The following is a 121,898-nucleotide window of genomic DNA, read 5'->3' on the forward strand; positions in this document are numbered from 1 at the left end:
CCCCCCCCCCCCCGCGGGGGGGGGGAGGGGTTATTGACTTCAGTAGGCAACTTTAACAGAGACTGTGATCTCTAAATCAGTGCTACTGGGTCACATCATGGCACATTGTGAAGCAGTACGTCTGTCTCTCTATCCAGCCTTTGCTCTGGTCTCTCTCAGCCTACAGATCTGAATTAGCAGGCTACTGGAAAATCTTCTGTTGAAACATTCCTTCAAGAAATTTGGATTACAAAAAAAGTATCTTTTATTTGGAAAATTGCTCCAGGAACTCCTGACCATCTTTGCTCAGTGGAGCAGGAAGGTCACGATTTTCAGAGTAAAAAAGGCAACGCTCAGCAAACTGCCTGACCTCCTCTTGTGCACGTACAACATGCCAGCTACTGATGGAACCCAGTAGAAAGCATGGCAGAATGACTGTGCCGTCATTTGGTTCCAAACAAGTAACACTGGAAGGGGTGCAATTTATTTATTTTCTTCCCTCTCTCATTCCTCCATGTTTAATTCTTGCCAAACTGCAACTGAGTTGAGTTCTTATTGCTCCACTACAGAAAAGCAAAGCAGGGAAAACAAACAAAGAAAACAAAGCCAGTAACTCTTCATTAAAGTGAATTGTTTCAAGAGTAAAAATTCAGAAAATGTCCTAAGACAAACAGGACCGACTACATTAGGTCTTCATTGTGGCATTACTGTGGGATTGATTCACAGGCAAGGTAACCAATACTTCACATTTTTTCTGACCTTTGCAACATCGTAGAGGTACTAATTCCACTAGGATAAATTTTTTCAACAATTTCTTGAGTATTTTAATCAAAAGCACACTTTCCTTCCTGAATGTCAGGCAGTTATGTAATTCTATTTATCTTTTTCATTTTTTATTATCATTTCTGACAGAAAATATTTTTTTGAATCCTTGGTTTGTTTTCCATTACTTAACTTCATATCCTTTTCATAAGACAAGTTTGCTTTGGAACCCAATCCCTGTGGCACTTCCGTTTCCTCATAGAAATTGTTATTTGTCTTAGTTCCTGCATTTAAGTTATAGCTCAATCTTGCTCCATTTTTAGATTTCACCATAAAATAATGCTTTAAATCAAGGTGCATACCTCTGTTACTGTAGTGGATTTCACAAAGGCTTTTCCTGATGTCAGATCTTCCTTAGTCTCTAGACAAATACCACAGCTTTTTGTAGATGAAAGTTTTCCCACTAACAGGATATGTAGCCTTTCACCTCTAAGATAATGTTTTGAATCCTGTCTGTCTCAGTTGCCAAACAAGTGTCAAAGAGCAGCAATGTAGATTACAAGAGCTAAAGTATCTTGATCTAATTTCCAGGGAAAAGATTTTTGCAAAGCATAGGAGGATGCAATTTGTCCCCTTTCTCTTGAGGCTGGCCTTGCTAACCAGGAGCTAGTAATCAGAAACTAAAGGAAGACTAAATCAGTTATGAAATAAAGCCATACATTAAGTCACGCGTTGAAGTTGTTTGCAGATTTCAGTTTCTTAAGTGTAAGACTTAATTGAGCATTAAGATAACATTTACTCTGACCATAAGCATGCACTGCCCGTACTAACTGAGGCATTAGTACCTTTGCTTTCACTCACCAGCAAGAAGGGACTTGTTACCATTGCTTCTAAAATATACATTTTTGCACACATGCTGATGCCTGTTAGTGTTTTTCCACATCAAGGATGGCATACAAGCAGAAGAAAAGCTTCCCTTTTTGTATGCCCAAATTCTATCTATTGCAAGCAAAAATCCTCAACAAAAGGAAGGAAAGTAGAAGGAGACTTCAGCTGAAGATTAATTGAAGGATTTTGCACACAAAAAGAATACTAAAGAATGCCAATACACACCACGTACACAGGCTGGGGAAAAAAAAGATTTTTTTCCACATAACCTGTACTCTGCTGGGGCAGTGCAGATGCTGTAGTTGAGTCTTTGCTGTCCGCTTGTCAGTGTTCACCTTCTACACTCTATTGGGGGGTGGGGGTTGGGGGGGGGAGAGGTTATAAGGGAAGACACCAGCTGCCCTGGGACCATTCTGCCGAGTTGCTATTCTGTTTTGTCAGCTCCAGTGGGCAGGCTTTATTTTCAGTATTTTCCAGATTTTGTTCTACAAAAACACTTTCAATTATGGAAAGTTTCTCTCTTTTCTCCCTAATGTATGCTGAGGCAAAGAAACTGTTTCCCAGTGCTATCTAGGTCTTCCATGAAAAACTTCCCCTTGATTTGAGCAGTCCCTCACAGATCTTTTGTTTGAAATGCACTTATTAAAAAATTTATTTGTATTTGCAAGTAGCCTTCAACCCTTGTTTGTCGCACCGCATCTTTTATTCCTTTCTGACACTTCTGATTTTGCTGACTTTTTCCATCATTTTCCCATTTCTTTGGCTTTGTGATGTTTCAATGATTCTGCTGATTTGCATTCTTTATTCTGTCTATCCCACTCTCCAAGGTTTAGATAACTGGTCATTTTTTGTTGATCAAATACTTCTGACTTGATAATAGCTATCTTGCAATCCCTATTAGTTACAGGGATATAACAGCCTATACTGCTTTGTGCTGTGCTCAGTGAAGTCCATAGACCTTCTCAAAAGGTCAAAGTCATGGTTATGTGTATCAGTACAGAGTTTGGCAAAAAAACTTCAGTTTTTCTATGTATCACTTTGCAGAAAACTAAAAATAGAAATGTAAAAGGAAGGAAAGATTTTGCCTAACTCATGTTCCTAACCACATTGAGGATGTTTATTACTTTACTGATGTTCATATTCATTGTATTCACTATCCTGAAGACTCCAGCTAAGTATTTCTTATAGGAGCAGGACATGTGAAGTCAGTGAGCATTTTCCTGGGTTCATTTGATCATTCAGCTACATGGAAACCAGAACTCTGTTAGAAGTTAAAGGGAAAAATTTGTGTTTGGGTAGATACCCACATGTAAGCCTTCAGCATTTTTACCATAGAACAGTTTTGAATCAAGAGCTTCTGTCCCTTGTGCTGTATTGTAACAACAGCTTACTGTGAGACACTCGAAACACCAGAAATACAAAAGACTGCTATACTAATATAAAAGACTGTAATATCCTGCCAGATTCTATAAAAGAACAAAAAAATGATCAATTAGCATTGTGTTATCATATAAATACTAGACTTAAAGTAACATGTGAATTTAATACAAACTTTAAACTTGAATACAGCCTTAGATGCCACTGAGTCCAAACTTTTCTTCTACTCACAAAAAATGCAGTATCTACAGTACTATAAGCCTAAGAGAAAATTAGCTCACTGAACAAAATTGGCCACTTTGCCTCTTACAGTAAACTAAGCTTCTGCTGCAAAGTTTGGCCTTTAAGTGAGAGCTGTTATCAGTTTTGAGCACATAAAAATAGTAATAGCTTCTACTGCCTAGTCATTAATAGAAAAAAAAATAGGATGATATGGTTTATCACCATGCAAATATATTAGTACCGTATTCTAAAAAACATTAATCTGCTGCATAGAAGTATATCTACAGTAGACAGGACAACACTCACTGAAGAGAGACAAGCAAGTATTGAAACTCATCTTCAGGTGAAATTGTTTTATATTGTTATTTTTAATTGCCATTGCACTGAGTAGATAAATTTTCAATTCTAAGCAATGCAACATTCACAGTTCTGCTCTTTAGTCAAAAGCAAAATAAGAAACCAGTAGATATCTTGTTTAAATTGGTTATATCAGAATCGTTTGAGTTGGAAAGGACTCTTAAAGGTCACCTAGTCCAACTTCTCTGCAATGAACAGAGATACCTACAGCTAGTTCAGGGTGCTCAGAGCCTGGTCCAGCCTGACCTTGACTGTCTCCAGGGATGGGGCATCTACCACATCTTGTATGTCATGGTTAGGAGCACAGTCACACCTGCAAGTTTCTTATTGTTTTGTTTTTCATTTTCTTTTTTTTTTTTTCCCCAATGGTAGACATTGTTTTATTTAACAGCTCACCAGTTAAGGCAAGTAATAAAAGTCAAGAGGATATGAGAATCTCAATAGTTAGGAAAATATTGTAAGATCAATAAGATAGACCTCAGGCTGCTATATTAATTGCATCCCAGTAGAGTTTCTTACTCCATACCAGGTAATCACATAACATCTAAAGGCAAATCTTTGATTTTTGTGCTCTGGGCCCTGGAAAAAAGAGTCTGCAATATTTTTTTTTATTATTATTTTACCTGCAGGTGCGCTTTGCTGAGGTCACAGACATGTATTTCAGTAATTTTTCATCAACATTCTGCCCAGGAGCCTCACACAGCAATGACAACAGCAGAATTGCTTACTTGCAGAGTACATTCCCAGCCTAAGCTTCTCAGATAAAAGATTTGCTGTTTTGCTCACTTTCTTGCTCTGCTTTTACAAACAGTCTATTGAAAATCACCAGTATTGAAATGTGAAACATAACTGGGAAAAAAACTGCCTGATGATAAAGAAAGCCTCCTCCTACAGTCGCAGCAATGTCTGTAGGCGCAGCCTAACCGTGAACTGCCTGCTCCTCTGACCAGAAAAATACATTATTTTTTAAGAGCAGTTTAAACTTGCTGGAGCATGCATATACACAGACATTTCTTCCTATCCTGTTTTTAGCAAGTGTTTCTAACATACTACCCTACTGAAAAAGAATACAGCTAGAACTGAAACAACACACAGTATCTGGCTTTGACAGACACATAATTTTTGAATGAGAAGTATCTGCTGTTAGTAGGTTTTGCAAGGCCATAATCTTGCCCTCATATGACCTAACAGCATATTAGAAGGCCACATTTGCAGTTACTGGAATTCATACAGAGTTTAGTAATTTCTGTAAAATTAATCCTACAGACTTGTGAAAGCTCATTCAGACTTTGCTAGCAAGAAGCATACTATCTGAAAATAGAATGCTTTTTGGCGTATTTTTGCACCTGCGGTAATGACAAAATGGGAGTGTACAGAAACCTGGATGAAATTGTTCTTATCTTTTGCTACCATGGTTTATGTTTAGAAACAAAAAATCATGATGAAGGCTATTGTCATAACTCTGAACTGTGCTCTGAATGTTTGAGCACATGTACAAAGCCCAAGTTTATCTAAAGGAAGCAGTCAAACAAAGATCAAATATTCCCTTACAGGGAATGGGAAGCAGCAAGAACTTTGGACTTTGTGAGTTTGAGTTTCTGCTGTGTTGCTTGGTGTGCCTCCTTCATAGCGTGAGAGAAGAAGGGTGGCAAAAGGGCTTCTCAGGACACTCCTGATAGTCTGAGCAAGTGGAAAGGGCAGGAGAGAAGCAAGGAAGTGAGTCTAGATGTTTCTTTTTCCTGAGTTCTGCTCCAAGGTTTCTGAGTGAGAAGGGAGGATGAATAGGGACAAGAATTGCCTGCTGGTAGTCACAGTCACTCCTAAGTCATAGGTCCCTGCAGCCTTGAGCATCCTCTTAACTTGTCCTGCCTCTGATCCACACAACAGGTTACCAGTCCACTCCCTCTTCCGTCCCAGTCATATTTCTCACCTACCTACATGCAGTGAGCAACTGTGAACTAGAATGCCCTAATTACTTCCACTCTACAACATCTACCTTTGTCCTAATCACTCCCTTTCCTTCCAGCTTTCCTCCTATCCCAAATTCCTTCTCAGCACTCCTTTTCAAGACTCCATGTCCTCTCCTCTCACCTTTCCGTAAGTTAATCACAGAATGCACAGACTCTCCCATTCAAGAGCCTCTCCCCATAAGATCCTCTTATTTCAAATCTTCATCCTGATCCTACAATCCACTGTGGAAACCTGCACCACTTCGTTCTCACTCTTCCCTCCACCCTCGATTTTCTATCCTGCTCCCAAATTCTTTTCCAGCTCACCCCACCCCATACATGTGCTCACCCTTATCTGCAACTCCTCTCCCTCCTGCGTCCCTGCCTCAGGCCACGAACCCACTGCAGATTCTTAGATCTTCTTGCTCAGCTTTGGTGATGTGTGCATCTCTACCACATTCTTCCTCAGTAGCTGGGTGGTCAGCTAAAGCCTTTCTTGACTGACTTTTCAGGACAAAAGGAAGGGCTAAGCCCTCCTCATTTAACCATGATTTCAAAACCTCAGCCTGTACTTACCAGACCCCAACAAGAACAAAATGGTATTCAAAAGAAAATAGTGAGGTGAGGAAGAGGATGGTCATACTTATCAAGAAAATACTTTGCAGGTATCTGCCCTAATTCATCATAAAAGTAGACAGTGGAGAAGAGAATTCATCTAGAGGTAGAAGAGTGACAGAAAACTTTGGAGATCAGTGTTTCCCTTAACCAATCCCTGGAAGGGTGGAAAGACATCAGAGCAGAACTTACGTTACAGGTCTGCATTACACTTGCATTTTCCTAAACATCTGGAGAAGCACACGTGCCACATTTGTGCTCCATCTCTAGACAGTAAGAAATGGTGCCCTGGAAACTCAGGTTCTTGGGAACAGCATGAGGCAAGCCATCAGAGACCTAGCAGAACCAACAGGGGAAATTCCTGGTTTGGATTTTGAGAAGATTGCAAAACTGGCAATAAAATTTTCCCCAGAGCTGTGTATGAACAACTGCACTGCAGCAGGCTGGTGTTATTTGCAAGACATGATCATAGTAACAGGAAAATTCTTTCACATATATTGTTGCAAAATGGCACTGAGCAATATTTATGAATATATCCTTGAACATTTTTCCATCACTGGCAGTGACTAATCCTGTGCAGTTCTAGCCAAATCTTCTCAGTTAGTGCGGAGGAACCATTGCATAAACTGCCATGTGGCAGTTAGCAAGGACAGCATGAGAGGCCAATACCCAGTTTCTTTCCAGTTTGAATAAGATTTCTTGATAATGTAAAATTCTTTTGCCGGAGAAAACAGGAACTAGTCAGGATGGCTGAAGAAGTGTGATTTTTATTAGCAACCATCCAAATCCAAAGCAACTTGTTTGTCAACATACTGACAAGAGCACTACTTTACTACTTTAACAAGCAAGTCAGTGTAGATGTTGCAAACGATTATTTGGATACTGGAGCACTGCTCAGGTTTTGTTGCTTGTGTAGACTTATATTGCCGTGCAATGCTTTAAGCATAGCTTTCAAGTGTGGGTGTAATGTGTGGTAGTAAGGCATGCTGGAGTATATTATCAATATATGATGGAGTTATTTGTAGCAGGGACAAGCCTGTTTCATTGGAAGAACTATTTTAAAAGATCTTATCCTGCTGTATTCTTCTTAAAAAATAAATTTCCCTTTTCTGATATTCCTCAACCTCTGAACCTTCCATGTGATTCCTTGCTTGTCTCTTCAGCTACAGAAGGCAAAAGCAGGAAGCCAGGCAAAATTTCAATATGTGAATACTATAACCCTTTGGAAAATTTCAAGCTCATGTTCAAATCCAGGCATTGCTAACCCGTTACAGAAAGCTCAGAGTTTGCAATGAAAACAGTAATTAAGAACCACTATCCGCACTGTAACTCATCTTTTTTTTAAATATCCTGTTCCCAGTGCACATAGAAACAACCTTGTATGTAACATGTACCATACATGCTACCATTTTTGAAGGTATCAGGGAGTTGGGGTTGGCTAGTTTGTGCATTTATGTAGCTGCTCTAGATAGAGAGCTGTTTAATGGGAGTCTTCGTGAACACCTTTTGGTGACATGATACCTTTATGATACCTTTCAGCTTGCAAAACTGCTGCACATCAAGCACACAGGGAACTGCAAACTGGATACAGTTATTTGATCAAAAATATCAAAAATCAAAATCTCTCAAAAACATATGAATTTACAACATATACAGCAAATAGCTAGGACGCACTCAACTACTTCAGATTCTCTCATAGATGTCACATGCATAGACTACTTTCCTCATCAATATACACAGTTTACAATTTCTTCTGTTGGCATTACTGAAATATCAATTTTAAGACAACAAACGTATTTCCTTTACACGCCAAAGAAAACAGGAATATTAACATCTTAAGACTTCCCTAGAGACGGCAAGATTCCCTTAGTTTGTGCATCCCTCAACAATGCACATTATGCCCATGTGAAGAAGGGACAATTCCTCCCACAGCTTTATTCCTTCTTCAAGAGTATCTTTTCTTTCTACCAGACAAATCTTACTCCTCATCTCCTCACCTATCCATGTTATCTTTGGTTTCCTTCTGCCACCAGAATCTGTGTGTGGGCTGCTTTTCGTGGAGGCCTAACTCTGACTCAGAGAATGCTGGGGGGCCCTTCTACTCTTGGAGCTTGGCTCCTCTTGCCCCAGGTTTGTCTCCCAACACACGATGCCGAGCTCAGCTGCCAAGTATTCCACTTAGGTAACGCTTGGCATTTCCAGCCCCAGGGCCTCAGCACTGATGCAATTTCCAAAATTATTTTTTTTAAGCCACAAATATTTTGAATTCCTAGCAACTGAGAAACCCCAAAAGCAAGAAAGCAGCATTCTTCTGCCAGGAAGCAGAGAAGAAAGGCTACAATGGGGAGAAGAATGGTCAACTGAGAACAGCTTCTACTCCCTCCTTCTCTTTTATCTTGAGCTGGTAATGTAAGGTCACGAGAGGGGAGAAAGACAAAAACTGTGATGGAAAGAGACTTGTTCTGAATTCCTCTGTCTGGGACTAGAGGTGGAAAAGATCACAGAAAGCTATAGTATATCTTTCTCTCCTCTGTCCTCCTGCCTCCATAAAAGCTATGTATCAGTACAGGTGAGAAAAATATGTTAGTCATTTTCCACCTTCCTTCTTACCTAAAAATAACCACTCGCATAGTTAATGGTTAGTGCTGCTGAGATCATGGAACAGTTTTCTTTCTATATTTTACCTAAGGCTTAATCATGAGGTTACGCTGCCTTTAGGCTACAAAAGGCGAGAATGCAAAGAGTACATCTTATCCACAAATGCAATCAGTATTTGATGTCTCTGAGCTAAAAATAAAAACTAAAAAATGAAGAGAAGTGAATAATGAAAGCAATATGCAAATCATGAAGCTTAGAGTCTAGAAGCAAAAAACAAGTCTGAAGAGGGGTAAGAAACAAGCAACGTAGAGGATTTCCAAATTCAGCACTAATTCTAGAAAGATGTTTCTATGAAGGTTGTTTGTGTACGATCTTCAAAACTGTCACATATGAATGTATAAATAAGTAAACAAGCTATGGTTACAGAGTTTACAGATTTAGAGCTTTACTGCAAAACAAAACTAGCCCCCCAAATATTTTCTTTAGGCTTGATCCACATTTTTCTATGGCAAGGAGAATTTGAGCTTCTAACCTCAGCATCACGGCTAAATGCAGGAGATCACAGAGCTGATCCAAAGTTCATTAAGCAACAGAGAAATAAACTGGGCTAGCCTTTGGATGCAGTAAAATACAGATGACTGTGCTGTATTTGCCAGGAATAAGAGGCATAGGCAAATTAGCTGACTTCACAGAACATATAAGGTCACTATTATTTGCAGAAGCCATAAAACATGATGAATAATATAGATAGGCTCAAAATTGTTAGGAACACAAAATTAATAATTATAAACACTGATAAGACATGGAGAGCTTGCTTTTCAAATGTTAGGCAGGCAGGTAGTCAAGCCAGTTGCTCAGAAAAATACAGGAATATTTCTCATAGCTTAGCACCAAATAATAAAGTACCCCAACATCAGGGTGCTGATAGAAACAGAGTGCATCAAGAAACCAGTAGGTTTGGAAGAGAGAGTATTTATAGACAGCCACCCCTGAAAATGCCCATCTGACACAAAGTGAAAATTGTTATCCTAATTCTAACCAGTTTGTAGCAGTGTTTGAAAGGTGCCTTCCTAATCTGGGACATTTTGTTTATAACCTAATGATATTGAGTTGTTAATTGGCATGTGAGTTTTCTGAACAAAGTGAATATTTGAAACTTACTGTCTGAAAGAAACTTGTGGCGTGACATCTCATGAACTCCAGTAGGGGACATACATCTGAAATTAAGACTGAGTGTGAGGGAGGAGAAAAAAAGCTTTCTGTTCTCTTTCGGAAGAATATTCCTCGTTGTTACAGAACAAGCCTTCACTTTTAAACAGGAGCCAGAGCGAATTGTTCAAGCCTCACTGCAAATGCATGGTTTTAGGAAAGAAATCCCAAAATATTACTGAGAAAATAAGATAGGTGTAATATGTATTCTTTTCTCCCAGTTTGAAACCACTAGCACAAATGGTAAGACTATGGGCAAGATTAATTAATTTGTAAAAAAGAAAAAGCCTAATAGGATCTAGTACACGGTCAAAGATCACCCTGTCATTAATCTAATGATACGCTTTTTGTTCCACCAATTGAAATGCCTTATTTCACAAACACAATCTTTTCCCTGTCTGAAAACATACTAGTGAGACTGTTGTAACAGCTGTTATGATTTACATGTATTTTTATTAAATTGGGTTTTTTTTGGTCCGGATACCTTCTCATCCCTGCGAGGAATCGTTCCACTAGTTGGCAGTGTTACCTCACTCAAGCAAATAGCCTTAAAACAACATGTTCACCTACAAAATCGAGCTCTGCATTTTTGAGCTGCAGATTTCATTCAGCAACATCTGAGAAAGTTGCTGAGCGATACAGCAAGGAAAAGTATTGGACTGGAAGGATTGGAAAATCAGTTCCCCATCCATACCATAGTTCTCTTCTAACAAATTTTTAGTTTTGTGTAATGTTCTGAAGCAGAGACCAAAGCAAACCCAAGTGAACTTGTCAAAGCAAACAAAAAGATCATCGTAGTCATAAAGACATGCACCTAAGCATAGGTCCAGGCTGTGAATGCAGAGCCAGTGGTATTCCCAAGTCCGCAACCTTTAAAAGCAGAAAAACAGCTGATGAATGCAAATATAAAGCAGAAGTACCTTATATCCCAGTGAGCTGCTACTTCTATCACATTTCAATGCAATGCCTTATGTTCTGTTCTGACTACTGGCTATGAACTACTGATGACAAGGCAAGTGACAATTTCTTGAGTTGGAATTTTTGTTTAAGTCATTTTTAGAATTAAAGGAAGGATTTGTTCCTCGTCTTCCAAGAAGGAGTAGGGCACTGCATTTGGGAGCTAGAGTGCCAGCAGGCCTCTCGGGTAGAATCTGCCTGTGCTGGCTCCAAGAGGATCATTAGAAACTCATTAAAGTAATGAACCTGTTAGTTCTGAAGCTGCATTCACACACACCCACCAAGATGTTAGTTGCCTCCTTGGCTCTGACTTATAGCATCTGCTAATCATCCCCAGGATTTAGCAGAACAAACTGCTTCTGGGATTCTCAGCAGGCAAGCAAGTGGAAATGAAAACAGGTCATGTCTTTCCACCTGGTCTGTGGGAGAAGACTTTCATCTCTTGAAATCTTAACTTGTATGGCTGCTACTGGAATAGTTAATGCTTTGTTCTAGCTGTAAATCAGGATTCCTTTCAAGCAAAAGTACCGTATCAGTTATCTAGAAAGCAACCTTTTAAAAATATCCACTTCTCAAAGGAAAATGAACACAGCCTGAAAGAGTTGTTTTAGAACAATAAAAGAAAAAAGATGTAATCTCTACAGCATTGCAAATTCTGGCTCATGCGCAAAGCCCGCAGACTGACACAAGCACATTAACTGCAGTGAGTCAAAGAAGGCTCTCAAATTAAATCCTCATCTACACTGCTGACACACTTTATGGCCTTAGGTATGTCTCATCAACACCTCTGGGCTCTAAGATACGCATAACACTCCCAAGCATCAGGAAAATTAATTCACTGGTAACTGCAAAGCCCTAAGTAAAAGTTTACAACAATTAACAACCAAGTTTGAGTGATAATGTTTTCATATCCAGAACAAAATGAAGTTTAAAATGCAAGCAGAACCAGCACAAATGGTGGAAAATAAAATTAAAGCAAAACCCCCTTCACTTTTAAATCTCTAAAGACTTATTTGAAATCCAGAAAAATAACAAAACAGTCAGTCTGCAGTTTTGAACAACTTGATACCAACTCTTTAAGAAAGAACTTTAGAATGATATACAAGAGATTATGCATCTAAACTTCACAACTGCTTTGTATATACGGTTTTATAAAATCTCACAAGAGAAAGCAGCTGATCCCACAACTGCAAAGATATTTCCTGTTGCTTTGCATTTAAATTAAACCATTCAATAAGTTACACTGTGCCACAAGACAACACACAGATGATCACAGAAAATACATTAAACAATCACCAAATCTCCCACTATCAAGTATCTTAGCAATTGCTTCCTTTGAAGATGGAAACACTCAGTGGGTTGGAGTTAGCAGATGCAATGCTGCTTAAAACACCCGTGTACATTCTCTAACCTTACTCACCTCAGTATGTAGCAACTGAACTCTATGCGCGGTATCTCCCAGTTCATACCACAAGTTGGAGACTGACATCCATTTGTACTCATTATCCAAATCTATATAAATTCTGCCCAAGTTATTTAGCGTTAAAAGCTTCCATCCTTTGAAGATAAACAGGTTAACAAGCTTTAAAATCATTAATGAAGTAAGGCTAGAGGGATATCCTTCTGCAGAGCATAAACATTGGCTCAGCTGATATCTCATGCCATCAACAATGAAAGATCATTAGCAGACCCAGGCCAAGATGCTGTGGGAAATAAGTTGAAGGCAACAGCTGGAAATATTTGGCTTGTACAATAAAGTTTTGAAACACTTCAGATACTGGATCACCAAGCCTTTTTTTTTTTTTTTTTTTTTCTTTTTAAAAAACAAAAATCAGAAATATTTCATAAGCACTTGCCTGAGAAACAAGGTCAACAGCACCCATTTGTACTCTGACCCTGTTACCTGCCTTGTGATGACACAGACATCCCTCCCCTTCCCTCCTTCTTCCCTCCAAGCATCTGTTTGCAGAACGCAAGTAGCAGTTCATACTCAGAGGAAAGGTATAGGAAGACAGAGGTCTCTGTACTACATGTGGAAATACAGTCTTCTTCAGGTGCTTTGGTGATGAAACAGTGTTGTATATATACACCCAGCTTTGCATTTCCTAATGGCTTCCAACCACAGCAGCAGTTTTAGCCATGTTTAGATTGAGACAGTCCCAGATTCCTACAGTGGTGCAAGAGATCTACATAAAGATAAAAGATGTCAGCAAACACCTTCTTCCTTTGAGCCAAAGGCTGCAAGAGGGATAAACAGCTCTCTGCTGAGTCACGGCTCAGTCAGATGAAATCTGCTTACCTGCTGACCAACGTAACAAGGGATGAGAAAAGTAAGAAAGCAAATACTTGTGTGCTGTTGTACAGGAGCACCAGGCACTACAGGGACCTGGCTGTGTTCACTCCACAAATATAAACATAAATGATGATTCCTGTACTAAAAAAAAACTGACATAAATATTTTCCTATCTGACCCAAAATAGTGAAACCCAAACTAAACATAAACCAAACACCCTCTTTAATGGTGATTATAGCCTCGCTGGATTCTCTGCACAATAACAACAGTATGACTGTATGAAAGGTTGCAAGGAAAAGTACAGCAACGAGACTTTGTAGTTGGCTGAAGGTTTTCATCTAATGTCTAATATAGTAGTTGGCAAGCCTGCAAATGGCAGGGGGTTGGAACTGGATGAACTTTAAGATCCCTTCCAAGCCAAGTCATTCTACAACTCTATGATTGATTTGTCCCTCAGCTCAAAGCGTGTACAGCAGCTGGTTACACAGCAAGTGATTTTAAACAACAAACTCTACATTAAAAAAAGGAATTAACTGTGCACTGTTAAGCAACGTAAACTTGTAGATAGAAGTATGACTTGTCCAGGTTTCACAGCTACCTCACCTGGACGAAAGTCAAAATCCAAAAGCTACCAGAGAAGAAAAGTAACCAGCTCTGCTCCTTGCTTGCGTATTGTGAGGAAATGGGTCCCTGTGTCCTCACACAGCTCTGCCATGACTGGGACACAATGAACATGGAAAGAATCCAGAGAGTGCTCCTCTCCCATGGTATTTTTTTTTTTTTTTTTTTAATACACAGGAAAGGAAGAATAACTGAGACAAAATATATTTGGACTCAGTACAGCATGACAAGAACTAAGTTGTACTCTAGGCCTTTGCCTGAGTAAACAGTGATGTGTCTTGTGAAATGTTCAAAACAACAAAATAAATAGCTTTTAAAGACATAAGCTGTCTGTATAAACAGAGGGTGGGGGAGCACTACTGGATGACCAACACCTTGTTGAAGAAAAATAAAAACCAGCATCTCTCTATTTTTGCAGGAATGAACATCCATCCTACAATCCCAGGACAGCTGGCAATGGATGCTCAGGTACAGCCTCCCATTTGCTGCCTACCCAGTACTGGTAACCATAGACATAACACAGTTGTATACCGCAGGGAGCAAAAGAGAGGCTGGTGTGTCAGATCCCTGTAATAAGCATGAAATTCTTTAAACAGAGTTTGTGGAACAGTTTGAGGGGAACAAATCTCTGCTGATCCCTACAAGAAAGGGGCAGTAGTCTAAGCATGGGATTACCAAAAGATAAATACAGTGCAAGCAATGATCTAGTTTTCTTTTGAACCTGGCAGAGATACATGGATTCTTATCTCTGGGAATTCTCTAAATTAGTTGCACAATCCCTTCCATAAGCATATCTTGCTCGATCTTCCAGTGATTTGGGCTTCTCGCTCCCTCTGCTACCACCTGAAGCAGCTCTCTGGAAGTCTTTAGGAACCTTTCAGTTTCCAGCCTAAATGTATTTATGATTAGATAATAAACACTCGATCTGGGGCTAATACTATCTTCTTGCATAGGATTTTTCCCTCTTTGATACATAACCCTTCAATCCATTTACAAACAGTTGTCCTGTTTTAAGCTTCTGCCCGCCAGGCTAAACTTATCAAGGTCTTTTTTATCTCTTAGTAAGGAGTGACCGGAAAACGTTCAATCCATTCCTTTCTTCCAAGCGGAGTGCTAATCCTTGTCTACAGCTGACTGAATTCAAATTAAGCTTTTTGTCAAGCTAAGTGTTCTTAACTGTACATTTGAAACTTTATCCTTGCCACATCTAATGGCTTGGATACTTCCCTATCTTCTAAAAATATTTTGTTTAGCATGCCCTAAAAGCACATTAGGCTTTCCTCGTCTACTTCACTTGGTTCCTCCTCAGGGGCCTCCAAAATTTTGGTTAGCCATATTCTCCTCTCTGTTTTCCTACACTCCTTGTTTCAAAGATCCAACAGCAAGAAAAGTAAGGCAGTTCACTGCAGAGCACAGAGATTTTGATGCTTCTTGCTAGCTTGCAGGGCTAAGTTGCATGTTAAATTCTGTGCCACTTTCTTAAATCAAGTGGTGGGATTATCGTGCTCGGCACACAGCTTATTTCACAAGATTTAGGTATTGTAGGAATACAACACTTCCCTGCAGTAGAAGATTAACTTTCTCATTATTTCTCCAACAACAGATACTTGTGGTTGTATGTGAGGGAAAGCAGCAAAGAACTGCCAGAAGTACTTTTACTTACAGATAAGTAATTTATTGAACTACAGGAAGAAACTTGCTTATAGATTTGAAAGCAAAACCAAGCAATAATTGAAAAAAAAAAAACAAAAACAAACAAACAAAAAACCCACTATCAGGATACAGCTTGCCCAAAGCTCTTCCATGGAAGAATTAGGGTCTTTGAAAGCTGAAGTAACAAATCAGTACCTTTTCTGGGCCAACGTCAAGAGTACTCACTGTGTTTAATACAAAATTTTCAAAAAGAGATAGGCCTCAAGAAACAAAGGCATGTTTTTACTGGTATTAAAGGAACATATTTACTCTAGCTCCAAAAACACACCCCAGCCCAGAAGAAAAACAACCCTAACCTCAACAACAGAAAACCCAGCTTTCTGCTGTGGCATTTGACTGACATTTGATATCTCTGCCTGAGGTTTGGCAGCCCTGTGATGGTGATCAGGGCTGAAGGACAGAACAGCATCATTGGAAATGTACAACTGGCAAAAACCAACAGACTGCAAAACCAAAAAGCTCCCTCACAAAAACCCAACATCCCCAAGAGGAGCCCTGCAAGATAATTTCAGGAATGGATAAAATAAAATCAGCACAGCTTTGCGTCAGATGAAGCATTTATTTTGGTGAAGTTGTATCAGTTTGTTCTAATGCAGGATATGGTTCATGGGTTGAAAGCCTCAAGGAGAAAGCTTGAGTCCACTTTCAGGGATTGCAAAGAAGGTGAAATGCAAAGTATCTAACCTCAGAAATCTTATAATCTTCTTTGAGACCCACGGGTGAGTGGGTCATCTGAGTAGGGAGAAGACACGAAAAGCAGAAGAAAAACTGAAGGTCATAATAACCTACAGAAATGTGAAGGCTAAAGTCTAATGATGCCTTTAGAAAACAAGTCTAAAACTGCTGAAATCAACATGAGTGTATGACAAATAAAAAACTCACTGTATTGAAAACCAGTCTGCCAACTGCACTGCCCATGTACTTCATGGCTGCTGGATAGCACCAGAAAGCTCTTAGCCATGACTAACAGTGCAGAAGAGCAAGATTAAATTCACAACTTGCTTTCTGATTTTTTTTTTTTTAATTTTTTTTTTTTTTGCTAAGTGTTCAAATATGTAAAACTGAAGTAACACATTTCCTGTAAAACTGTTTTATTAACTTAATGTGCCCAAACTTAGGGGAAAGTCTAAGTTTTTACCCTGCAGTGTGTCAAAAATACAGCAAGGAGTTATTTAAAAAAATGAACTGAAAGTTGAGAAGAGACAGAGTTCAGATTTTAGCTTCTTCTTAAACCAGAATACTGCTTATTTCTGGATTTCATGGCACCACAGAGAAAAAAAAAACTACATAAAATCATTGCTTTCAAATGTTCTTGGTAACCTGCAGATAAGTAACTTTGATAAGTCATTTGGTATAACCAAAGATACATTTAGTTACAGCACAGGCTATGGCACTATTCATCTAGGAGACCATGAAAGCAGAATTCCTTCCTGGATATCTGGCTCTTGTGAGAAATATCCCACAAATGCACACTAATATCTTTCCTATCAATTATCCAGAGAGAAGGATTTTATGGTACCCTACCCCTATATAGATCTTATGTATTACCACTAGCTTCCTCTCTTTCTGACCTCTGCATTTACTGAGTCAGAATACTTAAGCAGAGCACTAAGAGGAAGCACCACCTTTGCTGCCAAGCCTCCTTCCTGCTGAACCCTGGGAACTCTTTCTCCCTCCCAGCTTCAACTTCAAGTTTGCATGATATTTCTGCAGGCTTTCCTTGGCTGCTGCTCTCCCAGACTTACACTTCCCTAGGAAGGGAAATGTTGGCTTTGTTTTCATTCAGCTCCTCATAAAATGCTCACACAGCTAACATCATCACTGAGATTTCTGTGAGATCTACACTTTAGATAGCATGTTCCCTACACCAGGCCACACAAGTAAGTGTAGAAAGATCAACTTAGCCTTGCCTTTTAGATGGTCATCAGAAATGGTCTGTGATTTGTGGAAAGATACAAAAGGAACCTGTGGAAAAATCAGTATTGGGAGCACTGAGAATATTGGGAGAAAAACTCTCACAGTAGATGCCCAAAAGTTATTCAGCTTTCTTCCAGAATAGATGACAATACAAGCATTGCTATCCAAAGTGTCACTGGAGTTTCCTTCCAACCCCTACAATTCTGTGATTCTGTAATCGGTTTCGCACCTTTTCTCACTGCTATGATTATATTCTGCAGAGGAGTTAAAGGAGCAAACATGACAGTGAACATGAAACTAGAGTCAAGGAATAGTCTATGTTTCTGTCCCTTCAAAAAGGAAGAACTACACAAGGACAAGATGCCAGAACTACAGAGACCAATGGAGTTAAGTAGGGCTCAATTCATTCCCTTTGAGGCCTTCCACCCCCTCAACAAAAGCCTTGGGAAAGCTCAAATACAAGCTTGATCTTTAGGTACAATATGTGTCAAGGCCACAGAGTGCAAGATTGCAATTTAAGGTGCTTTGAATACACAACAGATTTCCCAGATGGGAATTTCCTACATTATTATTTTTAATTTTCCATTTCCTAACATTCAAATCCAAAGAATACATCCAAGCGTATTTGACTTTGAAGAAAGCAGTTAAGCAAGGACTGAACTAAGAAAGAACACTCAGCCATCTGCATCATAGCCATTACATTAACTCCTCTGAGAGATGGTCTTTTGAATCCAAGAACAGTTTGTTTTTTCAAAGTCACTGGTGATTATCAGAGGGAAAAAAAATGATTGTTGGGAAAATCTTGGTTTATCCACTGACCAACATAACATTTAACTCCATCCCAAGCTCTCTACAGCGTGATACATTGCAAGATGATGGTATGTTGTTATATGAGGGTCAGCTTCAAGGGCCAACAAAAAATAGCTATCCAGAACATGAGTTCAAAGGAAAGGCAAGACGCATTTTTGGAATGGAATGACTGGTGGGCACACAGCATCAGGATTAACCTCTGGCAATAGAATGAGATTTATTTTTATGCACAAACTAATTTTATGTGCAAGTTTGAATAAGAAACAGCTCTTCAGACTGTTCTGTCCTGGATTTTTAGAGAAGTATTAACAAAAAAAAAAAAGTATATTCAGGAAACCCTACAGATACACAGGTAAAACCTAAACTAACCATAAGATACCTCAATTTCCTTTTGTTTTCTGCATTATTCTTCAGGAGCCAGGAGATACTGTAACAACTTCATTAACAGAATGCTTCTACAATTTCAGGGCCACATTGTTCAGGTTTACCAACCAGGTTGGACAAAATGGTCACTGAGGTGGTCAAAAGGGATTCTCTTCCACTCTGTGTGCCTCTGTCAGCATAATACTTGTTGCTGCATAACTCTGTGTATCAAAAGTTGATAATAGGAAGAAGATCCCTCAAGCTATATGAAAGAAAGGAAGGAAGGAAAACAGGTGAATATGCTCAGAAATAGCATTAGAGAGAAAAAAGCATTTCCTCTTCTTGGAGCATTTCTAGTTTGTTTGTTTGTTTTTTAATTGATTTATTTATTTTTCTAAATTGTAGTGCAGCTCATTATGAATAGCCAAAAATGTCATCCTCAGGGTGAAGTAAAACTGAAATCCTGACAAGTTTCTCTGATCTTGACACACCAGTGAAAGCAGTTTGAAATGTCTGCCTCTATTAGATATTTTGCTCGAGTAAATTCCACTAGAGATTAAGTCTTAATGCTTTATTTCCATTAGAATGTCCTTTGAATAGAGTTTTATAAAAGCTTAAATGAGATGAGAAAACATTTTGGTCAGAACTTATTCATAGCAATGTTTCTTCAGGTTTTTAATAGCCTGAGCTTCAAGGAACTGTAATGTATCAGCTGGCAATCAGTGAACAATGTCTGGGTAATTTTATTTATTTTTTTTTTTCTCCTCCTTTCACAGCAACTCCTGCAATAGAGCTTGGTAAGCAAGAATGCAGTGCCATTCACTGAGACACAACCTGAAAGGGGCACATCTGCCTGCTGGTTGATATGCAGCCATGCATATCAATGGTACCTCACAGTACAGGCATCTGAAAACAAGTGCAGCCTGTGCACCAAGTTTTGTTCACGTTTAGACAGTATCCATCTCACAACTATAATTTTCCTGAATTTAAAAGACAGAGCTAGTCTTTAAACTGGATTAGCAAAAGCACTGTCTGAGTCTCTGAATTTAGTGGAGATAATCAAAAGGCATCTTAAAAGGTTTGAAGAGAAAATCTTCCTACTTCATTGAAGGGATTAACAAATAAATTAACAAACATTTAATGAAAATCTCTGAAGGAAAATGTTCGAGAGCATCACATTCTCTGTCCCACATACTTTGGGTCTTAATCCAACATCTAGCTGCCAGATATTGAGGTAAATCCTGCATTATGGTGCTTACCACCCTCTCCAAACTGAAGTTAGCATTATTTGTCGTCCCTCTCCGGTACCTCTTTTCCTTTCCACTGAGGGCTGTAAAGAGGTGAAGTATGAAAATATTCCAGTGCCCACAGCAGGACTTAAAAACCCCCCATGCAGAGCATTTTCCTGATCCAGCTGGGTGTCAGTGTACGAATGAGATAGACAACCAAAGTAGCAATGCCTGAAAAGGGGAATTTTTTCAGAAGAAATTTGTTGTCAGACTGCACGTGCTTTCCTACAGCAGTGAAAAGGTTAATTGCATCAGCATCAGAGTGTGCTACTCCACGGTTACAGCCCTGAAAAGTCATCCTACTACAAAAGCACCTCTATATTTCTTGTAACAGTTTAATCTTTAGGGGAAAAAGTTACTCCCCTGATTTGCAGTAAATTACTGCTCCGGGCAAAACTTTGCTAGAAGAGAAATGTTTCTGTCCATCCACTTTTATCTATCCACAAGATACAATCAGTTGCTGTTGCAGAAAGTCTCCAGAACATCCAGTTACAATTTCAGCCAAGGTTAACTCGCAGTCCCCAGCTCCCCCCGCGGCAGACCCTGCACTTCTGGAGGTGTGGGGCTGCTCAGGAACACGCTGGTGATTTTCCACTGTCTATGCAATACACTCACAATGATGTTTCTCAGGTATCTCAATTACATGGCTCAGGATTTTCTAACGCTGCAAATCCATTTCTTCATGATGCAACATGCTTGAAAAGAACCTTTCTTTAGAGAAAGTAGCAGGATCTTACTTCTGAAGCTGTTCTATTTTCTTGTTCAATTTGTACAAAGGAAATAAGTTACGAAAATAACTCTCCTTTCTTCACTCAGATTGTCCGTTTTTTTTGGTAGACATTCTTTCACATTCCCCTGAATTCTCAAAAGTCACTGCTCTTTGCTTTTGGTTATATGTAGAGGAAAAAAGGAAGATATTTTATAGGACATATTTAAACAAGAGTGCAGTTAAAAAAAAAAAAAAAAAAAAAAAAGCCAGAATAAACACCATGTGAGAAATCTGAGTCTGTCCTCCTTGGGGAAGGGGAGAGGGAAAAAAAATGTTATAACCTCCATACAGCCCCCTCCTTCCTATGCCTGCCTTTCACTGCCCACAAGAACCTCCAGAAATGCAACTTATTATTAAGAAAGCAAACCAGCAAAACCTCATTTCAGCTCATTCTTTCCCATCCCATCCCGATGCCACTGGCTTTTTCCATCCCATTCCCTCTCACCCTGTGGGGCTTTCTGCTTAAATAAGAAATAGTATAAGCAGCCACACTCTTCCTAGTCGTGAAGATAGAACACATTAGTTCAAACCCAGTGCCAGGTCCCCACCTTAAATACTGTCCCAAAAGCATGATACTCAGCCAAGTTCAGTTATGTACCTATCATCATCTTTTACCTGTGCAGTTTATATTAATTCCACATGCCTGCAAAGCACCTGCAGAATCTCACAAGGGAGGCTGGCTGTGTAGGGCACTGGCATCATCAGCTAAACACAGAGAGAAACTAGCTTGAATTTCATAGGAATGTCTCCATTCCACAAAACTACATGTGACATTTCTGCAAAAGAACTACAGCTAAACAGCTATTCTGTAAGCTTAAATTCACTTATTTTTCCTCGTCTGGCACAAAAAGGTTCAGAGAAGGGACTTTCTGCTGCATCTGCATGTAGGGAAATTTACCAAAAGCAGAGGACCTTCTGGAGCCTGTTCAGTGAAGTTTCTCCTCATCCTCACAGAGGCCTTGTATCCACTAACACTTCTTTCCTCAGTTTCCCCAAATCTTCCTTAAACATCACTATTACATTTGAACAATTAGATGGGGCCTTCTTCAGTCCTCTAGCATGAATTAGGAGGAAGGTAACTTAGAAGCGTCCTGATGTTTTTCCATATCAAAGCTGAGTGGCTCACAGAATCTGAATGCCCCAGGAGATACACGCATTCAGAAGCATTTTAACTGATCTGTTTTAACCGATCTGAGTCCAGAGTTGCAGTGTAAGACCTAGTTTATTTGTTTATTAAACAGCATTATGATGTCCTGGGAAACTTTAAGTTGCTTATATCCTATGAAGTGATATCACCAAAATGAAACAGCAGGTCATAGTGTCACAGCTGGAAATCTTGAATCCATCATAACAAGACCTCCAAGTTTCCAATTCAAAAAGCTCTGAAGTGCTGATGTATTTTTCCTCCTAAGTGTATTTAGCTTAAGGTTCTGCTTTCTGTGGTTCATTGAGAATAAGATTGATGTTAAGCTAGATAAGATTTCTCCTGGAAACCGCAGTTGTGATGGTGCTGCATATGGAAAGAGTATGAAAAGCTGTAGTATAGTACTGTCTACCCTGGAGGCAGGGTTACTTTGCCACGCTGCCATGCCATGGGTTATTTACAAGCTATGGAAACACATGAAATACAGAAACACTATAATGCTGATGACAGGAAGGCATGGACTACGAATGAGTTGTGACATGGTTGGTAACTGCTTGTGACAGAGCATGATTTATGAACTCAAGATAATAGGATCCAGGATACCTGAGGAGAGGATCTTCTAAAATACATACTGTGTTTAAAAGATTTTATCATCAAGGCAAATAATGTGACCACACAAACAGGTGCATGGAAGAGAACCCTTATCAAGAAATCTAATGTTCAACCTTTTCCTATTTGACCAACGGTTTTCAACATTCTTGCATCTTTACAAGTTTACAGACGAGAATAGTAGTAGAAGAACGACGCTGAAGCGGTTTAGATGGACCTAGGGCCTCAAGCCTCCAGGTTTTCCAGAAGATGGATAAACTTGAACAAAAGTGCACCCACTTCAGAAGTACCACTTCCTACAAATACTTCAGCAGAAAAGGAAGTTTAGTCTGTCTAGCATCAGTTGTCTAAATATTTTCTTCTATAACAAAACCATTAATTCAAACTGGTAATAGAGATGATGACTCTACTAGTAGAACTAGCATCCAGCTAGTGCGGAAGCCCAAATCCAGCAGTAGATTTATACCCATATAAAATCCCATGTCCCTTTGTCAACCACAGAATGGTTTAGTTTCCTTCAGTCCCTTCAGCTGACTACAGTTCATTTACGAGATAAGTATTTTCTCAAAGCTCACTCAAGATATGCCTGTGGAGGAGAAAAGAAATAATCACAGTCTTCAGACAAAAGAAGTTAGGAAATACTCTGCTATGTATCTTTGGCAGTTTTTCCTCCCCAGATTAGTAAATCCATCCAGGATTAATCAGCTTAACCAGAAAGATTATTTAAACAATGTTAAGATGCAAAATATTGCCTGAGAAATTTTGTTACGATCAGGAGAAATGAAAGTTAAGCAATGAGCACTCTAACTCTTGGCATATAAACTACAAAGCACTATTTCTTAAAGATAAAAGTCACTAGACCAGTTTTTTAGTGCCAACTGTAGGTGCCTGGAGAACAAGGAGTAACCTATTACAGTTTCAGGTAAATCTGATACACCTTTATATCCACATGCTCTAGCCACTTCTTTTAGTCCTATGGCTTATGTCCCAGGGAAACAAAAAGAGGATGAAGATAGGGGAATTGAAGGTCTCCTTCAAAGAAGTAAAAGGAATACGAAGCAGTCAGGAAGCTCACAAGAATTCACCTAAGAAATTTTGGGCAGATAAAGGGGGAATTAATTCAGTTCTGATTTCAACAGACAGGTTGAAGCAGAAAAAATAACAATAATTTTCCTCTCAGCTCTCTGTATCTGAATTATCAACACCAGATCTTAGTATATACTGAAAGAGAATTTTGCATATAGAAAACTCCAGAATGAAAAAAATTGTTAAACACTACATTTCCCAATATGTTAACACAGGGTTACTATAAAAACAAAATGTTACTGCTTAAAAACAAACAAAAAAAGATAATGGCTTTCTCCTTCAATACACTGCAACTGAAGTAAAAGAATTAAGTAACAATAAAAGAAACAAATCCATTCCCCTGGCTTAACCCTGGAAGAAAGTTTGTTCATGAACTGCATGGCAATGTACGACTCTAAAAGCTACCAGGAGGATATGAAATAAAATCTCTTCCCAGCATTTCATGCTCTTCCATATAACAGATTTAAAGAGAAACAAACAAGTCATACAGGATATTGATGAGCCTCTGAACAATCCCTCTTTTCATCGGGATCCAAACTGAGTTGTTCCAAAAGCCGCCTGGAACATGCCTAGCTATTTCTGTTCCTAGCAGTACAGTCATGGAAAGTTTTCCATGTACCACAGCAAGGCCACAGAGCAAACAGTTTATCACTGAGCGCCTGAGCTTGTGCAATAAACAACAAAGAGAGAGTAATACACAGCAAAACCTTGAAAGTTGAAATTTGGACTCTAATTACCTGGTCAGATGCTCTATTGAATGGGTTGTGTAGGATAATTTCTTGTTTAGAGAACAAAAGCCAGTCCTCTTTGTCTGGACTCTAATCTTGGTTTTATAGTGGATTATTATCAGTGCTTTTTCCCTGGAATGCAGTTTCTCTGCACAGATTTAAAAGAATAAGTCTTTTTCTATTCCTCTGAGAAAATAGCACATCGTGTATCTGCTCCTGTATAGTTTTTGTCTATATTTGGGATGAAGGCAACCAGCTCAATTCTTAGCTATGCTTCGGTTTCCTTCAGCTCCCTGGCAAGAAGACCATACAGAATACCAACAGAATGCCTCCCTATGTAGCACTAAATTGGCATTGAGGCTCTTCAGCCTTATCCATATCCTTATCCTACCCTTCCCATCCTCCTCCATCCACAGCTTTTAGGGGACAAGCATACAACCTGGCCACCCCTCAGAGATACACCAGGTTTCCCAACCAGAAGTCACGGACCAAACAGATTTTAGCTACAAAGCACATACCTGTGTTAATCAGGAGCAAGAGCTAGCAGAGGAGATCCCAGAGTATATCACAGGCATACAGCAACTAAATCTGTTATGGTTCAGAAACATTTCCTGGTAGAATTAGCAGGCAGCTGTGTTAAAGAGCAAATGAGCAATGTCAATCAAGTTCAGTGGTTCCTGCTGTGCTATACTTCACAGCTGAGGACCTGCAAAACTCACAGTTCCCTACTGGGGTGCCTTTCCTAGTCAGATGCAAATGTGGGAACAACAAATTGCTTAAGAGCTGTAGGTTTGATTAAGGTGTAATGATTTTAAATCATTTTAAATCATAAAGAACAGTAAGATTCAGAACATGGTACTTCTGTGACTTTCACAAGAAGTTCAGTACAAATCCAGAGAAAAAATCAGACAAAGCAAGAATGACTTGCCCCACTTTGTTATCTGCCTTAAAGATATGTAGAGACAAGAAGACCTCATGGTTTCATGCATCTTATTAAAAGTCTTTCCATGTCTTCCTCTAATTTTTCTTTCTATAACAGCTTACTGAAGCACTTTGGGAAGGTCCGCTTTATCAGTGTGTGATCACGCTATTGCAAATGCAAGACTTTTCCAAAAAAACAGCCCAGAGATGCCGAATGGAAAGTACACTCTGACCAAATATTTACTATTGCTACCAGGGATGGAGTTGAGAGGTGGTGTTTCCATGATGTTTTGTTCCTGTAAAACCAAGAACTGTTCTATAAACTTTGACTGTCACTAGCAATTGCTAAACTCAACACCAGAAGAAAGCAAAGAGATTCAGAAAGAATGAGATTACTTATTCTCAGGGTATCACACATAAATAATACTTATTAGTGAATGCCATTAAAAAATGAATCCTCATAATGACTGTGAGAAGTAACTGATTAAAACAAAAGAGTTTAAATGTAAGAGCAGGGTGATGCAGAAACTCAGTGCAAGGTTATCTTGCTCTGTTCTACTCTGAAAGGCATACGTGCATGGCTGTGAGTTTATTTTAAAAAGGATATTCAATATGAATCTGCTAGGAATAATAATCTATAAACCCTAGGTGTTTCCATATCACCCATTGGCCAGAGCTCTCAGAACGATCTATGAGAATCAGTGAATAAAAATATTTTTACTGCCTCTAGACTGCATCAGGTCATTTCTCACCATCTCTTTGAAAGCTGCTAAGAGAAATGTGGAATTAGGTATAAGCAGGCTGGACACGCAGAGAGAGCAAACGGGGACAAGAAATGTGAAATATACACCATGTTCAAGGCAGCAACAGTGAAAAATTCAAAATAAAGTGTAAAAGTTCAGCACAAGAGATTAAAATAATTCCAGCAGCTGATTTTTTTCTGGCAGAAGTTTTTGTCTCTTGGAAGAAATGTGCAGATAGCCTGAAACAGTTGTCTTCACCCTATTTCTGTTTCTTTGCACCCTTCTGGGGGTACAAAAAGCCAAAACAGTTTGGCACTGTGCATAACAGTTATGCAGTGTAGCTGCAACAACAGCTTAGTTTTGGAATATATGGAGATTTCTCTTATCCTATACATCATTTTATATACAGTCTGCAATTAACTATCGCAAATGTTACAAAACAGAAAATGAAGTCAGAATTGTTGGGGTGGCTTGTTTCTACTCTACTCCTCAGTGCCTCTGCAGAGACACATAATTTATCATGCTGGGCAAAGTACTTTTAAAATTGCTATTAGTAAAGAGTAAGTCCTACACTGAGATTTACCTAAGTCTCCCCTGCAATAACTTAGAAGTGGAGATATTGCATAAAATTTCTTTCATTCTGAAGAACAGGAGACAGCAGCAAGTAAAATGCAAAAGAAACATTTTAGATTATAACTTGATTTTAGATGATTCCTACTTGTTACAGCAGCCCATCCCACCTCCAGCTAGAGAACATCACAGTGTTTTAGAGGAGCACTTACTAAAGCATCAATATATTCCCTCAAAAGTAAAAAAATATATTAAAAATGAATAAGACACAATGATGATATATTTCACCCCACAGAGCATCAATTTTTCTTGAACAATTTCCAGACAAGCCTGTATGTTCATACATATAATATTTAGCAAGTTTTTGCTAGCATCTGATTTAAACGTGACTATAAACCTCTGAAAGCTACTGTAAAATGCAGACTAGAAAATCCCTGTTTTCTGTTGTTTTGTTGTTGTTATGTTTAACCCCAGGAATTTGCTGTGGTCGAACTCTTCATCACAGACTCACTGTATTATATTTGCTGTAAAAACAAGAAGCCAGTGCCTTCTCCATTTCCTTTTCAAGAACAATGTTTTATGATGTTTTAATTAATCTCCTTTTAGCTTAACAATTTAACAACTAATTTGAGCATACTTTCATTGCTTTGGTACCCCAACTTCAAAGTCCAAGTAACTGGCCATGAGCATACAAGCCTTGATGCTCATTACGTATCCCTAGGTGGCTTCATTTCTGGATGTATCACTCAACAGCCTCTTTTTTTTTCTTAAGATGGTCTCATAACACATTTATGTTTTAACAAGCACGAAAAGGCTAGAAACTGCAATATCTGCATCAAAAGATCTTGGGGCTCCAAACAAAACAAAAACAGCTTGGGCTCTACCATGCAGTAAAAGCGATGTTGAGACAGCAATGATATTTTCAAGGGACAATTTATAGCAAAACTTACAGTAGTAACAAAAATGTACGAATACCTGCTGTTCATGGCATGGGCTGAGTTCAAGAATGGATGAGAAAGAAGCACTCTCAGATAAGAGTGAGAACCAAGAAGCAACAAATCCAACTGCACAATCTGGTAGCAGTATAACCAAAGGGTTGGAGAAAGGTTTCCACTTTTCTAGTCTCCCAAGAATCAAAAATAATTTGGCAGACACTTGAGGCAGGAAACAAAGAAGTTTTATTTGAGACCTCAAATGTTATTTATAAAAATGTCTGCTTATAGTAATATTCAATGAGAACCTCATACAATTACAACTGTAAGATGTATTTTTTTAAGACATAACTTCATTGTACCAGAGTTGCCTAACATATTTACATCTGTAATTGACTCTATATATGTATATATGTGTGTGTGTGTAATTATATAACTATCTATAAATTAATTTGTTTACTTTTAAAATATATTCCTAATAAACAAAAACATCCTTCTGATTGCACTAGACTGTATGGTTTAAACATTGATCTCTAGAGCACTGACAAACATTATTTTTGTGGGTTTGGAGAGCTGCAAATATTTGCAGTTTACAAATCCCTTCTTGCAGAAAAGCAGTGTCCAGCAATTAAAAACAGGGCCATTCTCTGAGAGTGATTCACTGTAGGTGAGCCATTAGAGAAGCAGAATAGTGGATGGTGGCCACAGCAGCATTTTCCAGAAAGGTTAAAAAAGGAGCCCTGAAAACAAAAATAGGTGGTGTTTAAAACAAACAGTACACTGGCAGCATTCATAGCCTGGCGCTCTGCATTACACCACAGTCCAGATACAGATTAAGTTTTCTCCCTACGAACAAGAACATGTTCTCAGTCAAAGCGACCTGATGTAAGGGGCCTGATATAAGATGCAGCCTGACCTTGGCAACATGTAATCTTCATGGGAAATCACATCTTGTGAGTGCTCTGCCCTCCTTGCTCCTAAATGGAAGAGACTGGCCACCTGCATGGGGACATGCAGCCAGCCACTAGAGGAGGCCTCCTGGCTAGCACTGGCCACCTCAGGCATTCGCTGACGCAGGAGGGATTTTGGCAGCATTTTGCATGTCTGAGGGCTGGCTGTTCAATAGCTGTGACTCCGAGCAAGCAACTTCTTTTTGGCCCACATTCAGCACAGCTCAGTGTGCAGAGCCCAACAAACAGCAGTTGATATACAGCTGTGGAAGAGCACAGCACCTGAAGGCTTTTACCATAAGCTGTATACCAAGAGATGCACTGCAGGAGTCGAGCAGCTATATAAGGCACAATCCTGGCACTGAGCTGCTGCTCTCACTCAAGACTCCCTCACCTCAAACTGCTGCAGCACAGCTCCTGCCTGTGCAGACTCCCACATACTCTCTGGTTGCACAAGCCTGGGTCCGAGAGCAGGAGCAGATGAACCTGGTAACACAGTAACCAGCTCAACAATCTGAAATGAAAGTAAACAACAAGTAAAGGAACAAGTACATCATTCAACCTTCACTCTCACCCTGGTGTCTTTTTGTCAGATGCTCCTAAAAGCAAGCCAATGGCTGCTGCTATCTCTGTAGTCCTCAAAAGGAGCAAGTCCATTTCTTCCCACTCCTACAGGGGCATAACACAGAACAACCTGTAACACTGATGCTCCTGTGCCCAGAGAGCTGCTCTGGTAGCAGAAGGGCTCCATGCTGAGACCAGCTGGGACTGAATCTGCCTTTGTGCAACCTTTCCTGTCCCAACCTGCCCAGACAAACAGGACCTGAAAAGCTCGTTCTTCTTCCAAGTTCTCATATAAGAGAAGAGCCAGTTTTACAAAACAGACTCAACCAGGATGAATTCTACCCTATCTGCACAGCACAGGTAGGAAAATGTGGTTTACAGAGATGACCAATGCATCCAAGGAAATGTTTCCTGTCATGTTTGTAGGCACTCTTTTTTTTTTTTTTTTTTTTTTTTTTGCACTCCAGATCAGCTGTGGAAAAAAGTATGGGTAAATAGGCACTTTCAGCACTGCTTTATTGGACTTGGGAATCTTTTTAGTCAGTGAAATCCAATTAAACATAACTGAAACTTGGTCTTTTTGATCTATCACTGCAACTCCTGCAGCTCACCATCAAACAAAATCAAGTACTAATATAAAACACTAAAGCAAGAAAAGCAGATTTTCTTGTGTACGTCTAAAATTTGGTCTGAGGAAGAAAAAAGTACTCCACCACTGACAAGAAAACACGATGATCTGTAAAGCAATTTACTTGTTTCTGTGAAAAAATGCCGGTTTGAAACCTGGCTGCAACCATGAGTAGGTAAGCAAATGTATAATCATCAGGAATCAAAACACAGCACTCCTAAGGCTGTGGAGCCTGGCCTTCTAGCTTCAGGTATCAGACACACAGCCTTAAGCCAAGCTGTAAAAGTTGCTGTGAGCTCAGCATCCCTTGTTCAGTCCCTTCTGGGAATGACCAAACCAGCAATGACAACATATATACAAGCGGCAGCACAGGAGAGATTAGCCTTGCTCATTAGAGAAGAATAGTAATAATTATGTCTGTGCCCATTCAGGCTGTTTGTGTGGGCACAGACACCGTAAAACTTCCAGTGAAAATGAATTTGTCCTCCTCAAAAACACTTTGTGGTGGAATGAATCTCTGCGTTCTCAGTGTTAACATTGCTGAGGAGGTCCATGTGAATGAGTTTGGCCACAGTAGGAAGAATGCAAAAGAATGTTTTGGACTGTATCAGAAGAGAGGCGTATTTGCAACTCTACTTACATTTCAAACAAGCAGCCAAAGGGTCTTTATCTCCCACATGAGAGGCAGACAAGGAAAAACTTGTTTATTCAAACTACAAAATTTTATAGATGGTCTGAAGTTGGGAGAAATATTTTAACTAGATGAAGCTCAAGTTTCTCTAGTGCTGGGAAAATACTTTATCTTCTGTGTTTGATCTGGGTGGCTATATGAAAGGACACAGAGGTCTGATTTTGCAATGCATCCAGGCAATCTTTTTCGTGAGTGGCCCAATGCCACAAAACAATTTTAGTCTGCACATGATCCTTTCTGTTGACCAGGTTTCATTCTCATCTATTTATAAACCTGGTTATCTATTTTCTTTCCAAAGCTAGATTCTGCTGGACTGAAGTAAAGCTACTCTGCATTTTTGTGTGCCCCTAAAGATGCTGCCAATACTTCCAGCCTGTCTCACCTGATCATATCCATTGTTTATCCCATTCTATCCCTAGCAGGATCAGAGGGTGCATGTGAGCCAACCCACATCTTATCTGAGATACTCTTCACTGTCCAAATATTTCACTTATGAACTGTCTCCTCCTATGGCCTGAAGTCTTCATTCATGTGTATTGTCTTACTTCACTATTGCCATAAATAATCTGTGAGATTATTTTTATCATTTGCTCCCAATACTAGGTAATTTCAGCATCTTTAGAGAAACGTATCATGTTCCTCTTTGAATTTGTCTGTAAACATTAAAAACCGAAAACATATCACCCATACACAGATAATTTTTTTACTCTTGACTCATGTTTTTCTCTTGATTTCCTCATATTTTCTGAGTCCTACAGTGAAATAAGTGAGGCCTTCTCTATCTCTTTGAAGAGATGAGATGCATGTGTTTGAGTCATGAATTCAAATAATCCAGATTTCTCTATCAGTTCCTTTAATTTTATCTATTGGAAATACATGTGACCATCAGCTAGCATTCTTCTATCCTATGTGTTAGCTGTGACAGAGACTGCATAAGCCATGTGTCACTTGAGATGGTATAGATTTGTGACGTGAAAAGAAAAACAGAGAGAGAAATCTCCTCACAATCACTGCAGATTCCTTTATGCATTCGTGTTCAAAATTGGCAAAATTGTAGTAGTGCAACTGGAAGAGGAGGATCTTGGAAAAGCCTTCATGGTTCCAGAGACATTCAGGTTCCATCCCTTTATAAATAGTCTATTAGAGAGAAATATCCTCTGTATTATTTCTCAGTCACTTGGATTTAAAAATAATTTTGTTGTGTGTGTATCTTGGGGTGCTGTGTTTTACCACCACCACCAAAAACTTCAGTTCTTGGGCTGTTTTAGGGGTCTACCTCATTCTGTTGTATGAGGCAGGAGGTGATCAGAAGAGCTAATCTGCTGGTAAAGCCTTCTGTTGGAGGAAATGCTAGGGTAGATGGGCATGGATTTGATGAAACCTACAGACAAAATTCTGAAACTACGAGAAAGTTTAGACCAGAAGAAGATTCTCTGAGTTTATATATAAAAGAATACAAAGATACAAAAAAAAATTTATGATTCTTTGCACTGTCTTTACCTCTGCCAGCGCCTGTCTCTGCCCTCTGACACTAAACCCGTATATGCTGGGGGTATTTAAAGTCTCTCCACAAATGCTTCTTAAGGCTCTCAAAGGCCATTTCTTCTACCCAGCCCACAAAACTTACAAAACAAATTGTGACTTGACTTGCATACCTTCCCAAAAATCCTACACCTTCTCATCAAGGAAAATCTTGACAGCCACAAGTTTTTTAATTGGTGGCAACTGTTCTGTCTATGCCATGAAGTTAAAACTTAAGATTTAATCTGTACATACGTATATATTTATTTCTTAAACCTCTTCACAACAGCTTTTAAGGAACCACGTTGATCAGAGATGCTGGATTGATCAACTTGGACATAGAATACCCCTGCAGAATGAGGAGGCATGGGACTGTCCTGGTGCATTACCAACATTCCTAATGATCTGCTGATCTGGGGGAAGATGATTCTCCGTAAACGACCTAGATGCACAAAAATTCTCATTGGAGAAGAGGTGAAATATTGAGTTGGGAAAGGATAAAGGTCAAAACCACAGTATGTAACTGCCTGACAAAACCATTTGAGGTTTTGTGGTATAAAAGTGACAGGATTCTTTTTCATAAAATAATCACACACTGATACTGATGTAACTATAAAGATCATTATTCCTCTTCTTGACTCAGCAATGACAAATGACCCAGAAAGAAGCATCTAAAGTAATAAGCAAGTTCAATGATAGCTTAGTCAGTAGTGGTTGAAAACAGAGCAGTTTGAGACCCACAGTATTCCAGCAACAGGTCTGCCACTGAATGTCATTTTTTGTTGCCCCGTGATTCCCTTAAGAGCAGCTATGAAAACCATGTTTCCATTACTCTCCTCTCACCTCCAAACTTGGATACACTTACTGGGAACTGGAATCAGAGAGGAACTAGTATTAAATGGTTTAGAGCATCAGACTACTTAGGAATTGTAAGCTAACGTTAAATTCCTCTGTTCAAAGACTTGATGATAAAAGCTTTAACTTTTTTTAAAACTACAGATTTTCTATGAGCAAAACAGGCTGGGCATGCCAGCACTTTCAAGCTGGTTATGTGTGAAACTTGCAGAATTAGTGCCTGAGTTCTAAAACATGCTGTATTTCTTGTCATTGTTTTATCATCTTGTGTTCTTGTAAAGCAATGGAGAGGAACAAGGATTTTGTTTGTTTGGGAGAATTTCTGTTTGTTTGTTTTCTTGTTTGTTTTTCTCTGAAATGAAGTTGCCAGTATTTCAACAGAGGGAAAAGGCTCTGCAAAAATGTGTGGGTGTGCAGAATATCAGGAAATTATACTCAGGCAGTTGAATCCCCAGGGATGGATCTGCTTCTGGATTCTAAGCCTTCTTGTCCTGAGGGGCGCTGCTCTTACCAAAAGCTTGTACATGGATACGGAACTTGTATCACTGTGATGCAACTTATTTTGGGAGGTAATGAGATCAGATAAACCTCTCTGTCCTCAATGATAAGGATAGAACAAGGCATGAAACTCACTGGACTGGCACCTTTAAATGCTCAAGTGCTGCAAATTGTACTAAAACGTGCATGAGAAGAGCAGGTAAACACCAAATAGAAAAAAAGTTTCTTTTGTCTGGTACAGTTAAGAGCAGAAGCCAAAGTCAATATAAAGAGCTGGTTTTAGTCATAAAACACCTCAGTCTAACTCAGTGGCTTAGGTTTTTTTCCTCATTCCTTAGTAATGTTTTTATCATGTACAACACAGAGAGATTTCATTCAGCTTTCTTAAATATTAACTACTTACAGTTTGAGGATCAATCACTAACTGCAGCCTTCCAATAAATAACTTACCACTATTAGCCAATGAATAACACGTGCTCTCCTTTCTGAAAGGACATCACAATAGTACCTTGTCATTACTACACAGAAAGTCACAACTTGGTGGATTGGAAAAATCCCTTCAAATTTCTATGAAGGAGGAATTAGAGAACTGTGGAAACGTGATTTACTAAAGTATCATATAATGAAGAAAGCAAATGAAGAAGAAAACAATTCTTGGACCAAGAGTATTAAAGACTCTGAGGGAAAAAAAATGCTTGCAGACTGTGTGCAGTGTGCTTTGAAAATACTAAAGCATTTATAGAAAGAAGATGGGTCTCCTTTGGAAAGAATAGACGATACATTTCTGACTATTCTGATATGAAAGTCAGGAGGAGACATTTGAAACTATGCAGAACATTTGTGCTGCACTATTTTCTTTACTATAATTAAACCTTTTTTTTTTTTTTTTTTTTTTTTCCTTTTTTTTAACATTGCAATATTTGCAATTGTGTGAGTGGTCAGTTAAGACACAAGTGCAGGGTCCTTTCTCTGCATCCAAATCCAGTTCTGGTGATTCAGGCTACAAAGGCTGCAGTGAACTCAGAGAATTTCCATAGTCCAGGAGCAGAGCAGCTGCCACATTGCCCCCTCTGCATTTGCTCCCTGACCCCAGGGATAAAGTCAGGCCCAAAGCACGTCCAGCATTTTTAGTTACCAACACACTGAGCTGACAAGCCAGAAGGAAATTGAAACAGCCTACCCAGGGTTCTCATAATTTAAATGGCAGTGAGTGAGTGAGTGGGTCCATGAGGAACCAAGGTAGCACACAACAGGTTTGTTACCCTTGAACGTTTTGTAAAGCCTAAGACTGCCCAAATTTGAAGAAAAACAGCTTGAAGTCTGTCACATGATGGTAGCAAATCATAGCTATATAAATGTAATGAATTGATATGAATTAACTCTTGCATTCAGCATGAACATACTATATAACCACAATATTGCATGCCTGGGTTCTTGCTTACGTCCATGCTGTTTCAATACTGTGACTCGGCAATGAATAATTCTTAGATTCTTTTCCAACTTCACTGTGGTCTCACCACTGATGCATGTAGAACAACATGGGGAAAAGACAGCTATGATTGGTTCAGCCCCAGCCACTGTACATAGCTCTGAAAGCCAAATCTTCGGCCATTTCTGCTCCAAGTTTCACTCACTGATGGGAACTGCATTGCTAACGGTTTGTCCCTGGCCTGTTATTGCCAGAAGTGGCAAGCTAGAGGCATTTCTCAGGGACAGATGCTTCAAGAGAACTCACAGCATGCTGGACAAATGTCTGCATCAGCTCCTAATATCAAAACAGAGTGGACTGTTTGAGCCATGTCGTCAGCACTGTGAGCCATCAGAAATTAAGCAACCTGTCTTTATCTCCTAGGCTTTGTATGAATACTGGCAACAGCACCTCCAAGAGTGAGAACAATACAAGCTCATGGTATGATGCACCTTTCCTCACATAGGATTTGACCCAGAAACCCTTACCTAACCAAATCCTGACCAAGTATTACTTCTCCTCAGTCAAATCCCTAATGATTGGGCCCCTTCCTGGACTGTAATGCTGACTGGTGAGTTATACTCCTTCCTCTTTCCCCCTCAGCTTCACAATGGGCGTTCACAGGCCTGGCCTGGGAGGATATGGTGCAGATTCAGGTCAACGCACCATATAATCCCATTTCTTTAGGGCTTTCAGCCAGAGTGCTGAGGGTCCTTCGCAAACAAACATTTTTGAGATTTGTGTGTGGTTGTGAAGTCTATGAAGCAGGAATTTTGAGAAGTCTGTTATTTTTGGTAGATTGCAACGAATTTAACAAGCAAGGCAATTTAACCTTTCACTGTTATTTGACAGTTAGCTCATCTTCAGTAGATTTAATACTGCTAGGTTTTAAAGTAATTTAGACAACTGCCTCAAGTTTTGAAACTAAAAAAGGATTTCTTGCAACTGTTCTCTGTGGGTTTTAAAAACTGGTGGTTTCAAGCCATTTACTTTGAGCACTTTTTGGACATATTGTTTCTTCCGGCTGTGATGACTAGACTAAATATTAGGCTGTACACTAACAGGAGTTCCAGGCGGAGCCCAGTAAAAAGAACAGCTGGAGTGACTGCTGCTGCTGATCAGTCACCCAGCTGCACTTGCTGGAGGCCTCTGTAGCCTTCAGCCCACATGGCAACCACAGCCAACCTAAACTCACTTCCTGATGGTGAGGAAATCTTTCAGTGATATTTTCTACGCTTCTCTCATGCCAAGACAACATGAGGACAATAGAAGTGCATTTAAAATAGCTTTTTAAAAAATATATATAATTTATTTTTGCAGAAAGCAATTGTCAGAATCTGGCAAATGTACAAAACCTGAATTTCAGGAGGGTATCTTTGAATCACAGAACTTAAAATCTAAATGGATATCAAGATACTGCCAACAGCATGTTTGATCCAGATAAGAACTACTGTACCAAGGCATTCTCTGGTATATCTCAGCTGCTTGGATGTATATGTATATATGTATCTCTAAAACCTGCAATGTAGTTCATTCCAGAACTTAGAAAGTTCTTTCCAGTTCTACAGATGGGTGTGGAGGTCCTCACCTTTATATCCTGCCCATGCCCATAAAGGGTATCATAGAGAATGATTTATTAATCTCATCTTTATAACTGCTTTTTCACATGTTCAAAATCTCTGATTTCTTTCACACAGACTAATTTTTTTCTCCATTAAACTTTATTTTCCATGTAACTCCCATCATCTCTCCTGATCATTCCAATTTGTGATATCTAAGTCTATTATCACTAAGTCACTTTGTCAAAAGATTTTTGAAGGCATATGCCATTTGGAAGCATTTTTATGTTGTCTTCATTTCATTATAATTTGAGGCTGTAATTTTGGGAGGTGGCATTTCAGAGACAAGGAAAACTCTCTCTCTTCTAACTGCAGATTTGTCCTCCTTTTTTTTTAATAAGCTTCCCTGTCAATACAGCTTCTAACAACATACTTATTACTTGAGATTGAAATTATTTTTCTTCCTAACAAGATACGTAAGCATTACTGCAGATGGGCTGATAGAAATTTGTTTCTGTTACTGTCAAATAACATGTTAACTCCACAAAATTTCACTTCAATTCCGTTTGCTCAACACAACAGAAGTCAGCAGAGGTATATCATAGATGACTGTTTGCACCATTTAAGGTGTCTAAGCTTTGCATCAGAGGACTAAGTGTTTATGTGGTGTTTATTTGTGGTTCTGTTACTGAATTGCTGTCCAGAGCAGGGGCAGTTCCTTGATTTTCCATACGTCTGCATAACACTGAGTGAAATGGGGTTACTAATACATGGATGCAGCAAAGATTGCTAATGATTATGAGTATTTCCTTCAGCCTCATTCCAGTGCAGCACTTGGGCATCTGTCAGTCAAAAATGTTGTGCAAGTGTTTGGCAACCGTGTGTTAAGCGTCCTCTCATGCAGTAACAGCTATTGGCATTCTCAGTTGTAGTCTCTGTTTGTTTTACATAGTGATCAAAAGGCACATTGTATTGCCACCAAACTCTGAGTCACCCTCCCCATGGAACAATCGCCCTTTCTTTCCATTTGGGTGGAGATAGTGTATTTCTTACAAAGGGAGTGGTGCTCTCAATCCCAAATTCTCGATAATACTCCACACATTGAAGCGGATATTTTATACTGAAGAGACACTGAAAAGGAGGCATTTTGCATACAAGCTGGTAAGCTGTTGTCATTTCACTCCTATGATGACAGTAGCAGTTGCAATGTCTCTTTTATTTTTACTTTTTTTTTCCTCTGTGCAGTCATGGAGAGAGAGGGAAGGAGCTTCAGTATAGGTGGTGCTGCAAACTTTGCCAGAATATCCCACAGACCTCAGCTTTAGTAAAGGAAGAGAATCATGTCTTATTTTCTTTTCTTTTTTTTTTTTTCCCAGCCATGCTGTCTGTGCTTTGCCTTGCTTTCTAGTGATGATATCCTTCTGTGCAACCACTGATCTTACTTTTTATAAGGTTAGGAAGTTAGAGTGATATCAGGGTAATTTCCCTGACAGTGGCTGTGTGCCCACTGTGAAACTGACAGTGGAGAGGAGGAGGAACAGGAGAGGAGGGTGAAGACATTGTCTGCCTCATGCTAGTGGACAGGCTTAGACCATGAGGAGAATTGGGTTATCCTGCCACTGAGAAGGAAGGCTATGCAGCTGGATGCCACTTTCTTATGTTCCAGGATGAAAAGAAGGATGGAGGAAGGGGCAGGGTTCAGGGCCAGAGCCCGGGCAGAAATGGGATTCTGCTAGCTCCTCATTTCATAGCTACTATAACCCTCCCTCCACTCTGGGAAGGGAAGAGGGAAAGGAGGAGGAGCTGAAGGAAAGCACGGGAGGTGCTGAGTGGCATGTTGGGAATTTGCTGGAATAGATCAGTTGTACTGGAACACGTCTGGGGCCCCAGAGAGTTAGTCATAATACAAAATTTCAAAATATTTACAACTCACACTCACAAAAATGGCTTATGTCTGAGACTGGGGAATGCTTTTCCCACCTCCTGCTTGCAAGATAAATAGGGAACTGATGGAAAAAAATAAATAAATAAATAAATTACTACTCCATTAAACTGTTTAAGTAAAGGTAATCACACTAGCAAGTTTACTCAGGTGAGGCTTACTCTTGTTACCTGGATCTGTGAGCCTGACTGGGGCAGAGCTGGGACCTAGCAGGGCACTGGTGCAATGTGTTGAAGGCTTGACTCTGAACTTGGTAAGACCGTTGGGGACTTTCAGTAGACTTTATAGCAAATCAGAAAAAGTGGTACTGAGTGCCAGAAGATGGGCTTGTAGTTGGCTGCCATCTGAAAGATTATGCATTTGATTGATTTTAGCTACGTGGGGACAGAAGCTGGCAGTTGCCTTTAGCATGTTATATCCCTCAGATTAACTTTCATTCCTGTTTCCCAAATGTGTAAAAAATATGAGTCTTTTTATACATAGCCACATTTCTATACTACCTGTATCAAAAAATCATTACGGCAGCAAATTTTTCTGACATGATTTCAAATTTCTTTAAGATATCACTCAAAATCTCTGCTTGTGTGAAACTGGGTACCAGTGCTTTATCATCAGAGACCCAAAGAGATTCTCTCAGGGGCATTTCTGAGTAGACTTCTGTTGGGTGTTGCAGATAATTTGACTGCCATAATTCCTGTATGAGTGTGGAGTGACTGACAGCCACCAGTTACCTGGATTTCTCATGATTGCAGGAGACGAGTGACAGAATCACATTTGAGCTTTAAAGGAGGAAAGATTCTTGCCAGCCACCCTGACTGCAAAAAGGTCTTTGCTTGCCACAGCCACGCATCAAGTCACTCTGACCTGTTACAATTCCATAAATATAATCTAAGAAGGGAGATAATTGCTGTAGCTAATGCTGCAGGAAATAACAGGTCAATTCATAAATCATACTCTTCAGTATAATATAACCTTTGGGGTACGCACTATTCCTTTGATTGTTCAGAGCACTGTCCTAAATCACTTAGCGTTCAGGTCATGTTCCTGCAGACTGCAAGAACCAGCAAGTTCAGGCTAAATCCAGGGCTTTAAATTTACTGTCTCTGCCAATTACACTGACAGCTTTGAGGAAGCCAAGGATTTGGTAGAATGGGCTCTAATACTCTCACCAGAGTAAAACTAACCTGCGAGTAATGTCCAGATTAGACACATGCCAGGAGCCAGTGCCAGCTCATCACATCTGAAGCAGGGATGCAAAGTGGTGGAATGCTTGATGAATGTCTTCATGATGGATGTTTAGCTGTTCTTTAAAGAAATACAGATCTAAATACTTGCTTCTGAAAAGTCTGCCTCAGTCCTGAGATACTATATAGAAAAAAAGGGCTTGTCATAATCAAAAACATCTATTCCCAGGAGGAAAAAAAAAAAAAATGCCAGCTTGACTCAGTGTGGGCTAACATCAAGAGTCTGCTTGCCCTTGTCCTACGTGTTACTAAGAATCTGCTTTTTCAAAAGAAAAGGAAGCCTCTCAATGCCACTTCAAGGTACTGGGAGTCATTGGAAGAACAGAAGGTTCTCTGTAATGGCTGATTTTTTGTTACTGGTTGGTGTTCCTTTTTCACTCTTCTCCCTTTTGCACAAGTACTTCCAATTATTTTCATTTGTTTAGATTTTGTAAGGAAGTTGAATAATAACATGGTCAGATATATATATAAAAAAGCATTTAAGATGTTTACAGACATTAAAGTAAACACTTTGGTAGGGGGAAGGAGTTTTTGGTGCTTTTGAAACTTTTCACTGTGGAGTTCTATGAATTTCCTTGAAGTCCATGCACTAGGTGAGGTCAAATAATAACTTTCTGAGCCTGCCTTTGGTCCCCAGCTCCTGCTGTAGTCCCAGGTACTGCTACTCTTTAGGGCTTTTCTCCAGATTTGTGGATTTATCAGTGCTTTGCTTTCACAAGAGAAGGCACAACACTTGAGTTCATTGCCAATACAACTCTACTCGATTTCCTGTCCATTATTTCTATAGAATCATGGAATCATTTGAGTTGGAAGGGACCCTAAAAGGCCATCTGGTCCAACTCCCCTGCAAAGAACAGGAACATCTACGGGTGCTCAGTCTCGTTCAGTCTGACCTTGAATGACCCCGGGGATGGCCTCCACCACCTCTCTGGGCATGTAAGCTATACGAGAAAAATGACACCTCACTGCTAGATCAAAACTGTCTGCATCAAGACTTTTGTAGCCACAAGTACTGTGGTCTCACAATATGACAGCCTAGATCTATTTTCAGGGTACATTGCAAGGAAAGAACTAAATGCATCCACTGATTACAGTAGGATCAGGAGATAGTATATAGTTCATTGCTATTGATATAACAGCAATAGTATCAATAGCAATAGTATGAAGAGTTTATAGACACAATTTTCCCTTGTTTTATTTCTTGAAATGAAAAGGGAATTTTAAAGTTGATGAGGCTTGGGAGAGATTCAGTCTTTAAAAGTATCTGTGTATCTAGCTGGTACTGTGCACACAGGAGAGGAATACAAAAAAAGGCAGCTATGCTAGTTAAGAAGATAAAGGACATTGGCTTGTTTAGTCTAGCAAAATAAGGATAAATTAGTGCAGCAGGGATACAATTACTGTAGGTAAACACTGTGGGACATAACGTAAGGAAAGGAAGAGAGTACTTAAGCTAGCAGACAATGTTAGCTCAATAAAAATAGGTAAGAAGTATCCAAGAATAAAGCTGTTCCTCTCCATGCTGTATTTTGTTCCCAAACAGGAGAAATCGAGAATGCACTCCCACAACAGAAGGGATAAAAAGAAGAAACTTAATTGCTTGGAAAATGACCTTGATGAGCTCCTCCAAAACAGTACTGCTTTACACCTATCAGTTGGAAAAAGGAAATTAATTTGTAGAAGTATAAGCATTTTCGTTATTAAGCCTGGGTAGCAACAACTGAGAGGGAACAAAATACATAATTTTAATGGGAGCTGGTGGATTTAAATGGCAGAAGAGTCGATGATGAATCAGTCCTGCCAAACCTTTGCTACATCAGACTATTAAGGTAAATTGCCTTTTCCATTTCTCTACGGCCAACACGATTCCCCAGGCATTGGCTCTGGTGAGATCATTAGCCTGAACAAGGTATCCCTCTCAGCAGAATTAACAACCTCCAAACATTCAGAAATCATGAGTCAGGCTTTCTAATGGCACACAATTTATCTTTAAAAGGCCTTGTTAAATACATGTGTTTCTAATCTGATAAAACTTTAAATGCCGTTTTACTGGTCTTTTGCATAAAAGATCGGGATAGATTAAGATATGGCTAATCCTTAGTGTGAAATTCTGAAACGCTGCAGGCAATGGGAGCTCTGCTGGTGACTTGAATAGACCAGATGCTTCTTTTGCTTTCATCTCAGGAACTCTTGCTACTGGTGAATAAAAACCTCATCTGTGAATTGCGGAGGAAAAAAATAGTTTTCTTCCCTTGTAATTGAATAAATTGTTGACTAAAGGGTCAATTTGAAAGAAATTGTTACTTTGTATAAAAACAGAAATAAAACTTTTCAGCTTCCCAGCTGTTATTAAAATTGAATTAAGTTACCTAAGACGTCATTTCTTAGATCAAATGGAAGCAGGGTACATTTGGAGCATATTACAGACTAGCAAAAAAAAACAATCCAGGAGACTTTTCTTTGATAAATAAGATGATGTTGTGACTCATTTTAGTATCCCTTTTAGATTACCTCACTAGGTAATTTGTCAGCCAGTGAGCTGCCTTTCCCATGGAAGTTCTAGTAATTAGTGCAAGCTTACCAAAAGACCTAGGTCTTTTCTTTGGTGAAGCTTGATGCTAATGTGAACATTCATATCCACTACTACTTCAATGCTGCAGAGGAGCCAGGAGCAAATAAACATCCCATTGCAGCAGGATCTTGAGAGGAAGACCTCAAACTTGAAAAGAATTGGAGACTCAAGTTAGAGATAAGGATCAAGACAAAGCAAATGATGTAAGTAGCTGAGTACCTACATCCTATATCCATGCCTCGTTTCTGTATGGAGTATTTGCATGTTCCCTGGTACTTCTGATGGCCTGTATAAGTAAGACATGGCCTTTTGGACAACCGAATGGAGTATCTCACACACTTATATTTGTATTTTTAGTTCAGAAAGATATGCACATCTACAAGGTGAAAGACTGTAATGGATTGATTTTGGTAGTAATTCAGTTTCACAAATTCTTTGTGATCTGCAAATGGAAAATCAGTGATGGAAAGAAACAAGCTCTTGATGTATGTGGAACTCCTGTGAATCATTAAAGAACCCAAATGCAAAGTCAGTTAAGAATGATGGTCGGTTCACAAAATATCATGGCTCATGTCCCAGATAAAGATATCGCTGTACAGACTGAAAGGGTTTCCAAGAAAGTGGGAATAGAGTTTTGTTCTATTTGCTGGTAGGAGTGCGTGAAGTTCTGGTCACAACAGTCTCAGACACAAATCTAAGCAGCAAAATGATGGGAAGGGTTAGAGAATACAACAAAACTGCAACGTCAAATGGTGTATCAGGTAGTTTCAACACAAATGTTTGCACCAAAGTTGAGACATTCTCCCAGGCCAAGGAGAAAAACAAGTTGATTCAGTTAATTCTGTTGGAAATGCCTCAGTGCCTCTCTCTCTGTTTCAGGATCATAAAGCACCTCAACTAGTTGCCAAAAGCCCAAGCTGAAGGCTACTCAAGATCTCTGAGGTGTTGAGAGACGTTTTTGAACTTTTCAATTTAACTTATGGCTGTAAACAGCGGAGGTAGAGGGAAAATGCTGAGCTTTCACACAAGGTTTGCTGTTCCCACCCCAAGAACATGGTCCCATCACTGGCTGCATATATTCTCTGGGTACTCTCCTTTTCTGTCTGGTGAATCTGAAAAACAGAAGTGACAGTGCTGTTGCTTGATGTGTTCCTGTATTTCTACAGAGTGCCAGTAGAGGGCAAAGATAACTTCAGGCATTACTAAGGAATAACACATTGGCATTTAGAGCCAAAAAAACCTGCATGAGTTGGGGGAAAATGAAAATATAAGTAGAGTTTTAGGGGAAAAAAATATGTCCCAGGACTTGTTCTTTCGCTGTCATATTCCCACATGTTTCTAATTGACACAAGGAAGTGCTCCACAGCCTGGGCTCAAGCCTCACTGTAAGTTATAGAAAGGAGCTGATGAGAGCATGGAAGAACCCAAGGGCTATCAGTACCAAGCCCAGAAGAGCCTCTCTGTCCTCAGCTTGCCATCCATGCCTATGAATGGAACAGACCTTGCTTCTGTCTCTGTGGAGAACAGAGACCACTTTGTTGCACTGGTCTAGCCCTCATTTCTCCATTGGCTTTCTTTGCCTCTTTCCTGAAAGGATTGCTTAAGACGGGCTACAAGGAAGGGTCTTTCAGCAGTGTCATGTGGTGGCTTGTGGCAGCTAAGTGCAATACCTCCTTCCCTCTTCTTTCATGAGAAAGCTGAAATGCTTGAATAAATAAGTATTTTGGCTCTAGTCTGAAAATTGTAATTTGCTATAACATAAACAATCTTTAAAGGCCTTGTGATCCAAATAACCCAAGAAAATAAGACTCAAAAATGTAGATCTTATTTGAATCCTTTCCCTGAATGAATAAAATGTGACTTAAGTCATGAAGTATTTCAGATGTTCTCTCACATACCTTAGAAAAGCATCTTTTTCTCTCACTGAAGTTTCCAGTCACATGCCCAGACGGTTCATCAGCTCATTATAACATACTACTCTTACCACAGAATCACAGAAACACGAAGGTTGGAAAAGACCTACAAGATCATCCAGTCCAACATCCACCTCTCACCAATAGTTCTAGCTAAACCATGTCCCTCAAATAGTGTCCAAATGTTCCTTGAACACCTCCAGGGTCAGTGAATCCACCACCTCCCTGGGCAGCCAATTCCACTGCCTGACCACAGTAGTATTTCCTAATGATAGCCCTTGGGTTCTTCCATGCTCTCTTCAGCTCCTTTCCATGACTTGCAGTGAGGCTTGAGCCCAGGCTGTGGAGCACTAAATCTCCCCTGGTGCAGTTTGAAGCCATTCCCTCTAGTCCTATCACCAGTTACACGAGAGAAGAGGCTGACTCCCAGCTCACTACAACCTCCCTATAAAGGTAGTTACGAAGAGCAATAAGGTTTCCCCTGATCCTCCTCTTCTCTAGACTGAACAATCCCAGCTCCTTCGGCTGCTCCTCATGAGGCCTGTGCAATAGACCTCTCACCAGCCTTGTTGCCCTTCTTTGAACCCACTCCAGGGCCTCAATGTCTTTCTTGCAGTGAGGGGCCCAAAACCGAACACAGCACTTGAGGTACAGCCTCACCAGAGCTGAGTACAGGGGGGCAATCACTTCCCTGCTCCTGATGGCAACACAGTTTGTGATGTAAGCCAGGGTGCCATTGACCTTCTTGGCCACCTGGGAACACTGCTGGCTCATGTTCAGCTGAGCATCAATCAATACCCCCAGGTCCATTTCTGCTACACAGTCTTCCATCCACTCTGCCCCAAGTCTGTAGCATTGCCTAGGGTTGTTGTGGCCAAAGTTGTGGCTGAACCAGGCATTTGGCCTTGTTGAACCTCATCCCACTGGCTTCAGCCCAGCTATTCTTTCTGTCCAGATCCCTCTGTAGGGTCTCGCTACCCCCAGGCAGATCGACACTTCCAGCCAACTTGGTCTCATTTACAAACTTACTGAGGGTGCACTCCATGCCCTCATCCAGGTCATCAATAAAGATATTGAAGAAGACAGGCCCCAGCACCAATCCTTGGGGAACATCACTTGTGACAAGTCGCTAGCTGAATTTAGCTCCATTCACTACTATTCTCAGGGCCCAGCCCTCCAGACAGTTCCTTACCCAGCCAAGATTGTACCTGTCCAAGCCACAGGCTGCCAACTTCTGCAAGAGAATACTGTGGGAGACAGTGTCAAGGACTTTGCTGAAGTCTAGGTAGACTATATCAACAGCCTTTCACTTGTCCAACAGACGGGTCACTAGATCATAGAAGGAGATCAGGTTGGTCAAGCAGGACCTGCCCTTTATGAACCCATGCTGGCTAAGCTCATCCCCCTGTTGTCCTGCACATGCCACGTGATCTCCCTCAAGACAATCTGCTCCATAACCTTCCCTGGCACTGAGGTCATGCTAACAGGCCTGTAATTCCCTGAGTTTTCCTTACAACCCTTCTTGTAGATTGGAGTCACATTGGCAAGTCTCCACTCTTCTTTGGGCCACAAAGATGGTGAAGGGCCTGGAGCATCTCTACTATGAGGAAAGGCTGAGTGAACTGGGTCTGTTCAGCCTTGAGAAAAGAAGACTGAGAGGGGACCTGATCCAGGTCTATAAATATCTAAGGTGTGGGGGGCAGAATGGCGAGGGCAGACTGTTTTCAGTGGTGAGTGGAGACAGGACAAGGGGAAACGGCTGGAAACTGCAGCATAGGAAGTTCCGCACAAACATGCGCAAGAACTTCTTTGCAGTGAGGGTGACGGAGCACTGGAACAGGCTGCCCAGGGAGGTGGTGGAGTCTCCTTCTCTGGAGATGTTCAAGACCTGCCTGGATGCCTACTTGTGCGATCTACTGTAGGGAACCTGCTTTGGCAGGGGGGTTGGACTCGATGATCTCTGGAGGTCCCTTCCAACACCTACAGTTCTGTGATTCTGTGATTCTGTGATTCTGTGATTCTGTGATTCTGTGATTCTGGGACCTCACCAGCCAATGAAGAGCACTGATAAATAACGGAAAGCACCTCGGCTATCACCTCTGCCAGTTCTCTCAGCACTCTCGTGTGAATCTCATCCGGCCCCATGGACTTATGACAGTCCAGTTGGAGTAGCAGGTCTCTGACTGTGTCCTCCTGAATCGTGGGGGTTTAGTCTGCTCCCCAGCTGAGACTACCAGGTCAGAGAGTGGAGTGCCCTGAGGATAACTGGTCTGACCTTTAAAGACAGATGTAAAGAAGGCATTCAGAACCTCTGCCTTTTCCTTATCCTCAGTGGTCACATTCCCAACCTCATCCAGTAAAGAATGGAGATTCTCCTTAGTCTTCCACTTACTGTTGATGTGTTTGTATAAGAGTTTCTTGTTCCTTTTTACCCCAGCAGTCAGGTTGAGTTCAAGCTGAACTTTTGCCTTTCTGATTTTCTCTCTACATATCTTAACAACTTCTCTGTACTTTTTCTGAGTCTCCTGTCCCTTCTTCCACAGGAGGTAGATTCTCTTTTTTTCCTGGAGCTTCAAGAATATCTCCCTATTCATCCACACCGGTCTTCTTCCCTGCCAGCTCATTTTGTGGCTCAGGGGGACAGCCTGCTCCTGTGCTTTTAAGACTTCCTTCTTGAAGAGCGACCAGCCATCTTGGACTCCTTTACTCTCTAAGACTGAATCCCAGGGGACTCCCCCTACTAGTCTTCTGAACAATTCAAAGTCTGCCCTCTGGAAGTCCAAGATAGCAGTTTTGCTGCTCCCCCTCCTGGCTCCACCAAGAATCAAGAACTCTACCATTTTGTGGTCACTGTGTCCAAGACAGCCCCTGACCTCCACATCTCCCACCAGACCTTCTCTGTTTGTGAACAGCAGATCTAGCAGGGCAGCTTCTCTCATCGGCTCTCTCACCAGCTGCTCCTAGCTTCTTCTGCACTGTGTTGTATTCCCAGCATATGTTGGGGAAGTTGAAGTCCCCCATGAGGACAAAGGCTGGTGATTGCACAGCTTCCGCCAGCTGCTTGTAGAACACTTTATCTGTCTTTTCATCCCGGTTCAGTGGTTGATAGCAGACACCCACCAGGATGTCTGCCCGTCAGCCCTTCCCCTGATCTTTACCCATAGGGATTCAACCTTTTCATCCCCAGCCACAAGCTCAGTAACATCAAAGCACTCTCTAATATAGAGAGCCATACCACCACCCCTCCTTCCTTGCCTATCCTTCCTGAAGAGTTTGTAACCATCTATTGCAGCACTTCAGTCACGAGAGCAGTCTCACCATGTTTCCGTAGTGGCAACAAGGTCATAGTTATCTTGCCGCACAATGGCTTCCAACTCTTCTTGTTTGTTGCCCATGCTGCATGCATTGGTGTAGATGCACTTCAGCTGAGCCCCTCGGCTTACCCTTAAACCCATTATCACTCCCCTAGGCTCATCTCTAGCAGGCCTGGTTTTATCCCCTTCCCCCTTCATATGTAGTTTTAAGCAATATATTCATGTATATTATATATTTAAAACAATTTATATGCAATCATATCCTAGCTTTTCAAGAAGACCATTTATTCTTCTGCTTCAGAAACAGATATAGCTCAACTTCTTGAAGAATTGTAGAAATCTGTAGACCTTCCACTAAAATTAAAAGAATATATAAAGAAATCAGGGATAAAATTGGATGCGAATGGTAAATAACTTCTTGTTCTCTTGCCTCAGAGGACTGTTCTTATAGAACTTTCCAACAGTCAGAGGCTTTATTTATTTTCTCACAAACAAAATAAATGATATACTTTTGAGATACCAGTTGCTACTTTTTATCTGTGGTGGTGCAAAGCCATCTGTGCTTCACTAGAAACACAGCCTTTCCCAGAATTCCCCTCTTTTTTCTTTTCCTTCTATTGAGCAGCAAGATAAATGAGTAGGGATTTGATACACAGAAGTGAAATGTTACCAAATTCAGAATACAGAGGACTGTAATCAAGACATGGCATTCATAAATGCATGATAACTAAATGCACAGTACAAAAATGTCATCTGACAAAAATACGTACATGCAGTTGAAAAGTGATGGAAAGTCAATGAATAAAGAGTGGGAGGGAAAGGTAGGAAAGGAAGACAGATTGTTCAAGGAGAAGCTGTATGAAGAGAGAAATCCATGCTTGTTTTCAAGAAAAGCAGTTGGAAAGCAGTGATTTGGACACAGCAAAATCTGTCCTAACACTACGATATCCAAAAATTCAGTGATGGAAAGGAGAAAGAGATAACGAACCAGAAAATTCCACACAACTTTGCTTTCCAGTGGCTTCCACAATAAACGTCGCTCAGGGAGCAGAATTGTGATGGTGTAAATCTTTCCTCTCCTCCCTCCCCTTCCCCCCCCTCCCATAATTTTCAAGGTTTCATTCTTTTTTATGCTAATACATTTGAACCATATTAGAACAGCCAGGTAATTTTAGTAGGTGGACAACAGTGCTTAATTTCTAAGGTGCATATGAAGGATTGCACACAGTCAGTGTACTGACTAATCCTAATTATACAGTATAAAAATAATGTTACAGAAAGATAAGAGTGTATTAGATCTTCTTAAAAATTGAACCAGAATCTAGAAATGTAAAACTGAAAGGGATGTCAAAAGATTACTGAATCTGTCCTTCTATACTGGGGTTGGTAAATGTAGCAAGACCACCCCTGAGAGATGCATGCCTTAAACAGACTCAAATCCTCCAAAAGTTTGAAGTCTACATCTAGAGAATTTTATTGCTGTTGCAGTTTGAAAACATTCTGTAGTACTCAGCTCAGTCCTGTTTACTGCAGTGTGGATTGATTTCTTATTTTGTCTTTTTCCAGGGTCTTCAGGAAACAACTTAGACCCCTCTTAGCATGCTTCAGTAGACTTTTACTTGTCAGAAAAGTTATGCACACTACCATTTTCTTTTCCTTTTCAAGTCTGAATGAACGTTTTCAGCCTTTTCTAATGGTTTTCTCAAAGCTCATGCTTTCTTCCAACATTGTTCTTCTTGTTGCTGTGATATGAATTTCTCTCACTCTATGTAAATTTCCTTTAAAATCTGGTAACTTGAGCCCATTTCTTACATATGCTACTTCTGCTTATAAGTCCTAGGATAGGTCTCATCCTTTTGGAAGCTCTGTTCGGTGTTGGACCTCCCAGGTCCTTCCCCATACTAGTACTTCTGACCCAGTTATTTCAGATCTTTGATTTGATTTTAAATATCTCTAATGAATATGGGATGACTTTCTTGAGGTACGAGACTGAGATTTTAAGAATTTCCAGATCGGGGTTATATAATGACTCATGCTGTTTTTGTTTTCCTTTCTTTTTCTTTTTTCCCTGATTAGTCCTGTTTTTAGTTTCTTCCTATTTTTCTGATTAATTCTGTTTTTAGTTTCTTCCTATTTTGCTGCCCAGAGGCCTTAGCACCCAGGGCAGCAAAAAATTAAAATTAAGATGAGAACAGGAACTAATTATTTCATAGCTAATGAGGAAATAAAATGATCGTGAAATTAAACTTCAGGGAGTTGCATATTACACATAAGAATAATTATGCTACCTGGAAAATAAATCTGCCAAGGTGGGTGGTAGAAGCACCACCAGTAGATCTCTCCAGGGCTAAGGCTAGCTGGCTACTCATTGTTAGCACATGGTTGTAAAGGTTTGCTATCTGCAAAGAGACATAAGTTAAAGAGGAAAAAGATCTGTCCATGCTCTTTTGCCCTCCGAGGCTACAAATAGCATTGAATAGGTAAAGGAAAACTGAAGCTTGTGTTAGGGATCCTGCCTAGGTTCTGGTCTGAACCCAAGGTCTGTCTCTTGTCTGAGAAGGTGGGCGAATGGAGAAGCAACAACAGATTAAATGCCTTATAGTCTGGAAAAATGAGGAACAAGCTCAGTAATTCTAATTGGCCCTCCTGAAGACAGCTTTCTCTGCAAGAAAATGTTGTACACTTCTTATGAAGATTATCCATATAAGTTCATGTTTAAATTTCACATGGAGAAGGCCTTCAGTCGGAAGATGTAGGTTTAGCTCCCTTAAAGATCACTGTTCTAATTCAGTAGAAGAGAAAATCTCCCTCTCTACTGTTTGCTGCTAGTATGTACTTATTTTTGCTTCTCCAAACTTCTTACCCACAAGCTGGCATATGGCAGCATGTGTCAGCCCTCCTTCCTTGAAAATGTGTCTTTAGGCAATATGACACATCTCAGAGACTCAGTACACAACCATAACTGAAGACAGGGCCTTCATCTCCAACGGGAGAAACAAGGGAAAGCATCTTAAAGCTGTCACATTTCACCCTAACCCATGTTGCTCCTCTTTCCACTTAAATATAAGCCATACCTAAGCATAAGCCAAAGTAAAGGTTTGTTTAGCAGGACATTTGTTTCAGTCTGGAAACTATGTAGAAAACATTCATTCAAACTTAGCAAGGCTTTTTATTCTTCCTTGTTTGTGGTAACTACAGTGTACAGATGCTTTAGAATGAGGGTCACCCCCATCACAGAATCTCAGAATCATGGCATAATTTGGGTTGGAAGGCACTATAAAGATCATCTAGTTCCAATCCTCCTGCGCTGTGTGCAGGAACATTTTCCACAAAGACCAGGTTACCCAAAGCTTCATATAAGCTGGCCTTGAAAACCCCAGGGATGAGGCATCCACAGCTTCTCTGGACAGCCTGTGCACATATGCCTCAGCACCCTCTGAGAGAAGAATTTCTTCCTAATGTCTAATCTAAATCTCTCCTAACTTAAAGACACTACCCCTTGTTCTACAACTGTGTGTCTTTGTAACAAGTCCCTCTCCAGCTTACCTGCAATTCTCTTTTAGGTACTGGAAGGCCACTATAAGACCTTATCAAAGACTCCTTTTCTTCAAGCCGAACAAGTCCAGCTGCCTTCAGCCTTTCTTCATAGGAGAGGTGTTCTAGGCCTCTGATCATTTTCATTGCGCTCCTCTGGGCCAAATGATCAATTTCCTGCTTATTCTGGGGGACCCAGATCTGGATGCAGCACTGGAAGTGGAATCTTACAAGATTAGAGCAGAACACACATCTTTCCCAAAGCTTTAGATGATGAAAAGCACCGTCTAGCCCTTTTTCTCATTCCCAAGGCTGCAATTTTGTGTACAAATACAAATGACTTTAGTGATATTGTCTATCCCTGGTACTTAAAAACCAGTCCCCTGCTTCAGTTCCTGACAAGTCAGTCAAGAGGAATACAAACATGCAAATGCCAGTGGTAACTCTTCCCAGTGACACTCATGAGCGACTTCCGCTACTCATGATTTCTTCTTCCTCATCTGTAGTCGGTTGATTGGCCCCATCCAAAACTTTTCCTTTATGCTTCATGGCACCACAATACACTTGAAAAAACCATGGCACAAGATTCCAGCTACACTCATGTTATGAACCTGTGCTTTCATGCATGACTCAGTTTTCTATAAATTCCTTAATAACACGGATGGTAAATATATTGATGGAGGCTTCTGTGTGGATGTGACATGAGACCCCATTTCTGCTCTCCTACAGTTGTTCACGGACCAGTTACATTCAAGTGTTATGAAATACACAAACATTTCCTGATATTGACCTATGATATTTCTAAAGTCAAAGTTTCAGCATTTATTGGAAATAACTGTAATTGGAAAAGTAGCACATACGGATTTCTCTAGTGTTTAAAAAAATTCCACCGTGGGAGTTTTCTGTACCCTAGAGACTCAAAAACGTAGGTTGTCTACGTTATATCGGTTGCCATCTGGCTCAGTCCCACTCTTTGTTTTCAGTCTCTAGGCCATTATGTCTTTAGTAAACAATCAAACATATTTTGTTCTATTCCATTTCTTTTCTTCTGTTGAATTGTTGATTAGGAGCCAAGGGTTTATTTAAACAGGTGATAACTTTGCTGCTTACTTAGTGCTACCTGAACATAAGTTTTAGGTCACATCTACACGACAAAAGCAGTCATGTCGAGTAATCTGAACACACAGCAACAAAGTGAAGTGTTTCTAAGGCTTTGAAAGCCTCCTGGAGAGCGAGAGCTAAGCTTTACCTGTGCGGAGGCTTGCAGTGAAGAAATTGGAGAGGTAAAGATAATTGTGGTTGTGAAGTTGGACTGGGGAGCTTTGGTAACAGGGAAACAAGGGGAAGAAGAGGGGTGACATGGAGTCGAAAAGGATGTAGCAGCTCACCTTAGACACGTACTCATTCAAAAGCTGTTTTGAACCCCAGTCTTGTTAACAAGTTTCCACAAGTGTGCAGGCAGGGCTCACTTAGCCCACTCGGTGGTCCATTCAGAGCTCTGCAGTGAAGATCTATGCCTGATCTTTCTGGTCCACATCACTGTGAGACTAAATCCACAGCTGATGATACAAAAAGCACAGCTGAAAATGTACAGATGCTCGAACTTCTTCCTTGAACCATGCTGTGAGCGCTCAGCTGGGTGCGTGGATTGGTAAGTTGCTGGCTGTCTCCTGTAACATGAGCAGTCTGGGCTCTGGTGCTCTTTGAGCTGGGGAAATAAGTTCTACCTCCTGGCTGTCAGACTGAACACCAGGTGACTTCCATGCCCTCCCTACAGGCAGCCATGATGCTCTAAGGGGGCAGGGAATTGTTAAAGGATAGATTAAGAGGAACAGAGGAAAAGGAAAATGAAGACACCTATGCAAAGAGGAAAGTGGTGGGAGCCAAAGGAGACAGACAAAAGACATAGGGGTTCTATCCTTACATAAAAAAATGAGTTGGGTCATTACTGCTTAGGACTGAGTAGAAGATTCATCCTGAATCTTGTTGTTGTTTTAAAGAACGGTCACTTTGCAGTAAATAAACTGTGATAACCTCAAAGCCTTTTCCTCTCTATCTGTGCCAGAGGAAGCTAAGTTTCTCCCAAGCATTTCCAAAACCACGTAATGTTTGAAAGTACAAGAATACACAGGGTCAGAAACTTCTAAATAAAAGTCAGTTTGAGTTTCAGTGCCTTTCCACCTTATTTTTTATTGCACGTTTGCTTCAAACCTACACATTTTAACAGGCTGCCAGTTCTTTCCCACAGCTTTTGCAGCTTTCAAGTATTTGTGCCCCCCTAACATTATACTTTTTAGTTAGTGATAAACAGCATAGAATTAAACTCCCTCAAAAAGTCAGTATCACTTAGGCGGAAAATATCTTCAGAAAAGTGCTTAAAATTATTTTCCAGAAAATTGATTTCTTAATGTTTTGGAGTAAATCTCCCAACAAATATTGTATCTGATTTCTCAGATGCAGTAGTTATGGATCTCTGAATTCTTCTTGTTCTTGACATGAATTTTGTCTCTTGCCTTAAACAAATTGTTCCTTATTCAACAGCCTCCTTTTAATTTTGCTTGAATGACATGTGCTAGGATTATCAGTGTGGGTGCTGAATGTCAGTCAGACTCTCTCCTCCATTTAAACTCCTGTACAGGAAGAACTTGCATAGCAGAACTACAGAGAACTTTCAACCTGCAATTTAAAAATAGGTATTTACTTTATCTTGCGTTTATTTGATACCTATCTCAGTTTCTAGCATGGTATTTCACATTAATTTAAGACAGAAAATGTTAACTTTCTGAAGAAATACAGCACAGAAGAAAGAATCTTAAAGCCTAGCTTGCCTTCCTTAAGTTCTCCTTGTATTCCTTTCAACTAAGCCAACAATTTTCCACCTTTTATTAAAAACTGGCAGCCACAAAACCTGTCAAAGAGGGCAGTGTTCCTCCCTCAACTGTCCAAGGCATCCTGCTTACTCTTGCTCTTGTGTTCATTTCCCATTTTAATCAGCAATTAAAAAGCATACCAATTAACTTACTATTTTTCCTTCCTTTCCAGTCGGGCCAGAGATGGGATTGGCAAAATTCCCAGGCTCAGAGGAATAGAAAATATCAAGAGGTTGTCTGTGGCTCAAGTCTTGATTTGTTCCTTTACTTTTCACTAACTGCCAGTGTACCACAGATAAGAAGCAAATATGAAGGCTGCCAGGAAATGACAACACAGCTTTGTGAATAAACTCTTATCCTCCAGCTTCAGACACTTGCGGTTTCTACTGCAACCTGAGCATGGATGAATTTCACATTCAAGGATGCACATATTTTTAAGTTATGCCCAGCAACCAGGAGTGTGTAGAAACAAGTGTTCCTCTGCACTCCGTTTATTTTGATCAGCGTAAACAGGGCCCAACCCACAAATAAGCACACAAAAGGATTTTTGTCTCTGATCTTAACGGCATTAGGAATTAATTATGATACTTCCTTATACACCCAGAAACTTAACTAGATGATAAACAGAAATGTGATCAGTGAGTGCCCTAAGCTATAGGTCCATAAAACAGTGCAAAGCTGTTGACAGCCCTTGAACAGGATTTTTGTTCTCAGAGAAGGACTATATTCATTCATACTGTATGGTCATTCTCCTTACAATTAAAAGGCATCTCATGGTGCCACACATCATTGTCACATTCAAATAAGATTAAAAGTGTGTGTGAAAGTATTAAAGTACTTTTTTTCCCCCCTGAAAAAGTAATGCATAGATCTAATTTGAAAACACACGTGCTTCTGTTTAATGTATTTAGGGAAGCATCCAAAAGAATTTTCCTAAAATTTATCATGGCAAATTTAAAAAAAGAATCCATGGGATAAAAATTCACATTGATTTCATATAAGTTTTAAGACTTTCACTCCAGTTTCAGAATTCACATATTCAGAGTTTTTGTTCTGCTATCTCTATCATTCCCAGTTCCACGCTAATCTGAATAAAAGGTGGATAAGGCCTATTTTCCACAATTTCTTCATGCAGAAAGCAACATAACCAACAAAATACAAGGACTACGTTGTCACCATCTTTTCTACACTTTTCAATGAACAACTGGGAGAGACAATAGGGAGGCAACTCCCAACACTTCATAAAAATAATTCTAAAAATAAAAACCTGTGTGTGTTTTATACATAACTGCTTCAGTTCACTTTAAAAAACAAACAAAGAACCTAACTCTTTGAATTTACAAGTATTTCCACTGGAATACTTCTCATACATGGATAAATTACTCACATATACAAACACAGATAATTACTTAATTAGAAGGAGTTATTGCTGTCGGCTGTAATTGGAAACTGGGACATCAGGAGTCCTTGCTAGCACATGCTACCTGACAGAGACTGCAGGACAGTACATTCCATCCCACCTCAACTCTCCTCTTCCAGACTAACCCTTCTGATTTGCAGTAGCAGATTTCCCTGGCCAGTGAGCTGAAGTATTTTGTGTGTTCCATTTTGGACCTCTGTGTTCCTCTCAGTTCCAGCACTATATCTATATTAGGAATATATCATCCAAGAAAATTACTACTTGAATTTGGTTTCATTTCAAGTCATAGAACCCCTTGCTTTGACACTTGTGTTCCCACAAAACATCATCCCCCCCCCCCCCACATAATTCACACCCTAACAGTCTGGTTTTCTTGGGAACTAAGTAAAAAAATCATGTCAAACAGGGTTGCTAACGCATCCCTGACCCCTTGCCTGCAGCAGATGCTGCATTGGCTGCACTGCAGCAGAAGGTATTTACCAGTGTGAAAGCCAAAAGCAATCCTTTAGCAAGCCCTGTAGGTATCTCATGCTATACAAGACTGATAGGTAATAAACATAACTGAGCAGAGAGGTAAACTTGGCATGGGTCTGCAAGGAAAAAACAAGACTGAGTGTTCTCTTCAGTGTGTCTATGATGGGTGCTGGGAAGAGGCAAGAATCCTCCTCACCATCACTTGCATATAATAATATAATATGGCAGCCTGGAAATTGAACACAGGGAGTATAGGTGAGACCTGTGCTGCAGCAGGGCTGGGTTTGCTTCCTCCCACCCACCCATTGCTCCCCCTTGTTCCTCAGGAACAGAGGAGCAAAAAAGGAAGATGAATAAAGAGGAGAAAAAGCCAGGGTCCACTGCAAAGCTAGGCAGGCTATGAGGAGGAGGCCAGCTAGTCTGCTTGCTGGTCAGAAGCATACTCTGTGGGATTTTTCTTGAAATAGGAAGAAGCCAAAGCCTAATGAAGACTGTGCTCTGCCCAAGCCATTATTCCTAGATAATACAGTATTAATAACCTTACCAGGGAAAGCTTGAAGCTAAAGTTTAAAAACAAACACATAGAAAACTGCATGCTGAAAGGCACAAGGTGTAAAACGTAAACATAAGGCAACTCTTCCAGATCAAGCTGTAGGACAGGAGCCCTCCTCTGCCTTTCAGATCTTTGCGTAATTGCCAAAAGAGATTCAACAGGCTCTTCTAAATTTTCATCCAGCTTCAGGAGATTGTCCTATAGAGACTGAGGTAGCAGTCCCTTGTGTAACAGAGCCCCAACCAGCAGCTTTCTGCCTGCTGTATCACTGTTTTCACCTTCCAGAATTAAAGGCGTGAGTTCTGAATTTCCATGAACTAAAGGTTGCTGGTATCACATTGCACCACACATTATAAAGACCTACGATATGTGCTCAAATTCAATTTTTTCTAAGTGTCAGCTGGTCTGTGATTATATCTATTAAGCTATTACGTTCAGAGAAACCCACAGCCAGCCACGGACTGTAAGAACAGGCACATAACAAATACAGGTTTATCCTGTTTTCCTACTTCTTGCTACCCTATCTCCTTGAAATTACTAACTCTCTACTAAAATACTGAGAGCTGTCTGTGAGCTCTAGCCTGCTCAGATATGATAGAAATGTTATCAAGTACACATCAGACTATGCTATGTCCTACCGTGGGCATCATGAGAGAATCCCTACTTCCTTTTCTTTGGTTCTCACAGGCATCAGCCACCAATCTGGCATCTCTTTTTCCTCTGCTACTTGTTCTCTGCTCAGTGAGCTCTTCTGGGGACAGGGAGAAAACGCAGAGGTTGACTACCCTTACTCAAATCATGACAGCATCCACCTTTCCCTCCTGTACTTATGCATCTCCCACCGTTCCTAGCTCACGTCTCACTCCTTTCACCCCGTTGCCCAAAAGCTGTCTTTACTCCCTCAGGCTGAGGTTGGCCCAGTTTCTGCAGGTATCTCCATCTCTATCATGTGCATCACTGAGTCACATTTCGTGACACATTAAGGCAAAAGGTTATCTATTTTCTAAGGCATTTTAAGGCAACTGCTGCAGTTGAAACACTGTAAATGCTTCCAGACCTGCAGAATACGAACAGTTGCTAAAATCCTCGTGAAAATTCATTAACTGACACTCAGACATTTTAATGGGTCTGGGATGAAATGCAGACAGCAGTCACTCCTACTTTATCACACTGCTGATCAATGAAAACTTCCTGTCTCAGTATACCTTCTGTGAAAATAAACAGCCTTGTGAAAAACAGTGCCATAGAATAAACTTTCCTACCTTCTTCAATAGCTGCCCAAAATGCTTGTTGTATTATATTTTGCTGAGCTGTATCTGTATCAAATTGCAGACTAGATGCTACTGAACTGGTCACCAATATTCCTTGCTTTATCAGCTCCGTACGCCTTCAAGCTCTTTGGAACAGCACCAGTCTTACCTGTGAGGTGCATTACAAATACAGAGATGTAAGAAGAAACTTCATTTCTTGACTGCCATTCACCCCATGTCAGAGAAGGTAAATGTTAAAACTTTTATTGCAAAATATTAAAATAAATTACATTTTAAAAGACTTAGCAAATATTTACATACAGTGTGATTCCAGTGACAATCAGCAACAAAGAACAGACAGGCATATTATGGAGTGATAAAGAAAGAACTGTACAAACTTCAAAGGCCATATGAAAGACAAGCTTATTTTTTTTAAACATAAATCCATCACAAATGGAATGAATCTCAGGAGGCACAAAAATTACAAGTCTACAACAGAATTCTTGGTTTTCTGTTCAGGTCAACTGACTCGTATATTGCTTTTTGCTCTCCTCATCAGTAATGCTTGTCTGTTTCTACTTTATTCTCTCAGTTCAACTGGAGAAAAATATCTCACAATATACAACTGTGTCACCATGGATCTGTTATCAATCTATGGTTTTATTTCTGTATGTTTTCTGAAATCCATTGCCAGCAACAGATTCAAAAAGCACTAGTTCAGAAAAAAAGTAACACACCACTTCTTATATTTCCTTAGCAATTTCGTACCAGTGTCATCAGATATGTCAGATTGCCTGTTGTGAGATTTATATCTGAAAAAGCCACCCTTCTGCTAAAAACAGGCTTCAATAGCATAGGACAAATGCAAGAAGTGTCACGATGTCGTGAAGGGTGAAGTCACCTGGTCTATAATATTAAAAAGGACCTTTGTAGGAACAAACTTTTGTTGTCATGTTTCCAGATTTTATTTACTTATTAATGAATTGGCTTATCTTGGTAAAATTAGCAAGTTACTGTTGTGGAAGTAGACCCATGCCTCACATGATGCAACTGAAAATACAATCTACTTGTAGGCAATAATCAGAAAGTTTTCAAGAAGAGTTTTTACTTCTATTCATTTGTTTTCTATATTGCTTTTAAGTGTTCTGTTTTTTAAATTAACTCCTCTTTCAAGTAGGAGATCTACCTCACCTATAAAAAGTAATTACATTGCATTAAGAGATCAGCTAATTAGTCAAATGAAATCTTATGTGGCATTCAAAGAAAATGTTTCCAGATTGACCAGATAAATAAAACAACTACAAAGCTATATGAAGTAGCACTGGGGAGTTCATTCAAATTAACCAGAGGCACTTGGGAAGCTGAATAGCTCAAAATCCAGCCTGGACACTCCTCTACGTCACTCTTCTCAAGACATGGAAGACAGGCAGACAAAAAACTTCTGGCATAGCACTTCAATACACTTGAGATGGCACCATAATTTTAAAAACCCTGGGAAATGGTTAAAATTTGTGGAGAGAGCCAGCATGAAAACTGTGTGCCAAATAAAACCCTCCAAAACACTGAGAATAAGCAGGGCTTAACAAGACCAATTGTGTTGGCTCCTGTGTAAAAACGATTTGTTTTTCTCCCAATAGCAGGACTGCATTAAGGCACGTGATGGGATGTCTTGAGAACAGTTTTGTGAGGTGTTTCCCCAAGAAAGTGGGAATTTTGTTCTTTTTAAAATAAATTTAAACCATTATTTTAAATCTCACTATATATACATACAGTCTACATTGACTACACTTGGAAAGGCCGAAGAGCCACATCTAGCTTGATAATATGAAACAGATACCAGCCATTCTCAGCTCTGGCACACAAGTGCAGCACTCTGCAACAGAGAATGGAGAGCTTGTGCTCCAGTGTGCAACATCCCTCCCAGTCATAGCCCAGCCAAATGTCTGGGTTGTATTATTTCTGTATTGAACAGAAATTTATTCACTTACTTTTTTGAAATGAAGATCAAACCTTGACTATGCTTTTCCATTTCATACAATTTCAGCAAGCTTCTTCTCTCCTTATTGTTGTGAGCTTAATAATTGTTGCTAAAACTTCAATCTTTGCATCAATAATGGAAGACAAGTTGGAGAACAAAAAAGCTATATGGAGTGCTTTCTAATTTTCTTAAAAAAAAGAAAAAAAAAAAAAAAAAAAAAAAAAAAAAAAGGCTAGACTTGCTGCTGTACCAGGTATGCCTTCTTACCTAACATATCTTACAGCTACAAGGTACAGCTGTCAACCACGCTCCTTCAGATATAAAAGAAGTTGAAGGAGGGCTTGGAGTCATTTAAAAACAATGCAGAGGTGTGTACATGGTGGGGGAGTCAATTAGAATTAAACCAGAATCTTCTTGATAGCACAAGTCAAATTCATCCAGCCACCCCTACTCCAAATGGCAATAACATATACAGTTGGATTTGAAATTACAATCTCCCTTCACCAATCAAATACACATTAACATCTGACTCCAACTACACTGATGCCACATTTTTGTCAGTAAGACAGTTCACTTTCTATTTAAGAAATCTCATATACATGGAAGATTAAAGACAGAATAAAAGAGAAAGACAGTCCCTTGTTTCACAGTCATGACTTCAAAACTTCTTGTCAGCAGGATATCCAGAGTGCCAGTTTCCAAAGGAGTGGCCAGCAATTGAAGCTGCAGCCAATATTCGCAGTTATTACAAAAGTCTAGTAATTAAAGATTAGCACTGCAAGATTCCATACGCTTTTCTTGCAAAGCTAGCAAGTCTGCCAGCATTACACTGAAAATGAGAATGAGACAACCTTTAACTGTTCACTGAACTTTGAAAACTTCAGGACATAGAGCAACAACATAAATACAGTGAAACTATACAAAATAACAGAACTTGACATACTCAAGTCATATTCAAAGGCCTTGGCTATTTTCTGTTCCAAGTATATCAGATATAACCATAGTCAGTTCTTTTTGACAGCATGCAATCAAGAACCATGTTTGTGAGAGCTGTCAGGGTTAATGCATGGTACAGAAAATGAAAGAAAAATAAAAAACCATGGTATAATTTTCTTTGTAGTCAAAATAATTTGGGCTTAAACATTATTAAAAGAGATAAGTCCTTCTCAGTTAAAAGCCCATTTCCAACCCAAATTACTTTCAGGAGTTTAGAGCCAAAGTCCCATTTAAAAAGTGACTTAAGTTCTCAAGTCACTTGATCATATCACAGTTTTGCACAGGATTTGACGTTGTTCAGCCTTCTTGAAAGTAGGATAGAATAACCATTGCATATGCACATAGGTCAAGCTTTAAAACAAATCGAATAAGCAAATTATAATCAACTGTTTCAAAAATCATCTCTCATTCAAGTCTAGTCTGAAGTACCAAGGCTGGGAGGAACATCAAATAACAATACTGACTAACACACTGCACAGTTCAGCAGTAGTGCTACAGGTCTATTCTGACAGGCATTAGGGCGTTTGGAGAATATCTGTGTCTCCAAAGGCAATTTTTTACCCTCAGACGAACAGCATCACTGAAACTTCAACTGCACACACATAGATACTGTATAAAGTTCATTCAAGTATTTCCTCTAGGAAATGGACAGTGGAAGGACACTTTCAACATTAAAAAGTTGCATCTTGTTTGTGCTCCTACAGGCTTTGATCAGTAGGTCCTCCAGTCTCCTTACTCTTCAACAGTTCTGGGGCTGAGTTGTAGTTTAGCAGCCCAATTGGTAAGCTTCATCCCAGATATTTCTTCCTTGTTAGAGAGCTCCTTCTCAATCCATTCCATGGAATTTTAAATATTAATATTTTATTCACAAAATTGCAATTCATTATAATTTGGCAAGCACAGACATATTCTAGACAGATGTTTTAAAGCTTCCTCCTCAGTCTGCCAGCACACCTCAGCTCAGATCTGTTCGTCTCTAGTGTTCCATTTAAAGTTTCTCATCAAGAACAACTTGTGGTTTCACCATTTTTTTGTGGTAACAACGAGTACCTTTTTTAAAAAGCAAACCTCTTGCTTCCATTTCTGATCAAAGCGTTACTTAGATCCAGGTTTTCAGAGGTGAAGGGCTAGTGGAGTAACCGAACACATTTGATGCCTGAAACAAACTCTTTGCAACTGTGTAGTTACACTCCCAAACTAATTAATTCCTCAATGAAATGCATAAACGCAGAGCAGGTCCAGTGTATTAACTAGTCTTTTTTTGTCTACTTTGTTTGAGAACCATAAAATTCCAAGAAGGAGTCAGACTCCTAATTCAACTGGTATTTTACAAGTTTTTTCAGATAAACATAGCAGATGGGCTCAGAAACCAACTTAATATAGGAAAAAGGACACTGCAGGTTATTAGTTTGGGACTTGCTTTTGTTTTCAAAGAGACAGGAAAAGCTGCAAAAACAAGCTTTTCTCCTTGCTCTGTTAATTTCTTCGATATGCATTGATCATTTTCAGAAAACCACTACTAAGTTCACTTCACGTTGCAGTCTTTGCATTGCTTACTGTATTATATTCATTCATTAGTTGTTCATAAGGCACAGAAAGTTCTAGCTCATTGTTGGTAAAGGTAGATTCATCAGACGATGGGAATTTTACTAGGTTTTTTGCAATTTCAGGTTCCTCTACAATATTATCATCCATTGAGGATTTTGAAGTTTCCTCATCATCTGAGATATCTTCCTCTTCATCATCATCCTCATTTACAAATGTTATATTTGCATTCTCAAATATTAAGGGTCGATAGTCTCTGGAATCCCATACTTCACCTTCTTCTTCACTTATCCTGTCCAGCTGGTTTACAAACATGTTTCCTTCAATAGGACTGTCTCCAATACGTTTATCATGCAGATGTCTCAAAACATGACCATTTTGAATGTCCAGGGAAGACTCATCATACTCAAATGACTCTGACTTTGTGTAAGTCACCTGAGCATCTTTAATGGCATTCTGCATATTTTGTTTGGTGTTTTCTACTTTAATAATCTTGTCATTGTTTGTCTTCAGGGCCTTCTTTCCAATTTGCTTGATAAGATCATTGTACGTCTCTTCCTTTTTCGAAAGGAAGCTGAAAATGTTCACATCCTTTGAGGTACCCATTTGAAGGGGTTTTTTAGACCGAGGATGGTTGTCAAATGACTCCTTTCTTTTTTTTCTCCGTTTCTTGATTGCTTTGTGGACTTCTACAAACATACTGACCTTCCAGTTGACAAAGAGTGAAAGCCAAGCTAGTCCCAGATAGATCCACAATTCCACAAAGTATCTGTAAAGGGCATGATAGTTTGCATCTGGATTTACACCTAGAAAGAATTAAAAAAAACAAGAACATTAGAAGCAGATTTGCAGCTGAGTTATTACCCTGAGAAATACTCCATTCCACTCTAGCAGAACCTACTTCTTAAAACACTGCTTTGTGAAGTGGTGACCAGGGATCTGAAACCCTCTGACAAAGTTGATTGTAGGTCTTCCACTTCTTAGCTGCATGTAATGTGACCATTGGACTACAATGTCAAATGGCAGCACACACTCCACGTGTTTGGAAAATTATAAGCATTCCCTCAGTCTTTAAAATATGGATATAGGCACTTGAGAAAAGGATTCAGCATTTCCTGCTTAACTAGTTCTAGACAGCTGCCCAAAAATTATCATTTAAGAATGACATGCCCCTTTAAAGGTGCTTAACTGTTGTAGTAGATAGGAAAGCTTCATGCCTGAAATAAGAACCTAGGGAAGTTGAAAGGACTACAAACTCCAGAGCTTGCCTTCAGACTAAGTCCAGTAAAGGCCTTATGTATCTAAGCCAAGATGGAAAAGCCAATTAGAGCAGTACATAGTTTTTATTGAGTCTTTTATTCAGAAAAAAGTGTTCTGAAAAGCTTTTTAGAATTTGAGTTTAGAAGCAGAATTGCCACACTGTACATGTAGTGAAACAATACATGAAAAATAGTTACTTACCAGCAACAAAATCTCCAAATCCTATGGTAGTGATAGTAATGAACGAGTAATAGAGACCTTCAATGTAATCCCATCCTTCAGTCACCATAAAGACGAAAGGAGGAATAACCAGATGGACCAAGACACCCCAAACAATGAAAATAGCTGTGCATGTAATTTGTGCTTTCCTCTGTAAAGAAAGAGGGAAGAGTCACGCAAACAAATCTTATTTTCCATTCATGGCTCTGAGCATCATGCAACAGTACCAGCCATTTCAGATTTTGTGCTAGAAGTTTATAAGTCATCACTAAAGGTCACTGACTGCTGTGAACACAACTGTATTTTAGTGAATACTGTAGGTGATAGGACTAGATGATCTTGAAGGTCTTTTCCAACCTTGGTGATTCTGTGATGTCCTACAACAGTGCACATAGATCAGAACTGTTTGTGCTGCCTTTCTCCTATTTACATTTCCTACCATTTGCCACTCATTTAACCTCTGCACAAAGCCTGCTTCACAAAGCTGGGTACACACATTCATTTCACCATTATACTCACACTTTCTCAGGTGCTAAACCTAGAAAATTCTAGCCATTTCTGAAATTAAGGCCTAAATCAATCCCACCCTGCTCCAGAAGCTCAGTTCTTGCATTCCCTCCCATTTTTGTGTGGTTATTAGAACTGAGATTAAACTCATCCAACATGAAAAACAAACAAAAAGAAAGTAATTGAGAACAAAATGTTTTTCAGCTGGTTCAGTGCATAACAGTAAAACGCTCATGCTAGCATAAAAACCAAAGGTAGAAGCAAAGCAGGACAACTTACTTCCACACTACAGGAGCTTGCAAGGAATGTTTGTGAAACTAAAGCCTCATCTACATTGGTTCTATAGGTTTCTCATGCAGGGAGATGCATGTCTTCATAGAAGTTATATTATTAAACGTTTCCGCAAGATATCATTTGCTAAAAGTTCTGGTAGAATTAACATATAGGATCTAGCCCTTCTCAATTATTTCTACACAACAACATTTGGGAAATTCATATTCGTAACAGTGTCTGTTTATTACCACAAGAGCAGGTAAATTAAGGATAGTAAGCTTGATTTGTGCATCAAAAATAAACAGCAGGAAGATAAACGAGCAGAGGATCTTACCAGGCTTACTCCTCTTTTTGTCAGAAATTGGCCTAGCCTCTTGGCACGTCCTCCAAAGAACTTCCCCAGAGCACTGATCCACGTCAAGCACAGAGGAACTCCAAAGAGCCCATAAAATATGCAAAAGAGACGCCCAGAGGGTGTCTTTGGAGAAACATTTCCGTAACCTGAAAGAGATAAAGTATGTGCATGGCCTGTTCTTGTTGCAGAGAATTCAAGGCAATTCTACCTATACGTTAAACAACACTGCGTGGGCTTCTGCTGTATCAGATGCTCCTTACTTCATCATATACAAGAACATTAGTCTATTCCAGCTGCTGATTTCCTGAATTTGGATGCCTTCCAACATTACTCCAGAAAATGTGTATTCCATTAGAGGAGGCTGAGAGAAGTACCACATTTTAAGTGCTCCCTGGATAGCATGCATCTTTTTCTTGACAACATGAGATAAACACGAGAAAAAAAACCTCATCCCAAAACCTCTAATAAGATTTCCCAACCATAGGCAGCATTTAAGGTTGAGTTTGAATCAACATTATGAAATGAAATTCACCCTGAAGTAAGCTTTCACGTGAAAGATCCATTCTGCACATTTACATTATGGCTTGGTGCCTTCCCAAGGTAAGGGTTTGAGTTAACTGAGATGTGTGTTGTGACTCTTCAACTCAGGCTCTAAAATCAGGAACCTAGTTTATGAACTTCTGCCAGAGTTTTCTTGTATAGCTGTGCTCCTGACTTCAGCTTTGCGTCATAAATTAAGTTATAAGCTGGGTATTGACAGCTTCAAGTAATAAATTAAAACACAGTGCTATATATGACCTAGAAGTAAGACTTCCATTTACACCAACCTCCAGACTCCTCTCTCTGGTTGATTTGCATTCCTGGATTTATTTTTATTTTTTTAACATTGTAGGTGTAGGAAGGGTGTAACAATAACTTCTAGCAAAAAAAAAATATATATATCTGTAGAAGCAGATGGCAGATGATTTTCAGCTCTGAAAATCTGTGTGTTAAATGCAGAGGATTTTATAAGCACAAGACACAGTCCTTGCTCTTTGCTTCCTTTTAGAGCTGGATTAAAAACAGTTTAGGTTGTTCTGAAAGCCAAGAATACTGCTAATTCAATAGCATATGAAGATTCATGTGAGCAACAGGACAGTTATGCAAAAAATCTGAGATGCACATGCTTTAAGTTAATATAAAGTTTTATAACGGTTTTGCTTAGGGATTTTATGATTTGTTAATTTAAGCATATTTATGAATGAAACTGCAGTGACAGCAGTCAACCCCAACAGCTCTTGAATCTTACTTATTAGAGAGAATACTCATGGGTACAGAAAAAGCCTAAGTGCCAAAAGACACTTTTCCTCTACAAACCTGCCTATGAACACATGTACTCTATGCAACTCCAGCCATATCAAGTTAATCCAGAGACTAGCCTGACACAGAAATGGAAGTGTACGAACACACTGGAGCATAAGGAAAACAGTTAGCAAAGTTTATACTTACCGATCGTAGTGATTACAGTAGCAGCAAAGATCACAGCATTAGGCCAGTTCCAGTTGTTGAAAGTGTTGTTCCCAGTGATGGCAACTCCCTGATCAGCAGCATTTGATACAACCTGAAAAACAAACAATAAGCAACTCTTTACAGTCATTCTTGGGAAATCCTGGCAGCCTGAAACAGAAACGTTTCTGTCCCTCGGAGGTTTTGTCCCTTCATTTGTACTTGAAGAATGATCACATGAGTCCTTGTTTTTTGTGAAGGCCTGCCTAATATATTCACTAAATATAATTTTATGTGATTTTAAAAATTAGCTTCAGCTAGCAAGATGTAATACTCTGACATTTAAATAGGGGCTTTAATTAGAGATTAGCTCTGGTTTAACCTAAATGGATCTCTTCCAGAAATTCAACAATCCTCCAGACTGACCTAGCATTTAACATTTAGCATAGTCCTTGAACGTGGCTTAATATTTGAGACATCTTCAGAACTACTCTCCTTTTCAAAACTGTTACCTAAGTCCCATAAGACTTGAGTATAAGCAAGATGTCATAGAATCCTTGATAAAGACTGTGTAAGTAATGTTACCTTACGTGCTGTCCTTGGCAAAGTCAGACAATCTATAAGTCAATGTAAATACATTTTTCAGACAAATTAACACTTTTGCAAAGTATTTCATGCAAGAGAACTCTAATTGTCTTTGAATTCAATTCTTTTTCATCTCATCTTTGTATCTGCAAAGCATTTGTTTCCAGCATTTTGGGGAAGAAAGTGACGTTATTGGCATTTTCACTGATTTAGCAAGGGTGGTTTTTCAACATGCATTCAGGTCTTTGGGTGCTGAAAAATTATTAACTGTCTTCGCCTTTTGTAAGAAGAGACTTGGAAGATGTAGCCTCCCTTGGCTTTCTAGAACTTGACTACACAAAATGCTCTGATACAAGAACCTGATGATTTAGTACAGAAAGTCAAAGCTTAAATCAAAATCTCACATCTTTCTGATTTAGACATTCTACCTCCCTGAACTGAGAGCATCAGTTTATTACATTCTCTTGAAAAATCCCAAGTTATTTATATCTTTCCTCTGTCACACTGCTGCTGTTAAAGCCCTCCCAGGTTGCTCTGCTTTTTTCCCTTCAGTGTAAATTGACGTGGCCAAACCAATACTCAAAGGCTACATACAGATAGGTAAAAAGCCCAAACAGATGATTTACAATATTATTCCACTTCTCACCTCTCTCCCTTGATAAGCATTGAACACAGAAACTTTCTCAAGCTAAATACCTTTTGACGCAACAGGTGAGATTTACCTTAAACTGGTAAGAATTTATACAGGTACGTACAAACAGCCCTTCCTTTATTTGCCCCTTCCTTCCTTCCTACTTGATTAAGATCTAATCTTGGACCCAGAAGAGACTCAAAACAAAGTTCAATTGCTACTAGAAACATATACAAGTTAGCACAAGTTTTAATTATTCTTGAGACTTATTACATTTCACCACCCTTCCACTGTAATAAAAATGCCCTCAAAGAGAACATGCTGTACATATACAAGATGCAAACAATTTAATTAAAAATGCACTTTCAACATACAAGCTATTATAGAAGATAAAAGGATGAGCATTGAAAGTGAATAAAGGTACAGAATTAGACCTTTCTGCCGGGAAATTGAACGTGTATGTAAGGCTGCCTGCAGTCTTTCCGTAGCCAGCAGGCTCTGGACAGAAAAGGATGCAGACAGAATTCTCACTAATGAAGTCATTCGTCATAAGAAAGTAGTGCTGAAGAAATAGCCTTAAAACAGACTTGTATGAGAGCAGAAAAAGTGAGCCACCCTCTTCCAAAAATATTTGAGTCAGCTATGAGAGACCACAAGAGTTTAGCTAGCAGAGACCAAAGTAGCTTCATTAATTCCTGCGGTTTGCAAACGAATTACCTGAAAGTCCCCAAAAACATTCAAAACACCTGATAGACCTATCATCCCTTAAAAGAGGACTTGACTTCTTCCATTATCCAGCAGACCTCCGCAATGTTATATCAAACACGATTTCTCCAGTTATTTTCCATGCTATTAGCTCACTTGGATTTTATTATTATTTTCTCACAGAGCAACTGATCTCATAAGAGACACACTGAGGTATCTGTTTTCGTTGTCACATTATCTCATTGTGCTACTCCACCTTCTGATCATGAGCTCAGTTTCCCACTACGCACGTACAGCTACTTTAAGATCTGCCAGTGCTTGAGGTCTAGAGTTATAAAGAGGCTCAGACTCAAGGGAGAAAGCTGCTGGATTGATTAGCTGCCCTTCACATCCAGCCTGTAAGCATTTTGGGGTAGAGATGGCAAGCTATCTGAGCTTTATAAACACTACATTTTTACAGGCTCTCTAATGATCAAGTTGACTCAAGATTTACCAGGAATCACTAGGACTACTTTGTTAAATCTCCTGTAACTTGAACAAAGGAGTTCACCTGAGATACTTTGGGAACATGCCACTTGCATCCACTCCACACAAATAATGGTATGACTGAGAAGTTCTAAAAACAACCTTAAAATAGGGAAAAGAAGCCTTGGCCCCAAATATATAGATATGTTCCTAGCTCTCTTAGTTGCACTTCTGCGTCGGCTACTTAGGGGCAAGCCCAGAACAACGACAAGGTCTTCCCAAACTGGGAAGACACATGCTAAGATACTAGATACTAAGGTAAGCTTACTAAGATACTACATCTTCAAATAGCCTTTTTCCTACTGGCCTGTGTCAAAGTTTGCTAGAGAAAACCAGCAGCTTTTGCACTTTAAGTTGGCATCATTTCATATTTGGAGTGAAATTTGAGACACTGTATAAAAGGTTGTCTGGATCCAAAACGATAAGCAATAGGAAAACAGAGGACTACTGAGATACTTGTGGTCAGATGAATTAAAGAGACAGGAAAAATAAAAAGGCTATATGAAGTTGAGCAATTGATCCTGCCCCATAGACACCTTATCACGAACAAAAGGAATAGCCAGACACCGTTCAGTGCCAAGTCTCCTTTGACGAAGCTGAAGCCTCCTGTGTTGTTCAAAGTATTACTTAGAGATCTGACACACAACCTTACTGGTGGCTTAAAAGTTCTCCCAGTGGTATGAATGATTTTCTTTTGCACACACTAATTGTTTCACCATAAACAACGAGAAGTAATTGAACCATTAAGCCTGAAATGGTTCATCCTACTCTCAAGAGCTTTATTGTGTCTTCCCTACATAAAGGGCTGGGGCATCCTAGAGCAGACCCCATAAAAGCAATAAATGATGTGTCTGTTCAGTTCTCCTGAGCTTTGTCCCACTTCCAACTCCAAAGGAACATGAAATCATTTAATTTCTTTAATCTATGGGGTAAACTCTTGACACACAGAGGAACACTGAGAACTATTAACCTACCATGCAGATCTTCCTACAAAACATGGAGCTTCAGCAGCAATCTTATTCTTCTGTAATGATATCCACATCCCTTATGTAATTTGTAGAGGACCAAAAGCAGTACGGTAGTCATCAAATCATAGGTATGTATAATACTGACAACTCAGCCAAGTATAATAAAATTGTCCAGAGTCATAGGGGTTGGATTCATAACGATCATATGAAAATCCATATTGTTATTTTTAAATCAAAATAACAGGATTTGAGCCCTGGCAATCACAGCATTGCTGTATTGACTTTGATTTCACACAAGGCATTTCAGCAGAAGCATAATCTCTTCTGCTGGTCAAATACAGATGCAAAACTTAAAGCCACATCTGTTTATATGCAGATTCTTTCCGCAGTGTTTGAGAAGGCTACAGCTGTGATGTGATTCCCAAAACACAATACTCAACAACTCTGGTCATGGGTTTTGTTTTGTTTAAAGAAAACAAATAAAAAAAGTAAACCAAAAAACTCTGTGCTGGTAAAGCCTTTGCAAAGAAGGATCTGAAATGTGCAATGAATTATAAAGGCACAACTCCAATAAACAAACCAGAATTCATAAGGAAACTGATCACCCATCAACCTCCAAGAAGTCCATTTAAATGCCAGGTAATACCAATGGAGAGGCTTGAATTCTCATAAGTATGAGTGACATTCATAATATATGCATAGACAAAATAAGTTGTTGTGACTACATCCAGCACCTGAAAACAAGTAGGAAAAGTGGTACAAGAAGTTGTATGAACATTTTACACAGCTTGCAAAATAAAGAAAGGGCTTTGGATCTCTCAAAAAATGAATAAATACATCCATGCCAAGCAAAATGTATACCCTTTCTATTTGTCTCCTGTGGTTTTTGCAGTTACATAGCTACAGCTATAAAGTTACAGTAGCAGTCAGCTGTTTAGAATAATCAGATTTTATGCAATCAAAACATATTTAATTGTTAATGCTTATCTTTACAATAACAATAATAAAAAAAAATGAGTCAAGACAGATCCATATTATAAGATCTGGCTCATGTAGATAATATTGTTTTAGGATTACATGTAAATAGAGAAAAGAAGTGCTCTCTGTCATTCCTTTTCAAGAAAACATTTGCGTGAGGTCGCAGCTAGATTGACAGAACTTCCTTGAACTCCTTGCTTAAACAGACAATACAGACACCATGGCCAGAAATGTCCTGCTCTGTTTGGCATATTGCACTTGGACACATGCTTGCATATTAAAAGCAGCAGAAGCAATTTCAAGAGCACAGCCTGAATTTGTAAGTAATTTACAGCTAGATCAAAATTAGTATGTTAACAGCCAAATTAGGAATATGCCTGACTGGCAGCTATCACTGCTTTTCTATAGCTCTAGTTCATGGATCCAGTTTTAAAGCAACCAGCAAAGATTTTGTAAATTATTGTTCTGAAGCAGAAAACGTCAAGATCTGTTATTTTAAGCAACATTAGTTAAAGAAGAGGGGAAAAGAAAGAAAGAAGAAAAAAAGAATAGATTTAAGCCAACTGTCTCCACTTCTCTCCTTCCCCATGCTGATGTGTCCTGATTGAATGGAGGATGCTGCACATCAGAGAAAATACTTTCCTTAGTAAAGTATCTTGGCAGCAAGGGGTTTGGGTAAGGAAAGGGAAAGTTAAGCCAAGTACGCAACTAATGGTTTTACCAACACGTACGATTCGGAGCAGTGTTTTTCCTCAGTCATTTTTCCTGTCTGGATATATACAAGCAGTGATTTTTGAAAATTTTCAGTTGAAGTTCTCCAAAATCTTCATATCAACCTATATATTCTTGAAGCTAAAATGTTTCATGCCAGCTTTCACTTTCAAAAATAGTTGCACTACTGAAGGTAGTCATAGACACAACATGGCAGAGCTGCAGAGAGATTGGAGAATAAACATGAGGTTAAACAACTCGACCTAGGTAGCTCAAAAGGCAGCTATTCTGATCTTTAGTAGGGCTGCTTTGTACAGTGAAATCAGAGCTCATCACTTCTGGAAGACAGAAGACATTCTTCGAGGGAACCAAAGCGCATCATCGAGAATACAAAGCAGCAGCACTCCATTTGGACAGGAACATTTCTGCCAGCTATTCAGCATTTGGCACATTCTGTACTTAATCTACTTAGATTGGGTGTACGCAGCAAACTACAGTTGTAAATGTTCCCCCTATAGAATAGCTTTAAGTCAGCAGGAAAGTACGGACTCATGACTTCTGCCATCCATTTATTCCACCCCTACCAATACTGTAATGACAGGCTTATCTTGATAGCTCACTTGAACTCCTAGTTCCCAGCAGACCAAACAAGCTGGCATATGACCAGAGCCAACACAACAAGCCTTTCAGACTGCCTTAGCCACTTGACAGTCTCTGCAGGACTACGGTAACCAGTAGGGTTTGGGATGGTTGACCTGTCATTTCCTTCTCAGCGTTATCTGCATCTGCAATATGAGTTTCATGTTTGTCAGGACAAGAACCACGCCAGATGTGAAAAGAAGACTTTTAGCTGAGTCCTGGATTTCCTACTTCACTTCTGTGGGGAATGGTTTGCGACCTTTTTTGTAGAAAGAAAAATAAGACAAGTGAACCATATTGTCTCAATCTAACGGCAACACCCTTGTGTCTTGCTAACCTGTGAAAGTTTTACTGTCCTTTATTGACCTATGCAGAGAGTAAAGTTAGAAGGTGCAGGATATGAGTCAGCAGCACCTGCATCAGAAGGATGGTGAGAATGAATCAAACAATAAAAATTCCATGTTTATTAACGAGAACATCAGATAACTACACAAGCCCAAGTCAGGATGAACTGAGCATATGCATGTGAATCTGCAGGTTAATTCAACTGCTGTGCATGGCATTTCTTCCTACTAAGAGTTGCCAGGTTCTCTGCTCTGCTCTCATGCACATCCTAGCATTTGTGTAATCTATTTTAATGAATGTAAGACTCAAAGTCAAACGGAAAGTTTTAACAACAGCAGTCATCTATCACAAAACAAAAACTGAAATTCAATCAAGAAATCAGAAGTAGTAATTGAGGGAATAATGTTAGATTACTTCTAGAAGAACAAAAACCACAACTCTGACCTTTGGTGTTGACAGATGTAAATAATGAACTTAAACAACCACATACATTAATATTACCTGAAAACTAAAGAGATCAATACTGACACACAGGATTCTCTCCCCTCTTGTTTTTGTTCTTTTTTTTTTTTTTTTTTTTGCATTTTTAAAATCAACAGTTAATCTTATAATACAGTTCCCATGAAAGGGCAAACTTTTGAAAGTTACAACTTGAAAAAAAGAAAAATACTGGCAAAATATGAGTTTACATACTTCCATAGAGGGTTTTCTTTCCAGCAACGCCAAAATTTAATCCTGAACAAGATTGGGTTTCCATACACCTACTGACACAACATAACAAACAATGTTATATTCTCAATTTTCCATAAACTATAAGCTCTTCTTAGCTCTTCCTCTTACCTACTTCAATATATCAGTGGATTTAAAAAAAAAAAAAACTTTTATAGTTGTCTTTTGTTATTTAAATTCACTAGAGGTGAATTTAAATGATCCACTGATATTAGCATGCAAAACGGAAAGGTACATATATCAGTCAAACGTACTGTAGATACTACATTTTAGCCAAGAAGATTGTAAAACAGGACTGAACTTGCACTTTGGAAAAAGTTTAACTAATCTTGTTGATTTTTCATTTACACAGGCAGCTTCTCAGTGTTTCATGCTATTTGTGCAACAGTGCTTCCCATGTACATATTAATTGCAGATCCAAGACACCCTACAGTTGTTATTACTTTCCCTTCATTATGCTTAACTTTGGTCTGTCAGCAACTTGGACTTCCATCTAAGCATACCTTTTCTTACCTAATAGAGCCTCCAGCACATGCCACTTCATACAGTGCTGTCCCTACATCTAAGCCTGATATTTAAAGAATGCATGTAAATACATGCCTGGTCTTCATTTTGCATAGTTTTGTTACATAACAAAACAGCAAACCAAACGGTGTTTGCATCTGTTCATTTAGAATACAACACACCCAGAGGGCCTTCTTGATTTACTAATGAGCTTGCTTTGTCATAAATCTTTACAGATTTTTTTGAAGGAATAAATGCATAGTGGGGAAACTCCTGTTCTTAGACCTTTATGTGTCTTACAGTAATTGGTGTTTTTTTTTTTGTGGCTTTTTTTTTTTTTTTTTTTTTTTTTTTTTTAAATCAGACTTGCTGGCGTTATTAGATGGAGAAAGAACAGAGTGGGTTGCACTGTCATTAGCTGGACTTTGAAATCACACAAATTCCAATGAGAGTAATTAAGTTCACACCATGAAGCTGGCCACAGACTAGAGTAGTTGATTCCTTTACATTTATTGACTAGCAAAGTAAGCAGAACAGGGTGTCCAGTGAGAGCACTTGAAGACTATGGTGGTTTACACAGTTAAGAATACAAGATAATACAAAACAGAAATGGTCTTTAGAAGAGGGAAAACACTCATAATAAGGGACTGCATTGCTGTAAGGGAACCCCATGTATGTCCTCCAAAGACATGACTGGACTTGAAGACCAGAAAGCGCTCCAATCAAATCCTTACATATCTTTTCTCTTGGAAAATACTGCTATTTGTTGTAGTTCTCAGGAAGCTTAACATGAGGTTTATGTATGTCTTGCTACTGGTAGAAAACCACTGCATACAGACTTTCAAGAATATAGGGCGTGGAGTTTTTCAAAAGCACCTGCCCTTGTAAGCAACACAATCATAAATAAAACTCAAGAGATTATAACATTACAAGTGCCTACCTTTATTAGGCTAATATCCTAAATAGCCATTCTGCCCTTGAAGAAGGCATCCTCTTTCCAATTATCCTGCTAAATAAAAAGGAGCTGTCCTCGCTCTCCTCCCCAAGCACTGACGGAAGCTATTCCTTCCCTGCTGGCATCATTATTTTAAACACACCATCAGTTATGTGTTAAACAACAAAGGAAGTTCTTAGGTAGATTGAGTCTCGAACAAAACAAACTTACATATGGGCACTGGATTTTGTTTTACCTTTCTGCAAGTATAATGTGTGAAGGAACATCATAAAATAAATAATCTAAAATGTGTAGTGGGGACCAATCATCAAGATTTCTTAATACAAAACACTGAGTTGGAGGAGAGAGAAAATCACTTGCTTGGGCTGCAAAGGACATTTCTTACTGAAGACAGTACTGCAGGTGCAAACATTTTACTTCACATCCTACCTAGCTGGCAAAAAGAACCTGGGTAGAGAATGTTTATTCGTCACAGATAGGAACAATTGTTATTTCATTCTTCAAAGCACTCATTCGTTTTCTTCTTGTTAGCTTGCAATTTAACCAGATTAAGCTATTCTTTAAAAAGGCAATGAGTTGATTGACTCATACACTGCAGAACAAGTCACGCTCTTCAAGCACAATCTCAACTTATTAGCCAAACACAAGAAGGTGGGAAAAGGTTTTCACATACAAAATTAGAAAATATGATTTAGCCTGATGTCAGCTTGTTATCAGAAGGTCAAGCAATAAATCAAGAATTTAGAGGAGACTCAAGAACTATCTTTGTACTTGCTCGAACCTGAAAGACTCAAAAAAATTTAACTGTAGCTAATATTTATGAGTCCAAAGTCCTCAGGACACAGTCCGCTGGAAACAATTTGAGTCTATAATCAAATTAATTCTATGTTTTTGCTTGGCCATAGGGAAAGTAAGCAATTGTACCTGTAACTACCTACTTGAAAAGATTATTAAAAAAAAAAGACAAAGTGTGACCAGGATGAAATTCACAGACAGTGCCAGCATTAAATATACTCAATAGTCCTCTCTCCTCCTGCCCACCTGTAAATTAAAGCCAGGTGCTCATGCACTGACCATTTTAGTAGTTAACAGAGACCTAAATGCTAATCTCTGCAATGAGTTCTACCCTACTTACAGCCAGTCTTTGTGTTTGCTTCCACACAGAGAAAGAATTTAAGTGTTCCTGTATTATTGTTCCTGTACTACAGAATCACCTGCTCAGTTAGCCTTATGTAGCTGGCCAAACATCAGCTTTCACTTCCACCTCAGCAACTAGCACCATCACCTCGTTATTCTCACTAGAGTAACACAAGCTTCATAGAATATTGATATTTTCAGCTGTGCTTGGATAGTTACAACTCAGTAATAAACAACTGAGAAAGCTTGCCTGAGGACAGGATGCTTGACAAGATGCTTGTTTTAATTTTTATCCATTGGCATGGAGAATAAGGGTTAAGAGCTTTAAAAGAAACTGAAAATATCCCGGGAAATAATCTTCAATAACATGATAAGAAATTGTCTCTTGTGGGACAAACAAGTGAATGGAGAACAAATGTACCACTTAACCCTCCTGCCAGCTTCTGCAATACCTGCAAAAGAAAAGCAGTAGTTCCAGGAAAGGGTGTTGATTTAACAACAAAAACATATACAGTATAATATGCCTTTAGAAAAGAACCACTGGTTTAGGTTGAATTATAGCATCCTAGCATCCCACAAAAGACAGCAGTCTGGCAAAATGCAGGTTAACATGTATGTCAACTAGATAATTTCCTTTTCCAGTCTACACTATAAACACTCACTCCTTCAATTAACCTAATGTAAGAGGTATATTCAAATAATTCTGTATCTTCAAATTGTATTTTATTGCCCTTGAAAGCAATATAGGTTTTGTCATCAGTTTTATTCACAGAAGATAAAATCTCATACAGAAAGCACGTGGGCTACAATAAATCACTGCAGTGCTTTAAGCATAGAAGTAATGATGGAGCAGTCAACTGTCAGACTGGATGCAGCTTCTAGAGTTGTTTACTGGCATCATTTCAGTCACTAGTGAAGATCAAAGATTAAATCATATTACCATTGGATTCAGACACACTGTAAATCAGGAGACCTTATAGACTTTGTCATGCTTTCAATACATAAATATCTTTTTCAAACATTTCTTGCACAGCTGACTTGACAGGCCTGAAAACAATTCTGACAACTGTAAATTGTATCATTGCTTTAGTTTCAAGAACAAGATACATTAATGAAGAACAAAAGTTTAAAAATGTGGTATTTTAAAGGCTATATTTAAGATGTTCTAGGCAGCCATCACAATTTATTCCATCTCTCCCACTCCCTGACATATGCAGTGCTATTGAAACCATGAGCAGCAGATGCAGAAGATATACATGCTTTTCACTATATCACGGCATCCAATTGTACATTTTAGACTTTTCAAAAACAGAAGCACATCAAGAAAAACAAAACAAGGAAAAGCTGGATGTTTGAAATCCTTTTCACTGATGTATTGCTGTCATTCTACAAAGCATTGGTGAAATTCACCTGGCATCATTTGCAGCCTTCTAGTCATCTGCCTTCAAGAAATGGGAACAGAAGAATAAAGGGACTAGAAGAATGAGGGGAGTCTTAAGGGCTAGCTAAAGCAATTTGGATTACTAAAAAATAAGGGCTGAGAAGGCACGGCAGTCCCTTCTGATTGTGTACTAAATCAGAAACAGGAATACAAGTCAACAAATGCAAAAGCCATTTAAATAAAAAAAACAGTGTTGGTATAACAATAAAAACTGAGCACAAACAAAACTTAACTGTAAATTAAAACAAATTCTCAACCTAAGCAATAGTTTCTTTCAACCCATTAAGCATGGCAGCATAGATAAACTCCCCATCTACATCAAGCTCCAGCTTAATAGTGATTGGTTAAGTTTAATGAAAATATTTCTATGATAATGGTGTCATGGTAAGATTTCAGATCTGAAATATTTATTGTAATTCTAATGCATTAGGTATTGTTCTACAGAAATATCTTCTTAGTAAGAAAGCTAAGAGTACTTCAGACAGAGGTTATGAAAAAAAGTAAACAATTTCAGTGCTTTCTGTAGCACCTTTCAAAGGCATGCCAGAATTCTGTAGCACCGTTCATTGGCACGGGGCAGACTGAGCAAAGATAAAAGCTGCAGACTAAAACAAGTTACTTGGAAAGAAACAGCCGCAGTGATAAACAGAATAACAAGACTAGCAGCACTAGCATGATTTATATTTTTTTTTGAGGAAGACTTCTAATAAGTTTAAAAAAAAAAATCCTTAAAATATGGTACAAACATCATCAAGCAGATGTCATTTCCTGTAGCGGGTATACTAGTTGTTCAACACCATGGAAACAACACCCTCCTGATTTTGTAAAGCCTCATCTTAAGACTACATTTTAGATGTACATGCTAAATTTACTGATTTTGGAGTTATAATTTGTACTCATTACTTTCACAAAGCGCTGCTTCACTGAAGGTTTACAGTTGGCTGTTTGGTCTACTGCTATCAGACATAACACAAGAGCTGTTCTCTTCAGATTAAGCACATTTTGCATGAAAATACTCCAGCTGATAAAGGAAACAGAACCCTAATCAGGAGCTGCAGTGGAAATACTACACAACTCAGAGGGGGAAAAAGAAGGGGGAAGAAGTGTAGGTCTTCATCCTTTTGTTTTGTAAAAAGCAAAGCAACAGTTTCATTTACCACTGAAACTTTCATTTTTGAGTCACTACTTTACAACATATTATTTAAAACAAACAAACAAAAAAAAAACAGATGCCTTGAGAAATTTTCAGTCAAAAGACATGAGCTTTTTCTAAGAAATCTTAATTTTGTGAATGTATATTTGTGGCAACCTATCATACTTGGCCTACCATTGATTTGGATAATGCTTATAGATTTCACAGTCTGCAACAACTTCTGCGTTTTGTCTTTTTCTCTATCCTCATGGAAACTCCCAACCATATTCCCAAACTACCTCTACTGAAAGGAATGCCAAGTCTGAGGCTCCAGTTTTCACTCATAATGGAGCCACAAAAGAAAGTGCAGCCCAAAGAAGACTGGGCTGAAGCGCAAGCCCCTCCCTCCTTCATTACCAAGGAGAGTGAGGCCAAACAAGCATTGCTTGTGTTAATTTACAGAAAAGCTATGAGTAATAAGTTCTTTGGAATTATTTGTTGCTCTTTGTGTGCTGCAAGTGTGTAGTAGTAAAGTCTCTCATAGCTACACTAGCAATTTTCATTTGTAAATTAAATCACTTGATCAAGTCTCTAAGAAAGCACAGAAGAACTTAAAGCCACTATTTGGTTATTTATTCATTTATTTATTGAGGGGGGAGAAATTGAACAGCTACAGTTGAACAATTTAAGTTCTCCCTCACTACCAAACACTCTCAATCACAGCACTGTAGGAACTCAGATCCTTATAACTTTTAAGTAGTCAAAACAACATCATTTGCCAGTCCAGTGGAACTGGTAGAAAAGACAGCCTCCATATGCAGGTCTTCCTGCTCTGACGTTGCTGTCCTACTGTTACCCTTCTTTTTGCCATCACGACTAGGCAGAAGTACTCTCGATTAGTGACATCCCTGCCCAGATGTGAAAAGAAGCAACTTTGGGCTAAGTATTGTAATGAGGGAGACAACTCCCCTGCAATAAACACCCTGTTTTTGTAACATTTTCTATTTGAGGATAAAATACAGAGCTAAGTCCTATTGATATGTAGACACTTAGCCGTAAAAAGAAGAAGAATAACAAATGGAGCTCTACTTCCATTCCACAGTACTAATAGGTGTTACTGCTTCCTCTGGAAAAAAAGTTCTAATCTGTAGGGATTTTAACCTCTTGGAGGCATGACAATATTTTTACAGCACACTCTGTCTAAGACCTGCTTGTGTATGATGTACAGCATGGACAGTTAATTTTCCTATAAGCCATAATTCATAGGACAAACAATGTGAGGGATATTAATGGAAAGAGATCAACAAGGTTATTTCCTTTTGTGGCTTTCTGCAGAGTTAAATAATAAGTGAAACTCATAATTCAGCAAAGTTAAATGGAATAACTACAGAACTGAATGCTGAAGCTTACCTATTTGTGATACTTGCTGATGTTATACTTGTATTAACTAAGTGCTGCTTAACTTTTGTTTTCCCCTTTTCACTGACACGCAATGGACTTAAACACCAACAGTCTGAAAAGGCAATTGGATCACAACTGCAAAGTTTGACATTGTACATGGATTTTTCCGACATTATTAAATTCAGAATTAGATTCCAGTTTAACTAGTTAAAAAAGTATTTTGATGTAAAGCATCTTAATTACTTTACCAGCAATACCTTGAATTTGCTATTATTACAATTACAGAACTGTTTTCTCTTCTTAAGTTCCACATAGACATGTTTTGAAGACAAATTAATTAAAGGTTACTGCAGCTGTTCTGCAGATGCTAAGTGCCACAACTTTTCCTCAATCTCAGAAGATTATTCTCATTCATAATTAAAACATATCAGAGGATTTCATAGCTTTCATTAATACAGCTTAACTTTGAGGATTTTCCAACCAATTCCTTGTCTGGAGGAAAAAAAAAAAAAAAAAAAAAAAAGAAAGGAATTTAAACTCTTGCATTGCATCAGCTGAATTAAGAAGCTGGAAAGCGGTAAAAGTAGATTAGACTTCCTGCCTATCTGAATACATACATGGTAACTAATGGTAGCCAACTCCCCTTTACAAGGACTTTGGAGAATGCTGCAGTCCCCATTTTACAGATAAGAAAATGGAAACAGAAGAGTTAAAAGTTTAATCAAGCACTCACACCAGTTGGTGAACTGTGTAAAGCAGGGTTAGAACCAGCCTCAAGTAAATGTGGTGGTGTACTGCCAACAGGGTTATTACCAATTACATAAACAGATGCTAACGCACACAGCCTTTTCAGAATAAGGCATTTTTGTTTAGCTGAAATTAATTTATGCAGATTTAAATTAAACCAAAACAATAATCCTAAAGTCAATTTTTAAAAGTTTACTGATTTTAATTTACTATACGGGGAGAGGTTGGATCACATCTTTGTAATGTTTCTTCCACCTCCCCCCCCCAGTACAAACAATCAACAACTCAATCAATCTTTGCAGAATTCCACCCATCTATAAAATGGTACAAACTGAAAAATTTAAATAGAAAAGCTTTGGTACTAAACAAGAAAAGTAAAAAGGGAAGTCAAGTTTACAGTGAGTCTTCATCTCCATCATGTTTTCAGTGTATAAGAACATTTCATTAGGACATGAAAATTGACAGGTGATCCAAGCTGGGCAATTTTGCTTACAGAAGTCTAAAGAAAATTTTCAACTCATGGAAGGAACTACAAGCATAAAATAACATTGCATTAAGAAGCTGATTATGCTTCTGTGATTGATAGCCACACATAACACTATGCATCTGATTAAGAATCTCACAGTATGTGAAGTTCTTCCTAGCCAGGAATAAACTATTACAGGCTTTTGGATTTCATCCCCAAATTTTAATGCAAATTAAAGGTCTTTCTTCTCTAAGGACAAACTAGAAGGTGCTGCTGAAGCGTTGGAAACATCATGCATCTCCTACTTAACAGCCTGTCTTAAAGAAAAAGAAGCTTAAAAAAAAAAAAACAACAACAAGGAAGTCAATAAAACAGTTGTTACTGTCTGACACTTAAGTGAGCTTATACATGGTGGAATAAAAAACTTACTTTTCTGAACAGCATCAACTCAGTGAAACAAAACTAAAAGTGATCAAGACTTGGGTGGGACAGAGCTGTAAGTACAACTGCATTATTCATCAAGGAGACTTCTGTACTGTGTAATACTGTAAGCTATTAAATCTTTGGGGCAGAACCTTTACTAACTCACCTTCTTAAGACAAACAAGTTTCCGGAGTATTTTTAGTCAACTAAAAACTTCAGATAACCTCACCACACTAGTCTCTCTGTCCGTATCTTCCTTCAGACTGCAGGAGGAGGAGGCAAGGCAATGCAAGCTTCCAACAACTTAGACAGGATGTTTTGTAAGAGTAGCAAGGTGATGGCTTTATGTTAAGAGAAGTATCAAGGGGAAGAAAACTGCCAAGAAACACTATTTGTTTTGAAACTTCTCTTATAGACTGTTTAGATTTATCCATGGCTAAACTTGAAACAATATTATGTTACGTACTACAAGCCCCCTCAAAAATCAGCCTTGAGCTAACCTAGCATTTATGGGAAGAAGCTACTCTGGACAAATATTTTCAAATATAAACAGAGAGATGTGCCAACACAGTTATGGCAGGATATGAAGGATTGTGATCAGTAACTAAGTTAACTGTGCAAAGGAAGAGCCTTATCTAGACACACTCAGATCTGTAATAGCATCACTTCCATGTGGTAAGAGCTTGAATTTGAACGAATAACATTATTTTGCTGGTAAGAGTTGTCTAAGCATTATAATATTTCTTAAACACTGTATGTGTGCTGACATAACTAAACTCAATGCTGCATGAACAGTATAACATTAAAAAGAATACACTGGAACAATCTTCTGCTATTTTGTTATGTTCAGTCTTACATTACCACATACACACAAGAGGCTTTCTTCCCATGAAAGCTTCCAATCTGTAACTTGGACCAAAAACAAAAATAACAAAAAAGAGCAGATATGAAACTGAAAACACTATCAAAAAAAAAAAAATCACTGAAGTGCATTTAGTCCCATTTAGACTAAATCACATTTAGTCCCTGAGCAAAAAATGTTGGTTCAAAAAACAACAACAAAAACCCCCCAAAAAACCACTGCATATATTCTATTCTATAGAAAGTGTTTTGAATAAACAAACAAAAAAGGCTATTCACCTGAAAAAAACTTCAAGCAAACTTATTTCACAGCTTGAGTTTATCTTTCAACTTTGCCCTAGAACTGTTTTTCCTGTAATACTCAATGAGCAGTCACTAGTTAATTAATCTTCAAACTGAGATGCAGCAGTGCAAATCTTTTCCATTGCTGATTTTACAGTTTTTCATTCTCAGCCACTTGAATATCAAACTACCTTTGTTTAGATTTTGCAATGATAGCATCACACAAGCAAGTTTATTAACTATGATAAGAATGTTTGCCACATCTGATGTCATTATGATGTTGTTCTACATCTTACTACTGATATAAAAAGGAAGAATGGAAATGCTTTAACAATTACAAAAATGGGAATTTTCCCAGTGGAAACAGAGAAAATTATTTCATATTATGCAAGAGAATTGAGAAGGTAGGGGAGTCAACAAAGCCCAGCTTCAATTATTATAGCTACACAAGGCACTGGTGACTTTGGAATGTTTAAGGACACCTACTTCAGTTACTGTATTTTACAGTACAACAAGCTTGACTCATTAGTCACTCAGCTTCAGTGGAATTATTGCATAGAACAGCCCAGTTTATTTGGCACAATTTCAACCTTTCCTCACACCCACCATGCCCTCCATTATAAAACTATCAAATTGCACACTTCCAGGTTCATAAAACTTCCCATATATTTGCAGGTCACTCCTAAACATTTAACAAGAAACACATTGTAATTGAAGGCAAAAAATAAGCACTGATATGTGGGAGGTAATTAATAGTCTGTGCCCTGTCACTTCTTAACTGCCCCACTCCTGGGGTGGCAGGAAAGCCAAAACTCCCTACTATCATCTTGCTACTGTATTGCAGGAAGAAGGTTCAGCTGGCAGAAGCACTATCGTTGCTGCCTTCTGTTCATTACACTGCTTACTTTTCTATCTTTGATTTCCTGCAGCTGTCATCCCTGTTTAGCAGGCATCTATCACCTTTTCCTTAGAAGCTGGAGTCAGAGGAAGCTCTTGCACTTTGCTAAGTAGAGAAACCTGTGCCTTAAAAGCTGCCTGGCATCCAAAATACTCAGAAAGTCATTAAAACCACAGAAAATCTTCAGTTACCTCAAATAAGTGAGACAGTTTTCGTAAGAAAGACACACAGGATTCAGCTGTAAGAATCTATTCAACAACCAGTGTGAAGCTATTCTCAGCAGGAAACAAAACCACAGCTGACGGGACATCTGTCCAAAATATCAACTGCCTATACTGTAATAGAGCTGAAGAAGCAGTCTTAAAATCCACCCAAATAAAGTCAAGGCACTCTCAAAGTGTGAATTATCTCTTTATTTTACTCCTTAAATGTAACATATCTGTGTTCATGTCACCAGTCAAGCTGATAGCTTTAAGACCTTGCACAGACTACATACCAACTTAATAAAAAATTGTGGTCATACTGCAGCTTCAGTCAGCAAAGATACTAGTGCTACCACAGCAAATTACATGGCAACAGAATAAAATTTACTACTGCCATGCTGCTGTGATAGAATTTCAAAATTTTTCCTTATCCTCTTGCCCTCCACCTCAAAAATTTTGGGGGAAAAAGAAGTTGGAAACACAGAGTATTATTCTAAAAGGGCAAACTGACAACAATCACTCAACAAAGCTTTCAGACTGCACTGATACCAATGAGAGAGAGTGATTTTCTAAACATGAACTCCAATGCCCTTCAAAAACCCTTGTGCCAACAAGGCAAACTTTGATTACAGAATTGCCCTCTATGATTCTGCAGTCACGTACACACCACTTACACAGGCCTGAAGGTTGAAATTCTAACTTACCTGGCACGTTATCATAATCCAACTACTTAACTTGATTTTAGCATATTTGTATTACGGTCTGTAAAGGTACTTAGTAAAAACTGTAACAGCTGCATCTGTAGTAGGATATTGCAGCCGGACTGCTAAAGGAGAAACCAAGTTTGATTATATCACTTTTCCTTATGCAGCTGCTTGGCTCTAGATACCTCCTCTGTTCCTTGGGTACCTGGAGGAGACTCATCAGCCTCACTTCTCTCAAACACTAGAAAAAACATTTAGAGCTGCTGTTTCTCTGATAGGAGACCACACATGATTCTTGAGCAACTTTCCTTCAAAGATTTTCCTACTCGCTTAGAGGAGGTTCGGAGTGCAAAAAAGGAGCAGCAATATGAGTACTAGAAGTCATGCACAGAAGTCATCACTGAATTTGACATTTTCGCCAAGCCACCAGAACAAGTAAACCAACCAGCCACAACACAAACCAACTAAAACAAAAACAAAACCAAACAGATGACTATGCTTTCTACCTCAGGACCTTGACAGCCCTTTGCAATATTATTTTCAAGTTCTGTTAGATACGTCACTTGATAGCCAGCATCATCTGACAACCTCATGCCTTACTCTAGAATCCAAACTAACATTAAGGAATTGACATCCTAGATGATAAGAAGGATCAGAATTCAGACATCCATTATAGGTTCAATTGGGACTTTCTTTTTGTACCTGTTGCAACCTGGAAGTGTCACACAGGTTTTGTTTCTGAGCAGCTGGAACTTGCTTACACAACATTTGCAAGATGCTGGCACGGAAAGTCAATTTACTATTTGTCAGATTGCTCAATCACAGTTTGCTTCTACCATTTGGCTAAGGCAGAAACGTAGTCCCTCAGAGAGGCAGCAGCAACAACCAATCCCACATTAAGAGTTAGAAACAAGTCAATCATGAGAAGCACTGCAGATGCACACAGTAGAAAAGGAACGTAACTTCAGACTCAGCAGAGGCTATAATATATCATAATACATATTACTAGGTTTCTTAATCCCTTTTCAGTGCTCATGTTTCTTCCTCTTAAGAAAACGGTGTATGAAGTTGAAGCCTAAAACATTTCAGAAGCTATTTCACACCCAATATTTCCTTTTATCCACTGGAATTCACATAACACAAGAACAAAAGGTAATTTCCTTACTGATTTGACTGTAAATAGAGCCGCTAGGGTAAGCCATGCCTAGGAGGGATCTCTCCTGCCTACAATTAAAATGTTGGTAAGTACATAATTATTACTGTAATATCTAAGGCTTCTAATACGGAGATGTGATAAAGTAAGAAGGATAAAAACAGAACACAAACTGCAAATCCAAGGTTCCGTGCTGGCGTTTTGTGTGTTGGAGAAAAGATACCATAATACTAGATTCATCTGTTGAAAAACCCAAATTAGAAGACAGAACACAAAGGACGACAGTTACGACTTTTTTGCCATCCCTTCAACAAACAGAGCTAGTGAAGATGAGGAGAACATACTGCATACTATATTTCAGGATTTTAATCTGACTTTAAGCGCAGATATCCTGTGGATGTTTGTAGCAACATGCACAACATCACGATGATAGCATAGTGGTATTTTAATTTAAATGAAGAATACACAAAAGTCCAACTCTCCCAATTGTCCCCTATTAACGTATCTTGGTTACTTCTAGAGAGCAGACTCAGAGCTTAATGAGCTGAACTAATCCTGAACTAAGCTAAACCTGAAGATGTCTTCAATGAAGAAATCTAAGACACGAGCTACTTGCTCATGGGCATTAAATCCATAGGATCACATGAGAGTCAGCAGAAAATAAAAGTTCCTGCAAATATAGCGATCATCATGTCCTTAACACCAGTAGTTTTGTTCTCTAAGTCTATTCCTATTGGCCTGCACTACCTGCTAATGTAGACAGTGTTTTAGAGCACTTTGTTCCCAGTTTTAACAGGAGAACACAATGAGAACAAAAAGATTATCCCAGTGGCTTAAAAAATATATAGATATTATCATGTTTCATGAACCCCAATAAGACTGTAATGCTAGTTTACTACTAGACAAGTATACCAATGGAACTTATGACAAACTTTACCTCAAAACAAACAAACAAAAAACAAACCACAACATTTTTCTTTTAGGCCATTGTTAAGGAGACCCAAGAAAGGATAATTTCATTTTCAGTCTGGGAAACAGTTATCACAATACTATCCTGCTTTCAAGACCACTATCATGAGTTCTGAACACAGAACATAGCTAAGATAAAAATAAGATACGAATGTCCATATTTCTGGTTATAGCTTTCCTGTTAATCAAACTATTGACTGCCGTTTGCAATCCAGCTTGCTTCTGTTTGCAAGTTAATATGTTAACATCTATTCGTAGTACCAGTATGAAATGGGATTGTTTTAAAGGTCAACACTATCCAAAACAATTCATTTTGTATAATTAATATTAATAAGAAAAGCAACAATTTATTTTAAAATGGAAATCTACACAAAGTCATAATTAAACTCAATTTTCTCTGGCTAAAGAAGGTGTATTGCAATAACAATATATACAAGGGTTTTATGGTCTTTTAAGACAACAGGCTGTTAATAGTCTGCGGGTCTACTTGCATATACCATTATCTCTGGAGCAGAGCTTGCTAGAAAACACACCTAATAGCAGAAGGTAACATGTCAGGCAGTAGAAACATTCTGTCCCCAAAGTAACAGGACAATATACTACAAGCATTCAAGGATTAAGCCCATAGCAGGAAAATCAGAACTTCTGATGAAGTGCTATTGCTCCATCAGCTGAGAGTTGCTGCGTATGCACTATCAGCTTTGTTTAACTATGTTCCAAGAAAGTTTAAACAATATAAAGGTTAAACAGAAAAGGGGGCAGGGACAGATGAAATGCGACAGGAAAGCATGTCTGGTTACACATGACTTTGCATGAAGGTGCACACAGAAAAAAGCTATGGTATAAAGTAGCACTGCCTGTCCTCAAGTTTCCTTATCTAATGCTGCCATAGCAGTATCTATAATCATTAGACTGAGATGCCACAGAGGCACTGTGGACAGCGATCCTATATTTTAATCTCCATTTGTCTCTGCTGAAAGAGAGTGCAGAACTAAAGTTACACATTTGTAAACATCTACCAATAGCTATTTCTCAGGCATGAGCCTCATGTGTGCTGTCAAATCGTTAGGTGGGAAGTATTAGGTATTGCTGTTAATGTCTTTGCTGTTCATCATTTGCTTTGTTCTTGTCTGGTTGTTGCTCATTTTTACGTTGTTCAGATCACGCAAAAGGACAGACTGTCTGGCATTTAAGCTATGGAATTCAGTCTCCAATTAAGTCTCCTCTACCTTCAATACGATAGGTAGAAGGAATCAGGAAGTAAACAGACTACCAAACAAGCCCTAGATGTCTAGAATCTTCCATATTGTATTTATTCACCTCTTCATGAACACAGGAAAGATTATTGGGGGAAAAAAAAAAAAAAAAGTGTATATTAACTTTAAATTGGAGAGCAACTCACTCTACTAACAATAAGGAAAAGGTGCGGCCCCTTAATTGAATGTTGAACTCATGAAAAGCATTTAAAACTTAACACAAGGTTTTAGAAAATTTGAATTCAGAAGTGCACCTGTCAGTATTTGCAAATGGAGAAGACATCCTGGCTTGGAAAAAATAAGAACTAAAAAAAAAAAAAAAAAAAAAAAAAGGAGAAACCACTATTGAGCCACTTGAGGTTATTTCCTTTAGAATAATCCTCCTGTGTGCCAAGTATATCTTAGCTGAAGCTCTCCTTAAGAATCTTCTAAATATTTGTTCACAGCACTGGGCTTTAAGCCTAAACATTCAAGTTTCTAAAGCTCTTTGTCAGGACAGTTTACAGTCCTGCATGCTTTTCAAATAAAGACCTCAGTTATTTGCTCTTGTAAGTTTGCCTGCTTTTCCTGAGCTTAGCTAGTTTCTCTTCTCATTTTATTACTTTGTTTGGAAAGTAACCATTTTCACTTACCTTTAAATTATTCCCTTTCTTTTCACTAGCCTTGAGGTTTATCAGTGGAAAGCATTTCTTTCCTTGATGACTATAGTGGACCAGCAAAACAGATTTCCTAGTAAACAAGATGTAGTTCAGTGTTGCAAACCTTTGCTCATATAAATAGTGGTATGAGGGTCAAGAGAGCTCCTCCTTGCATGAATAGCTCCTTTATCATTAAGCTGATGTTTCACAATCAGGATGGAGCAATAAAGAGTAAAAGTAAGGAACTAGAGAAGAGGGAAACGATCACATTACTCTTCTTTTGCTTTGTGTCCAAAACTCATTTGTACAGGAGGGTAAGAGAAGGTGCCATCACTGTGGGTCTCACAGCCTCCTCTCTTCCTCCTCCTAAAATGTCCCAGGACTCTGAGCCATAGCAGCAAGCCAAGGCAAAGCTGTAGAGTTCTATACAACAGCCTACACACACTCCAGTCAAACACTTATATTATAAGGGTTTAAGTAGCATTACTCCAGTAAGAGTTTAGGAAATACTTTCATGGCACTTATAATACTTGACAGCAAATAGATTCTTCACATAAGACTGCTAGATGCTACTTTTAAGCTTATTCTTAGGTATTTAGGATTAGGGAAGAAATACCTTCTAGCTATCCTAAAACTCTCGTCTTACAAGATTTGTGAAAGTGTTATGTATTTCAATAAAGTTTATTGCAGTGTATTTCTACAGTAATCAGGTGTTGTGAAATCTTCTATTACAGAATACAAGCCCTAGAGAGTATTTGACAAAATACAATCCCCTTAAGAATCACTCATATTGAAGGTACAAACGTGCCACTCTCTATATGAATTGAAAACCTGTGCCGACAACCTCATCATTTTTTTTTGAACAGTTAAGATCATCCTACACATTTAACTTTGCATCCATTCCATACAGAACTTCCACTCCACTTACAGCTAACGTTAGGCTGAGGTGAACACACAAGCTAACCTGGGTGGGGAACAAGGGCAGCAGAGAGATCTGTCTCTGATTAAGTCAGTCCTTGTCACTTTTCAGCTGGCTTCTGCAAACAAAATTGGTATTGTTAGTTCAACTTAAACATTTATTGGCATCTTTGCATTTTAACAACCATTTAACTTTTTATCTATGGTTATATTTGCTGAAAAACTTTATTCTATGTGTATCCTATGAGAATATCAGACAAGTAATTAGAAGAGTTCGGTGTGGCTGTGAAGAGTCACATGAGCATCAGCGGGGACCACAAGCAGAGTGAGAGGAAAAGCTCTAAGATGAACTGGAGGCTGTGAAACTGAAAACAAAAGCTGGGAAATAAGTCAAGTCATGCAAAATTCTAAGAACTAGTTCAAGGAGTCCATGGAAGTGGCTCAGTGGAGCAAAAGAAAAGTGTGGGTAAAGAAAAAAAACCACGTATTTTAAAGTCAGTGATGACAAATTGTAAAACACTATATTTGGAGGCTTTGTATGAGTGCAAGATGGCAAGGATTTGCCAAAAGAAAACAGATTTGTAACATTTTAAAGAATCATAAAAACCCAACAGAAAAAGCACAGATAGAGGTCAACAAATAACCATTACAAATACTATTTGCAGTATACTTTACAGCTCATTCAAGATGAAACCATTATTACCTTCTATGACTTCTTGTTTATTTTCCCCCTTAGCTTCAGCTGGACTGTTTCACCCTGTCACCCTCCTCTGTAGGAAATGCTACTTCTCTCCTTCCAATCACTTCTCATGCTGAATAAGAACAGCAACAAAACTACAAATCCAGAATAAATCAAATAGTATAGTTTCCAGTCACCAGTCAGCGTGAAAGAGCAAGCAAAGATTTGTATTTCAGCTAAACTGGGCTGAAAATGACAGCAGAATATCTACAAGGGATCATCAGACCAGCAAGATCGGACAGGGAAAGTTAAGGTATAATTGGAAGTAGTGCAGAGGCAAAGCAGGAATACAAGAATATCACCAGGAGCCAACACACTGAAGAGGGAAGTCCCTCCTCCACTTTGTGGTGTGCAGAGGTACTCAAACCAATTACTTTGATCTGCCTATAGTTTGCCTTATGCTGCTTTTCTTCTCATCAACTCCGCACCCATTCACACTCTACAATGCATTATCTCATGTGGTCCATCTGCCCTAGAATTTTTTTTCCTAGTCTTTTTGTTTTAGAAAAAAGCTTTCTACTGCTACAGGATTAATTGTGGTAAGGGTCACAGAAAAACACTAGCTAAATAATTCCCTCATACCAGCATGAGTTTTATTCTAAACTGAGCCAGAATCTAGATTCTGAATTATATCAGCAGCAAGTTAAACACTGCAGGCTTAAGGCACACCCCAATCCAGATGAGGTTCTTCTCCTGGGAATAGATAACCTAGAGTAAGATTTCAGTTAAGATTCTAGTGCAGCAAAGCATGCATGTCTTTCATTTTCCAGCATCCCTTCACAATTTCAAGCCTCCATTCACTGTTTCACTGCATACTACAAAACTGTAGTTAACAGAAAGCACTAAGACAGAAATGGTAAGGACACAACCAACAGAAAGCTCTATCTGAAGCAGACACGAAACAGTCACCAGCTGAAGGAATAAATGTTAAACCACAAACTTATAACATCAAGAACCATATCTCTTCAAAGCTCGCACAAAACTGATTATGCCAACAGAATGAATGAGTCATTTCCCTAGTATTTTAGTAGACTTTTTGTAAATTTTAGGAATAAAGTTGAGAAGAAAAAAAAATAAAAGCCCAAAGCACGATGACCATAAGATCCAGTCAATATAAACATTTCTGAAATAAAGTCCTGAGGGACTCCTTTTCACCACCAGAGTCCCTCATATCTGGGCAGCCTATTTTCCGTGGCTCGCCTCTGCTTGCCACAATGTTTCAATCGACACCGCATCCACCAAAAGGCTCCAAGTTTATACTACTCCGACACTTACTACGTGATATCGATTAATGATTAGTTTTGAAGAAGCATTCTGCCAGATAGGAAATGAGGCAATTATCAGCTCCTTATGGCTCAGAAACTCTCAGTCACTCGCCCAAAGTAGAATCTCAGCGCAGAAACAGTGAGCATCCCTGCGTGCAAGGCGTTCATTTCTGACCTGCCTGCACCTCTCCTTCAGGCTTGCAGCCTGACTGATCTCGCGGACCTCTGCTCAGACCCCCACACGTGTTTTCCTCACAACTCACTACAGGGAAAAAAAAAAAAAAAAAAAAAAAAAAAAAAAAAGGCGAGAAAAAAAAAAATAAATACTAATCCAGACCAAACTGAAAAGGATCAAGACTTGGCTTCACCTACTCTTCCTCACACACAACGTCCATTGAGGCAGGAGAAACCACTCCGGGTGCTGAAACAAGAGCTGCATTCACAACCAACGCGCCGAACAGGAGCGGGAGCACCCACCCGGCCACCTCGTCATCCCCACGCGCAAGGAGCGCCCACCTCGAGGCACCCCACGCTCTTTTATTGCGGGAATGAGGAGCAGGGACCTACCTGATCGCTCTGCCATTAAGCAGTGAAGGCGGGCGGAGATCGTTCCCCGCGCTCCCGGGACAGTTTCAGGGACCCGCTGCGCTTTGCGAGGAGGGGACGGCCGCCGGCTTCCCAGCGGGCAGCCCCGCGCTGCCCCGTTGCGTACCGCCCCGGACGCCCGCCGGCACCTGCCACCCTGCCTGGTACCCCTTTCCCCACCGTACCTGCAGGATCTTGTCCAGCCCCTCCTGGCCCAGGCAGGGGAACTGCTTGAGTAGCTCCGTCTTCTGCCGTTTGTAGTCGTCGGTAGCCGAGCGCCAGTGCGGCTCCTCAAGCACCTCGAAGATCGCCGCCCCGATGGACAGGTAGAAGATGATGGCCGAGGTCAGCAAGGGGCCCCTGTCCACCATGGTGCCGCGGCGCGCGGGCGGGGAGGGCGGATGGGCGGGCGGCTGCCCCGCGCTGCGGCCGAGGGTGTCCGAAGCCGCCCTGTCCTTCCCCTGACACCTCTGCCTTCCCCGCCGTCCGCCGTGCCTCCTCTCTGGCCTCTGCCGCTTTCCCTTAGAGCCTTCTACACTCCCCTCCCACTCTCCTCCTCCCTCTCTCCTCCTCCGCTCCTCTCCGTTCCCCCTGGGCTTGCCTCCTTCCCCCGTATATTTTCCCCTCCCTTCTCAGCAACGATTTGAATTTGGTGCCCTCCCGCTTCCTCCCCCGCCGCCCGCCCAGCTGCGCGCATGCGAGGCCGCCGCCGCCGCCGGTGCGCCCCGAGGTGCCGCCGGCCCCGCCACGAGGCGCTCCCCGCCCCGCGGCCGCGGTGAGGGGCGGCCGCTGGGGCCCGCCAGGGGGAGAGGGGAACGTGCGACCTCCCCTCCCTTCCCCTCCCCCGCGGCTGTTGGGAGAGGGCGTGGGGGCCGCCGAGGTGAGGCCCTGTGGCCGCGGTGCCCTGGGCGCTTTTCCATTCTTCGAGGAAAAAAGGGGCGACATCCCTCCGCGACGTGTTTTTATTATTATGTGGGGGCTCGTACCAATGCTGGAAGGTCGTGAAACGAGACCTTTGGCAAAATGCTGGAGGAAAGTCGTCTAGAGCTCTGAGGAGGATGGAAAGAGCGGTAGCCAGGCTTCAGCCTGACAGTGATCCAGGGCACTAGAGACCTTTCAAAGCAGGAACAGCATCTCTTCCTTTGTGCCTATTGTACACTCAATAAATCATACCTTTCTGCATGTTCCCGTATGAGGGTGTTGTGAGTTTGGCAGCTAGGGTAAGACCCTAGAAGTGACTCCCTAGCTAACTGGAGAGACCTGATAGCAACCTTTCAGTGTCTAAAGGGAGGCTTTTAGAAAGAAGGGGACTCTTTAATACGGCCGGCTAAGATAGGACAAAGAGAAATGGTTTCAAACTAAAAGAGGGGAGGATTTAGACCAAATTTAATGAAAGAGGTTTCTTACAGTAAGTGTGGTGAGGCATGGGAACAACCTACCCAGAGAACAGGATGTCCCATCCCTGGAGACACTCAAGGCCAGGCTGGATGGGACTCTGAGCACATGATCTGGCTGTACGAACAGGGATAGTCCCTGTTCATTGCAGGGGAGTTGTACCGGATGGTCTTTAGAAAGGGTTCCATTCAAGTCAAACGATTCTATGATTCTGTGCGAGTGGTTCAAACCCTTTGATGGTAAAGTTCACCAGCTTTCTCCACTGGTGGAATCATTCTTGGGCATTGCTCACAGCCTCCATGGTCACATGGAAGGTGGCCTGCCTGTTTTTTTGTGAATAGGCTTTGAAATAAGATTTAAATAGTGGGGGAAAGAATCACAGAATGGCTTACCTTGGAGGGGAGCTTAAAGCCTCCACAGTTCCAACCCCCTGCCATGGGCAGGGTTGCCATACACCAGCTCAGGCTGCCCAGGGCCTCACCCAATCTGGCCTTGACACCTCCAGGGATGTGCCATACTCAGCTTCTCTGAGCAACCTGCTGCTCACTACCTTCTGAGTAAATAATTTATTTCTAACATCCCACCTAAATCTCCCGTCTTTTAGTTTAAAGCCATTTTCCCTTGTCACATCAGTATCAGACCATGTAAAAAAGTGGTCTCTCTCTTGCTGCAATGAGATCTCTCCACATCCTTCTCTTCTACAAGCTAAGCAAGCCCAACTCTCTCAACCTTTCTTCACAGGAGAGACGCTCTAGCCCTTTGATCATCCTTGTGCCCCCCTTCTTGTCCTGAAGTAGCATGTCAGTGACAGAATGTAGCAGTGTGTTGTTACATGACATGACAAAGAGCTCTGACTCCTCCAGCCCCTTTCCCCCTAAGCAGGAAGAAAACAATAAAGAAAATTGAGGTGTTCATAGGACTTCAGGATGCTTAGGTATATCAGCTGAAGCTCACACTCCAAAAGCCGGCTGAAATTTCTCACGTGGACCTGACTGAAATAGGAGAAGGGAGAATAGAGAGTTGGGAAGAGGAAAGAAACAAGGAGAAAATATACAGAGTATGAGAAAAGTAAAAGAAAAGCATGTGGAGAGCAAAGAAACTGCCCCAGTTAGGAGGTATCCATAGACATCTATCCCTAAAACTTTGACTCATGCCAAATGGATGCTCGTGTGAGACTGCCCACAGAAATTTACATGGCACATTAGCATTACTGCCTACTAGCTTGTATAGTGCTTTGCGAAAATACATCTGCAAGAGGCTCCTGGCAGCCTAAAAGCAGAATTGGAGAAACCACAAAATCCACAAGCATGTTACGTGATCAGCATCACTGTGTTCGCATGGGATTCCCCAGTTATGTAAAGGCAACATTAAGAAGACAAAAGGAGTGCTGAACTGCAGTAGTAAAAAATCAAAATGGGAATTATGTGCTAGAGGAGAAATGAAGTAGAAGATGACATTAAGAACATTTTTAAAATAATGACATAGGGGAACTAAAGAAATTTATTGTAAGCAAAAACAGGGGACGTTTCAGGAAGTTGGAAGGTAGAGCTCTTAATCACACACACACACACACACACAAAAAAAAAAAAAAAAAAAAAAAAAAAAAAAAGAGAGTTCATGGTTACTGTGTGAAAATTATTCCCATGTGTTATCACTTGGCCCAAGACCTTTGCAAGACTTGAAAAACCATTGGCCATATAAATGAATAACATGAGCATCCATCATTGCATTCCTTAATGATTTAAATTTAAAGTAAAAAATTGTAAGGTATGTAAAAACTTAGAGCAAGAGCTCTCCAATAGTACAAACTATAATGTAATTCTCCTTTTGGTGTTTCCACACCTTCTTCTGAATCACCTGCAAATGGTTAGGGTATTCCAACAGCAGGAACAGTAGTCTGACACGTTATAGCAGTGTTACACTTGTGTGTTCCTGACCCTGAACATCTGTGCTTCATAACTGGAAGGTATTTAATTCAATTTTGAAACTGTACTCTTCTCCATCTGTCTTCAAGTCTCTAAAGGCCCATTTATACCATTGAAACTCTATCCTAAAGGGATGAGGAGTGGCACAAATGACCCTGGACCTACTGCAATTGTATAAAGTGAATGAGAACAAAATCACTTTCAGGTATTTTACAGAAAGTTTGTTTGTGATTTTGATTCAACATTTCTGCTCTCTGCTCTAAACTCGCAATCACTGATTGCTTAATTAGTGCTCTCAGTAACTGAGTCAGTCAGTGTTTGAAAACAAACAAACCTGCAAATCACATACCATTTTTCCCTATGTTGAAATGCTATTGCACTTGCTTGACTGTCTCCTTGTGTTTCTCTGAATTTCAAAGAGATAAGCCTGGTAAGGAATATGGTCTAGAAGAATAGCCCATTCCCTGATGAACTGTAGCCAACTGCTCCTGCAAGTTAGAAGTGATCCTCTGTGTACCAACAAACTTCTTGTATTTACATATTCCACTTTGATTTCTTTATCTTCTGCAGAGCAAATTATAAGGTATTTTCTCATGTCTAAGTGAGTGTAACAAGAAAGAATGTTTCTGTAGCTGGTCTCTCTTTGCACCTCCTCATTTAAAATGCTTCTCCTGACCTCATAAAATGTCCCATACTCTTTTATTCATGGCTGTTTTAAACTCTGTTTCCCTTGGATTAAACAGTACGCCCATTGTTAACCCACAGCACCTGCCACATAGGCCCCACAGCTTTTCATGCTAGCTAAATTAATGAAAAGGCTGGGGTTATTCACTCAAATGCTTTTAAATCTCATTAAAAAATCAGGGGAGAAACAGCAGATAGTACTGTGGTGAGTAATACCACAAGTATCAATCATTTGTTTTATTTGCAGAGGTCATTATTCAGGCTGTCCAGTCCAAAAGGAAATCTCTTTCATCCAAGCTGTATGTCTAAGACACATTTGCTGTACAGATGTTTCCTAGAACAGCCTGAAATGAATAAATGTCAGAAAATATTTTAGATGGAGCAAATAAAAGACATTATTTTGGCTAAGAAAACCTGTCATGTAATGGCAAAGTCCACATATTGAACTGAATATGAACAAGGAAAAACACTTAGGCTTCTTCAAGCTTGTGCTATTTTTCACTTGGAAGTTTATTTTTGGCTGATCAGTTGCTCTGCTCTGTATGATACCTGTACCTGTCACTTCTACATCATTCCGTTTTCTTTATCCATCACAACGTGGGCACCTTCAATATTGTTTTCAAGTATTATACATCTAGCCATAGTTTTTAAGTAAGCTGAGGTGCATACTATCTTGACTAGCAGTTCTGCTTCTTTGGAAAAGTTGTTTGTGCACAGAAAGGGTAAGGCTGGTCTACAGATGATGCAGAACTTTATATGAGACATTTGTAGAAAGTTCAAATTTTTTCCATGCGCTCATTCACACCTTTTGGCCTAAATGTTTATACATAGCACATTTTGTGTCCATGTGTGTTGTACCACAAATGTACAGTAACATATCCTAAATCAGAAACAGAATAAAATCTTTAGCAAAATAATGCACATACCACTGCAACAGACTTCTTCACCCATGGTCAGATAATGAGTGAACAAACACCACATGACAGATGTTAGTCATACCACTTAATGAATAACTGGTGATGTGTACAATACCTGTGTAGAATAGCTATAATGTGTTCAATGAAATTTACACATTTGGACCGTCTTGTTTTTTTTGCAAAGGTATCCACAGTGCTCAAAATAAGTGTCTTCATCAGGAGGTCGAAGAAGTTCAATTTTTTTTGTTTTATATTTTCTTAACTGCTGTGTTTTTCAGCCATCTACAACAGTCATGGGATCTTTGTAACTGAATGATGAAACCCTATTTCCTTCAAAGTATTTTACAAAGAAGGACTCTAGCCTTCACTTTTTGTTTCACCATGACCTGAATTTTGCAGCTGAATGCTGGTAGTACCAAGTATTTATGATAGACCTTGACTTTGACATTTGTGCATATGATCTGGACAGTTCAGAATACAGCTGCCCAAGAAAGTACAGCTTGGATAATACTGGCCCTGAACTGAGTTTATCTTCATGATACCTGCAGCACATTAGTATTCTAGATGGTGTGCTGGAGGTTGTTTTAGTACCATGGCAACAGAATCAGTGAATAATCCAACAATCTGTTATGTTGTTATGTAAAACATTGCTGCTGAGTTTTATTTTGGTGTGATTAAGAAAGAGTTAAATTCTATTTGTGTACAGTAATATGTTTGAATGCCTGCACATTTCACTGAGATTTACATGCCAAACCAGTTTAAATTAACTTGCATCAGTCTTGTGTCACGGCACAAAAGAGCTTCTCCAGTGCTATGGAGTGGGTGACAGTAAGACCAGAGAAGAGAATTCAAGGATCTGCCAGCCTTCCCCCAAGTGGGGTTGTGTAGCAGCACATCTGTGTACAACGGGGACCCTTGTATGGGACCAGGAAGTTTCCACATCCACATCGGGCTCCCTTCCATGCCTACCTCATGTTTTGTTAGTCTACCTTGCAACCTACTTTAATAAGCTGTTCCCACCTACTTCTTCCTATTATAGAAACAATGTTACCACATGAGTTCTAGCAGAAGAAAGGAAGAGTGGCTGATGGCTTTTTTTTTTCTTTTTTTTTTCTTTTTTTTTAAAAATCTCTTGAAGATAACAAATAAGAACAGATATACACCCCAAAAGCATTGGAAGGAGCACATTCTTATAATTTATGATGTTAGCCGAAATCCTGCAGCAACATCTTGTTAGGTTAGTCTAGGTGTTAACTGGGGGAAAAAAAACCAAAATAATAGCCTTTGAATGAATAAGTGAGAGGGTCAGTTATGTGCTGTTAAATAAGCACATGTTTGAGAATTTTTCTGTATAAATTTTCTGGAATGAAAGAAGTGTAATGACCCCTGCTGTCTTCAGGCATGTGCTTCTTCCTTTGAGAAGAAGCCATGGTCTACTTCTGCAACCTCTTTGCGATCCTTCCTCTATCATGTATGAAAAAAAGAAGACAGCAAAGGCTGTGACATACAGCTGTCCTGCATGAGAAGTGCTTACAAGTTGTTTAACTTACTGTTTATACCCTCCCAGACCATTACCAGGAGAAATATTAAGAGTGTTTGGAGAGAACTTGGATTTCAGTGTTGCCTTCCAGTGGCAAAAAGACCCAGCACAGAAGTAGCGAGAAATCCAGGTCACCAGCAGAGATGACTCTAGGGGGGCAGCATGGCACAAGAATGCCTGAATTAGGACAACAGAGTAACCTCCACCTGATTCTGGTGTTTTAGTCAACAACCAGATTGTTGTCAGTTCTGTAAGCATAAAAGCTGCCTGCAAGCTCTAAATTACACTGGGCCTGGTATTAAGGTGAGCGTCATGCTCTTGCCTCTTAATGACTTTGCAGGAATGTACTTTGGGGATCACAGTTAATTACAAGATAATCCATGACTATAGTGGTAAGGCAAGCTAGATGCTGGAGGTTTTCCTCATTTTGTAGCAGTTTGTAGCACTACTCTGTGCTTTCTGTCCAGTGACTTGTTGGTCTCAGAGCAGGACAAAGTCCAAGCAAACTGGAAAAGCAGTGGAAAGAATTGGAGCAGATTAAAGCTGGCCACATTGGTGTTGTGTGACAGCAGTGTTCCCTTCAGGAGTTCATGGAGAATTCCTGGTGACTCAAATCAGCAAAACAGGAGCAATGGGGTGTGGGAGAGGCTGCACGGGAATTAGAATTGAGGGTAGGAAGAGAGTGTATGAATAAGCAACCTGAAAATCTGCTAAATTTGTGAAAATATTTGTGGAAGCTGGTGGAGAAGGTGGAAAAGAGAGTGGTGCTGAAGGAGATTTTGACCCCATCAAGATGAAATGAGGTGGTTCTCTGTAAGGTCATCCATATGGAGAGAAACACCCATATCTGCTTCTTTCACTTAAGAGGACCATCTGGGCCAGACAGAAGTCTCCTGTTTGTATTGCATTCCCAGCGAGGGTTATAGAACATAGTGGTTAGCAGGCTGTTAGAGATTCCATAACTCTTTTCCTCTGAATATTAATTATTTATTTTGCTGGAAGCAGAAATACAGAAGAGGAAGAAATAAACAGGACGAAAAAAAACCTACATGGTACTGTTCAGTTATTTAAAAAGGAGATGGGTGGGATCTCAGTAAGGAGATGGGTGAACTCTGTAGATGGTACTACTTCTAGCAGAACAGAAAATTGAGTGCTTTCCTAGCATGTGTTAAATTTTTTTTGAAGAAGTGAGCCATAAGAACAATGGGACCAATCTGCAAATACTTACACAGGTTAGTAGTCTTTGCTCAAGAACTCATGCTGACAGAGAAGCCTTGCAATAATAAAGATTCCTCAGGCTGCCCCTTCAGTCTGCCTTAGCTTCTCCCCTTGCTTCACTCCCTGCCAATCTTTTGTAATTCAGGGACAATGATAGTTAACAGAAGGTGTGTCTTTGATCCTATAAAACAATTTGCATCATCATCTTTAGTGATGAAATTTTCACAGGGAAAGAGGAACAGAACATTTTGCCCAAATTAAGGTTGCCCAAAATAAAGTTGTATCAAGAAGCCTGTAGCACTTCATTTTCATAGAAGAAATCTGATTATAGCAGCCTGCATTTGAGTACAGAAATGTGTCCTGCAGAAACTACAGCACCAATGCTGCTTCCAAGGTAAGTCTAAATGTAGTCTAAAGCTTTCAGATTTGCATTACTGACATTGTGTCACAAGCATGTGGACATGTTTGGGCTGCCTTGCTGAAGTTACTGTATTACCTGTACAACAGACCACGCAACTTCTGCCTCTACCTTACTGAAAACATTGTTTTCTTTCTGCAGCGAAGAAACTGTGCTGCTTTCACTAAACAGAAGTGGCCAGAACCTGATAGTTGACGTTAACTGTGTTGTATGTTATTTCGGTTTGTGTCTATTATAAACAGATGGCAATACAACTTTCATTCTGACTAAAGGAACTGATAATTGACACAGAGCTATTAAAACATAACAAACATGCAATGCTTCAGTTGGTTGAATAAAAGAACTGTCAGAAATGCCTTTGCTCTACTGGGCTGCCCAGTACAAATACAGCAGCCTTGCTTATTAAACAAGGCCTCATTTAGTTTTGGGCTTGTCTCAACAGTATTTTACAAGCACTTGGGACAAGATCATTAAACCTGTATATATCAGCTGAAGACCAGCTTCTCAAACTTCCTTGTAATGATGGGAAAGGCCCCAGTTACACAATTATACATTAACAAATAATTGTTAACACCAGTGGGAAGTGAGGTATTTTGCAGCTCTCTAGTGGAATGTTCAGATGCCTTATACTAAATCTACAGAGATTAAATTCTGTATCCCTTCTTTATAGTTACATGGCATGCTGCAATGTTCACATCAAAATCTACTTGGAGAGTAATGTGGAAAGAAAAATTTGAATGCTCACTATCATGATAATATGTAGAAATCTGGTATTCTTAATACAGCAAAGTGGGAATGACATTATAATACTCATAATCAAAGAGAAGATTTTGATACCCAACATTTCTAACAGAGAAAGTTAGGAAAAGCCAGTACAGTCCTTAATTGGCAAAGCAGAGTGGGAACTGTGCTACCGCAGGTTGCAAAGGATGGCACTGGAGCCTACAGGAGGGGTTGTACAGGGGTAAGCAAGAGCTCACACGAGCAGTCTGGTAGTTTGCCAATGTATACAGAAGTAGTATGCACCCTTCAGCCAGTCACTGCATTGAATTATGTTTTCAGTTGTACCTTGTAGAGTGAATAGCAAATAATTTTAGACTATAACTCTGTCCAATTTGTTCCCTCATATGCACTCCTTTTCCAAAGAATATACCGTTCCATGCAGTAATGAGAGCATTCAAATAACAATGGAAAGAATGACTATTCAGTTGAACTTGCTTGAAAGCTTCATATCCAATTCTCTGCCTTTTTTGTCAGTCTCTTGACACCATTTACGCCTATTTTTAAATATTTTTTAACAAGATTGAATAGGATAAGAGATTCCAGCACACCTGATTCAACTTTTAAACTGAACTCTGCAGAAAGGCAGACACTGTGTAGTCTCAGAGGAAAAACTATCAGTAGAACTCTTCCTGCTTCCAGAACACTTGCATTTCTTAAAATTATCCCAATGATATGAGAGTGGAAGGTTACACATGAACAGGAATGCAGGACACAAGAGGTCATATTTTTTCATAATAGTAAGTATTATCACAGATGTGGGAGGCTTCTTCCAGGCAATATACCAGAACTCACAAGTTGTTTTTTAAAGAAGGTGCTAAAAACTACTGAAACTGACACAGACACCCTGAAAAGTGCAAAACCATCAGCTGAAACAAACACATTCATAAAGCTGAGCTATAAAGTCTTCTACAGTCCTACAAATTATAGAGCTGTATTGTACTTCAAAGGTGAGATTGGATACACAACTTATTCCTCTTGATCTCTGAAAGTTTCTCATATTTTTTTTCACAAAATTACAGAACTGAAGGGATTGGAAGGAACCTCTAGAGATCTAGAGATCATCAAGTGCTAAAGCAGGTTTCCTACAGCAGCTCACACAGGTAGGCATCCAAACAGGTCTTGAATATATCCAGAGAAGGATACTCCACAACCTCTCTGGCAGCCTGTTCCTGTGCTTTGTCACTATGACAGTAAATAAGTTCCTCCTTGCCTTAGTATGGAACTTCCTGTGTTACAGTTTTCTTCTCAGCATATCCTCCCTGTGGGCAGTTCTACGGCCAGCTCATCTACTAGCTGGATAAACTGCCTCTGCTGTAATCTCAACACTTGCTGGAACAACAGAGGAGATAGTGGAGACAGATATATAGGACAAAAATTATATGTCCATTCTCACTGCCAGGCTGCACATGGCGCAACACCAAGTGAAGTTCAACGCTGTGTGCAGGGCCAGGATAAAATTTATACAGTACTTGAGTTCTATTTAATCCTCAGTTTGGCTGTAGGTAACAAATAACTCTTGTATTACACTTCTGCACACAGGAGGATTTTGATGAAGAGTTATTATTAAAAATTATTCTGGGGGAGCAGAGATCTTTATTTTTTCCTCTTGTTGGAAAGTACCCTTGTGCTTACTGAACTATGAAGTGCTTGTGCTTACTGAACTATGAAGACAAAGAATGGAAGTTGCAACTACTACAGTAGGAGAAAATTTTTACATCACTCTTCCGTCTTGTTTGAGTGGTTCACCTCCATACATTGCTCCTGCTTGGACACTGCCGTTTCTATTCAGAAATGTTCCTCCTTGAGAGTTTGCTATGTGCAGCAATAACTAACAGAACATTTGTCATTTTTAGTGCCTGGCATGGTGCATAGTTTTCTCTTTCCAACCTGCCACGAAAAGGCTCAGCTAGTACAATGGCTCAATGACGTGGCTCAAGGCACCCGAGTGCACTTGCTGAGCCAAATTTATTTCTCCAAAAATAGTGCCTCAGCAAAAAAAAAAAAAAACACAAACAAGCATCTAAAAAAACAAATTGCCTATAATTCTTTTTTAAAATTATTGTTATTCTAGCCCACTATTCTAGAGGATCTTATTTTCTGTATTGGAAGGAACTCTGTTTATATAGAGGATGGGTACAAGCCTTTCATAACTCTAACATCCTCCAGACCTTATAGATAGACAGGTGTCATATTATCTTCTCAGACACATTTTGTCCTTGATGCAAAGCAAATCTGGTTCAGCCCTTTGCAGGCCTCTGAACTGTCAAAAATCTGGAACTGTGAGACGCCCCAATGATTGCATCACGTGAGCAGGGAGGAGGTTGAAGGGAGTCATCACTTGAGAATGCATGCCTGCATGCTCCTATATGGGATCTAGCACTGAACATGTTAGATCATGCATGGAGGAGATGCACAAGCCACGCTGCTGCTGGCAGATTTGTGCTGTTTAGCAGGGTTGCTTTGAGGATGAGCCCTGACGAGGTCTCCTCCACCTGCCTCAGCCTTAGGCTTGTCCTACTCAATGGGGTGCTGCCAGAAATAATGAGCATGGCAGAGGAGAAGCAGAAGAGCAAATTTTACATAAAACACCTGCTGGCATCTACCAAGAGATCAGGTCACTCATGTCAAAACCATAGAAATAATGTCCAACGTTGTCAGTTCCTTTAAAAAACATAGAGGTTTCATTTGCCCTTGACTGAACCATGTTTTGGATGCTATTTTGCTTGCCAATGGCTGTAACTTCTCAATGTTCAGTTTCTTGTTACCAGATCAACACAAAGCCTTCTCTAATCCCCTGCCTAGCTGTATTTTGTGTCTTATTGCTGATAGGCTAGTCTGTGCTAGGAAAGAGAAGTGTCTTCATGAGAATCTGTTACTATAAAGATTACTAAGTTCACTGTGGCTTCCACACAGCGAGTATTCTTTCCATTTCCCTAGAAAAACATTGAAATTGTCAAGGGATTATTGTACATTGAGGAAGAAAAAATGTATATACTCAGAGAATACAGGCACTCTTTGGATTCCTGTGTGGCAGAGCAAAGTACCAAAGAGCCCTTCTCTTCAGATTCAAACACAAAAAACTGTGACTCTCTGTGCTCTCAAAAAGATGTCAGCAATTGCAGAAGAGTGAAAGGAAGAGGAAATCTGTTGGAGCCAGCTGAAAAAAAAAAGAGGCAGTGAAATGAACTGTGCTTTATCCACCAGAGAGAAAGAGGAACCAGCAGCTCAGTTTCTGTTTGCAGGATGCCCTCTCAGCCTCAGCTTCAATTTGAAATTTTTCAGAGAAGTGGATGCAGATATCCAAGGAGAGGAGTGATGTGTGCCACAGGAAAAAAAAAAAAAAAAGAAAAAAAAAAAAAAGAAAAAAAATCAAAGGAGCAGCTGAAGTCAGAAAAAGAACTTAAGAAAGAGCTGAATTTCATTGACCCTCATCTTGCTTTGAACTTGCTTAAGTCCAGGTACATTCTGAACTGGAGTTCTAAAGCAGACCCACTTCTGATTTCAACTAATTTAGGCTCTGTTATAGAGGCTATTTATCAAAGAATAGTGTAAGCAATATATCGCTCAAGGTAGAAATTATGTGACAGTGGGATGTTCTGAAGGGAACATGATGTTGGGATGTTGGAAGGTACCCACAAGGATCATTAAGTTATGACTTACAACACTTTAAATTACATGGTTAAGAAAGCTTTAGACAAGTACCTGTGGGCTTTATCCATATAGCTCTGCACATTTGTACATATAACTGTGTCAACTCGAGCACTCATTTTAAAGAGGTTAAAACAGGGTGCAGTTGTCAGGAACTCTTCAGCTGCAGACAGAAAGTATTTCAGCAAATCAAAAGGAGTACAAAATGATCATGGACTTAAAAAAAACTTCTACTTTGCTCTGAGTTGCAAATAGAACAGAATTTGCCCAAAAATATATAATTATAAATTCTTTGAAAGAATATAATAATATAAATGCAATACTTTTATACCTTTATAACTTTTCCTCTGATGATCCTAAACTAATTTATAAAAATTACTTAACACTAACTACAGCTTTGTGCTGTGGGAATGCATTTTCCCAGGTGGCTGTGATATGGTCATGTGAATTACCCTTGATCAAAAAGATTTAGAAAATGAAAAAGAATCAGTACAACAAAAGTGGTGAGGAAAGGGGAGGTAACAGAAGGAGTCTGAGAAAAAAGCCAGGAATCCATCCTGACTGAAGCATGAATGTTTCACCTCCTGCTCCTGCTGAACAGTATTCTCTGTTACGATCGTTCTCACTAACTTATCTCATCAGCATGATGTCAGGTTACATGTTGTCATGGCTTTACACAATTTCTTTTTTTAGATTGTTAGTTGCCTTCTTTTTAAATGCTCACCAGGTTCACTCAGGGTGTTATTAATTCCTCCCCCCCAGAGAAGCCCAGGTTGTATTGTCATGCTCTAGGAATAGCTCTGAACTCATTTACAGTTGCTGCTTAGATATTAGAATAGACTGTCAAGCCATCCCTTTTAATTTTCCCAATTGTTGGATGTTTGTAATCATACACATGTAAAAAATTGCACAATGACAGATGAAAATTTATTTAAAAAGAAATTTCATAGTAAGCCTTTGAATTCTGACTCAAGAGAAGTTACTTCAGCTTCTGCCTTATCACAAGAACCTTTCTTATAGAAATCATACGGATTTTTTCATATGGAAGAAAAAATAATAAAGAGAACTTTATAACTAAGGAGATGTTAAGAGATAAATGACCATTAAAAGTTCTGACTGACATATCAGGGAAATGATAGCAAGCTATGCTGAGAAAGATGCTCTTAATTTGCCTACCCAATTGAGCTAGATCCAAATATTTGTTGTCAGAGGCTAGTGAGCCTGTAACTTGACATAATCAGCTGTTGATGTCAGGGTTTCACACTAAGCTAAGATTTTGCCAGCATTTATTTTTAACTTTTTTTTTTTAAAGTAGTCTAGACCAATATAATGAAGCAAACTAAATCAGTGTTTACCTCTACTGTTAAAAGAAAGGAGAATGAATGAGGACAGTTGGTGGCTCAGATAGGGCTTGATAGCTGAAGACTAATGTCCTTGTAAATCTGATAACTAACAGATAGTCCAAAGTTTTGTAAGAGCTCCAAGGTTTCCAGTGGGATTCCTTTAGATAAGAATTTGAAGGGCACTGGTCACTTCTGAAGGTACATTCCCCTCTCAAGGTCCAGCATATGAGGAGAAACAACACTTAAAAAATAGATTTGTCCTTTCATCGCATAAGGATGATAGGGATGGACTCTTTACACTTTCTTAAGAAGAAGCATACAGTCCATGGACATGTAGAAAAAGAAATAATTTGAGTTGACAGAAATGAATAGAATAGAAGAGCAATGGAACTGAAAAACTAAAAACCCTGCCATACATTGGCTCCTCAGTCAGAGTAATGCCTTAAATATAAATACAAAATACTGTCTGAAAGTAGTGCATATGAACACACTGTTTCTGCATACTTTCCACATTCAGCACACTTGTATATTGTGCTTCTTTGGTGGGGAAGAGTTGCTGATGTTGAACCTGCAGTCAGAGCTCAGGGCACTTCTCTTAGAGAAGGTTCTTGAAACTTTTTTGGCTTAGGTTCAAAGGCTACTCAAATGTATAGACTCAAACTAATAAAGTTTACTAAATTCTTGACAGATTATTTTCTCCCTTTCATTGCTCATCCCTGACGTGCATTAGTCATAAACTCAGCAGAACACCTATGTTGCATTCACAGTATTCGAGGTATATATTATAATAGGTTCCCACCTGAGCACGTGAATCTAATAACTGTTCAATCAGTTATACAATGCAACCAACATGTATAAATGAATTTTGCATTCATTGACAAATGCACGTTTATTATAGAGAGTTAAGAGGGGAATCCAAAAAGTCTCCTATTACATTCATTTCACCTGACAAAATTTTATCATATTAAATTATAAACCTATGTGTTTATACAAGCACAAATTTTAGTTGGCTGTGCTCACCTTACTTCTAGACCTGTAACAGTGCTTACCTAATTGAGAGCAGAACAGTGGAGATATGCATAAGACAGTCTTTGCTTGTCCTATTTGGGAAATTGGGTGGAACAGCAAGACCAGCAATTTTTTTTTTCAAAGTCTTCTGGCCTGTGGGAATGGTTTATTTCACACTTTAAGTGTTTGCATTTCATTTGCATCATTGCTCTTTTACTCTACTTTTTAAAAATACAAATGTTCAGGTTATGAAATGCACTATTCACATTTAGTGCTGTCAGTGTGTAGAAGCAAAATGTGTCACTAGTTCCACTGGCCACTTAATGGCACACGTGTGTGCCAAAAGTTTGCATGAGTGCTGAGTTTCTGGCATCATTTTTAAAAATAACTTCTAAAAGAGAACAGACAAACACAGAATTCTGAGTTTTGCAGCCAAATGTGTGTCTTAAGGTTTGAAACTGCCAAGTCTCTGTCAGTTCTATCAGTTGCTGTAGTGTAATCACAAATGAAAGTATTTTTGTATGGTTGGGCCAGGGTAAAACTGGGTGGTTACCACAGAAAGCAATTCACTTAGCCTTAAAGAATTCAACTGTCATTGGTGTCTCATGGAAACAGAAATATCTTCCCTATAGTCAGATGCTCAAATTGCAATTCCCGTTTATAAAGCAGTTCCCCAATGTGATTTGCAGTGCTCACCTGGCTGAGAACTTCAAGAAAGGTATTTTTAGAAGTCACCTTTCCCATTTAGTGACCAGATTGAAATTTGGTTAGTAGTAAAGGTTCACCTAGGCTTTTCAAATTCCTGATTCTTAGGAACCACAGAGCTCCTCCTAGGAGCTGTGGATGCTTTTTGTCTATATGCCTGTAGGCATGGGCTTTTGTTATAGGCTTATTGGTTTACATATTTAAATTTTACCCATCAGATAAAAAAGCATTAGTCAAAATAAAATGTTAGTAACTTATCAAACTACTTGACTAATTCTCCAGTGACATCTACCAAGTGTTGATCTTGGATTAAGTGAAATGTATTTTCTTCAAAATCTATTATTGCATGACTTTTAAAATCTGAATCTCAAAGATTATCAGCAAATGCTAGGTGAAAAAAACACCTGCAGGAAGACTTTCAATCATAACCACAAAAAGATTTCAGAACTCATTCTTTTTAGAAAAAAAGTGCTAAAGTATAACCTTAAATTCATTGAATATGTGTTTGTGGTTTTTTTTCTTTTTATTTTTTTATTTTTTTTTCTTTTTCTCTCAATAACAACAGAAATATAAGAATGAGAAAATTTAGAAAATAGTATTATACCAATGAACAGACATGGTATACCAGATTAACCAACTAGGAAAATGAACTCAGGTTAACTGACATGATAGGGACTCTTTCTGCCTTCTTGGAACTCATTTTCTGGCTTGCTAATTTATAATTCTAATAGAAGAAGAAATCGAGAAAGATTTAGTCTTTCCTAAAGACATTTCATCTCTTTTCCCTCCATTCTCTCCTGCTATTTAATAAAATACTTATGAGAGTAATTCAAATAAATGGAAAAAGGCAAAAATCTCTATAAAACATCCAAGATCTCTGAAGAGGCCTGTAGATAAATCAGTCTTAAAAAATTTGTTGACAATTCCACTCAACTCCACAACCTTCCAAAAACTAGAATTTTTTTTTTCCCCTTTTTTATATCACTTTAAGGTCATAATTTGCTACTTTACTGAAATTTTCAACTTTAAATAAGGAAGTATCAAAAAGATTATTAATCCTGCCCACTGGTTATTGCAGAGGAGATGCTCTGCTCTCTGTCCTTTTCTGGTTTTTGGCTGCCGCTAGCTGCCATTGTTTTTAACTACTGCTGGAATATAACTTTATCATAGGAACTTGCTGTGTTGTAGTGCTGCTTCCTAATGGTGTGCTCGTTTCCTTTATTTGACTACAGTATAATATTTACACCATTTGCATTACGTGGATAGAAACAGAAACCAGAACATGAAAGGCACTGATAATATTGATAAGTCTGTAAATCTATACCTTCTTTGATTCTCTTACTTTTGCCTTTACTATCTGCTTATTTATTTTATTTTGTCTGCAATGTACTATTCTTGTGTTTACTCCCAAAGAGCTTAAACTTTTGGGAACCTTTCGTTTATTAAGTACATAGGAATATTCTTTACAGGCAAAGCAGGTATTTTTCCATTGAACTCTATAACATCATGATGTCTTTGACAGATGAAGTTATTCATTACTCTGTCATATCCAATGCAGACTACTTAGGATTAGCATGATATTTTCGTCAGAGGCATGACTTGTACCAGTACAACTACATATCTGAAATCTACAGGAAGAATGCAACTGAAAAAAGGAAAAAAGAAAAAAACATAAATACTACGTTCTGCTTTTCCTGTGGCATTGAAATACTTTGATATAAATGCTTCACTACCCTTATAATTTCATCCACAATTTAGAAAGCAGGAGCAGTACAATTTCTAGTTGAAAACAGGTCCCAAATGACCTTTATATGATTTCTTTTATACCCAACTGGCAATGCCAGTGAATGCAGCATTGTAATTCAGTTCTGTTATGAGCATAATTTGATTTAAGTGTGTCTTACAAAAAAAAGAACTCAAACCCCTGTGTTAAATTTGAGATTAAGTGCTTTACTGCTTAGCAATTTAGATTAGGCTTCTGTTGAGTCAGAAGCCAATGACATAATGAATCCCTACATGCTTTTCTAAGTTCTTCTTTTAGACTGTATATTCTCAGGCTCAAGAACTACTGATGATTCAGTACAATGATTGTGACAGTTATTTATTTATTTATTTTTAAGCAGAAAATATATTAAATGATACTGTACATGTAAAATAGAATATGTATGATAGTATCCCCCTCTGGGGTATATTAGACAGAATTAGAGAAGGAGTACCCTTGTACTGGGAAGTCAGTAGTCCAAGGACAGATGGATAACAAAAACCATGGAAAAGAAAATAATATGTATGTATTAACCATAAAATCTTGGAGAGATGACCTGATACTGAAGGGAAGAGCATCATTAATACCTAAAAGATCATTTTGTCTACCCAGACATCAAAGGAAGAGAAAGATGAGAATATGTGTAAAGGTTACCTTTACTTTTTGATAATCCCCCTTCCTTGTGAAAAAAAAATGTTTAGGTGATCTCCAAGAAGTAGCAGCATTAAATGAATATACTGGGACAAACTATGTAAATATGACAAAAAAAGACTAAATATTTGTTCCTAGATGCAGAGAAACCACTTCAATCAAAGCTAAAGTGCAGTTTTTTTCATCTTTTAGCCCAGATGTTGTGCCAGTGGAATCAAATATGTGGTTATCAGAGCAAGCTGTTGCTGCCTCTTCCCAGCTAAGACATGATAAAAATTAAATTTTATCAAAGAAACCATCCAAGAGCACTTAGCTGTAAACTATACGTGTAGATACCACCTATGTTTGAAGTGTCAAATGCTCAGTATTTGTAAACAGTCTTTGTATGTTACTGAAATTATCTAGGCATACCCGAGCTCCCTCTCCAAAACCACGTGAAAAAGAGTTGAAGTCTGGCAAAGCAAACAAAGATTTGAGACTGAGCTTTCTCATTTCAATAAGGCATTTGTGATCTGTGTCCAAAAGTAATCTTGTTTTCCAAACCAGCACAAATAATTCAGCAACTAATGTTCACAAAAGTCAGATTCTAAGTGTTCCCTTGTCCTAACTCTAATAGCTTCATTTGGGGTGCAGTATGACATTATAGCTATGACAATGTATGGGCTGATGTCACTGAAAGAAGTGTTCTCACTTCTCAGCACACTTCCTTATGTAAAGCTACACACAGCCGTAGGGGTTTAGGCAGGTAAGTCTTGTGTTAGCATAGAGATTGGTGTTAAACTGATGTAATCTGAGTGGACATAGCATTCTCTATATTGATTTAGCTTCAGTTAATTAGCTACTGGCTTCAGCCAAATCCTTAAAGCTGCTCTTAACTTCTTACATATCAGGGTGTGTTATGTTTAATCATTTTCTTTTCTGAAAAGAGTTTAAGTCTTCAAATGTATCTCTGGGATTTAGAAGCCTATGACTCTCTTTTTATAAACAGCATGCCTGTCTAACAGCTTCAGTCTATTTGCAAGACAATAAAACTTATGCTTATCTAGAAAACACTATTGCAAACTTAAAATGGCAAGAATCTGCACCTGCAATGTGCAGCACTGAGCCCTAGATTAGAAAACAAGTCCAAAGCAATTAGTTAATTGAGGATAAATAATTTACTGCTCAGAGAGATCAGAGAGAGAATTCACACTTCTGACTATGACTGTTAAAACTTGCCCAGCTGCAGGTTAGGAGTAGTGACCATGTCAATGTTGCCTTCACAGCCAGAAGCGACAGAAACTTCATCATTAACTCAATTGCAGGTCTCCAGGCATAAGATGTACATAAAACCCTGAACTCCATGCATACTACACATTTTCCATGCCTGAAGATTTCTAAGGTCTTTTAATAAGTGGCCGAACATGAAAGCCAGTGGTGATCACTGTCAGTTATCTGGTACTTGTATCTCTTATTGAGGGCAAAAAGCAGGGTGTGAAAGAGTGAATGATGTCATGCAAAGTCAAATTGAAGTCAAAAAAAGATCTGCAGACATGCATGCTAAAAAGTCATCTGCCAATCTATCCTTTAATGTGGAGACTTGGGAAAAGTTAGGAATTCAGAGATGTCTTCTGACAGTGTCAGTACACTACAAAAGCAAAATGGCTTAAGACAGCTTAACCAGCAAAACTTGGGTTCCCTGCCTTACACACTTATTTGATTAATTTAATGTAACCATGGAGATTTAACACCTTTATTTCTATCTGACTTGGACATGATAGTATCAGTTCAAAATCTCAGACACAAAGGTACATCATCATCATACATTCTCAGCTGAACTTTAAAACCTTGCCTTGTGAGTAACAAAAAAATTAGCATTAATCCTAGATTTCTGGAAAGTTCGTATTTGCCAAGAGACAGAGGACTATTCAAACAGAATAATAACCAAATCTGTACTTAAGACACTTACAGGATGTCGTCATTTTGTGTCTTGCTGGTGGAACATGACCACATGCATTGGAGCTTGCTGATGGATCCAGTGGCCTGATCACGCCAGCCTTTTATATGTGCAAGACATAGTTTTGGGATTTGGTTCAAAGCTCTGGGACAGCTGGCAATGCTGCTCTAGCCAATGTTCCCCCCCAGTACACTGCCTTGAAAATATTAACAACAAGCCTCTCTGGCAATAGCAAGGACCTTCATACAATAAAATGACCAAACACACAAATAAAATGACCACCTCCTAATAGAGTTGAGAACAAGGACTGCTGTCTGAAACTGTGAAAGGTACAGTACTGACTTTTTTTTTTACAGTTAAAATTGGAGAAGTATGTCCTCTAAAGTCATGAATAAGAAAATTTGCTTATTCTTGTGCACACTGTGCAGTCTTCACTCCCCAGCCTCATTTGCTCAGCATACACGCCAGCATGAATTAGATGACAAAGTAGTAAGCTTCCAGTTTTTCCTAAAATTACAAAGTTCTAGTGCACTAAAGCCTTACCCCACATCTTCCATCGCTCCCCTGTCCCACTGCCACAGTTCTTGTGACTGCAGGTATTCTTTATCTTAGGATACTTGATGTACATCAATTAACCCAAGGTTTTAAACATAAAGGTAGAAATAGCACTGAAAACAAGGCCTAAGATACTGACAAGCAGTCTGTCTTGCGGTAATTTCCAGATGGATCCAGTGCAGAAAACACATTCCTGAAACAAGTAGAGTAAAGCATGGCAACTGATACAGCTCAAGTTTGTGACAGTTTCAAATTATGTTTACCCAATTAGGATTAATATTGATACCAGTCAGAACTGCATTCACTTAGTGCCAAAATTAATGGGTCTGGGGCTGTCCATCTGAATTGACTACTTGCTCTGCTGCATGCTATGAATACATCACTGATTTCTTAATTTATTTTAAAAATTACAAAACAAACACTCCCAATACAATCTGGGTTTTAACTTGCAGGAGAGCTGATCTGGTTCAGTCGAGTTATGGTGATTTGTCTGTTAACATTATTCCAATGAATAAAATGCTTGTTATAAACATGTTAGTTCCTTCTCCCACTCTAGTGGCCTCTCAACAAAAGTATGGTCTGATTTGGGTTTTTACAATTTGCTCTGCAGAAGGAGTGCAACTCTGAACATTTTCTAAGAGAAAATTAATTAGATATACCATTAAACAGAACAAGGAATCTTAGAAGGTGAAATTTTCCCACAGCTGAGTAGGAGAAATGAGAGACATCCTTTTGTGGCTGGTGAATTCTAAACACATGCAGTATTTATGTGCAGCAAGTATCACTGGAAAAGATGTAAATAGTCCATAAGCGTGTGAGCAGCACTGGCAGTTCCAAAAAAAAAAAACAAAAAACAAACAAAAAAAACCAACAACAATCTTTAAACCAGATCATCTCACAAGCCAGATCCTAATAGAGACATATAAATGGTAGTTCCAGCACAAGGAAGAAGGAGGGAATACAATGAAAAACAAGCTGAAACTGCACAAGCATATTGAGTTGATCCGTCTTCAGTTTTAATAGTTAGATCAGAGAAGTCAAACCTAATTCATTTCCCAGGGGCCCTGCACCCTTCAAGTAACATCTGTCAGTAATGAACACTTTACTCAAAAACTCTTTCTATATCTGTTTTCAGGGTCAAAGCTTGCAGCAACAAGATTGCAGATGACACATGCCAAAAAGAAGCCAGGAAATTTTACCTCTCTACCTGACCTCTCTGCTTACTAGCAGGAATCCAAAATTAGGAGGCACTCTATTGTGTCAGGCACCAAGCAGGTTGTCCCAGCACAGAAGAGCATGATAAAAAGTGTCAAAACCTGTCAAAACTAGAGACATTGGAAAGACTGCTATTTTTGCAGATTGAAGACAAATGAATTGCACAAGAGAAGGGTATGTGTAATGAGGCAAGTTATTTGGAAAGGGGAGCCTAAGAGATAAAATAAAAGCACAAGAGTGCCTTATACTCCAGAATTAAAGCCACTCTGGAGCAGATGGATTTCCATCTGTCTACTACAATCTTCTGCTTGTATAAGCAGAAGTAAGCTGCTGATCTGACCACTGTCTCAGGTCGGCTTGGACTAGCCAGAAGTTCAATCTGATTTCTTACAGAAACTCCTCTGTTCTTCTAATTGAACAAGTCTCTTCATTCAAAGTTCAAATCTGTTTCTTGCAGTGATATTTAAACGTATTTAAATTACTTGCTAAAACAGAGGTTATGTTGATACCTGTTTTGGGCACTGTAGAAGTTGCACAACTCCTAAGAACAGACCTCCGGCCACTCTGGATGGGAAAAGATACAGGCACATGATTGTTAGCTCTACTGGTTTGATTAGCACGTTAACCACTTGGGTGGATGTTTATCTAAAACCATCTGCTCTGTTAATCTGTGTAACTATCCGGAACAACTCCAGAGGACAGTCTTTTAAACAAAGGGATTGGACAGATGGTTAGCTTTGCAATTGAGGTAGAGCACTAGAGGTTTGAGGAAGTAGATATAATTCCAGTGTAAGCTTGATTTACTTACTTATCTTGCAGTTATTGGATTATTAAAGCTGTTGCAACAGTTCTCAGGTAGTGTATCTTATAACATTACCGTGTCAATTCGTGCTGCTAGTAAGGCCAAACCCTGGGGTACATAAATTCATAGAACAATTGCACTGCTCAGCTTCCAACTACAACCCCAAAGCTTGCTGCCCCTTCAGCTGAAAAAAAAAACAGTGAAATTACTTGAGTGCAGAATTCTCTAGACCCCTTCTAGAAGATGTTTAAATGTCTTGGCTTAGTTTGCACTGCTATGACATCTACTATGCCTGCATTCAGCTACTGAATCTTAGCTGAAGTGGGTTGGAATTAGCCTTTGAGAGCTGATAACTTCTTACATTTACTGAAGATGAGAGAACATCTGATTATACACAATTATTGCTTCTTCAGGATTTGCCTGGCTAGGCTCAAGCCAGCAATCTTGCTATGTATGTCTCGTTCACTGTATTTACAAAAGAAAGTGATAGCACGTATCTGGCTCCTCAGCTGTGCAAGAAATATAATGACAGAATACATCCTGTTTTTAAAAACATCCAGAGTGACACGGACTGTTCTCTAAGTCTTGTGAGGGTACCACATGAGAACGGAAATCCCACCAGAAAGGGACAAGCATTGTTTGGATATTTTGGTTGTCCTTGAAAACTTACAGGAATGTGGGAACCAAAGTGAAGGTAAGTCATTAAAAATATTTGGCAGGGAGGCTCTACTCAGAGAAACACAGATAAACAGTGTGGTTTTTTTCAGTATTTTTTTTTTTTCTGAGTAGTTTAATCAGATCTCTACTAGACGAATGTTCAAATAATTGATTTTGTGGCTTGGCAGTTAAATAAAAATGCAGGGGAAATTCAGCTGGGGTCAAACAGAATTTGAATCTTCTTGCCGAAAAAAATTAGAAATTGTTTTAATGTCATGTTTCAATTGACGCATAACATTTCATTTGAAGAATTTCTACAGAACCAGAAATATGGAGAAAGGGAATACTTCTCAGAATTACTGATGTGGAAACAGTTGCCCCTTTAATCACTATCTCAAGAACAGTCCCACTTACGCAGAACATATGTGATCCAGATTGAACACTGTCCTTGGTCTCCATCGCTCACTTCCCAGAAGAGTGGAGTAGTCAGCACATGTGGTTAAAGAGTAGCTCTCTTGTTACACGCTGATGCACTTGCAGGAGCAAAAATTGGAGCTTCAGCCTTCCAAGAAGTTTATTATGCACCAGATAGAAGTACATTTCTGAGCACTTTTTTGTGGTAACACTTTATGCAAAATCGAGTTGTGGTGCTAATTCTGAGTTTCTTGGAGCCTGGATAAATGTTCTAATTCCAAACTGTCAGATAAATGCAATATTTGTTACATTCTTCTTTATCTTTGTGGTAAAAGAGGAGGAGGAACAGGTTCTGGCCAATGTACCTAATGATTTCAAACCAAATTTGTAAATAACATTAGTTTAAGTATTCCAAACATGCTTTACTGAATGTTTGTCTGGCTCCAGTAATTTCTTTGCAAACTCTTGGGGAAAGAGTGCCTGCCAGATACATTTTCTGGAATAAGAAAGCTCAGAGGATCTAAGAGATGGAGCTCAGAGATGGATTGTAGTCAAAAAGTTTTTGTTTTAACTGCATGGAATATGTACACTATATGATAATCTATATGAAAGACTGACCGTTACATGAACTATATAAACTATATATAAAGTATATTCCTGGGCCAGGGAAGACAAAGTAAACATAAAATTTCTATTAAACTGACTGGTACTAGCCATTTTTACACACAGTCAGATCTTCTCAAAAAAAAAAAAAAAAAATAAAAATAAAAAAAATCACAAAAGTTTGCTGGAAATACAGTGATCCTAGCCTCTGAAATATAACATCTCTTTATTCCTTATCAATGTCAATTAGTAAGATCAGATTGAAGAAACTGTTCAGAGAAGACAAGTAGAGGAAATTTTTAAGAGGTCACTGGAAAAAGATCTAAGAAGGCATGCTGTCTCATGTGTTGCTACTGATGCACAGACTGCCTGGAAGAAATTACAACAGTGTCAAGAGTGCTGGCATAAGAAGATAAATGACCAGTGCCTTTGGGGCACTGATGTTTTGTTACGTAGACAAAAAATAGACAAGATCATCACATGCATTCACATGTAGTGGGTATGAGGAAAAAAATCTAATACTCTATTATGTCAAGAACCTAATCCAGGAGACTTTTTAAAACATGACAGATCACAAGTTAAGGAAGTAAAAGGGGGGCACACAGTGGCTATCACCTATTTTTACTTTCCCCAGAATAAAAAAAAGTATTTTAGACTACATTGGAAATGTCTGCTGTCTACTGCCACCATCCTTAGCCACAGGCTGAAAAACAAACTCTGGTCAAAAATGTCTGTAAGACCTTCCTATTGGGATGCAACAGCTTTAGAATCAGAACACAACTACGTGCTGTATGTTCCAAGTGATCAGTAATGGTTAGAAAAGCAAAAAAACAGGAGAAAAAAAAACCCAACCAACCAAACACAAAAACAACCATGCCATCTTCTGCTTTCTGTATAATTTCAGGTTGCTAACATAATACTTAGAACAAAATGACAATGCTCACAGTTTCCAGGAACTGGAAAAAAACAGCGCATTTATCAGCCAAAATACCTGCTCAGCTATGAGCAAGGAAACCAAGAAGTGGGCAGTTCTCAAAGAAGCCAGCTAGGATGAGACCCCATCAGGCAGTTACACCATTAGTCAGTTGACTTGCCTGATTTCTGACAGAAGCCCTTCAAGTATCATTATGTTTCCAAAAAAACAACAATAAAACCAAGAAAAAAAAGTGAGAGACTTCTTTTTTAGAAAATGCGTTCAGATGGAAAAACTGCTCAAGAGGCAGTCCTCTCTGAGGTGTTCAAACAGCCTTTGTAGCCTGAGGCCTGGAATTGTTAAAAAATGTTGTGTATGCCAAAAAGGAATTCACTCTGGAAATACAGCTCATGGCATTTAAGAGCCTACCAGTAAGGTAAAATTGCTGCAGGGCTCGAAAGGCTATCTGATAATGGACAGAAGCCAACCCTGCTAATGGCATTTCTAAGTAAAGCAATACTTTTGTTCATATTCTCATACCCACTATTGCTTTTATCCACCGGACTAGAACACATCAGAAATTTTGTATTTAAATTTATGTTCCTGCAAATACTAGGGAAGGAAAGAAGCATTTGATATATATTCAGTCTTATACAGGGTATGTTTGATATGGATCAGAAGTACACTAAGATTCACATTTGTCTGGAACATAGATAACCAGTTACAGTCCAAGAGTTTGATATTTTATTTCTGTGAAACAAACCCTTTATCATTACTAACGCTTGGCTTGTGCACTTGTATCCTGTGTTGACACTCACTGTGTTGAGTACTGGATAAAAGCCTTCTCCTCTGATTTGCTTTGCTGACATCTATTCCCTAAATGTTCTTTTTATGATGATTTCCATAACATCATAAAGACCTAATGACTCACACAAGAGCTTTATGGGACTTCACAGTAAGAAGTAAAAGGGGCCACTGAACCGTGATTGACCTTCAGACCTTGACTTGTCAGCCCTTGAGTACCTTGATGTACTTTTACAGAAGTCAGCAGGAATATATAGCAGAGATTAAACATTTTCGTTGCTGCTCAAATACAGCCATGACAAACTGGATACTAGATTGCTCCATGTAACTGAGAAATAGAAAAATTAGATTTAAAGAAACTCCTTACAAGTGTTAAATATTTTTCTTGCTCTGATTAGATTTAAAAAATCACGCCAAATAAGCAAAGACCAGCCAGTTCCCAGAGGATCTGCAGTTGATATAGGAGCTTTCTTTTTAGCCAAGGCAGACCTTGACAGTATTCCCATTTTCACTGTCGTCTAATGGAAATGCTTTGCATTCCTCTTGCACCTTTTATCAGCTTATTGATCTCATTTAGAGGCAATAATGAATTAATCTTCACAACACCAATGTAAACTGAAATTTGTTTTCTTTGTTCTGCAGATGGGAAAGAATGAAGCAGAAAAATGATGCAACTCATTTAAAAAAGGCTTGGCAATACCAGATGCAGAAATTAGATCTGATACCCTAGCCACTGCCTTACCTTTGCTGTCATTTCCCTTTTAACTGTGTGCTATGCAATAAGCATTCAAGCTGCATACAAAGAAAATCTCCACTTGCTTTTAAAAAAGGATGCCTAAACTCATAGGTTCATAGCTGGACACCCAGTATGCCAAATATCCAGTACATCTTCATGCATGAGATTTTATGACAGCATGCGTTGTTTTATTTATTTTCCCTTTTTCTAATAAGAACTTCTATTTAGGCATGCTATGTGGAAGTATTGCAGAAAAGAAAAACATTTCCTGAGAAGAAAAAGAAACCGCTCCTGCTTCAGTGGTGTGTGTATCTGCCTGAGATTGATATTTATTTCTAGTCATTTTCCAAAGTTTCTAGAAAATAAATGCATGGATTAGACCCTACAAAATACGTGACTTTGAACATAGGATCTCAAGTTTTTTCATTGGTTCATTGACTATCAGTAGAACATCCTATATCATGTGGTAACATTCCTTACCCTGCCCAATGACATGATCTCATTTCCCACTTCCACTAGTCACATATCAGGTCTACATCAGTCAGGTAAACTATATTTTAAAAAAGTAACAGGAAACCAGAGCTGACATCATGCAACACCCAAATTAAATGTGTATTAAAGACTTTGCTGGATACTCTGATTTGAGTGTATTCCTTGATGCAAGGAACAGATGCAAAGCATTATTCCAGTGGCAATAAACAAAAGCAGATATAACTTTGTGTACGTCCCTACACCTGTCTCTCCAGTAATTCTGTGTTCCTGAGCAGCCTCTTTTCTTTCATAACATGTTTGAGAGTATTTCTGTTGCAGTCTGCCTGTTCTTATTCCTCCTTACATGTAAGGAGATGTTACTTGTGTGAATCCACTGACTTGAGGTTCCTAGCTTCAGATTCAACCAATAACGTAAACCATTTTCACCCAGGGTCTGAGACCCTGAAGCTATAAAGCATAGCTCTAACTACATGTATCCCCCACTACTCTATTTTGTACCTGGTCATTTACCACAGATAATCTTTGACATATTAAGCTTTCTGAAAGTCTAGTCTCAGATTTTGTTGTAGTGTTTTCCTCTCATGCTAAATCTGAAGTGCAATTACTTTTGGAAGCCCCAAAAAATAGACGTATATTTTTGAAGGTGAACTCAAGGACAGGATGTTCAGCATAGCTGGACAGCAAGAAAATACTATTACTAAATGCAGTTCCAACCACACCATTTCTAATGTTCGAAGGGGCAAGAAGAAATTTATCATCCTCTTAATTCTGTAATCCTGGGTTATGTATATAGCAAAGGTATTTTCTTACATCATATGTAGAGTTTGAGACTTGATGTTTGAGTTCTTTTTGTGGAAAATCACTAACAGATTGATTCAAATGTGATAAAGGTCCCTAGCTGTTGAAAATCACTGAATGTGTGGGTAGTGATAAAATACACAAGTAGCACAGACAAGAATATGCCATTTCTGACATGCAACTACAACTATAATCAATCTCTATACAAATCTGGAACAGTGCAGAATATGTGCAAATTTTCTACTCCCTATTTCTCAGGGAAGTGCACTTAATAAAGACTGGATTTCCTCTAGCTGAAGTATACAGTACTTTTGAGGAAAGACACTCTCAGGTCCCCGCAAATATTTGTCCCATTAGAATGATTATGTCTGTGCCTTCAGTTATGCAAGGCACATTCTAATTTTGTGTATCTTAAGGCATATCTACATTAAATACTAGGGAACAATACAGTGATTCCTAATTTAATGCGTCCAGATGCCTCTGTGTGGAGGACAGATAATGAAGATACTTTCTCATCTCCAGAAGTCTAGCAAGAAGAATCTCAGCAAACTCAGGTGAGAAAGCTGATGATAGGAAGGTGGAGCTGCTGGATCCTGATGGTGGAAGTGAGCTGTAGGAATGTGAGACCCATGAGGATGTGGTGGAAGGGGTTATTGAGGACTGGAGTCTGACACAATCTAAAGAGAGAGAGTTCTTGCATCCAGAATTTCAGCAACTGTAAATGCCTACTTTATCTGAGTGCCTTCAAACAGCCACAAATAACAACAGCTCAGGCTTTTCTCACAGCTCAGGACCATCTGCCATGTGTATGACACCCAAAAAGCTATATGAAAACCAGCGGTCTCACTGCAGACATCTGAAACAGGATTTAATACTATGTGCTCAATTCATCATCCCCTCAGCATTTTTGTCCCCTTAGCTGCTGCCCATCTGCATTCAGTTGGCCATCTGCTAGGTACATGTTGTTTACCTGTAAGAAATCCAGAGCCTTTAATGGTGTGCCAGCATCTGGGCAGTTCCTGCCAAGCTGGAGCTGCCCCCTGGCTCTGCTGTGATATCCTGTCTGGACAGCTGCCGGAGCTCTGGTCTTCACATCCTCTCAATTTGTCTGAGTTCACAATATTAATTTGAGGGTGAACTAAGGACACCTGATTATGTGCCTGTTTTGAAAGGTCTGTGTGCTTCCTATGCACTACATGACCCTAGTGGTTTCATCCTTCAGACAGTAGTGGTCTTCATATGACAGCATTAGGACTTGAAAAAGCTTGAAAAAGCTGTCCTAATATAACTAGTAGTAACTTAAGTACTTCACACAGGCTTACTTGAAGCAAGTTTAAAATAGTATGGAGAAACTGATGCAGACACTGCCATTGCAGCTTTGACAGATGAGCTCTAGCAAAACTCACCACAGTAGTTCAAGGTTATCATTCCGGTGATCGAATACATTTTTGACTGTTTTTTTCAGTAGGAAGAAAACCATGATGCCTGACAACATACTAATTGTTCTCAGAAATTCTGAGGGGAAAGGATTTTTTTTCATCGCCTCCATGATAAGAGACATAATTTCCATCTAGACAGTTATTCTGATGTGTATTCTCTCCAGTTCAGCTTTGGGTGCTTTGAATCATTTAGCTTAATGAAAAACAAAGAGATGCTTTGACTCTACAAGAATATGTACTGCTCACGAACCTTATCAATTTAGGGAGAGCTACCTTTTTTCTTTATGGGAATTCCCCAACAGAAATGTTTTTTTTTTTTCATGAAGTGCATGATTATCTGATATAGTATTGGTAAGAAACCTTGGGAGTATAATCTAGCATGTCAATATCACCTTGATGCATCAGCTACAGAATTGCCTATTTGGACAGCACTCCCTTCGGATGCTTACCTGAGGAAACTATCAACTTTTTTGTTAGATAATTATACAAAAAATAATGGAAAATAATACATTGTGTAGGAAAATACTTAGACAAATCATTATCTGTACATAAATTAGACATCAATATTATTAAATAGGTTTATTTACATAACCTTTTACATCAGTATGAAATCTAATCAAGCTATATAAAAATATATACACATACGAACGTATATTTCAAGCTTGAAAACAGACCATGCATTTCATTTTGCAGTGTAGATTATTTGCATGGCCTTTTATTGATATTATATATTTTTTTCCTTCTCCAGGTCCAGAAAACTCTTATTTCCCCATTTAGATTTTAATCTTTGGGGCAGATATCATGTTTGTATGTGTTTGTGCAGCTGAATTGGGTCTTGCTTTATGACTGTGGTTTGCAAATGTTACCACAATATAAATAGTACATTAATCATTAATTATATTGTTGATACGTTGCTATGTCCTAAGTGGTGGCATTGTCTATTACTCTTTGGCTCCTCACAGAGATGATGTAAAGACATTTCCATAGTCAGAACTTTTATCCAAAGTCATGGCTACCCTAGATCTGGAACAGGAGCAGAGATAGGCATTGTATTCTGAGCTTCACAGGCCATAGGTAGCATCTATATCACAGACTGGTAGATTTCTGTGAAACTTCATAAGATTCTAAATACTAGCTAAGGTCTGTGCATTAAGTCATGTACAGTTCTACACAGTTTGATGTGTC

General features: G+C 39.1%; 1 protein-coding gene and 2 long non-coding RNA genes across 3 annotated transcripts in view; 1 reads left to right on the top strand and 2 right to left on the bottom strand.

Annotated features, from left to right (window-relative positions):
• The window catches only part of LOC122186821, a 32,090-nt gene extending 7,276 nt beyond the window's left edge, over window positions 1-24,814 (bottom strand). Inside the window, exon 1 of the long non-coding RNA XR_006181192.1 lies at window positions 24,774-24,814. This is a non-coding gene — a long non-coding RNA (uncharacterized LOC122186821). The remainder of the gene's footprint in view (window positions 1-24,773) is intronic.
• Window positions 24,815-37,226: 12,412 nt separating this feature from the next.
• LOC122188887 lies at window positions 37,227-61,940 on the top strand. Its single transcript, XR_006181658.1, has 3 exons — window positions 37,227-37,316; window positions 57,369-57,488; window positions 61,886-61,940. It is a non-coding gene; the product is annotated as an uncharacterized LOC122188887 (long non-coding RNA).
• Window positions 59,396-91,723, bottom strand: KCNK5 (potassium two pore domain channel subfamily K member 5). Its single transcript, XM_042887550.1, has 5 exons — window positions 91,538-91,723; window positions 65,863-65,974; window positions 64,354-64,520; window positions 63,222-63,390; window positions 59,396-62,566 (listed from the first exon to the last, which is right to left on the bottom strand). Exons 1-5 carry the CDS (start codon window positions 91,721-91,723, stop codon window positions 61,746-61,748), a joined length of 1,455 nt encoding a protein of 484 aa, XP_042743484.1. The 3' UTR covers window positions 59,396-61,745.
• Between the last annotated feature and the right edge of the window lie 30,175 nt (window positions 91,724-121,898).

This window comes from Lagopus leucura, unplaced genomic scaffold (genome assembly GCF_019238085.1).
Source record: "Lagopus leucura isolate 7727_CA_CO unplaced genomic scaffold, USGS_WTPT01 Super-Scaffold_73, whole genome shotgun sequence".
NCBI classification, from domain to species: Eukaryota; Metazoa; Chordata; class Aves; order Galliformes; family Phasianidae; genus Lagopus; species Lagopus leucura.

Bases quoted from the DNA above. Each gene is read 5' to 3' on its own strand.
- KCNK5 (XM_042887550.1), bottom strand. From the start codon at position 91,723: ATGGTGGACAGGGGCCCCTTGCTGACCTCGGCCATCATCTTCTACCTG. The intron at 65,975-91,537 runs GTACGGTGGGGA...TTTGTTTTTCAG, and splicing joins GGCTGGACAAGATCCTGCAG to GTTGTATCAAATGCTGCTGA. The intron at 63,391-64,353 runs GTAAGATCCTCT...CTTTCTTTACAG, and splicing joins CAAAAAGAGGAGTAAGCCTG to AGGAAAGCACAAATTACATG.